This window comes from Antechinus flavipes, chromosome X (genome assembly GCF_016432865.1).
Source record: "Antechinus flavipes isolate AdamAnt ecotype Samford, QLD, Australia chromosome X, AdamAnt_v2, whole genome shotgun sequence".
Lineage (NCBI taxonomy): Eukaryota > Metazoa > Chordata > Mammalia > Dasyuromorphia > Dasyuridae > Antechinus > Antechinus flavipes.
Window position 1 is genome coordinate 45,526,015 of NC_067404.1, and position 123,580 is coordinate 45,649,594.

The 123,580-nt window shown below is 41.1% G+C and overlaps 4 protein-coding genes across 6 annotated transcripts; 2 read left to right on the forward strand and 2 right to left on the reverse strand.

Annotated features, from left to right (window-relative positions):
- Positions 1 to 26,373: 26,373 nt before the first annotated feature.
- Positions 26,374 to 28,295, forward strand: GPR119 (G protein-coupled receptor 119). Its single transcript, XM_051968415.1, has 2 exons — positions 26,374 to 27,487; positions 27,911 to 28,295. Exon 1 carries the CDS (start codon positions 26,476 to 26,478, stop codon positions 27,481 to 27,483), a length of 1,008 nt encoding a protein of 335 aa, XP_051824375.1. The 5' UTR covers positions 26,374 to 26,475; the 3' UTR covers positions 27,484 to 27,487; positions 27,911 to 28,295.
- A 13,876-nt stretch (positions 28,296 to 42,171) lies between these two features.
- On the forward strand, positions 42,172 to 43,030 carry LOC127543216 (60S ribosomal protein L6-like). The gene is given in 2 exon segments (XM_051969236.1): positions 42,172 to 42,929; positions 42,932 to 43,030. Coding segments are annotated over 2 exon segments (531 nt in total). The 5' UTR covers positions 42,172 to 42,451; the 3' UTR covers positions 42,985 to 43,030.
- A 119-nt stretch (positions 43,031 to 43,149) lies between these two features.
- Positions 43,150 to 69,046, reverse strand: SLC25A14 (solute carrier family 25 member 14). 3 transcript variants are annotated; one of them, XM_051967992.1, is made up of 10 exons: positions 68,740 to 69,046; positions 59,459 to 59,549; positions 57,036 to 57,183; positions 53,634 to 53,728; positions 52,470 to 52,555; positions 50,261 to 50,356; positions 48,951 to 49,075; positions 48,032 to 48,167; positions 44,846 to 44,926; positions 43,150 to 43,634 (listed from the first exon to the last, which is right to left on the reverse strand). In XM_051967992.1, the coding sequence occupies exons 2-10, from the start codon at positions 59,520 to 59,522 to the stop codon at positions 43,593 to 43,595; spliced, it is 873 nt and encodes a 290-aa protein (XP_051823952.1). In that variant the 5' UTR covers positions 59,523 to 59,549; positions 68,740 to 69,046; the 3' UTR covers positions 43,150 to 43,592. The 3 variants fall into 3 exon arrangements, with proteins under 3 accessions (XP_051823952.1, XP_051823954.1, XP_051823951.1); XM_051967994.1 differs by lacking the exon at positions 68,740 to 69,046 and adding an exon at positions 61,521 to 61,624; XM_051967991.1 differs by lacking the exon at positions 68,740 to 69,046 and adding an exon at positions 59,769 to 60,007.
- A 24,672-nt stretch (positions 69,047 to 93,718) lies between these two features.
- Positions 93,719 to 106,605, reverse strand: RAB33A (RAB33A, member RAS oncogene family). Its single transcript, XM_051967995.1, has 2 exons — positions 106,146 to 106,605; positions 93,719 to 94,295 (listed from the first exon to the last, which is right to left on the reverse strand). Exons 1-2 carry the CDS (start codon positions 106,410 to 106,412, stop codon positions 93,840 to 93,842), a joined length of 723 nt encoding a protein of 240 aa, XP_051823955.1. The 5' UTR covers positions 106,413 to 106,605; the 3' UTR covers positions 93,719 to 93,839.
- Positions 106,606 to 123,580: the final 16,975 nt, after the last annotated feature.

Here is a 123,580-nt window from a genome sequence, read left to right on the forward strand (position 1 = left end):
GTGGTATAAAAGGCTGATCTGCAGCCCTTAGGTCCCCTGAGACCCAAGGTCTTCCAGTTGACACTCACTGTGTGAATCTGTGATAAAAAGCTTCCACAACCTCAGTTTCCCCATCAGTCAAATAAGGAGGATGAGGGTGCTGCTTCATAGGGCTACTGCAGTGCTCGAATTAGATAATGGATACAAAGCACTTTGCCAAGGCAATTATTATTTAGAAATCTGCCCATGTGTCGAATGTCCCTCAATCCCCTTTCTGTCTTTTCCTCCCTTGCTAGTTGGATCATCACTCAGTCATCTACATGAAGACTCTCCCCATCCCCCTTGCCTCCCTCATCCCTATTACCTTGGATATATGTGTTATCTACCCTGTTAGACTGCAAGCTCCAGGTTAACATAAATGACATAACATAAATAAACATAAATTCTCTAGGAAGAACTCCCCATTTGACAAAAACTTAAAAGCCGGAAAGCAGTTTGGCAGAAATTAGGCTTAGACCTCATTAATAAATTGATAAATGTCTAATTTCTAGCTCTAAAACCTTAGCTCAGAGGACTTCTGGCTTCCAACTTTGACAAAGTAGATAAACAATTCCAACATTTTTTTCAGGGAAAGAGAAAGGAAAACTGGAACTGGCACGCAGATAAGCTGCTCATCCCTATTATGTCTCATCCCCAGCTTGCTACTCTAGAGAATTGGGGGATTTCCCCCTTGACTGAGATCTGGGACTCCCTCTCTTGGTTGAACTGAATTATCTCACTCCTAAGAGAGCCTATTTAATCTATATTGCCTGGCATATTTCTCCTCTGTATACTTTCTCGGATCTCTGTCTTGCTATCTACTGAGATAAACAGGTTTATTTGCTATTTGCTACGTGTGTTCGTTTTAGAACGAGCATCTGGTGGATAGGGAGTCGAGCCTTCAAATACAAAACTTGGGACCCTCCTTCCACATTAAGGAGCAGCATTCAAGGAAGGGTTTAGCCTAAACTTTCAAATGGCTTCCCCTACATTAGTAATATTTAAGGAGCAGATAGATGTAATTCTAGCCCAGGACTCCTCCCAGAAGAGAGCAAGGTGGCTAGGCTATGGCCTCAAACCCCCCACCCCCACCACCTTCCTTTCCTGGTAGGAATTCAAGGCTCCCAGGCAGGGTAAAAGGGAAAATAACTACAAATGTCTGTTCTTCTTCCCTATGAGCCACCCATCTAAACAGACCCATAGGAACATACATAATCTACATGGGCAAAAAAAAAAAAATAGCAACCCCCTCCCCTATAGGCCATATTCTAAAATAAATTCAAAATGGATATATGACTTAAAATATTTTTTTAAAAACTGATAGCAATGATTAGAAAAGCAGCAGATTATAAACCTTTCATGGGGATGGAATGAATTCTTAACCAAACAAAAGATAGAGGCAGTTACAAAAGATAAAATCAAACCCTCGATTGAGCCCTTTTCACTAGCTAACCCCACCCCGTGCCTGGAATTCTCTCTCTCCCCAGCTCCACCTCCTGGCTTCTCTGGCTTCCTTCAAGTCCCGGCTCAAATCTCCCCCTCCACAGGAAGCCTTTCCCTATCCCTCTTAATTCAAGTGCTTTTCCTCTGTTGATTATTTTCACTTCATCCTGTATGAAGCTCATTTGTACTTAATTGTTTGTGTGTTGCCTCCACCACGATTGTGAGTTCCTTGAAAAGAAGGACTTTTTTTTTAAATCTCTAAGGCTTAGCATAGTGCCTGGTATATAGCAGTTATTTAATGTTAATGTTTATGTTTTGACTTGACTAGTGAGTTGGTATTGTGTGAATAATAGCGTTTGGGGAGCCTCATCTGAACTCCCCAGTCCTCCTGTTCCCAGTCACAATAATGGAGGTGTTAGCTGTCACTGAAGGGTGCCTGCCCTTGTGCTGACTTTCCTGGAGGACCTCTTTCTAGCTTCTGGCTTCTTGTCCTGCGCTGGATGAAGGGGATTATTGAAGAAATAATATATTTCTTAAGTATTATTTCATTTAATATGCAGTCATTTTTCTAGAGGAATCCTATTCATTCTTTTTGGGAGACCCTAAAAATAAATCATCCCAAAACTTTACTTAGATTTTCCCCGGAGATCGGGGGCAGCACGGCATAACTAGTCAGAGGGAGCAAGGAAGGTCAAAATGGGTTGAAAGTCCCCGTGGAAAAAGCAGACCCAGGGACCCTTTGTGAATAGGGTTCTCTAAGACCATCGGTAACAATAGCAAAATCGTGAGTCTTCCAAAATTTTCCTCTATATCAAATTTTTTCACAATAAAAGAACATTTAAGTAACAAAACATAATATCACTATTTCCATGATGAGGTAATCTGGTATACTGGGTTTGGGATCTGAAAAGTGGAGTTTAATTTCTACATTTAACATTTACCACCCATATGAAGTGAGGAAATCACTTAAACTCACTGGGCCGTGCCGTCTTCATCTTTAAAATGAAGAAACTGGACTAAATGACCTGTAAGTTATCTTCTTTTTTGGTACACTCTTCTCATGTAAAACTCACATGATCTTATGACTTCATAATCATAAGATATGAGTTCAAATCCTACTGGCACTCCAACACATGCAAGTCTCAGTTTCTCCATGTGTGCTAAGAAGTTTTTAACAGTTGTTTTTGAAAAAAGCCTTTTATAAACCACAACCTATCAATGTAAGCTATTATTTTATCATCAGTGTCATTTTTGTTATGATGATTCATTGCTGTGTAATCATTTTTCATTTGTATCTGATTCTCTGTGATCCCCTTTTGGGGTTTTCTTGGCAGAGATACTAGAATGGTTTTTGCCATTTCTTTTTCCATCTTATTTTTCAGATGAGGAAACTGAGGCAAACAGGATTAAAGGACTTGCTCAAGATCACATAGCCAGCAACCCTAAAATAATAATAATCCGCATCTAATTTCAGGGAGATGAATAAATTAAGTTTGTTAGTCAAATTTTCAGCAGTGAAGTATAATATAACTGATTTTTATTCATACTATCAACACCATAACCAAAAAGGTAGAAAATTCCTAACATTGCCACTTTGATATTTGATAAAAGGTTACTATTTTCTGTCCTTCATTTTCAAAGAGCACCGTGGCATCAGGGAGGTGATGCCGTGACGTGGAAGTGAGTTGGATCGAAGTGAGGGAGGCTGTACAAGGTCTCCTGCCTCCCTTTCCCCTCCAGAGACATCTGGGTCCAGTGGCTAGATAGAGACCGGGACAACCGGAGATGGTCTCCAGGGGAGACCTTGGCCTTTTAAAGTAAGGTATACTAAAAGATATGCTGAGACACAAGTGAGCCGAGGTCAAATCCTGCTCCCTTGCTTGTTACTGCCTATTGGCAAGGTATGTGTAGACTTAAATCTCCTTTTTCTCTTTATCATATCACATTTCACAAGAAACATAGTTTGTTTGGGATTGTTTTGTGAAGACAAAGTAGACCATCTTTTACCTCAACTCTTACCTAGCCTTTCAATGGGTTTTGTCTCAGAAAGGCCAAGGTCTCCCAATGCATGATGGGTTATGACCACTTGTCTTGACCGTCTTGCTATTGGACTCTGATGGCTCTGGAGGAGCGAGCGAAGCTGAAGACTGCACAGCTCTACCTCGCTTAAATCCAATCCACTTGCAAGTCAAGACGTCATTCCCCCTGATGTCATCGGTCCTCTTCAAGAAGGGAGAATAGCACAGAATAACTCAATATTCATTCGTGCCAGCCTGGATAATAATCCCACCTCACTTAAACTAAATAATAAAGCGCTATGGCCTGCTATATTTATCAAGGGAGAACACATCTCAGTTGTTCATTTAGTGTAAACAAGGCCTGGACATTTCCCTGGGTACAACAGGAAGTTGTTCTCATTGGATGACATCCTTGGTCACACCATAGCAGGCTTATAAAAAAAAGTGTCTCACTGCTTTTTAACTTCTTTCAGCAAACTGCAAACAAGATAGCTCCAGAAAGGGGAATCTCCCACTCTCCCCCCTCTCCCTTTCCCATCCCAAGTAATTCTTGCCAGATTTTAAATCAGTAACTGCTCTTCTAAAAGCCCCTTGGCCTGGAGAGACCTAAATGAACCAATGCTAAGTGAAATGAGCAGAACCAGGAGATCACTGTACATGGCAACAGCAAGATTGTCCGATGATTAATTCTTGATGAACGTGGCTCTCTTCGACGGTGAGATGATTCAAACCAGTTCTACTTGTTCAGTGATAGAGAGCCATCTGCACCCAGAGAGAGGCCTGTAGGAACTGAGTGTGGTTCACAACATTGCATTCTCACTCTCTGTTGTTGTTGGCTTGCATTTTGTTTTCTTTCCCAGTTTTTTTCCTTCTTGATCGGATTTTTCTTGTGCAGCAAGATCACTGTATAAATATGTATACATATATTGGATTTAACATATACTTTAACACACTTAACATGCATTGGACTACCTGCCATCTAGGGGTGGGGGAGCAAGGAGGGGAACAGAAGGCTTTGCAAGGGTCGATGTTGAAAAATTACCCATGCGTATGTTTTGCAAATAAAAAGCTTTAATAAAATAAAAAATTAAAAAGTAATACAAAAAAATGTTTTTAAGCCCCTTGGACTACCCAAACCCCTCAACCATTAGGATGAGACTTAGGGAGCCACCCAGGTCTTGTGCAATACAATGAAGAATACAATGAAGTGTATTCTCACCTGATAAATGTATCCCTCTTTAAGGAGGAGAGAAATAATTCTCTAGGCTGACCCCTTACCCTTACGCATAAAATGAAACAGCTTTTGCACAAACAAAATTAGGACATAATAGGGAATTCTGGAACTAGGCAGAGAAATCTGTGCATCAAGTATGTCTGATGAATGTTTGATATAGAATATATCCTGACAACTACGAGGATGTCTAACCCGAAAACCCATCCCTAATAGAGAAATGGTCAAAGAATATGAACAATCCTCACAGGCAGAAATGCAAACTATTAACAAGCATATGAAAGAATACTAATCACAAATAATAATAGAAAGGCAAATCAGCAAATTACTTTACACTCAGCAAATTAGCAAAGATGACAAAAGAGGGCAATGGTCAATGTGGAGAGATTTTGGAAAGTCGGGCACATTTATATCTTGTTAGTAGAGGTATAAACCAGTATGACTATTCTGGAAAGACAGCTGGGATTTCAAAATCAAGTGACTAAAATGTCTGCACCCTTTTTGATTCAAAGATTCCATTCCACAGAAAGTGAGAGAGATAGACAGACAGACAGACAGAGAGACACAGACAGAGACAGGGATAGAGAGAGACAGAAACAGAGACAGGGATAGAGAGAGACAGAAACAGAGACAGGGATAGAGAGAGACAGAAACAGAGACAGGGATAGAAAGAGACCCAAACAGAGACAGGGAGAGAAAGAGACAGACAGAGAGAGAAAGTGAGAGAGAGAAAGGCAGAGAGGAGGCAAGATTATATATACCACAATATTTATACGGGAGATTTTTTGGTGGTAGCAAACACCTAGAAACAAAATAGATGCCCATAGGTTCTGAAATGGCTAAAGTGTATTATGTAAATGGAATGGAACACTGAGCTACAAGAACTCACAAACATAATGAATCAAAAGAAATAAGACACAAACTGGTGACAAGTTAAATAAGCAAAGTCAAAAAAGCAATGTCCACAATGACAACAACAATGTAAAAACAGAGAAAACACCCAATACAAAACAATAGAAACTGAAGGTTTCAAAATGACAAAGGCCACGCTGGGTCCCAAAGAAGAGATATGAAAAACCACATCTACCACTACTATGTAGAAAGTGAGGTCTCTGAGGGTGGAACACTGAGTTTAACATCTTTGGGGGGATGTGTTGATCAGTTTTGTTGAGTTTTTTTTCTCTTCCTCACTTTGTTTTTTTTTTTTAAATCTGTGTTTATATGGGATGGCTTTATGGGAGAGGCTGAGGGAAGAATGCAGGAAGAGACCTAGGTAATATAAAAATAAAAGATAGTAATAAAATCTATTTTTAAAAAATATATAAGCTCTTTCAGTTCAAGAAGACACTTTGTGTCCCTAGCACCTAGCCCAGTACTTGGCACACAGTGGGCACGTAATAAATGCTCGTTTGTTAAGTGAACTGAAGATAAAAATATCCCTTCACATTTCCAAATCCCTCACATTAGAAATTCTATTTCTAATCACTCAATTTATACCCTTATTCTCAACCATTCTTTTTTTCTCTCTGTCTGTCTGTCTGTCTCCCCTCTCTCTCTGTCTCTCTTCTATTTCTCCCCTTTTCTCGCTTGGCTTTCTTCCTCTCACTTTTCTGTCTTCTCTTTCTCCTTCTTTCCTCTCTTCTTTTTTTACTCCCTCTCCCCTCTAGTCTCTCTCTCTTCCTTCCTTCCTCCCTCCCCCTCCAACTCTTACCAACTGACTCCATCCCTTCTGCCTACAAACATACTCAGTTGTTCCCTTCCTAGAATAAATTGGCCAAAGAATGTCAGGAGTCCCAGCCCCTCGGTGAAGGGAGGTGGTAACTGAGGCCCAGAGAGAAGAAGGGAGTCGCAGCAAGCCAAATCAGGAGTAGAAACCAGGCCCTCTAAGGCCCACTCAGTCTGGTGCTTCTTCTACTGCACCACACTGCCTTCATTTTTCCTTGCCATCCACTGCAAAAATGCCAAAACTCTTCGAATCTACAATTCTGTAGAATCTCTAGCTTTCTTTAAGGTTCAACTCTGGTGCAACCTCCTATGAGAAACTTTTCTTGGTTCCCCCTGGGGATGAGGTCCCTTCTTTCTTTCTTTCAAATTCTCACATTAATTATATCACCAAGGAGGACGTTCATTCCATTTCTGACTTTATATTCCAAGCCCCCAGTTCAGTGCCTTGCACACAGGTCCTTAACAGCTGCTCCCCGAATTGAACAGAAAAGGTTATCTATCGCCTTCATTTCTTTCCTTATCATTCCTTCCGCTGCTTCCAATCTAACCTCTGTACTCCAGTTACTTGCCCAGATTGCCAATGACTTCCCAATTGAAGAAAAAAGTGCCTTTTCTCAGTTCTCATCCTCCTTGATCTTGAATTACATGATAACTGGCCACTTAATTCTGTTCTAATCACTCATTCTATCTCCCTGCCGGGTTCCATCTTCTTCTTCACTCTTTTGTGAGTGTTTTCCCAAAGTTTATCCTGAGCCTTCATCTCTTATCTCTCTATACTCAATATGGGAGATTATAGCTCTTCCAAAGCTATCAGGGTTTTGACCACCTCGATGGAAATGACTCCCAAACCTAAGTCTCCAGGCTTGATCTCTCTTGTGAGTTCCAGATCAACACCACCAATTGCCTACTAGACATCTCCATCTATCTATCCCCCCCCAATATCAGCAAATCTACATATCCAAATGTGAGCTTGTTATTTTCCCCCAATTGCTCCGATCCCCTATCACCGACACACTGCCCAGTAATCTACACGAGTCAAAAACTCATAACGATTCATTTCCAAATATTAGTTGAACATCTCTCCCTGAATATGCGGCCGTCATATCAAACAACGTGTCCAATTAATCGACAAACATTTATCAAGCACCTGCTAGGTGCTGGGTACTGTGATAGGCACTGGAGATTCAAATACAGAAACAAGATAATCGATGCTGTCTGGGAGCTTGAGGGGGGAACACAACAGGCTCGTGAGTAAGTAAATATGTGCTATAAACAAACTAAATTCAAAGTGATTGGGCCAGGAGCTAGGGAAATCAGAAAAGATATCTGGAAGGGGTGGCATTTTGAGATGAGCCTTGAAAAGAACTACAGGTTCCAAAAGGCCGAGGTAAGGAACATTCAAAGTACAAGGGACAGCCTGTGAAAAAGCACTGAGGCAGGAGATGGAGTGTCATTTACAAAGAAATGAAATAAGCCAGTTTTGCTGGAACATAAAGTATATTACTTGGAGTAATGTGGAATGGGTCAGAAAAGACAGGTTAGAGCCAGAATGTGAAGGGCTCTAAGGATCAAACAGAAGAATTAAGATTTTAGCTAAGAAGCAATAATAGGGAGCCACTCGAGGCTTCTTAAGCAGGGGGGTGACATGGTCAAGCCTGAGCTTACGGATTCTCAATTTTGCAGCTGTACAAAGACAAAATCCAGAAAGCCCAGTTAGGAGACTATTGCATTAGTCCAGGTGAAAGAAGTCTTGATGGCCTCAACTATGGAGGATGTGCTGAGTGGAAAGAAGAGGATGGATGTGGGAAATGTTATGGAGATAGAATCAACAAGAGGGCAACTGATGGAATTGCTGTTATTGTTCACCCTTTGTTTTTGAAGAGAACCACTGACATCACTGGGTGTTATCTTCACTTGCTTATGAATTGGATTTAAGTGAGGGGGAGTTACACAAAATCATTAACCTCACTCTTTCTTCCAAAGCCAAAGAAGTCCGGTGGCGAGACGAAAGTCAAGACGACTGACGACGGTCCAGGACAGAGTGGTTGATCTTGGTATCACTGATGTTTGACCAAGCTCTAAGCGCCCCATGGCACCCACTTCAGCCGCCTTCATAGCCGATGGAACAAATTTGTTCTCATCCATCCATTCTAATGGAGAGAAGTCCTCACATTCTCAAGACAGACATCCACCTCCCTTACTCGCCTGTAGGTTTGAAGCCTCTCGGTTACTCTCAACCTGATTTATCAAGGGATGGCTGCTGCCAAATGCTAGAGCCTCTTAGAGCCATAAGTGAGATGTGTGTGGCAGGTGGACACTAAAAATGGATAAGCGGCTCTGAAAAGGGCTCAGAAAGCCCTTGCACCACAGGTCCTAGTCCTCTTGAACACCTCCAAACAGCACAATGGATATTAAGGGAGAGGAATGCAGAACAGTTACAGAGAGGAAGATGAGACTACCCAGGCAAGCTAAAACAACAGCTTTGGAAAAAAACAAAACTAAATCTTATACCTCTTCTTGGTGAAAAAGACAACTAAGAATTTCCATTTTTTTTCCTATTTCAATAACTTTTGCATTTTAGGACAGAAAAATTTGTAATTGCCTTTGTACTTATAGTAATAAAAGTTATTTGCATTTTATGACTAACCTATAAACACCTTTTCATTATTTTAATTCTTTAGTCTTCTGTTTTATACCAATTTCCCTCAGTCTTATTCATTGTTTGGCTTAATTCCTTTCTTTTTTTCTAGACATTATTTTATCAATTATATCTGTCAAAAATTTTAAATGAAAAATTCTCTATTTAATGCTGTTATCCATGTTAATTACTGACAATTTTCTCATTTACAAAATTCAAAGAATTTCAAAAAAAGGGGGGGGAGAGGGATGACTCTGAGCTTGCCAACATGGGTGACTAGAAAAATGGTGGAATATTCAACAGAAACAGGGAAATTGGGAGAAAGGGGGTATTGAAGGAGAAATAGACATATTTTTAGATGCATTGAGTTTGAGGTGCCCACGGGACCTCTAGGTGGAAATGTCAAGCAAGTAACTGAAGAAACTCAGGAGAGAGATGAGGTCCATGTATAGACTTGGAAGTCATCTACATAGAAATAAGAGTTGAACCCATGGGAACAGGGGAGATTGTCAAAAGAAGAAATAGAGAAAGAAGAGAAAGCTAAGAGAGAACTGTGATCTAGGACATGAATGACAATTCTACCGAAAAGTTTAGGAAGAATTCATCTGACAAGTTAGAAGAGAACTACAACAAAGCAGAATCAAGAAAATTCAGGGAGAGAATATCTAGCAAGAGGAGGTGGTTGATAGTATAACAGTCTTTGAAGAAGGGATGTTCCATGTATATACATATACATATATATATACATATATACATATATATATATATATGAGATCCAGCATGGCAGAGTCACATGCAGTTTGATTCATTTGAAAGCTCTTTTTTATGATGAAGAAATACTGCCCCAGCTGAGTATTCACCTACCTGCCCTGGAGAAGATCAAGATTGATCATCAAAAGGAACTTTGTGTGCTCTTCCAGTCATTCTCTGTCCATCCATCCCAATACTTCCCCTTCCCTCCCTCCCCCCAGCTACTTATTAACTTCCTAGATTTATCTCTGCAGGGAAAGCTAAACAGGGACAGATTGCAGGTGGTTTATCTGTCTCTAGAGATCTCAGGTTGCTTAGTTGTCAGGGCAGAAGTAGCCAAGCAGAGTGGTAAAAAATATCCCAGAGCTTTATTCAGTGGGCTTCTCCAAATGGCTATGAAATTGGAGGTGGTGACTTCCCAAGAGATATAGGGTTTTGAGGTTCAGGGCTGCACATAACTTTACCAAAGGTTTAATCATCAGATTTTTGGAGGAGGAAGGATTGATACAAAAAGAGTGAGACAGCTTTTACCGACACTGAAGACTCGATAGGGTATAAAAGAAAAAAAGGCTAGCTTTCAAGGCAATTTTATATCCCAGTTCCAACATGTAATAGTGATATGACCATGAGGAGGTCATTGAGCCAGCTGTCAAGTGAGGTTCATGTTTAGAATACCCATCTTGCAAGGTTATTGTGGGGAAAAGTGCTAATAGCTTATGATTAGAAGTTATTAATTTAGGGAGGGGCCAGAGAGAAACATTTTGGAATAAAGATAATGTAAGAAACCTGTTGGTGTCCATCCAGTGGGTTAGGAAGCATTTTTCTTAGAGACTAGATGATTTAAGTGTTCCTAAAGGAGAAAAAAAGCCAGGAAGATTCTCCATGAGGAGCTTTTGAAGAAAATTTGTGACTGAGATTTCTGTTTGATGACCTATGGGAAGAATCATCTCTTTAGGGTTGGGAACCAAGGAACACACTGAACATAAGTGTGTTCCTGATCTCAGTTAACTTTCACTGTATGCCCTGTACTAGTGGCAATTATAGGGAAACACAAAAAATTCAGATATAGGCCAAAAATGTGCAATCCTTTTAAACATATCTTCATATTTGTCATGCTGTGTAAGAAAAATCAGACCAAAAGGGAAAAATCCACGAGAAAAAAAAAAGCAAACAAACAAAGCAAAAAAAAGGTGAAAATCCTAGGCTTCGACACATATTCAGTTTCCATAGTTGCTACTATTGTTTTTTTTAATTACATTTTATCCATGTCTTTTATTTTCACATAGTTTTCAAATAATTGCCACAATCCTAACATAGCATTGAACTTTTCCTTGCAACAAAAAAAACCCAGTTCAGCAAAAACAATCCATTCTGGATAGGGATATCATGTAAGTCTCTTCAGGTCTTTCTGAAATCAATCTGTTAATTGTTTCTTATAGAGTAATATTATTCCGTCACATTCATATACCATAACTTACTCAGCCATTCTCCAATTGATGGGCATCCGCTCAGTTTCCAGTTTCTCGCCACTACAAAAAAGGGCTGCCACAAACATTTTTGCCCGTGTGGGTCCCTTTCCCTCCTTTAAGATCTCTTTAGGATACAAGCCCAGTAAAAACATTGCTGTATCAAAGGGTATACACAGTTTTATGACCCTTTGGGCATAATTCCAAATGGTTGGATTAGTTCATAACTCCACCAACAATTCATCGATTTTCCCACATCTTCTCCAACATCTATCATTTTCCTTTTCTGTCATATGAGCCAATAGGATAGGTGCAAGATAGAACATACTTTGGGCCACAGTATGGGATGGAGTATTTTGTATTAGAAAGGGACGACACTAGACCCAAGAGACCAATTAGGAGAGACTGTCACCGTGGGAATACGCTGATGAGGACCCGAACTAGGGAGACACCATAATGAGTGGAAGGAAGAGTATCTGGACAATAATTAATATTAAAAAAAAGAGTTGAGGGAGTATCTTTGACCCTGCAATTCCAATACAAGGCATATGTCCTTTAGGAAGTCAAAAACAGAAAGACAAGCCCTAGACAAAAATATTCATAGCAAGTAACTAAAAAAAAATAGGTTGCTATTATTTTGGAAATGGCTGAAGAAATTGTGGTACCTGAATGTAGGGAGAGGGCCTGGGACTGGATCTGTGATTCAAGTGATACATAGAACTCACAGGATCCCCCATCCCACCCCCACATACACACATACACAAATGCAGATCAGCAATTCCACTAGAACTTTTTGCCTAGGACACTGAGAAGTAAAGTGAGTTGTCTAAAATCACACAACCCATATATGTTGAGGCAGGACTTGAACCCAGCTCTTCCTAGGGGGTCTCACTATCTATTGTGATGCACTGCCTCTCATGTAAGAATGGAATGGAATAACATGGGGCAGTGAAAATGAATATGAGGATTTCAGAAAAACATGGGAAGACTTTAATGAACTAACTTGTACAAAATAAGCAACATCAGATAAATGGTATACATAACGCCTACAATAATGTAAACGAAAAGAACACTAAAAACCTATAACGATGGCATTCCCAGAGGAAAAATAATAATGAAAAAGAAAAGACCTTCTTCCTCTTGGCATAGAAACTGGGGCTCTGAGGTTACCATCTCAATTGTTTTTGCTGAACTGGGTTTTTTTTTTTGTTGCAAGGAAAAGTTCAATGCTATGTTAGGATTGTGGCAATTATTTGAAAACTATGTGAAAATAAAAGACATGGATAAAATGTAATTTAAAAAAAACCAATAGTAGCAAGGATGCCCATTATCACCACTGTTATTCAATATTGTACTAGAGATGCGAGCTCTATAGCAATAAAAGAAAACTTTGTAGATATTATGGTATGTTTGCAGAATTCTAGAGAAATAACCAAAAAACTAGTTGAGCTAATTTACAACTTTAGCAAAGTTGCAATATGTAAAATAAATCCCTATAAATCATCAGCATTTTTATATATTACCAATAAAGTCTAGCAGCAAGAGACAGAAAGAGAATTTTCATTTAAAATAACGGTAGAAATCAGGGTAGCTAGGTGGTACAGTGGAGAGAGCACCAGCTCTGAAGTCAGGAGAACCTGAGTTCAAATGTGACTTCAGACACTTAGCTGTATGACCCCGGGCAAGCCACTTAACCCCAGTTGCCTCAGCAAAAAAACAAACAAATAAATTAAAATAAAATAAAATAGCTGTAGAAATCATCCATGACTACTCCAAAGGACCTAGGATGAAAAATCCTACCCATACCCAAATAAGGAACTGATTGTGTCTAAATACAGATTGAAGCATTCTCTCTTTGTCTAGCTCTCTTTTTTAAACTTATTTTTCTTCAGAGGTTTTATTTTCATTAGAGTAGGAGATCTATGTTTTATTTCACAACTTGACTTTTATGGAAATGTTTTGCCTAACTCCACATGTGGTTTCTTAATTGTGGGTGGGGAATAAAGGGGAGAACCTAGAACTCAAAAAATTTAAAAGCAAATGTAAAAAAATTATTTTGACTATATCTGGGGAAAATATTAAATAAATAAATAAATCAGATACAAAATAAAATGAAATAAAAAGACAACATAAAGTGCTTAGGAGTAAACCTACCAAGACAAATCAAAGAACTAGATGAACAAAATTCCAAAACACTTTTCACACATTCAGAGCTAAATAGTTGGGAAAATATGACTTAGTCATGGGTAGGCTGAGCCAACACAAGAAAAGGATCATTCTACCCAAACTCATTTACTTATTCAGTGCCATGTCAATCAAGCTACCAAAAATTATTTTATAGGGCTAGAAAAAAATAATAAAACAAAAGGGCAATAATATGAAGGATATCTATGGAAAAAAAGATGTGAAGGAAGATGGCTTAGTCATATCAGATCTCAAACTGTATTACAAAGTAGTCATCCTCAAAACAATATGGTAGTGGCTAAAAAATAAAATAATGGCTCAGTAGAATAGATTAAGTACATTTAAGCAGTAAATGACCAGACTAATCTAGTATTTGATAAACCCAAATTTTTTAAAAAGGAAAAGGACCTATATGTACAAAAATATTTATAGCAGCTCTTTTTGTTTTAGCAAAGAACTGGAAATTGAAAAGATGCCCATCAACTGAGGAATGGCTGAACAAATTGTGGTATATAACTGTGGTACGATAATATTGTGCTATAAAAAATAACAAGCAGGATGCTTTCAGGAAAAGCTGAGAAGACTTACACGAACCGATGCTGAGCGAAGTGAACAGAACCCGAACACAGTATACAGAAATAGCAATATTGTACGGTGATTGACCGTGAATGACTTGGCTATTCTCAGCAATACAATGATCCAAGGTCATTCCAAAGGCTTCATGATGAAAAATGCTATCTGCCTCCAAAGAAAGAACTGATGGAATCTGAATATAGATCGGAGGATACTTTTTAAACTTTATTTTTCTTGTTTCTTTTTTGAGGAGGAGAGTCTGTGTTTTCCTTTGCAACATGGCTAATATGGAAATATATTTTGTACGACTGCACATGCATAACCTACGTCAAATTGCTTGCCTTATCCATGAATAGGGAAGGGAGGGAAGGAGATCATTTGAAACTCAAAATTTAAAAAAAAATGTTAAAAAATGTCATGTGTAATTGGAAAAATATTTATGAAGGGAGAGAGAAAGGAAAGAAAAGGAGAAAAATAGGAAAGGAGCGAAGAAAGGTAGATAAGTATCTTGGTGCTGTAAAGAAGAATGAATATTTCAGAGAAACATGGGAAGACTTATATGAACTGACTGTTAAATGAGGAGAACCTAGAGAATAATATACAAAATGATTACAATAATGTACACAAAAACAGCACTAGAAAATAGCTGGATTAATAATATTAATTGCAACTACCAAACTTGGTCTTAGAGATCACAATAAACTATCAGTGTGGAATGCTGCATATGAAATTAGATGAAGTCTCTTACTGTTTTTCTTCAAAACAAAGGAACGCTGAAGGGGAGCTGTGGGGGAGAAGGGGGATATAGAGAAATGAATGGTATAAAAAATAAAATGTATTTTTTTAAAACTTTGTAAATGGGGAAAAATTTTTGTTTTCCTGGTTTTTTGTATTTTTTATTGAAGTTGTTTATTTTCCTAACATATGCGAGGATAATTTTTCAACACTGACCCTTGAAAAACCTTGTGCTCCAATTTCCACCCCCCTTTCCCTCAGAGTTTTTGTTTTTCAAAAAGATCTGGAGTTCTCAGCTGACTGTACACCCAACAGGAATCAAGACTGTAAAATGGTAACCCGAACAACTGAACATTACCCTGGGCCGCATGTGAGGGCATAGTAGCCAGGAAGGCCTTAGTCCTGCTTCCCCAGTCTGGTATGGCCACCTCTGGATTATGGAGGCCATAAGGGAGCTGAAGTAGACACCAGAAGAGACCAACTAGAACGGGGAGGGGAAGTAGAGATGAGTGTGGAATAGCAGAAGAGGAAGGGTATCTGGAGAGCTATTCAGTGTGAACTAGGAGGAACACTAAAGGTCTTTTCAAGGATCTGGGGTGGGGCTGGAGGGCAAAGACAGAAGTTAATGGGTAAGAATTGCAAAAGCAATATGGGCTTGCTAACAATTAGTGCTCCCCACGAGTGGGTCAAGATGCAAAAAGGGGTTGAATGACCACTTGTCAATAGTGTTATAGAAGTGCCTGCTCAGATATAGAGTGAACCAGAGGGATCCTCAAGTTGGACCTCAGAGGCCCTCTAGACCATTCCCCTCATTTTCCAGAAGAGGAAAGTGAGGTCCAAGGAGGGCAAGGGATTTGTCCGATGTTATCCAGGTAATAAGTAGGCTTAAACCCAGATCTTTCCTCCTCACTTCAAATCAGGTATTGTTTCCCCTGTCCTGCTGTAAGACAAACTGGTCTCTGCCACCTTATTCCAATACCTCATCAAGACATAAAGGGGACTCTGAGTTCTCAAATCTAGGCCGGTGAAGCCTAAGCTCTGCAAGTTGTGTCAACAGTTAGTCTGTTGTTTGATCACTAATGTAAGTAGGAGAGATTCACTGCCTGGTTGACCTCAGGGTGACAGTATTTGCAGCCACAGCATGTCTCAGAACTCCAGAGTAACAAATGAGATTTTTAAAGCCCTTTATATACATGTATCATGTGACTGAGTTTGTAAATTCTCATTGGAACTTCACAATGATCTGATGAGACAGGTAGCACGAGGATGATTGTCCCTATATTGCAAAAAATGAAAATAAGGTACCTAAAGAAGTAACATAATAGAAAGCACACATGATCAACTGGGTGGACTTGGCTCTTTTCAACAATACAGTGATCTGAGACAATTCCGATAGACTTGGGATGGAAAGAACCATCCACATTCAAAGAGAGAACTAGGGAGACTGAGTGTGGATCAAAGCAGAGGAGTTTCACTTTTTGTTGTTGTTATTGTTTATTTGCTTGTTTCTTTTTCCTCGTGTGGTTCCTTTCTTTCATCTCTTGATTTGATTTTTTGCAGCATAATGAATTTGGAAATATGTCTAGAAGAACTGCACATGTTTAACCTATGCTGGATTACTTGCTGTCGAGGGGAGTGGAGGCGGGGGAGAAAAATTTGGAACACAAGGTTTTGTAAGGGTGAATGTTGAAAATTATCTTTGCATGTATTGGGAAAAATAAAAAGCTATTATTGTTTGTTAAAAAAAATAGCATACCGTATGAATCCAGGCTCTCCTAACCTATTAGCTGTGTATATGACTACTGACAAATTAATTTTCCTCTCTGATTCTCAGTTGCCTTCCCTGCAAAATGGGGATGATACCGGATCTAACTCTACCTGAACTCATTGACTCAAAGATAGTTTTCAATTTTCACAACAAGTTTCAGTTTGGTAGCCCTATGGGCCTAGTTCCAAATTGCTCTCCAGAATGGTTGGATCCGTTCACAACTCCATCAACAATGTGTTCATGTCCCAGTTTTCCGGCATCCCCTCCAACATTCATCCTTATCTTTTCCTGTCGTCTTAGCCAATCTGACAGGTGTGAGGTGGTACCTCAGAGTGGTCTTAATTTGCATTTCTCTGATCGATATTTAGAGCCTTTAAGGCTAAGTAATCTTTGCAGGGTACCCTGGTGTTTATTTCCAGAGACCAGGCTGCTTGACAGATACAATATACATGCCCAGTCTGGGAGCTACTCAGTAGTATTACGGTTCCTGGCACATTGATAGGAATAGGAACAGGATTGTGATTTTCCAAGGGAGAAATTCTCATTACCAATGAAGGTGGACACTTTATAACTTAGACTTCTAAGGCCTTGCCTGGAGCAGTGAGAGGTTAGATGACTTACCCACAGTCACACAGCCAGGATGTGTCAGAGACAGGGCTCTTCCTGGCTCTCTTTATGCTCCCTAACAAACTCCCTAACTCTCTCTGACACATAGTGGGTTTTAATAAATGCTTATTCTTTAAGTGAGTGAGTGAATGAATGGGATTAGAAAAGTATTGGTCATCTGGGAGAAGGGGTGGGGGGAAGGAGGGGAAAAATTGGAACAAAAGGTTTTGCAACTGTCATTGCTGAAAAATTACCCATGCCTATATCTTGTAAATAAAAAGCTCTAATAAAAAAAATAATCAAGAGAAATAGAAGGGGAAAAAAAAGAAAAGTGTTGAACTCCCAGAAGTCTATGCATATAAAAATAAACAAGATGTAAGTATTGAGTTCATTTGGTATTTGATCACCTACTCTACTTAATTATGCAAAAAGCCTGGGAATAGTGCACTCCCAGAAAATTCAAAGTGCACTCTGTTTGCCAATCTCCTCTTAGGCCTTAGTTGCAGAATCAGGGTGAGTAATGTGGATTTGATGCTAATAAGGGGTCAGAGGCCACGATGTGGTTAGATTCAAGCTTGGCCAAACCATTTGCTGAACATCAAAGACATTATCTGTATAGGAAATTTCACTGTGTTCTTTAGAAGAGAGAGTAGGAGTGGGATTACAAGGTAGGTTCAGCTCTTCCGAAACGGGGAGGAAGGAAGCAGAAAGAACATCAAACAGAACAAACCAATGATGTCAAAGATAAGGCATTCCTCCGGAATGGGGGGACTAGTTCATGTGACTGATCTTAATACCAGAAATTCATAAGGAAACATATTTTTCTCTACTCAGTAGAGAGGGTAAATGTACAAGAATAGAACTACAGACACCACCTGCTACCTTAGAGTTTGACTTCAGGTTTTTTTTCCTTCCTTAGGGGAAAGAGGCCACTAAGTGGTAGGGGAAGATGAAGGAAAGTGACTATTGTGTCATAAAAAGTACATAATGAAACTTTTTGAAAAAAGAAAAAGACACAGTGGCTTTGCTGTAAAGATTAACAATCTTCTGTACTGATTATGTATTCATTCATGCTCTCACCAAAGTCAAACCCAAGGCCAAAAAAGCATTGTGATTTATACAGGACCATATGGATTTTAGGAGATGACCAAATGCCCCAGAATGAACGTAGAGAGTGAAAAGGATTGTTGGAAGGGAAATAGCCTCCGTCTAACCAGAGCACAAACAGCTAAAAGGTTCACTTCATAGATTTGGAGCTAGAAGGGACTTTAAAAGTCATCTCATCACCCCTCTCGTTTTGTAGCTAAGGAAAGTGAGACCCAGATAGAGGATGTAGCTACCCAAGGTCCCACAGGGAAAAAGGAGTACAGCTAATATTTGAATCCAGATGTCCTCGACCAAAGCCATCCTCCTTCTGTTCATTTTGTACTTTCTCTTCTGCTCCCACCCCAGCATGGAGAACACTTGATTATAGACCATCCTATTATCTGATTGTTTCAAAAGAGCTTAGAAGGTCATAAAAGAGCCCCTCGGTCTGCTCCCTTCCTTCCACAGTCCACGCTAATGATAGGAAGCTCTGCAAAATGAAGACACTGTCAAATAACCCCCATTGCTGTTTCAGAGAAGGAAGAGAAAAGCCTGAGGAAAAAGGGAAGCAGGTTCAACTGCAGAGGAAGGTTTGAAAAGAGAAATGGAGGCAGAGGAGCAGGGTTACAAGTGTAGGCTGTGTACTACCTCAGTGGCCTTATACATACAGTTCCCTTCCACTCTTGAGGTCTGTTTTCTCCATTCTAAAATAGAGGAATTGGGACTTCTGGTCAAGATGGCTGCCTGAAAGGAAAAAAAATGTGAAAAGCTCTCTCATTTTTATTACAGCAAAGCTGTGAAATTCACATTAGATCAAATAATGGTCAATAAATCCAATGAGAAATTATATAGTAAGTCACTTCTCCCACTCCGTAACTTCTAAAAGTCAGCCATGGCTTTTAAAAGTCCATGGGAAACAGAAACGGGGGACCCTCTAGCAAAACTAGCCAATAAGACCAGAGATGGATCACATGATGTCAGGGTTGAGGGTCCCCCTCAGAAAGCCCCAGGATGGGGACTTTGGAAGCCCTAGTGAGTGGAATCAGGTCAGGGAGAAATGACTTAAAAATCACTAAACTGCCTAAACTGCCTATGATTTTTTAAAAGGGCTGGATGCTATATTTCAAGAAATCATACATAAAAACTTACCCAGAGGGCAAAGTGAAGATAGAATCCACCAGTCCCATCCTGAAGGAAACTTCAAAAGGAACAGTCCCAGGAACGTCATAAACAAAATCCAAAGATCCCACATCAAAGCCAGCATCCAAACAAAAGTAGCCCAAGTATGAAGGAACTACAGTCAGGACTAAGCAAGACCTGGAAGCTTCTAATACAAATGAGAAAAGATCTTGAAACACATTGTTCCAAAATGCAAAAGAGAGAAGCTTATAATCAAAAATTTTTATAATCAAAAAATGGTGATTTCACCATTAGGGAGGTGGGGGAAGTGGATCTTTAAATTTAAAGCTTTTTGTAGTTTTCAATATTCACCCTTACAAAACCTTGTGTTCCAAATTTTTTTCTCCCTCCCTTCCCTCCACCCCTTCCCAGGTGGTAAATAATCCAATATATATTAAACATGGGCAATTCTTCTATATGTATTTCCACAATTATCCTGCTGCACAAGAAAAATCAGATCAAAAAGGAAAAATATGAGAAAGAAAACAAAATCAAGCAAACAACAACAAAAAATGAAAATACTATGTTGTGATCCACATTCGATCCCCACAGTTCTTTTTCTGGATGCAGATGGCTCTCTCCATCACAAGTCTGTTGGAAATGGCCTGAATCACCTCATTGTTGAAAAGAGCCAAGTCCATCAGAATTGATCATTTTATAGTCTCGCTGTTGCCGTGTACACTGATCTCTGGGTTTTGCTCATTTCACTCAGCATCAGTTCATGTGAGTCTCTCCAGGCCTCCCTGAAATCCTCCTGCTGGTCATTCCTTACAGAACAATAATAATACCACAATTTATTCAGTCATTCTCTAACTGATGGGCAGCCACTCAGTTTCCAGTTCCTTGCCATTACAGAAAAGAGCTGCTACAAACATTTTTGCCCATGTGGGTCCCTTTCCCTCCTTTCAGATCTCTTTGGGATACAGGCCCAGTAGGGACACTGCTGGATCAAAGGAGATGCACAGTTTGATAGCCCTTTGGGCATAGTTCCAAACTGCTCTTCAGAATGGCTGGATCAGTTCACAAGTCCTCCAACAATGTATTGGTGTCCCAGTTTCCCCCGCCTTCCCCTCCAACATTCATCATTATCTTTTTCTGTCATCTTAGTCAATTTGATATCTCAGAGTTGTCTTAATGTGCATTTCTCTGACCAATAGTGATTTAGAACATTTTTTTCATGACTAGAAATGGTTTTAATTTCTTCATCTGAAAATTGTCTGCTCATGTCCTTTGACCATTTATCCCCTGGAAAATGGCTTGTATTCTTATACATTTGAGTCAATTCTCTATATATTTTGGAAATGAGGCCTTTATCAGAACCCTTGGATGTGAAATTTTTTTCCCAGCTTACTGCTTCCCTTCTAATCCTGTCTGCATTGGCTTTGTACAAAAACTTTTTAACTTAATATAATCAAAATTATCCGTTTTGTATTCCATCATGTACTCTCTAATTCTTCTTTGGTCTTCCCCACAGATCTGAGAGGTAGACTCTCCTTTGTTTTTCTAATTTACTTATAGTATTATTCTTTATGTCTAAATCATGAACCCATTTTGAAATTATCTTGGTATAGAGTGTTAGGTGTGGGTCAATGCTTAGTTTGTGCCATACTCTTTTCCAATTCTCCCAGCAATTTTTGTCAAATAGTGAATTCTTATCCCAAGCTGGGGTCATTGAGTTTGTCAAACACTAGATTGCTATAGTCACTGACTATTTTGTCCTGTGAACCTGACCTATTCCACTGATCGACTCACTCTATTTCTTAGCCAGTACCAAATGGTTTCGATGACTACTGCTTTGTAATTAATTTTAGGTCTGGTACAGCTTAGCCACCTTCGTTTGCTTTTTTTTTTTTTTTCATTAATTTCCTTTTCAAGCATTTTTTTAAATGAAAACATCACTGACATTAAGAACTTTGAAATGCAAACACAAAAGTTATGAGAAATCTATAAAGGCAAATTTATTTGAGCAATTGAAGGGGTTTCATGATAATATACTGCTAACATTTTAATAGGAAGATAACAAGAGATTTAACATTTTGAAAGTGCATTGAGGAAGTTAAATAAGAAAGACTCAGGGGCAAATTGATTCTGCTCTGAGTGAAGAGAAAAAAGAGAAGAAAGGATAAAAGGCACACAGTGTTGGAAAGAATGTGATAGAACCTGTTATTTCTCATAACTGGGATTCACAGAAAGAGTATACAAACATGGAAGAAGGGGTAGGGGGAATGGGCAACAGAGGAATCTCACTTTTGTTTAAAATGAACAAAGGAGTGTTGAATACATGCACTTACAGAGAGAGAGAGAGAGAGAGAAAGAGAGAGAGAGAGAGAAGAGAGAGAGAGAGAGAGAGAGAGAGGAGAGAGAGAGAGAGAGAGAGAGAGAGAGAGAGAGAGAATGAATGAGTTTGGTGTAGAAATAGATCAAATTCAATAAGGAAATACATGGGAATAGGGAAAAGAGAATTTTAAAAGACAACAATACCAGAGAAGTGATAGTTGGAAGCAAAACAAAGTTCCTGATCCTGAAGGGGAGAGTAAAAGGGAAAGGGAAAGGAAATTGGAAAAAAAGAACAAGAATCTAAGAACTAGAATCTTTGGTTATCTCTTCAGACAACTGAGGAGTCCCTTAAAAAATTGTGATCTATGAACATAATTAAGCATTATCACGGGATAAGAAATGGCAAAAAGAGACAATTTACAATAATCCTGAGGAGTAGAAACTGATGCAGACTGAGATAAACAGAACTAAGAGACTAATTTATATACAGACGGCAACACTGTGAAGAAAAACAACTTTGAAAAACTTAAAAATGCCAATCAATGCAATGGTCAGCCATGATTCCAAAGGATCTACGATGACCCCCATTACCGACTTCTTGACAGAGAGGGGGATGGGTACAAAGAGAAACATTTTTAGCCATGGATATTTGGAGGATTCATTTTGCTTAACTATGCTTATTTGTTACAAGGAGTTTTTAGCTGTTCTTTCTTTCTCTTGGTGGGAATGAGGGAGTCGGGGATAGAAAAGTTAGCAATACAGATGCCAAAAAGACAGGACTCATTGAAACTTTTTTTCAAACGCACAAAAGAAAACAGAAGAACAGATTAGCCAGATTTTTTTTCTACTTTTTCTGCTTACTATCCTCTTTTGCTCAAGAAATTTTTACATGACCCCAAGTATAGAGGTATAGAAAACAGGTCTACAGATCAAACATTTACTGATAATAAATCATAATTTGGGGATCGCCCCCCCTCCCACATTCAGACTCCTATGGGATCAAGGTTAAGGTTAAGAAGCTGGGAAATAAAGGCCAATTTGTTGATCATGGCATTCAAAGTTCTTTGCAACCTGATTCTAATCTGTCTGCCTCTATATCTCATAGTATTTCCTTCACACGTTCTAGAAAACAGAGAAAAACAGTGGATGGCAGGTTTGTGGCAGATTTAGGCTTAAGGCAAGGAAAAATTTCCAACAACTCGAGCTGCCCCCAAATGGTATGGGATTCAGTGGACTCCTCATCCCTGGAGATCCTCAAGTAGAGGCTGAAGGTATTGTAGAAGGCATCAGACACAGGTTGAACTAGATACCTGTGAAGCTCCTTCTAAATGGGATTTGGTGATTCCTGCCCCCCTCATCCTGTCACCCCCACCCACGTTGGACAACCTGGTTGTAGTAAAAATGGCAAAAACCCAGGCCTTCTGATTTCAAATCTATATGGGTTCATATCTGGAGCCAAGCAAAACATGGTAGCCCTTCGAATACTTGGCTAGCTGGGGAGTTCCTTCTCTCTCACAAGCTGAGCCATCCGAGTTCCTACAAAGGGAACTTTTGTCTGCCAGCCTCCGAGCCACACACTTTCCTTTAGATCAGGGCTTCTTAAACTTCTTTCCACTCGCAATCCATTTTGAACCCAGAAATTTTTACCCAAGCACACTAACCAAACATTGACCGATCACAAATTATACAGAAATCTAACAATTCTCTGGTATACATATAATTTTTATCGTTTATTAAAGATGAAAGCAACTTTTCATACTAATGAAATGGATGAGCTTGTTTACTTTTACATAAAAATTAAATCTCGGGTAATATGATGAGTATTTTACAATTGCCAAATTTTTCACACACCTCCCCCCCAACATTCTGTCCCATTATGGGGTCACGACCTACTGTTTAAGAAGCTTTGCTCTAGATCCTCTCATGTTGGCCTATATCTTAATGGGTTTTATTTGCAGGTGCGAATCCAGCAAAAGTGACAGTGCTGAGGCCTCTCTGGTCCTTTGAAGGCCCTGGGGAACAAGAGAGAAGATTTCATGGAGGAGGTAGCATCAGAAGAAAGGAAAGGATTCAACAGGTTGGGGAGGAAGGAGCACATCCCAGGCCACTTGTCCCTCAAGAGCCCTCTGTGCTGGCATTCCCATTTTCCTGACAAGGAAATGGAGACCAGAAGTGACTCGTCCAAAGTCATACTGCTAGTCACTGATCGCATCGGGATCAGAATCAAAGTTTTTCTGCTCTCTTGCAGTTGCCTCCAAGTGTAAGTGTGAAATCAGACCAAGTGGAATACTCTCATTCCAGAGTCACTCACAGATCCCTGAAAGAGTAAAAGCTATTCTCAGAATTGTTACTCTGAAACCCAGAAGGATGAAAGGCCCCTTGGGCTGTTTTGCAGCGTATGGGCAGACTGTCCAAACAGAGCAGAAAAACGTCTTTGCCTGGGGCTCTCCACTTCCTCACTTAATCCCCTATCCTGTTTGTGCTTCCCCCCAGACTGTGCAAACAAGCTTCTAACAGCTCTTCCTCTCCCTCCCTTCTTGGTATCTAAGATGAAAGAGAGTAGCAGGTGAAAGGTTAATTCTAATGGATCTGTGCAAATGGGTCTGTGACTTGAAAATTGGATGTAATCTACATGCTGAGCTTGGTGACCTTGAGCATGTCTTGCCTCTTCTGAGTCTCAGTTTCCTCATCTGTAAAATGGGGTGAAGAACAAGAACCGGATCCTCCAAGAGCTATCGGGAGGCTCGAGCAAAACAATGGCTGTAAAAGTGCTTTGTAACCCCAGAGCTTTAGAGGAATGGGAATGAGGATTAGCATTTTCCTCCAAACCCTTTTCTCGGGGACCTGATTGATTAGTTTAGCTAACCCCACAGCTGGGAGATCTGGAGAGAGAACCACAGATGGTTAGACTGAGGCTTGGGGGGGATGCGAATGAACCTGAGTTCTACAACATAAGAAAAAGGGAAACAGGAAAGAAAAGCAGTCATCTTCATCATCATCATCTTCATCATCATCATGGTCATCTAGTCATGAGCATCCTCCTCACAGTCCCTTCAAGCAGACTGCCTGTGGACCGCAGCGCTCTTGAGAGCCAGAGAACCAGAAGCAGATTAAAACATAGTTCCTATCTGATCCGAATGTGTGCCTCTGTTAATAAAAAAATAAATATTTAAACATGTGGTTTTCTATAGGAATCCAGAGGAGGCCTTCGGAGATCCTTGTGTGTGGAGAAATGGTCTCCATTTCTACTTAAGCTCGACACCAGGGCCTTATGGGAACCCAAATCCAGAGCCGAGCAGGGCTTTCCAGTGTAGAGCATAGAAGGCCAAAGCTATTAGGAACTTTAGGGGTGATCCAGTCCAAACCCTTGCTTTTACAGAGGAGGAGATGGTGACCAAGAGAGCTAAAGTGACTTGAGCAAAGTCACATGGCTTAGCAGAGCCTGTTTTTCTAGAGCGGGATTTCTGAATGTCGTTCCACCGGCGACCCCTTTTTGCCCAAGAAATTTGAATGTGATCCTGGGTATGGAAAATGGCGGACGAATCAAACATTTACTGATAATAGAACTTCATTTCGCCACCTTCCCATTCAGTTACGAGGCCCGATTGGGCTTGAGGACCACAGTTTAAGAAGCTGAGTTCCGGAGCATGCGATAGGATATGGTGGCAAAGATCTCAGTGGGAACATGCACGTGTGTGACCAAGGGAGACCATGGGCTAGCCAGTGAGAGGGAAGGATAAGAGAAGGGTGGCCCAAATGCTGCCCTGCTACCCACAAAACAAAGAAAAGCTTCCGACACACTGGGAGGATCTTCCCGGAAGAATTCCCAAAAGGAACGGACAATCACGCAGGGTTAAAATCTGCGCAGGGTCTCCAATTTATACCGGAACGGGGAATGACAAGAGGAACGGCCGGCTAGATGGCCATCCTCTTGGGATACTTTGCACAGCTACGATCTCATCTGCTGCTCACAACAGTCCTGTTCGGTGTGGGGATTCAAGAATCATTTCCCCCATATTACAGATAAGGAAAATGAGGCTGGAAGATGGGGGAAATGAGGGTCTCCAATCCACCGGGAGAAAGCTAAGAGATGGTGCAAGTAGGATTTGAATCTGGTGCTTTTTACCTGGGTGACTTAAGTCACCCAAGCTCTCTGGGTGCTGAACTTCTGTACTCGTGAAAATTACCTCGGACCCTGGAGGCAGCTGGGTCTTCGTACAGCTCTTTCTGATCATCTCTCCTGATTACTAGATGAAAGGTGCTAATAATAGCAACGGAGAACAGTTCTTCTGCTAAGAGTTGAGGTTTAGAAGAAAAGAAGGGGAAGTTTGGCCGGCATTATGGGGAGGAACGATTAGAACGGATCGCACGTTGGGCCAGACACAGGACTTGACCAACGGCCCCATCCCCTGAAGCAGCAATGATGAGAGGGAGCTGGAGTGAGACAGTGTGTGCCAGGTACTCCGGAGTTGTCTAGTAACTTGTTATGGAAGGAGGAGGGACTTAGCCAGCTGGGAGGAGGAGGAGGAGGGGAGAAGGACCAGTCTCCCTCAGAGAGCGGGGGAGGCGGGAGTCTGAGGACTGGAACTGCCAGTGACCCAGCTGACTCCCACAGCCCTGTAGAAAAAGGAAAAGTCAGTGAGAAGATCCTTAATGAGGAGCAGACAGTTCTGAAGCTCTGCGCCTCCAGACAGCTCTTTCACTCCGTTGGCTCACAAGGGCATGGGGCCTTCCCTCACCGCACCCTGAGACAACAGAGCCGAGAGTGACCAGAAGCCATGGATTCCACCTTCTCTTTTGGGGTGATCCTTGCCACTCTGGCCTGCTTCATCATCGCAATCAATGCCCTGGTGGCGGTGGCCGTGTTTCTGCTGATCCACAAGACCGACAGCATCAGCCTCTGCTTCACCCTGAACCTGGCCGTGGCCGACATCCTCATCGGCGTGGCCATCTCCGGCCTCGTCACCGACCAGCTCTCCAATCCGTCCCACTCCACCCAGAGGACCCTGTGCAGCCTCCGCATGGCCTTCGTCACCTCCTCCTCCGCCGCCTCCGTCCTCACCGTGATGCTGATCGCCTTCGACAGGTACCTGGCCATCAAGAAGCCCTTCCGCTACTTCCAGATCATGAACGGGCCCCTGGCCGGGACCTGCGTGGCCGGCCTCTGGTTGGTGTCCTACATCATTGGCTTCATCCCGCTGTGGATGCCCTACTTCCAGCAGGCCACGTACCAAGGCCCCTGCAGCTTCTTCTCCGTGTTCCAGCCCCGTTACGTTCTGATTCTGTCCGTCGGGGGCTTCTTCCCTGCCCTGCTGCTCTTTGTCTTCTTCTACTGTGACATGTTCAAGATCGCCTCCCTGCACAATGAGCAGATCCGGAAGATGGAGCTTGCCGGAGCCCCGGAAGGCCACTGTCCTTCCCTCAGGGCTTCCGGGGACCTCAAGGCACTCCGGACTGTGGCTGTGCTCATCGGGAGCTTCACCCTGTCCTGGGCCCCGTTCCTCATCACCAGCATCGTGCAGTCTGCCTGCCAGCACTGCCAGCTCTACCAAGTGCTGGAGAGGTACCTGTGGCTGCTCGGAGTCGGGAACTCTCTCCTCAACCCACTCATCTATGCCTACTGGCAGAAGGACGTGAGGATGCAGCTCTACCAGATGGCTGTGGGAGTGAAAAAGAAATTGATGCTGCTCTTCTTCCTCAGACACCCCAGGGATCCCGGCCCAAGGGAGACCAGGGAAACTTCCTGCCAAGTCATCACTATCACCCGTGGCCACCTGGAGGGCTGAGCCGGTAAGGGCAGACTAGCTCGCAAATACCCCTGGAGTCCAGTCCCGACTCTGGCACTTCTTAGCTAAATGGCTTCCGGCAGGTCCCCTTCTCCCCTCCGGACCCTAGCAAAATGGAATCCCGTGGGCTCCTTCCACCTTTGCCATTCTGTGATTTCCTGTGTGTCCTAACGGCCCCTCCAGGTCTAACCTGCATGATTCTATAAAACACACTTCCCCCTCCCCTGGTCCTTAAACTGAAAAGGTCAGAAGCTATAGTCTCCCACTCTCGTCATCTTCTGTCTAGCCGAGGCAGGGACCCTGACCTCTGCTCCTCCAAATCCTGCCATTTGAAAAAGAGCCCCCCCACTATCCCCCTTATCCTCCCCCACCCCACTTCCTCCCCTAAGCCATCAACTGGGATAAACCAATTTTTCTTCTTGTCTAGGGAGACTGGCCAGCCACTCTGGGCCCCTGGAAAGTTGGGTGTAAATCAAATTCGACTTCAAAGGAGCCTTGAATACAACAAGGACCACCCTGGATTTATGTCGTCCATTGAGATTTGCAGATCGCATATTTGTATTTGTATCAAAATTTTTGTACTAGTAACTGATCCCAAGCCCAGTGGACAGAAAAGTGCATCCTTGGGGCAAATTTGATTCCCCCAAGTGCCACTCCCCTCTCCCCTTACAAAATGTGCCCAACCTCCCTCTCTCTCTTTCCTCTGTGACTAAGGAGTAAGGTCCTGAACCGGTGTTTCCTTCCTGCTGCTGGCCCACATCAGTGATATATAGCTGGTGGGTGCTCAATAAATGCTTGTTGCCTTCAATGCAGTTATGCCTCTAAGAGCCTTGCGACTTAAACCCGGGGGAAGGCGGGGGAAAAGGGGGGAAGGGGAGAAGGGGGAATTCACCTCTGGAAATCGGAATCAGAACCGGAAATCGCAGCCCTACTGCAATATATACCTTAGGACCAGCAGGTACCACCTGACTGGGCCTCTCCAGCCAGCATTTGTGTTCACCCTAACCTCTTTTCCAGCAACTGAACTACAAGTTAGACCAGGGTCCCCTGGAGTTTCCAAAGCTGCCTGAGGCACCCTCTGGAGAACAGAGTGGGGGTGGCAGGGGGGCTCCTAGGAAATATCCATGCACTTGGCACTTGAAAATTTTACCACAGACTTGAGTTTCTTCAGTATATAAGAATTCAAAAAGAGCAAAATGACACTCTCCATTCCTGCCCCACTGCCTGATCTTGCAAGCCCTTCCTCCAGCTCCCAAGCTAACCATTTTCCACAGACACCTGAGCAGCCTCCGGGGCCCACTGGCCTGGAGGATTCAAAAACTAGTCAGGGAGGAAATGTAGATCTCACGCGGTGGGTGGGTAGGGGGGACCGAGGTAGGGATGACCCATGAATTCAACTCACCCCCCAGCCCCAAATTTGTGGCTGACCTCTCACCACCACCTCCCCAGCCCATTCTCCTCCTACAGCACATTCCTAAAGGATGGGATGCTCAAAATCAGTCATCAGCAATGGGACTTGACATTTCACTATGAACTCGCCTCCAGTAGGACCCATTAAGTCCCAAGTCCTTAAACTGAGCTGTCTCCCAGGAAGGCAGCTGAGCAAACAAGCAAGGGAAAGGGCAAGGGAAAGCAGGCTTTAGAGGCATTTTACCACAGTGAGGAGTAATCCCTTTTTGTTGAATCAGGCTTCAGAGGCAAATCTCCTTTGATAAGAGGAACAACACCTGATCTGATGACTAAATCAGTGAGGTACCAGTGGGTTCTGGGTGGCAGTGACAACCACATCTCAAAAATTAAGTGCACGACCCAGACAGATGCCAGCTCTGCTATTTACTAACTGTGGGATCTTAGGTAATTCACCCGAGCAAGGTCTCAGTTTCCTCATTTTTGAAATGAAAGAGTTGCTTTAGATGTTCTTACGACTTTAAACCTCAAAAATTAGATCTACATCCATATGATTCCTATAATTCCATTCCAAGAGCACATGTATATGTACATGTGCACACACAAACACACATCCTCGGTCTCTCATTCTGATATGATTTAGGAGGGCAATTTCTAATTCCGAAGAATGAGACTCAGGCATCAGATGTCGGGGTTCGGTCTCGTGAAGAATTCATGATGGCCATTCTCTTTGGCAAAAGGTAGGTTTATTTAGAAAAGGTTACAGATGAATGTAGAGATTTAATAGACACCAGTAAATATGAAATAGGATTGGGAGAGCATATAGTTAGTGAGGAAAGAGATTTGAACAATTAATAATGGAAAAGCCAAGTTCCTGGGTGTAACTCACAATTAACCAGGAGAAAAAGAGCACCCATGAGGTTGGAATACATCTTTAGCTAGCAGACTAAATTCATAGAATTTAACACCCCTACAAGAGTAAGTTATAAGTTTTGTGTGTGTGTATGTGTGTGTGTGTGTGTGTGTGTGTGTGTGTGTGTGTGTGTGTGTAAGTTATAAGAAGGAGAAAGGCATGGTGGGAGGGATGAGAGGAGGTGTCACAGGTGGCATGGGGAAGTAGGGAAAGGGGAGGAGAACGACACCAAGAGGCAGAACGTTCTGGTGGGCTAACACAAAAGGGATTCAGCCAAGATGGAGTGAGCCCTAGACAGATTTATTGGGGAAATTTAACTTCAGGGGGTTGACATTTCTGACTGGTAGGGCTACCCACGATCATCACAGAGAGTGGGACTATAAGATTGAACTGAACCCCCTCCGTGCCCTTCCCTGCTTTCCTCAGGAAGCAATTTTATCAGGACTTTAGGCTTTCTTTGTCAACCCCATCTAGTTACTTAAAGCCAAATGAACAGACCACAGTTCCATAGTCCTTTAAATTTCAGTATTAGGTGCAACAGGGCAAACTGGAAAATTCGACTTGAAAGCTTGGATCTCCATGTTCCCCACCTCCAGGCTGTTCAAAAAAACAAGTGACCTTGAAAGACAGAGTGCCTGGAAAACTGCTTTTGGGGAGGGAAAGTTCAGGGGAGCTTGGTATGCCTACCCAGAAGACATTATCATAGGAACACTGTGTTTAAAGAATGAAGGTACAGATTATACCAAAGAGATATAATGACTTTCTATGATGAAGACTTTGTTCCAAATGAAGAAAAGTTACTGGAAGGAGAATATTTAGATTTTTATCAAGCACTCAATGTGCAATCATCAAATGAACTCAGAAAGAAACTGCATTTTTAAGGAAAAAAAAAGATCAAAAAGGCCTTAAAAATAGTCTATAATCTCATAGGAGTAGCATGAGTCAGCTACAATCATCATAACAATAACTAAACCAACAATGATATAATAATAATAGCAGACATTACAGAGCACCACAAAGTTTTCATGGCGCTTTTTATATCTACTATCTTACTTAATCCCCACAACCCTCTAACATAGGAAGAAAAGGGAAATGAGCTTCAGAGAGGATTTGCCCATGGTCACAGCTGATAAATGACTGAGGTGGATTTGAACCTGGTTTTTCCTAATACCAAGTCTAATACTCTATCCACTAGATAGATATCCACTCTGCTGCCTCTTCTGTATCTAAAAAGGCAGAAAGGTGTCATAGTGGGCAGAGTTGCTAGCCTTGAAGCCAAGAAGTTTGAATCCTGCCTAACCTTTCTCAGTTTTAATCTCTTTCTCTATAAAATGCAGATAATCCCAGTACCTCCCTCACAGAGCTGTTTTGAGGATCGAATAAAATAACATATGATCAGTACTTTGCAAACCTTAAAATGCAGTATTGATCCTAGCTGCTATTATTAAACAATGAAGATTATATAGGTTATCAATAACAAATAACAGAATGTGGTTTTTAATTACTTTAATTTAGTAATTTAATGAATTTAAAAGCTTTATGGTAACAAAATGCATTCCTGTTTACAAAGTGATCCTGGCATCCTATCTAGGAAGCAGGTCAAGTCAGGATTGTTATACCCATTTTCCAGATAAGGAAGCTGAGTCCCAAAAGTTTCCATGCTCATGTCACAAAATTGGTTAGGTAGAATTACCAGGATTAGAATGGTACTCCCATTTCATGGAGTCCGATACCAGGATTTCCTAATTAGAACTCTTCCCACCACACACATCTCTTAAAAACAAGAAGGAAGCAACTTAAAAGATTAGAAACCCTCACTCTTCTGGTCACACTCATCAAATCTGCAGATAGGAGAGCTGAATGGAGTAGACAGCTAATACTTGGGATGATAGTTCAAGTCCAACCAGATCTCAACAGATTAGATCACTGGATCAAATGTAGTCAGATGAAATTGAATAGGGATAAATGCATGGGCTTCCAAAAAGCCACTTCCCAAGTACAAGATGGAGGCGAAATGGTTAGCCAAAACACTGGGGACTTTAGGGCATTATAAACTAATATAAACCAAATATATCATATGGAAGCCCAAAAGACTAATACCATTCCAAGCTGGATGGAAAGAAGTAAGTGTCTAAAATGAGGGAGATGATGTCCCAGGCTCCTTTGCTTTGGTCAGATAATAAAAGTAAAGGACAGAGTTCAAGTCTTATCACCATATTTTAGCAAGGATATTGAGAAGCTGAAGAAAATTCAGGTGAAGGCACCCACGACAATGAGAGGCTGCCAGGTCACATCAGGAAGATCAGTTAAAGAAATTGGTAATGTTGACCTGGAACTCAAGAACTGTCTTCAAAGTGTTCAAAGAGCTGTTATATAAAAGATTTGGTCCACTTAGTAAGAGAAGAATGAGGAACAACATGTGAAAGTCAGAGGATTGGAGAAGAGGCACAGATAGGGCTGATAACAAAGGAAAAACTCCTTAATGATGACAAAAGGAGAATGGGCTGCTTCAATGAGCAGCGGGTTCCTTCCCTCCTTATTAGTTACTCAAACAAGGCAGGGGGTACATTTCAATGTTTTAGAAGGGATTCTTGTCTGGCTCTGTTGTAGTTTGTCCTTCACTCTGGAAGAGGACTCATGACATCAGGAAGGTGATTCCATGACTTGCAAGTAAATCGGATTTCAATGAGGAGGGCTGGGCAAGGTCACCGGCCTCCCTTTCCCCTCTGGAACCAGCTGGATCCAGTGGCCAGACAGAGAGCAGGACGACTGGAGATGGTCCTGGATGCGGGAGGAGACCTTGGCCTTTTAAATCTAAGGTCTTCAACAGGTCTCAGTTTGACTGAGGCAAAAATCTATCCAGTGATTAAGGCTAGGTAAGAAATGAGGCAAAGAATGGCCTCTTTTACCTAGTTGAAAAATATACCAATTCAGGAGGGAAAGACCCCCAGCGTTTCTGGCCAAAATGGAAACAACTGCTATTTGCATTCATTCTGAGCCAATCGGGGCCCAAATAATGACGGAGTAGGGCTTGGCCTGGTACCTATGGCTGATCAATCAATGAGAGCCAGATTGATTTGGGTTTAAGGCATGGTCCCAGCCCATAAACCCCAAGATATCTTGAAAGGTTTCTGCAATCAAAATTAACATTCCTTTGGGCAGAGCACCCTCAGGTAAGGGTATGATACCCTATATCTGTTCGGGTGTAATTTAATGAGATTCTATCCAAATCAGAGATTCTGTGGGCTATTCAAATAATAGCAAAGTATTAGCCTTCTGGGGGAAGCTAAGTGGCACTTTGGTGGAGAGAGTTTGGGGCCTGAAGTCAGGAAGACTTCATCTTCCTGAGTTCAAATCTAGTTGTGGGACCCTGGGCAAGTCTTTACTTAATCCTGTTTGCCTCAGCTTCCTCATCTGTAAAATGAGCTGGAGAAGGAAATGGGCAAACTGCTCCAGCATCTTTGCCATGAAAACTCCAAATGGGATCACAAGAGTCAGACATGACTGAAAAAAAACTGAACAACAAAAACAACAAGCCTTTTTACAATAAGTCAGGCAGTCAGTTAATAAACACTCATTAGGTTATTATATACAAAGCACTGTGCTAAGTGCTGAGGACACAAAAAGGCAAAAGACAGTTCCCAACCTTAAGGCACTCAAAATCTAATAGAGAAGACAAGTAATTATGTTCCAAAAAAGCCATATACAAGATAAATAGGAAATAATTAAAATAAAGAAGGTACCAGATTTAAGAGGAGTTAGAAAAAACTTCCTGTAAAAGATGCCATTTTAGTTGTGACTTGGAGGAAGCCAGGGATGCCAGCAAATAAAGATGAGGGAGAGAGTGAAGAATCAAGAATGACACTTGGGTTACAAGCCTAGGGGACTGGGAAGATGGTGGTGCCCTTCACAGTACTAGAGAAGTCTAGAAGGGGGGAGTGTTTGGGGGAAAGATATGGATCAGTTTGGTTAGGGTTCAGTTATGGATATGTTGACTTTAAGATATATACAAGACACCCAGTTTGAGATGCCTGAAAGATAGTTTGGAGATAGCCAACTGGACGTCAGCAGAGAGACTAAGGCTGGATAAATATATTTGAAAATCATCAGTATAGAGTGAAGTGAGCAGAACCAAGAGAACACTGTACACGGTAACAAGAAGATTATGTGCTGGTCAACTGAGATGGATGTGGTTTTTCTCAACCATGAGGAGATTCAAGGCAATTCCAATAGACTTGGGATGGAAAATGCCATCAGCATTCAGAGAGAGAACGATGGTGACTAAATGTGAGGCAAAGCATAGGATTTTCACCTTTTTGTTTCTTTGTTTTTCTTTCTCATGGATTTTTTCCCTTTTGGTCTGATTATTCTTGCACAACCTAAAAAATACAGGAATATTTTAAAAAGAATTGCACGTATTTAACCTATATCAGATTACTTGTTGTCTTGAGGAGGAGAGAAAGAAAAAAAGTCAGAACACTAAGTCTTACAAAAATGAATGCTGGGAGGCAGCTAGTTGGTGCAGTGGATAGAGCACCAGCCCTGAAGTCAGGAGGAGCTGAGTTCAAATTTGGCCTCAGACACTTAACAGGTCCTAGCTGTGTGACCCTGGAGGGTAAATGACCCCAATTGCCCCAGAAAAATAATGAATGCTGAAAACTATATTTACATGTCTTTGGAAAAATAAAATACTGTTGAGGGAAAAAAAGAAAATCAGCAGCATAGAGATGATAGTTAAATTCATGGGAAATTATGACATTACCAATTGAAGTAGTATTGAGGGAGAAGAAAAGAGGGTCCAGAACAATCAGCAAGATGATTTCAGAGAGGTCTGGAGAGACTTGCATGATGCTAAGTGAAGTGAGTAGAACCCAGAGAACATTGTACACAGCAATAACAAGATTATGTGACAGTCAACTATGATGGACGTGGCTCTTTTCAACAATGAGGGGATTCAGGCCAGTTCTGATAGACTTGTGATGGAGAGAGCCATCTGCATCCAGAGAGAGGACTGTGGGGAATGAGTGTGAATTGCAATATATTATTTTCAGCTTTTTTGTTGTTGTTTCCTTGGGTTTTTTTTTCTTTTCGGCTGATTTTTCTTGTGCAGCACGATAAATGTGGAAATGTTTAGAAGAATTGCACATGTTTAACATACCTTAACTTACTTGCTGTCTAAGGGAGGGGATGGGGAGAAGGGAGGGGAAAAAATTAGAACACAAGGTTTTATAAGGATGAATGTTGAAAACTACCTTTGCATATATTTTGAAAATAAAAAAGACCTCTGTGGAGGTCATCTCACCCGGGGGCTCTGTTGCTTTGATACGGCATCCGACCATAAAACTTACTGATGATGGCATGGGGAAGGTTCAGAAGAGAGTTCTTAAACCGATGGCAGAACTGAAAACTGTTCCCATTGTTTCCTGGAAACTTGTTTCTTGTTATCAGCAACAATGAAGACGACAATGGTACCGACAAGTATTCAAGGACCTAACTCAACTAGGATTTTCCTGAAGCATCCGTCCTCCTGCAACTTTTTTCTTTATTGTCTTATTTTTTCTGGTTATACATGTATATTGACTTTTTAAACACACATTTCTTTATGAATTATAATAGGAGAGAGAAATCAGAACAAAAGGGAAAAACGACAAGAGAGAAAAAAACAGAAAAATGAAGTGAACAGAGCACATGTTGATTTACATTCACTCTCCATAGTTCTTTTTCTGGATGCAGATGGTGTTTTCTATCCAAAGTTTATGGGGATTGCATTGGACTCTTCAACTTTTACGAGTCTAAAATGTATGGACTAGACTGAGCCAAATTTTGTGGTTTAGTCATTTCAGTCATGTCAAACTCTTTTTATGAGCCCATTTTGGGTTTTCTTGGCAAAGATACTAGAGGGATTTGCCATTTCCTTCTCCAGCTCTCCAGAAACTGAAGCAGACAGGGTTGAGTGACTTGCCCAGAGTCACACAACAAGAAGTGTCTGAGGCCAAATTTGAACTCAAAAAGATGAGTCTTTCTGACTTCAGGCCCAGCTCTCTATCCATGCAGCACCACCTAGCTGTCCAAATACAAATACTTGAATCTGTTCCACCCTCAGTAAAATGAACGGATTGAGCCAGATAATCTCTAAAATCCCTTGTAGTTGCAGGCCCTAGGATTTTACAATAGTTCAGTGAAATAAGATGCTCCTGGTGTCCAAGTAAGGAAGTTATCAACCCTGACGGCACCAAGAAGGGATGGTTCTCTGTGTAGGAAAAAGTGGAGGTAAACTTCCAGCTTAGTCTAGAATCCGGTAAAATTGGAACGAAACTTTAGGATCATGTCTATCACATTCTCATCCTAAATACAAGGCAGATGTGAGACAGGAACATAAGGACCAGTGCCTAGAGGTATATATTTTTTTTACTATCCTAAATGTTGTTCATTAAACAGCAAGTTTGCAAATTAATATGCATTAGTGGTAGTGACTGGAGAAAAAAATGGCAAACCACTCCAGTATCTTTGCCAAGAAAACTCCAAAAAGGGTCATGAAGAGCTGCACTTCAACTGAAACAACTCAACAACAGTGGTACTGTGCCTTCTCTGAGCAATATGATGGAAACTGTGACCCTTTCCAAGACCCTGAATTCTCCTGAGAACAGAGATAAAGCTGTACATTTCTCTGTGTTTGTACACTGGTTTGATGAGCCACTGAATGTCAGGGTTTCTACTAATGGCTTTACAGAATAGGTCAATGAAAAGAACCTCAAAGAATTTGTAGGTTGTATCTTCACCTACTCAATAGGAGTTTGAGTCTTAAACAGCGGTGGCCAGCATGCTCTTTGGCTATAGCTAGCAAACTTCAGCTGACACTATTACCACCGGTCACACCCTTGGGTACTGGATGCTCTCACCCATCATGGCAACTGTGAATATGGTGGATGACATAATCTCATTTAGCCTTGTAGTTCAGGCTTTGAGATTTAGCAGATCTGGTAAACAAGAGAGCTCCACAGAAGGCAGATAACTGGTGATGCAGCTGGAGACGCGCAAGAGAACTACATTAAATCTGACTGTTCTTCCATGATTCTTGCAAATATTTATAAGCCCCTATCCTGGCTGATGCCAGCTGGAAAGTTTTGGGGGTTGTTTTTCCCCCAAAGAAAAAGATTTTTTTAATTATAGAATAGTCAGAACATAAAAGTAGCCAAAGAGAACAAGAGGATGAAGGTTATCAAGTCAAGCCAAAAATACCATCCCCTGGCCTGTCCTCCTGAAAAATGACGGAAAAGATCCAACTGCTCAGTTATCCACAGTTCTTTTCTCTCCAAGGATAGGTCATAGCAATGCTCACCCCAAGATCACCGTACATGGGTATACACACGTGTATGTGTGTATATACGTGCATACATATATGTGTGCTGGTGAAGGGAGTACAAAGCCCCATAGAAGAAGCCACGGTTTTATCTGCAAAGGAGGACAAGAAACCTTGCCTTTCTGTCCCGGGTTCCAAAAGTCAAGGGCTGGGACGAAGCACCTTCATCTCCTGTGGAGTGCCCCAGCAATGTCAATCATCACTGCAGCTCCTCACTCTCTAACAGCTCCCGGTCACAGGTGTCTGCTGCCTTTTAAAAAAAATATTGTTTGAATGACTAATATGGAAATACGTTTAAAATGATTGTACACGTATAACCTAGATCAGATAGCTTGTTGTCTTGGGGTGAGGGTGGTGAGGGAGGGAATGAGAAAAACATTTTGAACCCCAAATCTTACAAAAATGAATGGTGAGAACTATCTTTACATGTAATTGGAAAAATAAAATACTATTGAATTAAAATAAAATAAAATAAAAATAGTTTGAAAGTAAAGCAGTATTTGGCCTAGCCTTCAAATACACCCTCAGATAATCACTAGCTATGGGAATTTGGGTAAGTCATCTTACCCCATCTGCCTCAGTTTCCTTAAATATAAAATGGGGAGAGAATAGCAGCACCTAGCTCCCAGCATTATTGTGAGGATCGAATGAGATCCTATTTGTAAAGAACTTAACACAAGGTCTGGCATGTGCTAAGTAGGTGCTTAAAAAATACTTGTTCCTTTTATTTCAGTCTGCTTGATTACATTCTGGTTCAACTCCCCTCATTTTATGTTATACAATTCCCCTACATTTTATACTTTTATGATTTTACGATTCCCCTACATTTTACATTTTACAAAACCGAACCCCAACTGGGAAACCAGAACCCAGAGAGAAAAACTTTCACCTAAGGTCATGATATCATGTTGTGATTGAATGAATATTGAATTTGGAGCCAGAAGACTTGGGTTCCAGTTTTTCCTCTCTATTTACTAGCTAACTTTGAGCAAATTCCCTTCCTTTTCTGGGCCTTATCTATAAAAGGGGATAGATTAGAGGGTTCTTACTCTGGGGGTTCCATGCATAGATTTCAGGTCATCTGTGAACACGTATGAAGAAAAAAAAAATCCTTATTTCCACTCCCCTTTAATTTTCTCTGTAATCAAGGTTTCTTAATGATTTCAAAGCATGATTCTGAGAAGTGGGCCATAAGACTTCCCTTTAGGCCTAAGGTTTCTCCTCTAGTTCCCTGCAGGAACAGGTCTTAACTCTAGACCCCCTCGCTACCAGTCTAGTGCTTATTCAGCCAGAGAAGCAGAAATGGCAGAGACCTTGGAGATCATCTAGATGATTTTGCAGTGGGGAAGTTCAGACCCAGAGGAGGGAAACCACTTGTCCGGAGTCAGGATTTGAGCCCTGCTTTTCTGAATTTAGACCCAGTGTTTGTTTCCACATCCTCCCCGCTAGGCTGCTTCAGCAATCTTGCTCATTTGTAAGGCAGCCCCGGCTGTCTGAAAGTGCCTTTGCAGAGAGCCCGACAGCAGGTCTAGCTGTCAGCTAGTCAGGAAAGCACAGCTTCACATCCTTGCTGAAGGGGAAAAACTTACTTCGCCTAATGGATCGAATGCCACAGTGTAAACTGCACACGAGTTTAACACGCTGCTATCCGGCCATATGTTGCAGGGATTTACAAGCTGTTGGGACCAAGATCAGCCATCAGGCTAGAAGAGCCCTCTCATTAGGAGTCCTGGAAACGTCCCAAGCAGCTGCTAGGTATCTTCAATTTCTGCCTTTCGTGCACGTAATCATCCCCGTTTCTTTTTTTTAAAAAAATTTACAGTCAGGCTTATAGAACATACTAGTTGAGGTCCAGAGGGGATACATGTCTAAGACATCACACAAGTTTGAATTCGGGCTCTCCTATTTATTACACATAGAACCTCAGGGAAGCTCCTTCTTCAAGTTTTCTTTTTTCAATACCTACTGTGTGCTTCCACGGTGTACTGGAAGAAATATAAAGATGAGACAATTGAACAGCCTTCATCAATAGCAGTATCAGAGGCTCAAAGATGTATGAATGAAAAAGCCATCTAGTCCAACCCTCTCATTTTACAAATGAGGAAACTGAGGCCCAAAGAGAAGGGCTTGCCCAAGACCAGTTCAAATTCACATAGAGGCCAAGATACAAACACCTATATGAATTGGAGCTAACAGGGATTTTAGAAAGCACAAACCACAGTCCCTCATGTTAAAAATAAAATGATGGAGTCCCAGCAATATAGAAAACTCTAATATATGATATTATGTGTTAAATGCATTATAGAGATACAAAGTGCTCTGTGAGGTCTCAAGTAGGAAAGTTACCCATCAGGAGAACTAGCCAGCAGCTTTAAAAAAAAAAGTGACATTCTAATTGGACTTTAAATGATGAGTGGAGACATGTAATTAGGGGGAAATAAAATAATATTTTTTAAAATGATGAGTGGGAATAACAACAGAAGATATGAGCTCAAAAGCAAAAGAATGCCTGAAAATAAGGCCGGGAAGTCAGAATTTCAGAGGGCCTTCCCGCAAATGAGTTGTCATTACGTGTAGTAGACAGGAGTATGGCCTAGTGGATAAAAAGCTAGGCCTGGAGTCAGCAAGACCCCAGGTTGCCTCCTCCTGACAGGTACTGTATGATCCTCGATAAGCCAGCTAATCTTGGAATACCCTTGGTTAACACTTTAAGACTGCTGCAGAGGTGATCTCGCTGGGAATTGGTAGAGGGAAATCTCTTCTTCCAGGAGCGCTCCACATCAATGATGTCACAGATCACGTCTCTAGTAAGAGATAATATGGCACCGGGGATGATTTATGAGCAGGAGTGATATGAGCAGATCTACATATTAATAGAGATTTTTCTGGCGGGGAAAGGATCAATTGGAAGACACAGACAACAGTCTACCTGGATGCTAATGAGAGGCCCTAAAAGGTGCTGGTAGTGGAAACAGAAGAAAGACTACATGTGAAATATCAAAGATAAAGGAGAGGAAGAAATCAGAGGGAATCCCAAAGTTATAAAAGTAAAAAAACTGAGAAATGGTGGTGCTACACAGAGATGGGGAAGTCAGAAGGATGAACAAGCTCTGGGGGAAAAAGGCAAATTTGATTTTCTAGCATGTTCAGTTTGAAATGCCAATGGGATGAGCAGGCAGAGATCCTGGAAGCTGTTTCCAATACTAGTTGTCCCAACGTGGTGACTGATTCCAGTATTGAGATTTCCCATTCCAATATTGGGCCATATTCCCATTTCTTTTTTTTTTTTTTTTTGGCTGAGGTAATTGGCAGTGACCTGCCCAGGGTTACACAGCTAGGAAGTGTCTGAGGCCGGATTTGAACTCAGGTCCTCCTGACTTCAGTGGATAGAACACTGCACCAACTAGCTGCCTTCATGTTTCCATTTCTTAAAATAAAACCAGTTCTGTCCCTGTCTCTCACATTTTTATCTCAGCTCATGAGGAAGTGAGGCCCACTGCATTACAGGAGATTATGGATCCTTTGATAACTGCCATAGGCTCAGAGCTCTATCTAGGTGGTTTTTCTTGCAGAATGGACAGTTCTGAAAATCCCCACATCACTGACCCAGTGCCATGTACTTATACAGGGAGAAGTGTGATACAGTGGAAGTGGTGCTGTCTTAGTGGGGTGAGGGAGGTCTACAAGACTTGAATTTGAGGCTTGTTAAGTTACTAGTTGTGAGTCTGGACAAATCACTTTACCTCTTTTAAGGCTTTTATATCCTCTTCTGTAAAGGAGGTATAAATGATGGCTCCCTTGTAGGCTGTTGTGAGTCTCAAATGAAATAGCATAGGGGAAACTGTTTTCTAATTATAAAACGTGCACGATGTATATGTTTAGGAATGGGCCTTATACACTGTACATATGGCACAGGCATAAAAATAAATTACTAGTCTTCACAGACTACTTCAAAATGTGCTTTTACTTCCTAAGTCTTCTGCATTTGCATTTGTTCAATAAGTAGCTTGTGACTGACTATTGCGATGGAAGAGAAAGGGCGCAACTATTCATTCACCTGGGGGAGTGAGAAAAATAGGATCAGAGGGCAGAGGGCGGAGGAATAGGACCGAAAGGGCTCTTAGACAACACCAAGTCCAAGGAAAATGGGAGGGGGGGGCAAAAGTGATAGTGGGTAGCCATTAGCAGACCGGAAACTCCCATGAGCCAATTCCTAAGGTCCCATGTGAGGGAATCATAAATCAGAGAGGGACAGATAGCTCGAGTGAGATTTGACTTTCACGAGTGAAAACCAACTTGTAAATGAGGCCATCTGCTGGCCAAAATTCCAATCACCAAAAATGATCTATTATGGTGCGAATCATAGTTCTTAAATAAACAGGAAGAAAGAAAAGGATGGAATCTGGAGGGAGACAAGCCAAAATACATGAAGACCCTGACATCTGAAGAAATGCCAATACTAATAGCTTTCTACATTAGAGGAAGTATCGTTCACCATGGCGGTATAGCTTGTAAGCAGCAAGCCTGGATGGGAAGTCTGGTCTCCAGACTCTGACTTCAGTCTTGTTCCTTTCCCACACCCCTTTTGCTCCCTGCCCCTTCATTAAGGTGGGAAAGGAGTCAGGATCTGAAGGGAGAACTATAACAACCACCACAAAGATACATCTGTATGGCATTTTACTTTCCTGTCTATTCTCTTGCGGGGAGACTCAGGGTCCTTTGGCCTACGGGGCAGGGATAAATCCCATCTTCCAGAAGAGGAAATCCAAGCTAACAGAGGTCAAGTGCCTGGAAGGTCATTGATGGATCACATGGTGTGGTCCCTGCACGCAAATCCTTCCACCTAGTAGGAGGAAATACAAGTTTCATGCAAACTGAGAATTTTGTCATTAACGTAAAGCATCTGGAAAGCACATTATCCAGGGTCTAACCTCAAACAAGACTACTTTAAGAAAATTCCAGCTCTTGCCCTTCTCTCAAGATGGCGGATAAAAAACCCCAAAAAGTACCAAAGGAAAAAAAAGGAAAAGAAAAGCAAAAAGGAAGATACAACTGAAAAGGTTGTGAAAAAGCCTCGAAAGCATTGCAGTAGGAACCCAGTTCTGGCCCGAGGAATCGGTAAATACTCCAGGTCTGCCATGTATTCCCAGTGAGCTATGTACAAGTGAAAATATGCTGCGCCAAAAACCTGAATTGAAAGGAAAAAGAGAGAGAGGGTGCCTGCTACTATCTCAAAACCAGTTGGCGGTGATAAGAATGGAGGAACCCGTGTGGTAAAGATTCGCAAAATGCCTAGGTATTACCCTACTGAGGATGTGCCTAGAAAGCTGCTAAGTCATGGCAAAAAGCCCTTCAGCCAGCATGTGAGGAGACTTCGATCTAGTATCACCCCAGGCACCGTTTTGATCATGCTCACTGGCCGCCACAGAGGCAAGCGAGTGGTTTTCCTGAAGCAGCTGGCTAGTGGCTTGCTACTCATGACTGGACCTCTGACCATCCACTGTGTTCCTCTGCGAAGGACCCATCAGAAATCTGTCATTGCTACCTCCACCAGGGTTAATCTTTCTGGTGTAAAAATTCCAAATCATCTTACTGATGCCTACTTCAAGAAGAAGAGGCTCCGCAACCCTCGACATCAAGAAGGAGAGATTTTTGACACAGAAAAAGAGAAATATGAGATTACAGAGCAGCGCAAGGCTGATCAGAAAGCAGTAGACTCTCAGATCCTGCCCAAAATCAAGAAAATTCCTCAGCTCTGTGGCTACTGTGGTCTCTATTTTCTCTCTCCAATGGAGTTTATCCTCACAAACTGGTGTTTTAAATGCCTTGCAGAGAACTCTTATTAAAATGTTTGGAATAAAAAAAAAGAGAGAATTCCAGAGATATCCCTCTCCTCCTCTCCTCCCTTCCCCACCTTGAACTCCCTCTTTTATGGAGTATATGCCGGTCAAGGAGCAAAGAGGAAATAATGACAAGACCAAAGCAATCCTGTCAATAAATACTTTAATGGGAAACAAGGTCTGCAAGACTACAACAGCAGGAACTGCCCTGGCCTCTGCCTTCTGCTCTACCCCAAGGCAGGGGCTATCTTACTACATTTGGACCCAACTTGGGAGGAAAGTCAATTTTGAAATCCCCTGTTAGTATCCATCTTCACAGAAGATACCAGTCTGGGGCCAGAGAGTCTCACTTTTGACACTTTACTTCATGAAAAAGCCAACCACATAAAAACACAAACACAAAACACAACTCCAAATCTTTTGCACCATCCGGTCTTCTTCGTCCAGGATGCCTTCGGGAACTACGTGCTCAGAAGATATATGGGTTCTTGTCAAAAGTGCGCCAAAACACAGGGAGCAGGAGAAAAGATGGTGGGGTTGGCAGCGCTGGGCTCACACACACGTGAGCTATGAGCAGCATCACTTGCCTCTAAAAGGCAAACCTCTTAAGCTGCTCATAGGTAATAAAAAACTGAAGACCGAGTCATGGAAGAGACACAAATTGGGTCATTCAATCACAGCCAAACAAGTTCCCTTAGTCCCTCACTTACTCAGGGCCCACTACTCTTTAGCCGCACTCATTTGTTGACAATATACCCATTACCCAACTATATATCTGGCTGGCACTGTGCTAGGCACAGCAGGAGGGCAGGTCTGGTGACTATGTAGGCTGTGTGTGTGTACACATATATATGTATGTATGTATGTATGTACACGCACACACGCACACATACACACACATATATTTCTAAAGGCAAGATACTTAACAAGCCTTCACAGAAAGAATATTCATGGTTGGACCAGTGTCCTGGTTTTTGGTTCAAAACCTATGGGTACGGTGAATATAAGCCAAGGCCCTTGTCTTAGGAAGTTTAAAATTTTGCTGGGAAATTAACATTTAGCTACATGCAATGGCAGAGAACAACATAAAGGCTGGGAGAAATGATTTGTACTACCAATGGCAATCACTACCACAGGTTTGGCTGACCTGTTTTGGGGAAATGTACATGGATCAGGAGGTACGGAGTATCCAGTGGGAAATATCTGCTGCATCAGAACAAAATATATCCAAGGTTATGTGTGTGATAGACTGTAGAGTATAAAAGCTCCCCCCCCACCCCCCGCACACTTCCTAGCACCATCCCTTCACTTATAGCTAGATTCCAAACAAGCAGGGAATATGCTTTCTGTTAACCTTCCAATGAACACACCGATGTTCAATAAATGATTATCACGGTATCCTCCATGTTGAATGCTACTGTGTTCTGGATCCTACTCCACTGGGCATCTTCCTGATGTCACCTTGCAAAACTACCCAAATGTGCTGTGTCCTCTGGGGACTTCCACAAAGCTTTTTTGGAAACCCCGTGACTCGGGAGCCATAGCATTGCCACTTACAAGTCAAGAACAGTTTTTTAAATAGAAACAAGCCCAGCCAAAACACATTTTGCCCATCTATTCCAAACCCTCTCCTTTGCATCTGCCTCTAGAGATCTAGGGCTCCCCAATTCAGCCTCATCCAACAAGCTGTTTCAATCCCACTTGGGACATGGGGAGTTTTGTTTAAACCTTAGTTCATTTCTGCTACCACTTGTGCCCTTGAGTTTCTCACCACCCAAATCTCCAACAGGGTTACCTGGCAGTTTACAGCACCTGCTTCCCTTCTCAAATTTCAAAGGATACAATAATGTTCCAGGGGCCCAGGCGGAGCCAGTTTGGCCAAAATCCCTTATACAGGGCAAAGAAGCCCTCACTCTTCCAAGTCTGGGGAGACAGAAAACAAAAAGCAGAGTGTATTTATTTTGCCTTAGTCTTCACTTCAAACAATCCTCCCCTCCTCCCCACAGGGATTATGATTACCTTCCCAAAGCAGCCAGAGTTCTCGATACTGCTAGAATGATCTGGTTTGTAAACACGCATGTGCCTCCTAACCAGCCTCTCCCAATAGCCCACACTGAGCAATAATCGTTTCTGATTTTACCTGAAACTTTTAATAGTTTGAATTTTTTTAGGATGGGCCATACGTGTTCATGTGTGTATTAAATATGCCCCACTCTATTCTGCAAAAGACACTGGAAGCGGTGGAGAAAAATACCCTTTTCCAACCAGTTCTCTGGATCTGTGAGGATAAAGCTCAATTTGGGAAGTAACTCTATTTCTGGGACACAGCTGGAATGAGATCCACCCAGTGACTGTTCAGGAACTGCCTAGAGAAGGAATACTCCATGGGTGGTCTGTGTATACTCCCATTACCCAAGGCCTTGAAAACTTGTTCACTAGGTGACAATTATAGCACCTAAGTCATTCTTTTGTGCCTAGATGCAGAAAAGGATGAAAGGAAGCCCAAATGAAACCCAGTTGAACTTAGCAGCCAGAAGTAAAAGGCACAGAGGACAATGGGATAGACCGATTGGTTGGCTTCCAAATGGTCAACTTCCTGGAAGCCCACTGCCACCATCACCCCCAAAATAATCTTGATACTCTTGTTTTGAGAAAGAATCAGGCAAGAATAGCCACAGCAGAGAACAAGGAAGCCTTCTCCATTTCCTTGCATTCTACAAGTCAGTCTATGGTACTCAAAGATAATGAACACCAACATAAGTGGAGTTTGACCTTCCTTCTCAGAAAGATAAAAAACATCAAATTCACAGATACCTGCTGGGTATTTTTAGGCTTAACAGTTGTTTGAACATAAATTCTGGGTGTACAGCAAAGAAAAAAACCCAGGGTTACTTTTTTTTTTTTTTTTTTTTTTTTTTTTTTTTTTTTTTTTTTTTTTTTTGCTGAGACAATTGGGGTTAAGTAACTTGCCCAGGGTCACCCAGCTAGGAAGTGTTAAGTGTCTGAGCTCACATTTGAACTCAAATCCTCCTGACTTCAGGGCCGGCATTCCATCTACTGCACCATCTAGCTGCCCCACCCCAACACATTTTAAAACCTTTTGTGATATCAAAAACAATGCTGGTGATTGAAAATTGACCTTACTAAAGATATAATGAATCAAGGGGAACTGCAATAATTCAAAGCAGACTTCCTCTGCACATTTTCCTTTGTTTTTTTTATTATGAGGGGAAGAGAAAATAATGATTTTAAAAACAATTCATGGTTTCTGTCAGGTCCTTAGAAATGACATAGTGTGTCTCAGCACCTAGAGCAATGATAGTGAGTACCTAAAAAACATCTTGGAAGTAGTGAGAGCTGCTGAGCAAGTACTGTGGCGTTCCTTTCTACCAAGGGATCAGGCTGTGTCAGTCACTAAATAGGAGGCCCAGGCAGCTAGGAAGCAGGTCCAAGATCTCTTGTAGCGAGAGAAGTACAACTATGATGTGACAGCTGTTAAATGTCAGATCGTTTCATTTGGCTAATATTTCTTTGCTGGTAGGCAACTGTTGCCCTGGCTGGCAGCACATATTGATGGAAAGGTGAATAATTTGGTGTTTAAAGAAAAAAAATGAAACTATTATGTTCATGGGTAATGTGTTAGGAAAACAATTTTCAACCTTGTATATACAAAAGTATCCCTGAATTTATTACATGTGTTCCTTAAAATACGTAATGGCATTTTTGCACATCAGATCTTTTTTATTTTAAGAAAATTGGGGGAGATTGTTATTTAAAGATATTTAGGCCTAAGAATTTGTTCCAGGGTTGACTTTGGTGTCCCTGTGTATTTTTAGACTAAGAGAAAATTAGACCGAAAACAAAGTTAATAAAAAAGGAGGATGGAGAAAAGAGAGTAAAATGATATGAGAAAATGTGCCAAATTTTTAAGAACTTTCTCCCCCCTCCCTCTCTGTCTCTTTCTGTATCTCTCTCTCCCGTCCACTCTCTTCCCACCCTGCTCCCCCAGCTCCTCCCAATAAACTGGTCAAAACAAGATGTCCCAAAATAACAAATAACCAAATCAAGCTTTGGAGCTCCAACAATCCAAACAGCTAAGGGAGGTGGAACTTTCTCAAACCCAGGGCCAGATTCTTACTTTGTTTTCATGGATCACGCTAACAATCATAGCTGCTTTCAGATGTGGCCAAAGATTTCTGCAAGAACATTTGGGCCTACAAAATGTTTGTGGCAGCCCTGTTTGTAGTGGCTAGAAACTGGAAATTGAATGGATGTCCATCCATTGGAGAATGGCTGGGTAAATTGGGGTATATGAATGTTATGGAATATTATTGTTCTGTAAGGAATGACCAGCAGGATGAATACAGAGAGGACTGGCGAGACTGACATGAACTGATGCTGAGTGAAATGAGCAGAACCAGGAGATCATTATACACTTCGACAACGATACTGTATGAGGATGTATTCTGATGGAAGTGGATTTCTTTGACAAAGAGACCTAACTGAGTTTCAATGGATAAATGATGGACAGAAGCAGCTACACCCAAAGAAAGAACACCGGGAAACGAATGTGAACTATCTGCATTTTTGTTTTTCTTCCCGGGTTATTTTTACCTTCTGAATCCAATTCTCCCTGTGCAACAAGAGAACTGTTCGGTTCTGCAAACATATATTGTATCTAGGATATACTGCAACATATCTAACATATATAGGACTGCTTGCCATCTAGGGGAGGGGGTGGAGGGAGGGAGGGGAAAAATCGGAACAGAAGCGAGTGCAAGGGATAATGTTGTAAAAAAATTACCCTGGCATGGATTCTGTCAATATAAAGTTATTATAAAATAAAAGAAAATGTATTTAAAAAAGAACATTTGGGCCTGAAGGTAAGACCACCCAATCCTATGCCACCCCACCCCAGGCAAAACTATAAAGGTGGGAAGCAATTTCAGCAAGTTAAACAAGGGGCTCTGAAGCCATCTTTTAAGATGGCATTTAGAAGCTCCCTCATCCCATCTAAACACTCCGTACCTTGAGCAGGCCGTCCAAAGTTCCCTTGTATAGTTCCACATTGCCCACGATGGCCCGCTGGTTCATCATACGGGTTCGCACCACATCAACCGGGTTAGAAGCAAGAGCTCCAGCCAAGCCACAGGAAAAGCTAGAACTGAAGATATAAACTGTTCAGAGAAGAGCTCGCTAGGCCCAAACATACCCCATGGCTCCCCAGTCCTAAAAAAGCCAACCCTTTGGGAAGAACTGGGTGCTTTCTCCTTTGTATCTATCAAAGGAGACAGAAAGGGCTCTATTCAGAAAGGAAAAAAAAACCTCTAACCAACTCACAACTTATTAACATGGACTGAGCCCGCTGCTTAGGAAGGCAGATAACAAGCTGAAATAGGCTGTCTGAGCAGGAAGCGTCATCCACCATCCATTAGTTAGTTACCAATGCTTTTCAAACCATAGCTTCATAAGCATAATGCACTTGGATAGCAGACTATCGGATTGACTACAGGAATAAGCAAGAAAATCCAAGAGAAAAGGAAAAACTCCCCAGTGTTCAGCCAGGACCCTTGGGTTCTGATTCATGCACCCTACTGAATTTCAGCTTTTTCCTGACTCCCGCTGAGCAGTCTCCTTTGTAAATATATGTCAGGCCAAAGCAGTTTCCAGATGTGCGGCTCCACTAGGGGCTCCGTACCAACAGGTACCAAGCCTCTAGCATGTGGTTTGCTGCTGTTTGGGGTCCTGCCCAGGCTTGGGAATCTCTGAGGGGAACACTTCTCAGAAGGCCTTGAGTATGGGTAACAGGTGAGACTTTTGCCCGTGTCGGCCACATGTTGGCCACAAAGTGCCGCTGACTGATTTCATGGGAAGAATGCAGTGAATGAGGCCTCAGGAGCGCTCAAAATCCAGAGTACAAAGAGCGGGAGCCACACGGCATACTTACACAAAGTGGGTAAAGATTGTGTCTCCCAGCAGCCCTGACAATATTAAGTGCTTTTTGGTAATATCATAGACCGGCAGCTCCACTCCCACAACGATGGCAGCACGCTGAGCGGTCGGGACCACACCCTGCCAAACACAAGTGTCAGTGAACGCAGGGGAAGAGCATAGCTACCGGGATGGGGCAGAGAGTGGCAAACAGTCTGGGAGCTGGGAAGGGCCAAAAAAGTCCAGGCTAAAAAGCCACAAATGGCTCTTTTGGAGTGGGGGCACTGATGCTAGGATATCAGAATTCCTATTTCAGTCCTCTGATAAAACAAAATAAAACATATGCAGCAAGATCAGCCAACAAGGAAGAAAGCTCATCCCAAGGCTCTTCCATCCACATCTAGTATGATCAGGAAGGATGCATGCTGGAAAAGCAGCAAAGGCAGAAGGCAGATGGGCAATGAGTCCATGCAATCAGGCCCCACCTTGGAGCTTCATTCCCAGCCAGGACTGCCGCAGAGTCTCGCTGGGCCATAACTGATGGTAGAGCAGGGTCTTAAGCACCTCCAAAACCCTATTCTTCTGCTCTTTGGTCCTCCCTTGCTTTGAGCAACCAGGCACAGGGGTTTCTTTCACTGCTCTAACTAGGCCAATCAGGATGGCTATAGACTGTCATTAACAAATGATAAGGCCATCTTTTTATTTCAAATTATGTGGAAGGATTTTCTCTCATTTCCTCTCTCTTCTTCCCTCTCTCTTTCTTTGTGTCTCTGTCTCTCTCTCTATCTTTCTTTCTGTCTATCTCTCTCCTCTCTACCCAGGACACAGCAGGCTTGTGAAGCTGAGTCTCATTTGTCTTTATTCACAAGGGTCCCAAAGCTCTTGGACATAAATCACCATTCAGTATCATGGAAAAGAGCAACCAAGGAAATAAACCCAGTCATATCCTAGTATAATGTATCAAAATTAAACGAGAGGCAATTCACTGTACCACAAATTAGGAAACGTGCCCTACGACCTACTGGAGCTCAGTTTCCTCCTCTGTTAGGTTAAATTATCTCCACAAACTTTCTTTCTTGGTCTAGAATTCTTTAATTCTGAACAAAATGAGATGTAGTAAACTCCCAATAAATATTCACCTTAAGACTACTTGCAAAGTTTTGCCCTTTCATAAACAATTTGATACCATAAATGTAAAGGGCTTGTTACTGAATGTTCTTGAATCACCCAAAAAATGATTACTGCTTAGCAACAGCAAGATCTATTTTTAAAAAACAATGCCCACCACCATTCACACAGAATAATGCCCAGAAAAGCAATGCTCACCCTCCACAGACCCCTTGTGCCTTCTTGCTGGTATATATCGATGAAACTGCCAATCATGCCCCCTTGGAACAAACTTCCTTGAGCTTGCATTCGAATCTAAGACAAGAAAAAGCCAACATCTCACTCTGACAAGGGAGAACTCAGAAGGAACTTTATGGTTAAGAAAATGAAAACCACTGGCCATTGTGATAAAATAGACATGTCACATTTCATGAAGGGATAGAAGGAAAGAAAGACTTTTCTTGCCTCATTCCTCACAAGCAAATTCTGCCATTACTGAAAGAGGAAACTAACTCTGAGGGACCGGGGCTGGCACCTTCAATGAGGAAATGAAAAGGACACATTTTGACCCTCAAAAGGAGGTGGGCTGCTCATGAAGTGACAGAGAGAGATCAAAATGCATGGATGACACCCCAGAAGGCTGTGTCCTGGATCCCACTGGCAGTCAGAGGAAGCCCTTCTCGAAGATACTCCTCCAGGAGCTCTCCTCAGTGGAAGCCATACTGAAAGCTACAGTTGAGATGTAACAAAATGGGGGTGACTCTGGATCGCCGACAGACCCAGAGAGGGTGTTCAGAAACAAGATATGCTCTTGAGTCTGAGAACCCCAGGAACTCAAAAAAAATACTACATGTGGAAAGGAAATCTAACATTTTGGACCACAAAGTACAAAGAAACAAAGACCATTTTCAATTTGGGGATGAGAAGCAGGAGAGAGGCCAGAAAAGGCTTCATGAAGGAAATTCCATTTCATCTTTCTGTTAAGTTCAAGTTATTTCTCTATTTCAATTTCCCATCAATGTGAGTCTATTTAAATATTAATTGGGGAGCACAGGGAGGGGTTAGACAATGATGTCACTGATGTTGGGAATTTCAGGGGGAGGGAACTCTATTCTACAACTTCTAGTTTGTGAGAGATGTCTGGGGCACTGAAGAGAGGAGAGAGTCACACAGTCAATCCGTATCAGAGGGGAGACTTTAACGTCGGGCTCCCTGAAGTCAAGGGCAGCTTCCAATGCACTACGTCACAATGCTTCAATAAATAGTCTTTCACATTGCTGCCAAATATAGATATTGGACTGGATGATCTCAAATGTAAAAGCACATGTTAGCCTAAGGAAACCTGGCCTTGGAGTCAAAAGACCTGGCCTCAGCTCTGCTACTTGATGAGTTGCGTAACCTTCGGCGAGCCACAATGTCTCTGGGTCTCGGTTTTCTTCTCTGTACGCTAAAATCCCTTTACACTCTAACATCCCAATATTCTGTGACTCCCAGTCCTCCTAGTATTGGCAGTAGGGCAAATCCCTTTTAGAAATTAGTGACAAAAATTACTCCCATTTATAAAGAAAATTAAATGCTTTTCTCCCAACATTCCTGTGAGGAATCTTTGGGAAAGCAAGTTATTTTTCTCATTTTGCAGAGGAGGAAATTGAGGCTCAGGAAAGAGAAATGACTCAGCCTGGACCACATAGCTAGTAAAGGTCAAACCCAATATCGAATCTCTTGTCTTCTGATTCCTCTATCAGGAATTAACTTGGGGGTTCCTGGATAGATTTCCGAGAATCTGTGACCTTAGAAAGAAAAAAAGATCATCTTTATTTTCCCTGCTCTTTAGTTGAAATTTAACCTTTCCTTCAATGATTTAAAACCAGGATTTTCCAAATTTTTGGTACAGCAAAATAACTGTTAGGACATGTATACTTATACTGTATTTAATTTATACTTTAACATTTAACATGTATTGGTCAACCTGCCATCTGGGGGAGGGGAAGGAGAGGAAAAATTGGAACAAAAGGTTTGGCAATTGTCAATGCTGTAAAATTACCCATGCATATAACTTCTAAATAAAAAGCTATAATTAAAAAAAAAAAGAAAAGAAAAACAATTAAAATAAATAAATAAATAAAAATAAAAACTAAAACCAGGACTTTGAGAAGGGGTCCATTCCTAGATTTCCTGAGACTTCTGCTTCAGGGGTCCTGAACGCATAAAGGAAGTTAAGAAGCCCTGAGCTATGCTCTCAGCCTTTCACAAACCAGAATTCTCAAGTGAACTTGAGCACTCTTTCTCTACTACTTCTGTTGCTTCTCAGACTTCCTGAACTTGAAGGGAGACTTGTTCCTTCCCTAAGAGGCCAGTTACCTTGGGTTTTCACCAAGCCCCAAATCAAACCACATACTCCTATCAGCCTGAGACACCACGTACTTACTTTTAACACATCGGTGGGGTTGGCTATAGTGGACGATATCACTCCAGACACCACCCCACAAATCATATTAATTAGAAGCGTTTCATCTGGAAAGAAAAAGAGGAAAGAGGATAGAAGTTCACTCACTGGAATTCATGCCAGAATCCCAGAACACAGTGCTGAGACAGTGGAGGAAGAGAGCCCATGGCTCCAGCCACGGGACCAGCAGAGATTGCCTTAAAGTAGAACTGCTGATCTTTTGCCAAAGAAATCCAAAGCTTTCAGATGTCACCTTAGGTCCCTCAAACTTTTAAGGTCTTAGAAGTCTCGATCTTAAACTTAGGCCCAAAGAAGAAATGAGAAAATGTGTCTCACTCCCCTTCTTTGCAGAAGTGGGGAATCAATCATTTGACCAATAAACATTTATTAAGGGCCTATAACATGTGCCTGACACTGTGCCGAGCACTGGGCAGACAAAAAGAGGCCTTGAGGAACTCACATGCTAGTGGGGGAGATGATAAACCAACTTTACCCAGGATAAATAGGAAATAATGAAAAAAGGAAAGACAGTAGAATTAAGAGGGGCTGGGGAAGGCTTCTGGTAAAAGGTGGGATTTTAGTTGGTTCTTAAAGGAAGCCAGGGAGGTCGGTGGTTGGAGCAGGCATGGCAGAGGGCCAGAGACAACAGCCGGAGCCGAGACATGGAGTCTCTTGTTCATGGAACAGCCAAGAGGCCAGTGTCACTGCATCAGAGAATACGTGTGATGAAGAATAAAGTGTAAGAAGACTGGAAAGGTAGAAAGGGGCCAGGTTATAGAGGACTGTGAACACCAAACAGAGCAAAATAATCTTCTGAAAGCATTCTCCACCAGAGGAGAGAACAAAAGGGGCTGCTGGACTCCTCTAAGAGGATCACCTTAGCTGTTTGCTGAGCAATAGGGATTCTACCACGGGCCCTCCAGGAAGGCCAGGAAAAGAAGGGGCAAGCCTGAAGGACAACTCCACAGTATGCAGAAGTCAGCTCCCCAGGGACAGTAGGCTAAGTGAGAACACTTCCCCGCCAAGCACACAAGGTGAGCGAGCTATCATCTGCCATGCTGCGGCCTGGCATCAGCTCTCAGGAACGGAGGGTTCCAATAACACGTTCAAATACCACCTCCCCCGGAGAAAACTACCCACACTGACCTTCTAAACGATCTACAAACAAACGCTTCAAGCTTTGATAGATGCCAATCTTGATGGTGCCATAGGATGCCTGTCTTAGTAAAGCGGGAGCAATTCTGCAAAAGAGGCAAGGACACTAGTGACCATCTGCAAAGGAGCTGGCCAGCATCACATAGGCTTTCTTTAGATCTTAGGGACTTCATCCAATATACACTCATCAAGCACATATGACCAGCCCTGTTCTAGCTGCTGGAGGACATACGGATGTGGTCCATGCCCTAGAGAAGCTTACAAGCTAGTGAGGCAGAAGACCTGTATTCAAATAAATAGAGCACAAATTAGAAAATAACGACACAATTGGAATATAAAGCACCATGAAATCAGAGGATGGAACAATCACTGCCAGCTGGGAGGAAAAATCAAGGAAGACTTGGCTAGAAAGGTGGCATTTTAGCTGGGGATAGCTAAGATGTCAACAGAAGAAGTGGGGAAGGAGGGTATTTCAGGCACAGGGAACAGGATTCAAGGCAAAGAGCTGGGGAGCATGGGACATACTCAGAGGAAGTAAGTAGTTTTGTTTGGCATTGAGTGTGTGATGGAGTAGAGCAGAAGGTTAGAAAGCTGGCTTAAGCTGTGAATGCCAGGCTAACGAGCTTGTTTTTCATTTAGTATATAACAGGGAACCCAAAAGGGCTTTTGTGAAACAGTTGTGTCTGTAAAGGAATTAGATTTTTTTTTGAATTCTCCTCTACTTCATAAACAATAGAGAATTTACCTTCAAGAGATAGGAGAGCAGGGGCTCTTAACACAGGGTCTGGGAACTTGTTTTTTATTACTGTGATAACTGATTTTCCCAGTGTAGCTGGTTTCCTCTGTTAACCTGTGTACTTTACTGTATGCATTCTGAGAAGACCTTAACCAGGCAGACTCCCAAAAGGGGTCCTTGATATAAAAGAAGGTTAAGAACTTGTGTTCTAGACCTAAGCTCCTGAAAAATCCTCCCCCTTTAAAAGGCTGCTCAGTAACCCAAGGAATTTCATCTCATCTATCTCAGAAAATTTCTCCAGTAGGTGGAGCTGTAGCTCCGTTCTCCACTGGCCACAAACATACATGTCTTTTCTATCCTTAAAGCTCCTCTTGACTCCCTCACCCCTTCCAACTCTCACCCTGCGTCTCACCTCCTTTTCACTGCCAAACTCTTAGAATGATCTGTATTGGCTGTCACTATTTGTTACCAAGCCCAGTTCTGAACCCCTTGAAATCTAGCTTCTGCCCCCACTGCTCAAAGCGGCCCTCTCAAGAATAATTAACCATTTCACAGCTACTGAATCTAATGGCTTTTTCCTCAGATCTCATCCTCCCTGACTTCTCTACAATTTCTAACACTACTGACTGGCTCCCAAATACTTCCATGACACTATCTGCCTACCTGACTACTCATTTTTACTCTTCCTTTTTAGCTCTTCATCCATCTCCTGTCCCCTAAGTGTACATGTCCCCCAAAGCTCTGTCCTTGTCTTCCTTCTCTGGCTACATTCTCTCCCTTGGGACTCTGAGTGCCTCCCATGAGATTGATTATCTCTAAGGAGATAATTCCTAAATCTCTCACCTAAATTCCAAGGGCTGTTAGACAGGTCTAGGCTGATACTCCAGCAGCATATCTAACACACAAAACATGCCCCCCTCTAAACCTCTTTCAAACTTCCCCATTTCTACTGAACACACTAAGATCTAGGTGGCTACCAAGTCACCTAGATATTCATAACCTCAGAGCTATCATCACCTCTTCCCTCTCCCACACTGTCAGTTATCAACTCGCATATTGTACCACCAGGATATCTCTCGCATTTGGTCCCTTTTCCCCCTCACATAGCCAACATGCTAATTCAGCCTCTTGAGTTGGACCACTGCTTCTAGCTTCTCCATTTCTCCAATCCATCCTTCATGAAATTGCTAAAATAATCTTCCAAAGGCACTGGTTTGACCAAGCTATTCCTCTGCTCAAAAGCTATCAGTGACTCCCCATTGTTTCATACTCCTCAGCCTGGAATTTAAACCTACCTTTCTAACTATTGCATGTTATTTCCCCTCATGTACTTCATTTCCTAAACAAACTGGCTTATTAGCTATTCTTCACACTTGACAATCCCCTTCCTCAGTGAATTCATGTAAGCCACCTCCCATGCCTTGAATGTATTCCTTCCTCAGCAGCTCCTTTCAGAATCTGTATCTCCTTCCAGGTTCAACACAGCTTCTAGGCCTCCATGTGAAACGTTCCCTGATACCCCATGGCCTAGCCCACAAGAAAAAGTCAACATGGCTACTCCCTCCTCCATCAAGGTTCTAGCTATTCATTTACCTAGGTACCCGCTGTGCCCTCTCAGCAGAACAGAAGCTCTTTAGGGTCAGTGGATCTTTGCTTTGGGTCTTTGTCTCCCTGGTACCAAGAACAGGCTATCTAGCAGGCAATGAAATAGTGTCTGTGGAATTAAATCACAGAAGCTGACAAAAGTAAAAAATGTTTTGATTATTCACGTTGGTCATAAAGAACATCATAACGCAGGTTATTGGTGAGTCATTGCCAGTTCATTTCAGAATGCATTACAATTTTATTTTTCCAGAGTTTCCCTGTCCAAATAAATTTTGGCTAATATTAATTTCCATTCCATTCAATTCGGCAAACAGTAATTAGGCACCTCGTGTATGGAAAGCACTGTACTATCATTGAGAAAGATACAAAGTTTAGGGGTAAAGCTTAATCCCTACCATCATGGAACTCATTTTAAAAAGAGAATAGAATAGAAATACAGACAACTCTAATATACAATATCATAGTATAAATGTTTTAGGAGAGGCCCCAGATAATCAGACTTTCTGGAGGCCTACCTTCAAATTACCCAATTGATCACAGAGTGTGAGAGCTAGACGGGACTACAGAGGTCACTGAGCACATCCTCCTTTTTATAGATGAGGGTCCCAAGTCTGAAAGTGATTTGCTTAAGATGAAAGTAGCAGGAAGTGACAGAGCCAAGCTTCTACCTAGTACCCTGAGACTTTTCTCTGTGTGTGCTTTCTATTTCATATGCCAACAGCTCTTTTTTTTAAGGGAGAATTTCAAATCTTTCAAGCCAGCAAGGAAGTAAATATTACCAAGCCACAGAGCCCGAGAGATAGTTAATTATGGCTACTTATGATGGCTATAACTAACCTTTATGAAAATGAGAAAAAATCCAGTGCTAGGATATCCCATCTATTTGGGAATCCATCAGTTATAGACAACATAAACTCAAGGCTTGGCAAGTAGAGATAAGATTATGAACTGGATTGCATGTTAGTTAACATGAAGAGTACACAACCATATATTTGGAATTCTGTGGCTTCTTTGAAAATTCTATCTATCATAAAAAGGAAAAACAGTCTTACCCAGAATACAGGGCTAGAATGCCTTCTTCTTTATAGATCCGGAATAAAGCATGGAACATTCCTTTATATTTGATCTCTTTAAAGCGAGCATCGATGGTTTGTCCTTGAACCTGAAGCCGTGTTTTGGTAAGATCCACTGGAAATGTTCCTGGGTAGGGAAACATCCATTTAGAGATATTTACAAAGAGTAGCAGGAGAAAATCTGAGCACAAGAACTGAGTCTCAATATATTACAATTTTAAAAAAGATGACTCTCATAACCAATAGTACAAAACTGGACTAGGAATGAGGAGATCATAGTTGTAACTTGAATGTTGACAAGCTATGTGATCTTGAACAAAATGACTGCTCTTCTCAAGGTCTTAGCTTCTTCATTTATAAAATGCAAGAGTTAGATAATAACATGGGCTTTCCCTTCCACCTCTATAGTACTATGACTCTATACTGCCACAAAGAGCTATCAGAAGACCAGGCTTTTTTGTGTTAAAGTGAAAACAACCTTTCCAAGATTATATATGCAAAATTATATATATATATAAATATGTACATATATATATATACACATATATATATGTAAAGTACTATATATAAAAACTATTACATTATTATAATCACATATTACCATATTGCTAGATGACTTCCAGTATTAATACTATTGAACTCATGGTATAGCAAGATATTTTATGGCAGTTTTTAAATACATTGCTACTTCTATGGAATTTAATAAATGACCAAAATGTGTGCTGGACAAGGTATGTGTAGTATACTATTAGGATTGAGGTTCTGTCTCACAAAATACTCCAAAAATCCCACAAATAAGTGCAGAACTGATACTGAGAAGTCTGAGAATTATCTGTTTCGTTAAATTCTAACTCTTCCATCATTATTGCAAACTTATAGATTTCCAGGCAATTGTTTTCTGAGATGAACAGTCCAACCAGTTTTTAAGTTCAATCAATTACTAGCTCCTGCTCCTCTTCAGAGATGGAGGTCCCCAGGTGTACATCAATGCATATGAACTCTGGGGCTTTTTAATATGTTGATTGGGTTTGCTAAAATTTTTTCTCTTGTTCCTCTTAAAATTTTTATTATAAGGCTGGCTCTCCAGGAGGAGGGAAAGAGACAGGGGAAATTGTGATGCAAAAAAAAAAAACCACAACAAAAAAGATACCAATAAAATCTATTTAGAAAAAAAGGATTCTCTCTACCAATTTGAATCTGTAACTGGGAGTTAGAGAGAGCTGCCTGGGGTACCGAAAGATTCAATGACCAGTCCAGGGTGTCAAATACACACAACTGGGATGTGTCTGAGGCAGGACTTGAACCCTGCTTTGAAGGTCTCTCTGGCTCTGAGGCCAAGTCATGGTTCTCTATTGGTATGAAGACCAACTGAGGCATGCTTATAAGCTATAAAGCACCAACAAGTGAAGGACTGATTGAGATGATGGTGTTGACAATGTGCTACTATATCCTTATTTAGTTTCCCATTCCCATGGGTGCTTAAGAAGAACACCTACTGTCATGATCTCACTTTTCTCCCTCAAAGCTTACTTATACAAAGCCCACGAATGACTTCTAATCATATTCTTAATAATAGGCAAGAATCCCTTACAAGAAATGGAGTAGCTCTCATAGTCAATAAAAAGGGGGGGGGAGGAGATAATATGGAGATATTATCTCAATAATATCTTTATTGAGATATACTGGGGTATAATCTCAAAAATGACCAAATGATAAACCATTCAACATTACAGTAATAAAAATCTATGCTCCAACCACTGATGCCAAAGAAGCCAAAGCTAATCAGTTCTATAATGGCCTACATCTAGAAATAACACCAAAAATGATACCATATTCATCAAGGAGATTGGAAGTAGCATTTCAAGGATCCGAGCTTACATTAAATAATAGGCAAGTTTGGCCTTGAAGTATTAAATGAAGCAAGACAGAGACTAACAGAGTTTTGTCAAGATAACTTGCTGGCCATAGCAAACATTTTTTCCAACAACTCAAAAATGTATCTTTACACATGGACATCACGAGATGATCAATACTGAAATCAGAATGATTATATACTTAGCAGCCAAAAACAGAGAAGCTCTATACAGGCAATTAAACATCTGAGTACCGATCCAACAAAGTTCATTAAGGCTCATCAACAAGTTGGCTGAAGTGGGGTATATATTTTTGACCTCAGCTACTTTTGAAAAACATGTTTGAAGTCAGAAAGATGTTAGGATCTGCTTGGATAGAAGGAGTGTTCACACCAAAACAATACTTGAAATATTAAAGAAAATTATTTTAAGAGAACCATTTCTGATACAAATGAGCTACCATATGTTTCATTTGGCTAAGTTTATAACCAAATCCTAGAACCAACTGCTATAAGGAAAACAGACTCCAAACTTTCACAAGATCCTTACCAAATTCTGCAACAATAGAAGCAAGGCCTCCATAGACAAAGGGTTTCCAATTCAGTCCAGACATCTCATGACCTACAGTGGTCTCCGGTTGCTGTAAAGAAACAAACATTAAGAGGGGGGACAGGAGAGAGAGCAGGCAGTTACACTGAGAAAAAACAGTGATATAATAAGTTAAACATTTGCTCATCAAAATCTATCAGATTTAGTCAATGAAAGAGGTCCAGGTAAAACCAGCCTCATGAAAAATCAGTAACATATAAGAAATGACAAGCAGGATAATTTCTAAAAAAAAAATCTTGGAGAGACTTACCTGAACTGATACATATTGAAATGAGTAAACCCAGAAGATCATACAAAGCAACAGGAATATTGTAAGATGATCAACTGTGAATGGCCTAGCTATTCTCAGCAATACCATAATCCAAGACAATCCCAAAGAATTCATGATGAAAAATGCTGGCCACTTCCAGAGAAATAACTGGAGTCTGAATGCAGATCAAAGCTTACTACCTTTCACTCTTGGTAAGCTTTTTCTTTTGGTCTGTGTCTTCTTTCAAAACGAGACTAATATGGAAATATGTTTTGCATGATTGCACATGTATGACCAGTATCAAATTGCTTACCGTCTCAGGGAGGGGTCAAGGGAGGGGTCAGGGGAGGAAGAAAAGGAGAGAATTTGGAACTCAAAATTTTTTAAATGCATTTTACATGTAACTGAGGAAAATAACAGCAATGACATGAAATAGGTCAAGTAGCATCTCAGCCACTGAGATATCTTGAGTTCCTTCATCTGCAAGCATCCAAGAAGAAAAAGGAAGATCTCTGTCATTATAAAGCAAGCCCCAACCCATATCTTCCAATATATACTGCAGTGAATTCCAGCTGGAGAGACAAACATAAAAAAGGATATTATAAAAAATTAAATTATGTATTTGTCCCAACTGTGCCAGGGAAGTGAACTTTTTTGCTATTCAACAAACCGAAGAAAATAAGAACAAGGTAAACGTGTTTGACTATGAAAATGTTTTAAAGTTCTTCATAAAAAAGAGAGAGAGAAGAGAGAAAGAAATTATTAAAAATTACAGTAAACATGTCAAAGAAAGTAACATTTAAAAACATAAGGAACTGTGAAAAATCCACAAAGGTAACTCCCAGTCCATGATCAAAATCTATGAATAGACATTTTTGAAGAGGAATCATAAATTGTTAATAACCACTTGAAAAAATGCTCAATTTCACTAATAATCAATAAAATGTAAATTAAACCAACTCTCAGGCACCATCCCACACCTATCAAATTGGAAAAATAATTAACAGCAACAAACAATGCTGGTAGGGGGTGAGAGCAGGGGAAGATTAGAGAGAAACAGGTACATGCACAAAGTGCTGGTGGTATTAAAACATCTGTAGAATTTCCAGGAGAAAACAAACTGGTAAGTATAAGTATACAGCAACATTAATAAGACATTCTGAAGATATTTGGGGGGGGAAACTGTTTTTTATTAAAAAACTTTCTTATGTAAATTTTAAAAAACAGGAATAATCTAAACATCAAAGAATTGGGTGGTAGTTAAATAAATTATAGCACATTAGTGCTACAGAATGCTACAATACATTTTTTGAGAAATAGAAAGAAATCTGGAAATAACTTCATGAAATACAATGCAAATTTTAAAAGGAAAAACCAGAAGAGCATCTACATTATATCCATATTAGAAAAAGTGAATAATTGTAGACTTATGCCATTTATATATTCAAATTAATCTAATTATACATAAATACATTTAGTTGTTTAATATATTATATTTATATATTTATTTCTATTTATATAAGAGTTGATATGAAATCTTCAATTAATAATTTTATTTTTAAAAAAAACAAATTTCCCTCATTGACCTCATCAGCAGTATCCTCCTCCTTTCTCCTGTTGCAGACCCACACACAAATGTCCAAGTTAAACTTGATTGTGGTACAAAAGACTTAAAAGCTAGATCCTAAAACTGAAGTAACTCATAAACACCATTCCTGGTATTCTGTCAGCTGCATTCAGATTGAAACCTACATCACTGTGGTGAAAGGCTTTCCAGTAACAATAACAGGTCGTTCCTTCTTGCTGTCTATCCTCTCCAGCAGGCTCCAGGACTGCAGTCTTTCTGCCTGGTCCTTCATATTTCTACCTTCTAGTTGTGGAAAGAAGCTATTTAATCTTTTCAAATTCTTCCTCCCACCATCCTGCTCCAGGAGGAATGTGAGTAACAATGGGGTTATCTTCTCTTTGGTCTATAACATAACAAATGTCCTTTTTCTTTTATCTGGACTAACATCCCCAGGAACATTCAATTCTCCTTTTTGGACTAGTTCCTCTTTATTTCTTGGCTTTATCCCTAATTCCTCCCTTCTGCTTTCTACTTTTGATTCTCTGTTCCCTCCCTTTGTTCTTGGTTCATTCTTTGTTTCAACTCTTTTATTTGGGAAGGGGGATCCTTCATTTTTAAAAACTCTTTCAGAGAGATGGTTTGATGCTTTCTTAAGACACTGATGCTTCCCAACGACTTCAAATCTAGAGCTGATCCCTACATTTCCCAGTCTATGAAGAGAGAGACTAGGTTTTTACACAGAGAATTGTCTGCAAGGAAGCAAGACAGGAGTCTCTCCCACAGGCAGGTGACAACTGGCTAGAGGCCAAGAAAGGGGCCTACATTATAGTAGTATGCAGGTTTTCTTTTAAAAATATGGGCCTATTTGACACAATACATCAGCCTTTCGGAGACAGGGATGTTATAAAAGAGAAGTCCAAAAGACACAGTAGCAACAAGAGACTTGCAGAAGAGGCTGTTGGTCTCGCAGATAATCTCCAGCTACATTCCCACGCGCTGATGAAATCACCATTAGTAATGTTTTTGGGATCAAATAGTAACAGCAGAAAAAACAGACTGATATGGTGGAACAAAGACTGCAATGATTCTGCTACATATTAACTGGGGAACCTTGCAAAAGTCAACATGGTCTTCCTAGGTCTTCCTTTCTTTATCAGTAAAGTCTTATTCAGTCCTAATGTCCCACGGTCTACACAGTTGTGGGAGCAGGAAAACACCCCACACACTCCCTACAATGACTCAGCTGAGGAGGTATTGACTCCTCAAGATACAAGTACAACATATCCTCTCCATTCATATCACAGATACAGAGGAAACGATCCCCCCCAAACAGACTCATGGCCTTCACAAAATGCTTGACACAGCTATTTTGTCTCTCTCTGAGATCCTCCAGTTTTCAGGACCTGAATTTACTTGTTGTATACCTCTTGTAGAATGTAATTCCCCCAAGGGATCATTTCATCTTTGCCTTTATAGCCCAAAACATCTGGCACGCCACCCCCATACACAGTGGGTACTTAAAGTCATTGAACTGAACACACCTTTTTAAAAAATCAAAATGGATAGGACTTAAAGAGTTTCTGGGCCAAGGTTAAGAGCATGGAAATGCCTAAAACAAGGAGATGAATCTGACTGGAGCAATCTGACAGGGTATTATATCCTGTAAATTGGGTAATTTGGTAATTCGGTAAACTGGGCTGAAAAGGTAGGGTGGGAGCCTTGTCCCCCTGGAATACCAAGCAAAGTATCTTGGCCAGGCCGTGGTAGACATTAAAAAGATATTGCAGGGTCTTTAACAGAAGAACGACATGGTCAAAGTGGGCTTTTGGGAGAGTTTAACTGTCGCATGTATGATAGATTGGCATTGAAGAGAGAATGGAGAATGGCTTAACCATAGAAAGATGGTATAGTTATATAGATAGCATACAGTAATAAAAGAGGGGGCAGCATGGCATAGTGGATAGGGAACCATCCTAAGAGTCAGAGAGAACTAAGTTCAGGCCTTGCCTCTTAAATATACTAACTGTGTGATATTGAGCAAGTCACAGCATTTCTATGTCTCGGGAAACTAAGAACAGTTGCAGATCTACCCTGGTAGAGCAATTTCCAGACCAGGAATTCCCTATGCTAATGAAACCCCAAGTCTAGGAAAAAAAAACCCCAGCAATAATAAAACATTTCCTCCTGTTGTTATGGTAATCAAGGCTTGAAGTGATGAGAATCTAGCCTTAGTTAATGGAAACGACAACAGAAATGAAGGGCCAAACCCAACAGCCATTTTAAAGGAAACTAACAAGACTTGGCAGACAATGTATATAAGTATAAATGCAATACATAAAAGGGAAAAGTCAAAAATGACTCCAGGGCTCCTAGACTAGAAGAACCATTACATTCAATTCGAACATTTTTAATCACCTACTATGTGCAAGGCTCTGGGATAGATACTAGGGATAAAGACAAAAAGAAAACTGTCCATCAAAGAGCTTACAATTCTATTTGGAAGATGCAAAATGCAAAATCTAAGTAAATAAAAGATAACTTAATGAGGGAAAGAGTCACTACAACTGGAAAAGAGATCATGAATGGTTAGGAGGTAACATTTAAGCTGAGCCTTGAAGGAACATGGAGAGTCTAAAACATGGAAGGAAGGAGGTAGTGTATTTCAAGCACTGGTTATAGCCAAAGCTATGAGGTTGTTTGGGGGATAGCTAGGCCAGTTTGACTGGAAAGGGAAACATAGAGGACCAGGAGAATCACTAATGTAAAGACTACAATAATGCATGATGAAATAAAGAAAAACAACAACCAAAGATTTCAGAATGGTGATCAATGCGATGACCAATCAGGACTTCAGAAAACAGTCAGTGAAGCAAGTCTCCCATTTCTCAGTTGAGAGGTGAGGAACAATGAATCTAGAATGAAATATACATCTTTAGATGAGACTAGTTAATAGATCTGTTTTGCTCGACTGTCATCCAAGCAGCAATTTTTAAAAAGCCATCAGCAAGACATGTAAAAAGAACAAAATAAGGTACAATAAATAGGTTTGGAACGGTAGGTGAGAGAGCCAGATTGTAAAAGCTGAGGAAGTTGTGTTTTATTCCAGAGGTAAGAGGAAGACAGTGAAAATTTCTGAGCAGGGGAATAACAGTTAGATTCATGTTTTGGGAATGGTAATTTGACAGTTTTGAGGAGGGTGGATTACAGAAGAGTAAGGCTGGAAGCAGAGATACCAATTAAAAGGCTATTATAGAAATAGAAGCAAGATGCAATGAGGATCTGAAGTTGAGGAGTACTCATGGGAATAGAGAGAAGGAAACCAATGGAGGAGATGCTGGGGAGGTAAAATTGACTTGATCTGACCATCTGGATATGGGAATGGAAAAATATGAGAGGGAAGGAACAGTCAAGGATGATTCTAAGGTTCTGAGCCTGAGTGACAAGGATATTGTTACCTTCTAGAATGTAGGGTGAATGAAATGATTCAGGCCAGTTCCAATGGTCTTGTGATGAAGAGAGCCATCTGCACTCAGAGAGAGGACTGTGGAAACTGAATGTGGCTCACAACATAGCATTTTCACTCTTTTTTATTGTTGTTTGCTTGCATTTTATTTTTTCTCATTTTTTCCTTTTTGATCTGATTTTTTCTTGTGCAGCAAGATAACTGTGGAAATATGTATAGAAGAACTGCACATGTTTAACCTGTATTGGATTACTTGCCATCTAGGGAAGGGGGACAGGGAGGGAAAAAACTTGGAACGCTAGGTTTTGTAAGGGTGAATGTTGAAAATTATCCATGCATATGTTTTGAAAACAAAAAGCTTTAATTAAAAAAAAGAAAAGAAAAGAAAATAGTGTGGAAGGAAGGCAAGTGTGAGGCAGGGAGATGAATTGTGTTCCAGATATGCTGAGTTTGAGGTAGAGATGTCTGATGGACAATTATTGATATAAGACTGGAGTTCAGGAGAGAAATAAAAGCTAGATATATGAATTTGGGATTCACCTGGATAGAAATGTACATTGATCTCATGGGAACTGATGAAATCAAGAAAGAAAATGTAAAGAGGAAAGAGAAATGGGCCTAGGAGAGAACACTGAGCTTGACATACACTTAGAGGGCAGAAGATAAATGATGATCAAGCAAAGAAGATAGTGAAGGAACAAGAAGACAGGAAGAGAACCTAGAGAAAGGGGTGCCACCCAAGCCAAGAGAGGAGAGTACTGTTGGGGAAAGTTGAGGGAGGGAACAGTATTAAAAGCTGCAGAAAAGTGAAGAAACATGAAGACTGGGAAGACCTTTAAATTCAGCAGATTAGAGAGACTTGTTGACCTTGAAGAGAATAATCAAGTGGTGGGACTGGAAGACCTTGTGAAGGATTTCAAAGGAAGCAGAATGTGAAAAAACAAAGTCAAGTGGAAGTTATCTAAGAATGGGGAAGTCCTGAGAATGCTTCTAGCCTGCAGGGAAGGAAGCAAGATAGTCATGGGAAAATGCTGGATTGAGGGTCAGAAGACCTGTGTCCATAGATCAGGAGTGGAAAAGAACTTTAGGGATAATGTGTTCCAACCCCTTCATTTTATAGCTGAACAAAATGATACTCAAAGATTAAGTGTTAAGGTTATACAGGTGACAGTAATAAGATTCCACTGGAGATCCTCCAACTCATCCAGTCCTTGTCCCACAGACAGGACCCCTCAGAATGTGCTCATCCTGAGCTGCAGTATTCCTGAACACACTCTTTCAACACAATTCCATTCTTTTTATTCATCCATTCACCAAATGAGTCAAAATATTCTCCTTACATCTACACTGGTCTCTTTAGACAACTCTGTACTTTTCTTGCTCACTGAAGTGTCTTTTTAACTATTATTATTTCATCCTTGAGACTTCCCCTTGGGCTAACTAACCTTGTAGAATGGAAAACCCTAGCTCCTACATAGTCTAATCTCTGAACTCTGAGAGATGCACAACTGTGAAAGCTGAATCCAGAAGGCTTTAGGCTACTGAGGCTCATCAGGCTCAAAGCAAAACACAAAGCTTCCCAGATTGGGGGAAGATGATAAGTTTGGACTGAACAATAGGCAAAATTTAGCTAACCAAATTAAATTGCCCTTTTCTTTCACACAAATAAAAATCTAAACTCAAGTCAAATTACTATCATCTGTCTCTATTCTTTTGAAAGAGCTCATCAAAGGACAGTGATGGAGGAATACCCTTGAAAGATATTTTGCTATAGATAAATATAGGGCTTCTTAAAAGTTATTCAAGCTTAAAACTGCACTAGGATTTTTAGGCTACCTATAATTAATAATGGCCTCAAGTACCTGCTCAGGAAAATTTCCCAGAAAACCATTCTTATCAATATCCTTCCTCAACTTTAGGACCTGACCCCGAACCATGGAGGTTCTGTTTCCACCTCTTACTACCTTCTTAAACTTGGGCAAGTCACAACATCCCTGACCTGAGTTTCTCAAGTGAAGTTCTAAAGTGAAGTGATTGGATTAGAAGATCTCTTAAGGTCCACCTCACAATCTATAATCCTAAAATGAGGAAAAAGGAAGAACACCAAGGGTACCACTAACAGAAAAGGGTATTTGTAGTCACGCTTCAATTATTAGCTAACCTGATAAAAGTATAATCAACAAGAATAAGCTTATTACTGCTAGAAATATGCTCCAAGGGAAACCATCAGAAGAGTGAAAGGTTCTCATTGACTGATCAATGGCTAAACAATGTGTGACTGTCAAGGACTTTAATATTGTAAAACAAATGACAAGTATGAAGAATTCAGGGAAATCTGATGCAACTTTTACGAAGATGATACAGAGTAATAAGCAGTGACCACAATGTGAAGAACAATAACACTGAAAGACATGAGAAGCCTGATCAATGCAATGACCTTATGACTTAAAAAGTGAAGCACGTCTTCCTCTCAGAGATCAGAAAAATAAGTCATTGGAATGGTTTGAAGCAGATGTTGGCAACTGTGGATGCAGTGACTAAAACACTTAGTCAGGAAAAACCTGAGATCAAATTTGACCTCAGTAAGTTGTATGATCTTGAGTGACTCACTTAACCTGTCTGCCTCAATTTTCTTCACCTCCTAGGGTTGTTATGAAGATCAAATGAGATGTTTCTAAAGTGCTTAGCACAGTGTCTGGCATACAGTGACCCACAGAAATGCTAGCTATTATTAAAAACAGTCAACATTAATTAAATTGTGTTTAACTGAGTTTTTTATTAAATGAACAGGAATCTGCCTTCCTTCTCTCTCACCCTCTCTCAATTGAGAAAGCAAGAAAAAAATAAAATCCTTGTCACAAACATGTTTGGTTGAACAAACAACTACATTGACCATGTCCAAAAAAATACATCTCAATCTGCAGTCTGAATCCATCATCTAATCTCTCCATCAGGAAGCGAGCAGCATCTTAATTGCATTAAGTGGCATAGTAGATACAGTACTGGGTCTGGAATTAGAAAGCCCGAGTTCAAAGCCAGCCTTCCTTACTTAGACTCTCTGAGACCCTGAGTAAGTCACTTACCTTGAGCCAAGCTGTTTCACCAACTGTAAAAATGAGGATCCTAATAGCACCTATTTCACAGGGTAGTTGTGAGGATCAAATGAGCTATTTGTAAATGGCTTGGCACCCAATATGAGCTTTAAAAATGCTTGTTTCCTTTCTCTTTTTTAATTTTTTTTCCCACAGAGGGGGGTCTGCTGGAGGAGAGAAGAATCATCTTAAAGGAGTGTTGTTTTTTTTTTTTAATTAGAATATATCATCCCTTCCAGGAAACATGTTTATAATAATGGGACCTCTGAATGCATTAATGCAAAGGAAAAGCTAACGTGGGAATTTCAATATTAATAACAGTAATGGATTCGAGATTTAGGGACTGAGGAAGTTTTGAGGCAACACCCTCCAATCGTGCCAGTGAAAAGCACTGAAAGGAAGGCAAAAGACCCAAGTTCTAGTCCCAGTTATGCCCTGGCCTCGCTTTTGTGACCTTGGGCTCTCTAGGAGCCTCAGTTTCCTCCATCAAACCAGAAGCTTAATCCGTGCACTGCCTTCCTCGAAGGGTCCCCCCCAGGCAGGCGCCGGCTCCCTCGCTCGCTTCGTCCTCGGCCGCAGCCTCAGGCCCCAGGCCGGCACGTGGGCTGGGAAAAAAGGGCGCTACCCCGAGGCCGGGCAGCAGGAGCAAGTGCTGGCCAGCTCCTCGGACACGTGTCTAGGGCCCCACCGGCAGTAGGGGAGGGAGAGGGACCGAGCGGGGAAGGGAGCGGGGGCGCCCAGCCGCCCGCCAGGCCCAGCGAATGAACAACTGATGGGAGCCGAAACGGTCCCGAGCTCAGGGCGGACGGATGCGCTGATGGCCCGGGCCCGCGGGGAGCGGCCACTCACCGGCTCGGGTTCATCAGTCCACGACGGGACCGGAGACTAGGCGGGAGACGGGGCGGGAGACCGGACGGGAGATTCTAGCGGGCGAAGACACCGCAACGCCGACCCGGAAGCGGAGCGGAGCACCCGACGGAAGTGGCCAAGCCGTTGCCGAGGCAACAGTGGCTGATGGAGGGGGAGGAAAGGGGGTCCCCCATCCGTGACTGGTTCACCCGAAATCCCGTGAGCCGAAGCCGAGCAAGGAAAGGCGGGACGGAGGCGGGGCAGCTTGGCTTCTGCAGAGAGAGGGGCTCTGCGGAGAGAGGGGCTAACTCTCCAGCGGGGAAAAGAGCAACGTCACGTCAATTCGTGTTACGTCACTTAACGTCACGTCCCTGTGCGTCTGCCGCCCCCGGGGGCTACTGAGCTCGAGACTGCGGGGGAGGGGGCCATTAAAAGGAGTTGGGGGGGCTGAGGGAGGGGTGCGGGAAAGAGGCCAGGTGGAGCTTGTGCACCTGCTGGGCAGGCTCCAGTGGACTCGTTCGAAGCCCAGTGAAATCATAAAACCCGTTCCTATTTCTGTCTCCCTAGGAAATTGACCGTTTCATCACAACCACCTGGGAGTGACAAGGGACAAACATGGGCATCCCTCTTTTGCAAAGGAATAAACGGGGGTTCACAAAGGGGAGGACATTTAGCCCAGGTGATACAGCTGCTGGGAATTGTGGGAGCCGAGAGGGAGCATCCGAAGTCTTGGGTTCAAATCCTAACCCACCATTACTACCCTTGGAGAGAGAGAGAGAGAGAGAGAGAGAGAGAGAGAGAGAGAGAGAGAGAGAGAGAGAGAGAGAGAGAGAGAGAGAGAGAGAGAGAAATAGTTTTGTTCTCAAGGAATTTCCATTCCAGATAGGCACAAGGGATTAGGGGATTGAAAATAAAAAGACATTGGAAGAGATGCAGATTCATCCTCGAGATCCATTTTTCAAAAATGATATATGAAGAAATGATGGCTCTGCAGTCACTGGACACAGTAAATAATTATTGATCTCTCCTTCATGGCTTGCAAAAGAAAAAAAGATATAAACAACAAATTAGGGTTATCTGTAGTGGGTCTTCCACCTTGTAGATTTTGAGTTTCTTGAGGAAAAGGAACCATCTTTGTATCTACTTCAGCATTGAAAACATTGACTTAGTAAATATTAGTTCGGTGAATGAATATATGAGGAGCCCACAAGTGTTCCAACAGTCCCTTCTTTCCAGCTTTCTTCCAAATGACCAATAAGATGAATAAACCATTAAGGAGAGAGAAAAAAAATTACCAAAACCAAAAATAGGAAAGGGAAAATCACAACGAATAATAAAGGCACAAAGGAAATTATTGGAAATTAGTGCATACAATTATATGCCTCCAAAACCAATAATGTAACAAAAATATAGGAAGTGAAGAGATGCATTCTGAATCTAAGTTGCATCATCTATCTAAAAAAAATGGAGAAACTGAACTAGACAATCTCTGTGGTCACTTTTCTAATGTGGGATGGGGAGGGAGACTGTCCCAAACTTAAAATATAACAAAAAATCGTAATAAATTAAAGCGGGACAACTGCTTTCTTCAGATCAGAAAAAAAACCCAACATATTGTACTGAATTACAATAATATTAATATGAAAGTACAAAAGGTCGTGACTGTCAGGAGAAATTATGAAAAAGAAAGATTGCTTCCCCTCTTCCTCTTCCTCCTTTCCCCCTCTTTTCCCTCTCCTTCTGTTCCTCACCCTCCTTAGCTCCTTCTAGCTTTTTTCCTCTTCTATTTCCTCACCCTTCACTTTCCTTCTTTTTTTTCTTTTTTCTTCCTTTTTCTTCTCCTCTTTTCACCTTTATCCTGCCCTTCTCTCTCTTTTTTCTTGGCCCTTTCTCTTTCTCTCCTCCTTTACCCTTTCTTTACTTTTTCTCTCTTCCCTCTTCCTCCTTCACTCTACCTTTCCCTTTTCCCTTTTCACAATAAAATGACCTGTACCCAGAATTGGCCTACCAAGGATAAGGCTTTTGTCAAGGAGCTAGGCCAGGCCAAACCAGAGCTTCCCACAATGTGAGAACTTTCAACAAATCTAGGCTGTTCTACCTTTCCTCCTGCTTTGAGTCTCCTTCTGGGCCCACTCTGGCTTCATCAACTCCTCCATGGCAGGGCCCAAGTGTGACCAGCTCCAAGCTTTGGATTCTGGAGTTCTCTGCTTTCTTGGAACATCAGCAAAACCCAGACCAAAACAAGCACTGCTTTGTTCACATTGAGCAATCCAGCCCCACCTTTGTTGACCTCCTACCTCAAAGTTGTAGCTATCCACCAGATCTACAAAAGAATCCTGAGACGACTAAAGGAATTCTTAGAATAAAAATCTCCCAAAGTTTTCTTCCTCATCAGGTTCGGGGATTTCTTCAAAACCAACATCAAGGCAGTTCTTTTTATGGGGTCTCTAATTAGTGCAAGAATCCTGAGTACATAATCATCAACCACCAAAGGCTGCTTCTTAGGCAAACAGGTGGAAGAGAAAATGATATAGAGGTATAAGAGCAAAAGTCCTTGTCTACTACATCAGAAAGCAGATTATAAACTGTATGGATATGTATACATATATTGTATTTAACATATTTAATATGTATTGGTCTACCTGCCATGTAGGGGAGAGGATGGGGGGAAGGAGGGGAAAAGTTGCAACAGAAGGTTTTGTAAGGGTCAATGCTGAAAAATTACCCATGCATATATCTTGTAAATAAAAAGCTATAATAAAAAAAGAAAGCAGATTATATAAACAGACACTTCTAAGAAGAAAAAAATTATCACCAACCCCATAATAATTTCAAAATATCTAACTACACCATATCTGATTTGACCACTTTACTCCCCTAGTTAGTAACCTCAAGTAGCTCCCTGTTGCCTCTCATATAAAATCTAAACCCTTTCACTTTTAAAGTCTTTCAAAACCTGGCCCCACACTATGTTTACAGCCCCATCATACATTACTTCTGCTTGTGAATTCTGCACCCAAGCCAAAATGGAATTTTCTCAGTGCTATGCACACAGAATTCTATCTCCCATTCCCAGTTTTTACATTGGCTATTGTTCTTGCCTGGAATTCACTTCCTCCTCACCTAGACTTCATAGATTCTCTCTCTTCCTTCAACATGAAGCTCAAGTTCCCATGTTCTAAATGATCCCCTCATCAATTACGGCTCTCCTTTCTCATTTCCAAACTATCTTGTATTTATTTGCATTTATTCTCGGAATATTTATTCTGTCTACAGTCATATATGTATTTGTTGTCTCCCCTGCTAGAATATAAGTTGCCTGAATTACAGATCGTTTCATTCCTTGTACTTGTATCTCAGTACTCAAAACAATGGCTGGCACATAGTAGGAGCTTGTTGTTTGATAGAAGATCAGAAAAATGCAAATTGAAACAATTCTGAGATCTTATCTAATACTTGTCACAATGATAATGGTAAAATAAACGATGAAAAAAAATAGTTCCTGCCATGGCTATGGTAAACAAAGACACATTATTATGTTGCTGATGGAATTCTGAACTGGTCCAACATTTTTGGAAAATAATATGGAATAATCACTCAATAACAGTTATAAAGATGTACATACCCATTTAAACCCACTGGTCCTGAAAATGTATCACCAAAGAAGTAATTGAGAGAGGAAAAAGGATCTACTTGTATAATAATATTCTTAGCAGCATAATTTATAAAAGCAAAAACTTGGTAAATAACTAGATATCCACTAGTTGTTTTTCATTGTCAAAAAGGATCCAAATGGCATCACTACATTACAGTAGAGTCACAGTGTGTCCGACTGTGACTGATCAGACCAATATGAGTTCAGAATGCTCTGCCACGGGTTGGGTACAAATAGTCCATATGAACATTTTGGGTGGATGCTCTAGCTTTGTGCATCTCCCATTTCTTCTGGCTACTTCAATTTTGCTTTGCTCATTTTTTGCACCTTCTTTGTTGAGGGCACGCCACATGCTGGGTGGTCCTGTGCCAGTATCTCCCCTGTCATTCAATCAATTCTAAAGTTCTTAAGAGAGACCTTGTATCACTTTTTCTGACCACCATGTGCTTGCCTTGGGTGAGTTCTCCATAAAATAGTCTTTTTGGCAAAAACACATTTGGCATTCAAACAACATGGGCAGCCCAACAGAGTTGTGCTCTCTGCAGTAGAGTTGGAATGCTGGGCAGTTTAGCTCGAGAAAGGACCTCAGTGGTATCTTATTCTGTCAGGTGATCTTCAGAGTCTTCCTAAGATAATTCAAATGGAAACAACTCAAGTTTCCTGGCATGGCACTGGTGACTGTCTAGGTTTCATAGGTATACAACAATGAGGCCAGCACTATGGCACTGTAGATCTACAGTATGGTAGTCAGTCTAATACCTCTCCCCCACACTTTCCTTTAGAGCCCCCCAAACAGTCAGCTAGCTCTGGCAATATGTGTGTCAACCTTATTCTCAATGTGGACATCCCTGGAAAGTATACTGCCAAGGTAAGTGAACTTATCCATGACATTCAAAACTTCTCCATTTACTGTAACTCATGGTTCCACATATGGATAGTATGGTGCTGGCTGATGGAGGACCTGTGTTTTCTTGGTACTAATTCTTAGGCCAAAATTAACACAAGCAACACAGAATCGATCCATATTTTGTTGCATCTCAAACTTGGAGGCTCTACTGAGTGCACAATCATCTGCAAACAAAAAAAAAATCATGCACCATCACTCCCTCCACTTAAGTTTTGGCTTGTAGCCTTTTTAAGTTAAAGAATTTACCATTACTGTGGTTGCTGACCTCGATGCCACGTTCATTCTCTTTGAAGGCATCTGACAACATGGTCGAAGAGATCATGCTGAAAAGCAATGGGAGCAAGCCCACGGCCTTGTTTTACTCCACTGGGAAAGCTCAAGAGTACTGTCCATTGTCCAGAACCTGGGCAAGCAAGCTAGTGTAAAAATGAGATATGATACTGATGAACTCTTTGGGGCAACCAAATTTTGACATAATTTTTCACAAACTCTTGTGGCTGACAGTATCAAAGGCTTTGGTCAGACCTACAAATGTTGTATACAGACCTCTGTTATGCTCCTGGCATTTCTCTGGAGAACTTAAGATATGTGAATATAATGGAATGGTATTTTATCCAGGGCACCACCATCCTTCCCAGTCCACCAAAGCTCATACCCTGAATCGCTGATTAATTTATGAGATAAGACAGGCACATCTGGTTCTCTGAGTATTTGCCAGGTAAGATCAAAATGGCACAAACAGCACAGAAAGTTCAGGGACAGTGAAAGGGGGTTCAAAGGCATGACTATGGGGGAGGAAGGGATGGGATGGTAAAGGAGGTCGATGTGGCAAGAGGATGAGATCAGGGAGAGGCATGAATGATCACTCAAGTAACCATGAATTGGAGTTGGGGGTACTTGGCAGAATGGACCCGATGGAGAAAGAACAAGACTCAAGGGTCAGGAGTCTGAAGTCTCATTTTTATAGGATTTGGGGGGAACAAACTAACTTTTACATGTACCTCCTTGGGGTTTAGTTCATTATCAAATCCAAATCATCTCAAAATTGTTGGTAAAACTTCAAAGTGAACAACATGTCCATATCATCTTACAGTTATAGCACCATTCGATGTTCCGCTTGTCTCACTGTGAATGTCTGAAATGTGTCTACGAGATAGAAAGATGGATATAGACAAACAGGATAGAAAAACAGATTAGACAGTAGACACCAATAGACAGGTTAGGTGGAGAGATAAGTACAAATATACATAGACAAAATAGACAGATTAGATAGATGGGGTAGATACATACATAGACAGGACAGGGAAATAGATTAGATAGATAGGATGGATAAATAGACAGACAGAAAGACAGGATAGAGCAATATATACATACATATAGACAAAGCAGGCTAGATAGATCTCATAAGACCAAAAATCCTGAGAGATGGCTTCCCCTGATTCAGTACAGATTACCAGGATGTAGTTTTTTAAATTTTATTTCATTAAATTTTCTTTTTTTATTTTTCCAAATACAAGTGAAAACAGTTTTCAACATTCACTTTTGTAAAACTTTGTGTTCCAAATTTTTCTCCCTCCCTTCCTTACCTTCCCAAAGACAGCAAGCAATCTGATATAGATTCTGTGTAATTCTTTTAAACATATTTCCATATTTGTCATGTTGTACAAGAAAATCATATCAAAAGGGAAAAAAACGCAAACAAACAACAATATTAAAAGGTGAAAAAGCTATGCTTTGATCCACATTCAGTCTCCATAATTCTTTCTCAAGGTACAGATGGTTCCTTCCATCTCAAGTCTATTGAAATTGGCCTAAACCACCTCCCTGTTGAGAAGAGCCAAGTCCATCACAGTTGATCAGCACATAATCTTGTTGTCAATGTGTAAATGTTCTCTTGGTTCTGCCAAAGTTCATAAGTGACTTCAAGGTTTCCTTATATAATTTCACTTGCTAGTATTGTTACTTATAAACTTCCTATACTCATTAGAAAGAGGTGGTCAGGAGACCAGAACAAGATATAATTTTAGCATACAATTTAAGTACCATCCTGAACTTGTCACTCTGAACCCTCATTTTCAATCTGTTGCTAAATCCATTTAATACGGCCTTCCAAACCTCTCTCTTATTTATCCCCTTCTCTTCTCTAACACCGCCCCTTCCCTAATACAAGCCCTCCTCACCTCCTACCTGTACGATTACAATGGCTTTCTCTTTCCACGCCAATCTATCTTCCACTAAACTACCAAAGTGATCTTCCTAAATCACAGATCTGATCATATCAACGCCCTATTCAATAAATGTCAGTTTCTCCCTATTATCTTTCAGATCAAATATGAGATCCTCTGTTTGGCATCCAAAACCCTTCATAACCTAACTCCTTTCTACCTTTCTAGTCTTTTTTTTTTTTTACTTTATTCTTCTCCATACACTCTAGCTAGGTGGTATTTCAGTGGATAGAGCATTGGGCTGGGTAATCAGGAAGACTTTTCTTCCTGAGTTCAAATCTGACCTGTGTGATTATGGGCAAGTCACTTTACCCTGCTTGCCTCAGTTTCCTCATCTGTAAGATGGACAGCAGAAGGAAATGGCAAACCACTCCAGCGTCTTTACCAAGAAAATCTCAAATGTGTTCATGGAGTCAGAAATGATGGAAATAAGTGAACAACAAATACTCTCCTAGTCAGCTACATTGGCAGTTGAAGTTCTTTGAACAAACTCCATCCCCCATGTTCACACCTTTGCATTGACTGTCCTCCATGTCTGCTCCTCTCCTTCCCCTGGCTTCTGTGACTTGCTTGATGTCTCAACTGAAACTCCATAATCTGCAAGTGACCTTTCCCCATCTCCCTTAATGCCAGAGCCTGTGTTTCTTACCTCCTACTTATCCTTATCTCGTTTGGACATAATTGTTTGTATATTGTCTTGCCATCCAACTGTGAGCTCCCCAAGATCGGGGACTGTTTTTGTCTCTGTTAGCACAGTGCCTGACACAGAGTACATGCTTAACACTCATTGACTGACTACAAAAAAATATAAATTGGGCCAATTCAAAGAAATATTGAAGACATGAAATAATACAACAAAACAATAAGGCCTTCCAAACCTCTCTCTTATTTCTCCCCTTTTCTTCTCTAACACTGCTCCTTCTCTAATACAAGCCCTCCTCAACTCCTACCTGTACTATTACAATGGCTTTCTCTTTCCACACCAATCTATCTCACTTTACCACACATTATAGACACGGGAAAGAAGGTGATAAAGGAGAATGAATATCTGCATATGTTCTGGGAGGAGATTCACAGAATCAAACTTCCTGGTGGAAGGGACCTTAAAGGTCATCTCTAAAAGGAACTGGGTCTCCAAGAGGTTTGGTAACTTGGCCAAGCTCTCACAAGTTAGAAGAGGCAGCAACAGGACTTGAAGCTGGGTCCTCTGCCTCCATGGTACCACACCAATGTGTCAACAACAAGTGTACAGACAGACGTACAGCCATTTGCAATCTCTTGATCTTTGCTTCATCTTGTATTTCCTTTTTCTTATTCTCTTATCCATGAAAATGCTAGAAAGAGCTACCATTCTGTCAAGGGAGGGAACTCTTCCTATGGAAAATCCTTCTAGCAATGCAGATCCCAACTGGCTTGGCTTAGCAAATGACTTAGCAAATAAATCCAAAGGAGTTTCCTGAGGCTCAGAGGGATGAGGTATCTTAGGGAGAATCAGAGATTTCCATTCTAGGTTCACACAGCTATTAAGTGTCAGGTCATAAATTCATAAGAAGGAACTATATAGTCCAACCTATTCATTTTACACATAAGGAAACTGAGGCCCAGAGACAAAGTGACTTGACTAAGATTACATAAGTAGTAAGGATCAGAAGATCTTACTGACTTTATCTACTATACCACACTGCCTTTTCTTTTCTCAAGCTTTTTTCTATTTTGAATCTCTCTACTTGTTGATGGTAATTAAAATTTTTATATATATACATGTATACACACACACACACACACACACTCACTGATACACACACATACATACACATATGTGAGACGAACATTCTGTGGATCTCAGCATAGCCCACTTTAATTTCTTCTTCTCCCAACATGAATAATACAAGTCTTTTGCTGATCGTACATATCCTGGATTGTTATGGCAACCAAGGAGTTAAACTAACTGAGGACTGGAGCAATATGGACCAGAACTGGCTTGGGTCCAAGGACACAACGTGTGACAATGCACCTGGTAGCTTAAGGGAAGCCAAAAGAGCTGTGCTGTTTCTTGTTTGTCAGGAGATGTGGCTACATTCTGAGGACAGATAACCGGTTAGCTGGCTTAGATTAGCAAAAGAAAAAGGAGAAAAAAGAGATAATGAGGAAGAAAGATGGCTACTGCCAAAAAACACAATCAGACTGGGCTCCAAATCTGACGAAGAATAGTATGTATAAGAAGCTTGAGCCTTTGTCCAGAGACAGGGACAGGGGCTAATCCTGATGCTCAGTAATGATAGCAGAATGAGGGTCAACAGAAACTAAAGGAAGAGATTCCAGAGGGGTGATTGAGTGATATTTGAAGAGGGCCCGGTGAGGAGAGATACCTCTGAGCATCATGGAAATCAATGGGAGAAGAGGGCAATAGGATACTTCGTCCTCTCCTATTCCCAGGGATACAGAACTAAGCAAAAACCAAACCAAATTAGTTTTTAGTTCTAATATGGCTGATATCTATAAACATAACCCACATAAACAAAAATGCTTTAGACAGATCCTCAATAATTTTGAATAGTATTAAGGTACTGAGAACAAAAGTTTGAGAGCCAATGGCCTAGATCAGGCAGAGACATAGATGCACCCCCTACCAGCACTGCTCCCAGATCTTTCCTCTGCTACTATCATAGCTATTCCCAGCTCAGAGACACAGAGTTAAAGAAGCCTCCCCCAATACCCTTAGTCCATGTGTGTGGCTGAGATGGAGGAATGATAAGTGTTCTACTTTCATGCTCAAGAACTTTGAAATCTTCCACTTGACCATAATCATCTATCCTTACATTTCTCCCTACAACTCATTCCCCCCAACCCTAAGCTCTACCTTCACCATCACTTCCAGTCCCTCTGTCCCTCAGCATTCTCCCAGAGCACAAGCTCTGCTCCGGCTTTACTTTTTCCCTTCCCAATTTTGGCCCTAGAGTTAACTAATTCAACTCTACTTCAAATACCTTGTCCTCTTGCTCGATCATCACTCATACCCTGCCAAACTCTAACCCTGGATCATTCTCACCATTTACTTTCTTACTTTCACTTTATTCTTTCACCATCTTCTTCTCTTACCTATGTGCTGCTGAACACAGCTGAAGGAAATCACATGCTCATGCTGCAGGGTCTACTACAAATTTACTTTATCTAATCAACTGGGACCTCCCTGCAGCAAGGCAATCTTTTTAATCCTAATTGTCTCTTTATTGCACTTCCCACTATGGCTGGAAAGTACTCCCTCTCAAACTTCTTATATCTTCCCTTTCCCTTCCTTTTCAACAGAGGATTCGTCCTCATATTTTACTGAGAAAATAGAGGTCATTTGCTATGAACTCCCTATTCTAGATCTCCTTGAAGTTATTCCTCACCCTCTCCTCCTTTGCTCCAGTGTCTGATGAAAGTGACCTTTCCAATTCCATATTGGAAATTCTCCAATTGATAAATGGTCAAAGGATATGAACAGACAATTCTCAGACGAACAAATTAAAACTATTTATAGACATATGAAAAGATGCTCCAAATTATTATTAATCAGAGAAATGCAAATTAAGACAACTCTGAGATACCACTACACACCTGTCAGATTGGCTAGAATGACAGGGAAAGATAATGGGGAATGTTGGAGGGGATGTGGGAAAACAGGGACACTGATACATTGTTGGTGGAATTGTGAACACATCCAGCCATTCTGGAGAGCAATCTGGAACTATGCTCAAAAAGTTATCAAGCTGTGCATACCCTTTGATCCAGCAGTGTTTCTACTGGGCTTATACCCCAAAGAGATACTAAAGAAAGGAAAGGGACCTGTATGTGCCAAAATGTTTGTGGCAGCCCTGTTTGTAGTGGCTAGAAGCTGGAAAATGAAAGGATGTCCATCAATTGGAGAATGGTTGAGTAAATTGTGGTATATGAACGTTATGGAATATTATTGTTCTGTAAGAAATGACCAGCAGGATGAATACAGAGAGGCTTGGAGAGACTGACATGAATTGATGCTGAGTGAAATGAGCAGAACCAGGAGATCATTATATACCTCAACAACGATACTGTATGAGGATGTATTCTGATGGAAGTGGATCTCTTCGATAAAGAGAGCTAATTCAGTTTCAATTGATCAAGGATGGACAGAAGCAGCTACACCCAAAGAAAGAACACTGGGAAATGAATGTAAACTGTTTACATTTTTGTTTTTCTTCCCGGGTTATTTCTACCTTCTGAATCCAATTCTTCCTGTGCAACAAGAGAACTGTTCGGTTCTGCACACATATATTGTATCTAGGATATACTGTAACCTATTCAACATATAAAGGACTGCTTGCCATTGGGGGAGGGGGTAGAGGGAGGGAGGGGAAAAATCGGAACAGAAGTGAGTGCAAGGGATAATGCTGTAAAAAATTACCCTGGCATGGGTTCTGTCAATAAAAAGTTTAAAAAATAAAATAAAATAATTTATCTATTAAAAAAAAAAAAGAAAGCAAGAAAGTGACCTTTATTGCCAAGGCCAGTTTATCTACTTGGGTCCCTAATCCCATTTTCTCCTGCTTCCTTTAGCAAATTGCTGCCTTCAATTATCCCCCTTCTCTAATTTTCAGTCTCTCCCTATATACTCGATTTTTTCCTTGCTGCCTATAAACATGTCCAAAACTCCCTCATCCTTAAAAAATCTTTACTTGGCCCTACCCTACCATCTGCCTCTCTAATTCTCCTTTCTCTAATGACCACACAGTCATTGATTTCTCCCAAAGTACAGATATTACCCTATCACTCCCCTGCTCAATAAACTCCAGTGGCTCCCTATTATCTCTAGGATCAAATACACATTTCTCTGTTTGGCATTTAAAGTCCTTAAAATGGAGCTCCAATCAACCTTCCCAGGCTTACCATGCATCATTCCTCTTCCGGCACTCTATGATACAGACTTTGTTGCTGTTCCACACCCATGGCACTCCATCTCTCATCTCCAGGCTTTTGCCCTGGCTGTCCCCCATGTCTGGAATGTACTCACTCCTTATTTCCGCCTGTTAGAATCCTTTATTTCCTTCAAAACTCAGCTCAGATGATATCTACCATATACAGCTCTTCCTGATCCCTAACTGCTACTCCCATCTTCACAGCTGCTATTGCTTCCTTTTCCCTTCCAAAATTACCTTATACGCATATATGTGTTGTCTTCCCCAATAGAATGTAATCCCCATGAGGGAAGGAGCTATCTTACCATTTGTCTCCCCAGCATTTAGCAATGTGTCCAGTACACCAGGTACGTCTAAGTAGAAGTAATTATTATTGGGTGATTGCTACCTGAAGGTGCCTGAGTTTGAACCCTGCCTCTTGAGGTTACTAGCTGTGTGACTGTTTTTAAGGTGGGTTTTACAGTTACCAATTGAGAAAAATAGAGACCCCAGTAGCCCAAAGTAAAGAAACCAAACGGGCTTTTGTGTGAGGGGCGTACTCAAGAAGGTCTCAGGAAGTTTTTCTAAAACTTTGGCCGCTACTGCACTAGAGCATCATTTTACATTTTACATCAGTAAAAAAAAAAAAAAAAAATAGAGCCACCCAGGGAAGTTCGGTACTCATTTTTATAGTAGGGTCATTTCTCCAAGTCACCTTCAGGCCTAACTAAAGCAGGGACATCAATGCTTAACTCCTGGCTGCTACAACTAGTCATTAGCACCTGGCACTATGAGGTATCCAGTCACAAGGAATCCCTTAGCACGGAGCCTGGCACAGTAACCCCTCCAGGGTTTCCATAATTACCTCATACTACTGACTTGCTCTCTATGAATTTCAATTTCTTCACCTAAAAATTATGGAGGATAACATTTGTACTACCTGATCTCATAGGACCATTGTGAGGAGAATGATGGGAAATAGTTTTACAGTAGTGTAAAAAGGGGAGTCAAGCATTCATTAAGCATCTACTGTGTACCAGGCATTTTCTAAGTACTTTATAAACATGACAACCTCGTGATATAGGTGCCATTATTATTTTCATTTTACAATTGAGGAAACTGTGGCAGGCAGAGATTAAGTGACTGGCCCAAGTTCATACAGTTAATAAATGTCTGATGCCAAATTTGAATTCAGTTCTTGCTGACTTCAGGCCCCATCTAGTTGTCTAGAAATTATTATTTTGTTAAAGTAACCTAAGAGTCTAATTTAAATTGTTTTAGCAGTCATGTAACACATAGAGGCCCATCTTGACCTTTTGTTCAAATAACCACCCAGATGCTTTCACAGGAACTGCTGTTAAGCCAGGTCGCTACTACCCCCATATTTCTGTCATTGCTTCTTTAGACATGTGCAGAACTTTATAGTAAGCTCTCTTCAAATTCATCAAATTAGGCTGTCAATATAATGATAACAGCTTCCATTTCTATAGCACTTTAAGGATTACAAAGCACCTTGCTCCCAACAATTCTGGGACGCAGATAGAACAGGTACTAAAATCTCCAACGTTACAGATAAGGAAATGGAGGCACAGAGAAAGAAATTAACCCAACATAGGTCATAGGAACATTGATTTAGGGCTGAAAGGGACATAAGAGGCCATTTGGTTCACCCACTTCATTTTGATTAGTTGATCTGCCCATGACCACAGAGGCAGTAAATATCAGAGTGGGATTTCAACCCAGGTTTCTTGATGCCACAATCCCACCACTCTGCCCCTCATTGAGAATGGGCTCAAACTCCTAACGTGCTGTTATGTTATCTCCTCATTCATAATCATGGCTTCTGTGTCTTCCTTTATATTCTTGATTAGTCTAAGTCCTGGGATTTGCTGTGTGTCTCTGCTCCTACTAACGCTCCTCCTCAGCCTGGGACTGTGCCCCAGAACCACAAATGGGCAATACAACTGAGTTCTGCTCCAAGTGCCAGCAAAGGTTTCCCTATAATCTCCTTCTGACGAGTTGTCCAACTCCCTCACCATCTGTGGGCTGAGAATTCCGGAAGCCACTGATTCAGTCACCGCCATTCCTGCTGCCGGCTTGCCAGGGCATGACCTGTGCTGGACTGCACTCCACTCCCATCCCAGTGAGACTGACTTTTCCTGCCAACTTTTTAAGTTGTCTTTTGGGCTGGGAAATTGTTTACCTTGAACTTTTTTGGTTCTGCCACTGCAGAACTCATGTTGGGGCATTATTTAATATTTTTTGGAGGGGAATTTGGGAGAGCTCAGGCAAGTCCCTGACTTTGCTTCCCCATCTTGACGCCACTCTTCCTCTACCTATTTTTCACCTAGTCTGGCCTGAGCAATTAGGAAACAGACAACGAAGCCATGGGAAACTGCAGAAGGAGAAAACAAAATATTGCTTCCCCTACCCTTGCTATAAATGGCTGTCAGCAGTAGATTAAGGTAAGACTTCTAAGCAGGGTCTCTGCCAGACAAACACTTGTCCTCCATAAGTGACTATAAGTAACTATTGAATTTACATACATCTTTGGAATTAATGGCTACTTATTCTAGAATTTATGTTAATAAAAGTTTCCTCTGTATCATTATAAATTTCAGTCTTATAAGTGGGGAGTTGGTCTCAGTATACCAAAGAGTATACTGCATGTGTTTTATAACATATATACTTTTGCTAATTTTCCTGGTGGGAGAGGGATTGAGACAAGAAAATAAGAATATGCTCCAAAATAGACCTGAGAGAGCATCTTTGAAACTTTTAAAAAAAGTTTCCAGAGAATACTTGAACATATTTAACATGTATTGGTCTACCTGCCATCTGGGGGAGGGGATGGGGGGAAGGAGAAGAAAAATTGGAACAAAAGGTTTTGCAATTGTCAATGCTGAAAAATTACCCACGCATATATTTTGTAAATAAAAAGCTATATAATAAAAAAAATTAAGTTTCCAGAGATTAGAACCTGGAAAATCACATCCATATATATTAAGAAATACCTGATAAAGAACCTATAATGGCTGCTTTGCCATTGTTTTACAGATCAAGTTAAAACTCCTCAACCTGCAGGATACAAAATAAAACTACATAAGTCATCAGCATTCTTATATATCACTAACAAAACCCAACAGTTAGAGTTACAAAGAGAAATTCCATTTAAAGTAACTACTGATTGTATAAAATATTTAGGAATCTATCTGCCAAGGGAAAATCAGAAACTTTATGAGCAAAACTATAAAACACTTTCCACACAAATTAAGTCTGATCTAACCAACTGGAAAAATATTAAATGCTCTTGGATTGGGCGAGCAAATATAATAAAGATGACAATACTACCTAAACTCATCTATTTATTTAGCACTATACCAATCAGATTCCCAAAAAACTATTTTGATGACCTAGAAAAAATAACAACAAAGTTCATATGGAAAAATAAAAGGTCAAGAATTTCAAGGGAATTAATAAAAAAAAATCAAATGAAGGTGGCCTAGCTGTACCAGATCTAAAATTATAAAGCAGCAGTTACTAAAACCATCTGGTATTGGCTAAGAAATAGACTAGTTGATCAATGGAATAGGTTAGGTTCAAAGGACAAAACAGCCAATAACTTTAATAATCTAGTGTTTGACAAACCCAAAGATCCCAGTTTTGGTGATAAGAATGCATTATTTGACAAAAATTGCTGGGAAAATTGGAAATTAGTATGGCAGAAACTAGGCATTGACCCACACTTAACACCGTACACCAAGATAAGGTCAAAATGGGTTCATGACCTAGGCATAAAGAATAAGATTATAAATAAATTGGAAGAGCATAGGATAGTTTACCTCTCAGACCTGTGGAAGAGGGGGGAATTTATGACCAAAGAAGAACTAGAGATCACTATTGACCACAAAATAGAAAATTTTTATTATATCAAATTGAAAAGTTTTTGTACAAACAAAACTAATGCAGACAAGATTAGAAGGGAAACAATAAACTGGGAAAACATTTTTACAGTCAAAGGTTCTGATAAAGGCCTCATTTCCAAAACATATAGAGAATTGACTCTAATTTATAAGAAATCAAGCCATTCTCCAATTGATAAATGGTCAAAGGATATGAACAGACAATTCTCAGACGAACAAATTAAAACTATTTATAGCCATATGAAAATATGCTCCAAATTATTATTAATCAGAGAAATGCAAATTAAGACAACTCTGAGATACCACTACACACCTGTCAGATTGGCTAGAATGACAGGGAAAGATAATGCGGAATGTTGGAGGGGATGCGGGAAAACAGGGACACTGATGCATTGTTGGTGGAATTGTGAACACATCCAGCCATTCTGGAGAGCAATTTGGAACTATGCCCAAAAAGTTATCAAACTGTGCATACCCTTTGATCCAGCAGTGTTTCTACTGGGCTTATACCCCAAAGAGATACTAAAGAAGGGAAAGGGACCTGTATGTGCCAAAATGTTTGTGGCAGCCCTGTTTGTAGTGGCTAGAAGCTGGAAAATGAAAGGATGCCCATCAGTTGGAGAATGGTTGAGTAAATTGTGGTATATGAACGTTATGGAATATTATTGTTCTGTAAGAAATGACCAGCAGGATGAATACAGCGAGGACTGGCAACACTTACATGAACTGATGCTAAGTGAAATGAGCAGGACCAGGAGATCATTATATACCTCAACAAAGATACTGTTTGAGGATGTATTCTGATAGAAGTGGATCTCTTCGATAAAGAGAGCTAATTCAGTTTCAATTGATCAAGGATGGACAGAAGCAACTATACCCAAAGAAAGAACACTGGGAAATCAATATAAACTGCTTGCATTTTTGTTTTTCTTCCCGGGTTACTTATACCTTCTGAATCCAATTCTCCCTGTGCAACAAGAGAACTGTTCAGTTCTGCACACATATATTGTATCTAGGATATACTGTAACCTATTTAACATGTAAAGGACTCTTGCCATCTGGGGGAGGGGGTGGAGGAAGGGAGGGGAAAAATCGGAACAGAAGTGAGTGCAAGGGATAATGTTATAAAAAATTACTCTGGCATGGGTTCTGTCAATAAAAAGTTATTTAAAAAAAAAAGAAAAAGAAAGGCTATGGAATAATATAGTTTGATAAGAATAATAATAGCTAGCATTCATATATGTTTTTAAAGTTTACAATGATATGTGAGTGCGTGTGGATGTGGGTATAGGGAGATGTGTATGACAGTGCCTGACCCATAATAAAGACTTAATAAATGTTGCCCAAAAAAAAAAAAAAAAACTTCTCAGCCTGGCTTTCATGGAGCTCCATTATTTTGTTCCAGTGTACTGTTTCAACTTTATCTCTCGTTGTACCTTAGCATGTTCTAACATTTTGGCCTTTCCACACATCCAGCTTATTCTGACCCTCGTGTCTTTTGTTACATTGTTCTCTGCTCCTAAAATTCCCTGCTTCTTTTTTTACCTCCCTTTCTTCCTCACTTCCTAGTGTAAATTTGATGTTTCCTTATGAGTCCATCTTTTAAAAAATAAAATTTTATTGATACTTTCTGTTAATCACATCACCATAATTATCTCAAATATCCCCCCCTCTCTCTCTCAGAGAGCCATCTCACATGACAAGTAATATTTTAAGGAAGAAAAAGAAGTCAACACAACTGATATGTCAAAAGAAAGTCCAAAAGCATGTACAATGTTTATGGACCTCTCACCTCCATGAAGACTTGTGCTGGGGTTGTCTTCTGAAATCTCTTCCTTCGAGTCTTGCTTGATCGTTATAATTTTATTATATTACAACAATATTGTAACAATCATCTGTAAAAGACATAGTAACTCTGATCAACACAATGATCCATAACAATTGCAAAGGTCTCATGATAAAAAATACTATTCACCTCTAGAGAGAGAACTAAGAAACTCTGAGTGCAGATTAAAGCATATTGTCTTCACTTTCTGTTTTTCTTACTATTTTCCTGCAACAAAATGTTTGTGGCAGCCCTTTTTGTAGTGGCAAGGAATTGGAAACCGAGTGAATGTCCATCAGTTGGGGAATGGCTAAACAAATGATGGCATATGAATGTTTGGAATATTATTGTTCTATAAGAAATAATCAGCAGGATGATTTCAGAAAGGCCTAGGGAGACTTACATGAACTAATGCTAAGTGAAATGAGCAGAATCAGGAGATCATCATACATGGCAACATCAATATGATACGACGATCAATTCTAATGGACGTGGCTTTTCTCAACAGTGAGGTGATTGACCAAGTAGGATTTATACCAGGAATGCAGCTGGTTCAATATCAGGGGAAATACAGTATATTTGACTATATTAATAACCAAACTAATAGAAATCATATGATTATATCAACAGGTGCTGAAAAAAACATTTAACAAAATACAATGCCTATTCCTATTAAAAACACTAGAGAGCACAGGAATAAATGGAGTTTTCCTTAAAACAATAAGTAGCATCCATCTGAAACCCTTAGCAAGCATCATATGTAATGGGCATAAACCAGAAGCACTCCCAATAAGATCAAGGGTGAAACAAGGTTGTCCACTATCACCATTATTATTCAATATTGTATTAGAAATGTTAGCCTTAGCAATAAGAAAAGAAAGAGAAATTGAAAGAATCAGAGTAGGTAATAAGGAAACAAAATTATCACTCTGCAGTGATAGGATGGTATTCTTAGAGAACCCTAGAGAATCAATTAAAAACTACAAAAAGAATTAACAACTTTAGTAAAGTTGCAGTATATAAAATAAATTCACATAAATCATCGGCATTTCCATATGTCTCTACTGGGTCTGTATTCCAAGGAAATCATAAAGAAGGGACAAGAACCCACATGTGCAAAAATGTTTGTAGCAACTCTGTTTGTAGAAGCAAGAAACTGGAAACTGAGTGGATGCCTATCAGTTGGGGGATGGCTGAACAAGTTATAGTATATGAATGTAATAGAATATTATTGTTCTATAAGAAACGATCAACAGACTGGTTTCAGAAAGGCCTTGAGAGACTTACATAAACTGATACTAAGTGAAATTAGTAGAATCAAGAGAATGTTGTACAGAGCAACAACAAGATTATGTGATGATCAACTGTGATGGACTTGGCTCTTTTCAACAATGAGGTGATTCAGGCCAATTCCAATAGACTTGGGATGGAAAGAGACATTCACATCCATAAAGAGAACTATGGAGACTGAATGTGGATCACAGAATAGTATTTTCACTTTTCTGTTTTTGTTTTTTATTTGCTTGGTTTTTTTTTCTTTCTCATGTTTCTTCTCTTTTGATCTGATTCTTCTTATATGGCATGAATATGGAAATATGTTTAGAAGAATTATACATGTTTAACCTATAAGGATTACTCGCTGTCTTGGGAAGAAGGGGGTGGTAACAGAAGGTTTTGTGAAGATGAATATTGAAAACTATCTTTGCATGTATTTGGAAAAATAAAATACTATTTATTTTTTAAAAATTTTTTTACAGTTTTGCTGTTAGTACATAAATCATTCTCCTGGTTCTTCTCACTTTATTCTGCATCAGTTCACATAACCCTCCTCAAGTCTCACTGAAACCAGTAATAACTTTTGATCGTATTATATAGAAAAAGTATTCTATTACATTAATATAGCATAATTTTTTCAGCCATTCACCACTTGATAGCTGCCCCCTTAGTTTTCAATTCTTTGACACTTACAAAGAAAGCTGTTATACAATATCTTTGTACAGATGAGTCCTTTTTCTTTTTTGTTTGATTGCTTTGGGATAAAGGCTTAGAGATGGTATTGTTGGGTTCAGTGATACCAGAGCCAAGCACTGTGCTATACTCTGGGATACAAAGAAGAGCAAAAGACAGTGTCTGTCCTCAAGGTAGTGTTTTTGATATGGAGTATCTTGTGAGAGGAAAGCAAGGCTAGTATCACTGCATCACATTGTACAAGGGGGTGGCAAGGCACAGGAAGAATAAAAATGTAGTGAGGGACCAGGTTGTAAAGAGGATTTCATGTGTCATCCTGGAAGTGATAGAGAGTCATTGGAGTTTATTCAACAGGAGGATTTTGTGGTCAGACTTGGACTTTGATCAATGGAGGAAAGACTGGAATAGGGCAAGACTTGTAGCAGGCAGACCAAGCAATGGCCTATTGCAATAGTCCAAGTATTAGGAGATAAAGGCCTTAACCCAGGTGGCAGTAGGACCAGAGGAGAGCTACTAGAGATAATTGGATGTTACAAAGGTAGATTTAACAGGATTTGGCAAAAGATTGGATATGGGGATTGGGGAGAAAGGGCATGGTGAAAGAGTAAGAAACTAAAGATGAAACCTAAATTTCCAGTCTGGATAATGAGAAAGATGGTGCTGCCTTTCATAGTAAATTAGGAAGATGGGAGAGTTTGGGGAAGGAAAGACAATGAGTTCAGTTTTTAACACGTGTTTAAGATGTCTATGGGATAATCAATTCAAGATGTCCAAAGGGCAGTTGGAGATATGAATCTGGAGATTAGGGTTGGATAAGTAGATCTGAGAATGATTAGTATAGAGATAAGAGAATCCATGGTAGCTTATAATATCATCAAGCACTTAAAGAGAGAGTATAAAGGAGGAAAGGGTGTTCAACAGTGTCAAAGGCAGCAGAGAAGCCAGTAAGGATGAGGATCGAGAAAGGCAACTAAGAGATCATTAGTAACTTTGGAGACAGCATGATGAGGTCAGAAACCTGGCTATATAGAGTTAAGTAGAGTAAGAGGAAATGAAGTGGAGGCACCTATTGTATCCTTCTCAGTGTTTTAGCCACACAGGGAACTGGAATGTCCTTCGATTGGGAAATGGCTAGCTAGTTCTGGTATATGAATGTGATGGAATATTATTGTTCTATAAGAAACAATCAGCAGGATGATTTCAGAGAGACCTGGAGAGACTTACAGGAACCAATGCTGAGTGAAATGAGCAGAACCAGGAGATCATTGCACATGGCAACAGCAAAATTATGTGATGATTAAGTCTGATGGACTTGGCTCTTTTCAACAATTAGGGGATTCAAGACAATTTCAAAAGACTTGTGAAGGAAAGAGCCATCTGCATCCAGAGAGAGAGCAATGGAGACTCAACATGGATCACAACATAGTATTTTCACCTTTGTTATTGTTGTTGTTTGCTTGGTTTTTTTTCTTTCTCATGTTTTGTTTTACTTTTGATGTCATTTTTCTTACATGGCATGATAAATATAGAAATATGTTTAGAAGAACTGCATTATTATTTGGATTGCTTGCTGTCTTGGACAGAGAGAGAGAGAAAGAGAGAGGGGGGAGGGGAAAAATTGGAACACAAGGTTTTATACAAAGGTGAATGTTGCATATATACATATATATGCATATATTTTGAAAAATAAAAAGCTATAATTATTAAATAAGTAAATAAAGATTTGTAGCATAAAAGAAAAGGATTTTAGCCACAAAAGACAGAAAAGATATGGGACAATAGCTACTAAGGATGGGTGAATTAAGCAATAGCTTTTAGAGCATGGGATATACATGGATATTTTTGCAATCATTGGGGAAGCAGTGAGTAGACAGGAAGAGACTGAAGATAAATGAAAGAATAGGAATGATAGAAGGAACAATCATTGGAGGAGATGGGATGAAATGGGATCCCTTTTACATGTAGAGAGGAGTTTGTCTTGGCAAGAAGGTCCAATTCTTCATGGGAGACAAGGGTAAAAGAGACACTGAAGGAAGTCATTTGAGTAATGTGAGATAAGAGGGAAGATGAGCAAGTTTTTGGTGAATGGTCTCAATTTTTTCAGAGAAATGTGAGGCAGTTTTCAGTTGAGAACTCTGTTAGTAAGAAGAGGAAGCAATGGGAAATTTAAAATGGGAAAAAAAAGATTTAGAAAAATCACTGTGATGAATAGGGCAGTGTGTCCATTAGGAATGTGTAGAAAGATTGCCTTCCCATAGTGAGAGCTCAAGAACTTAATTTGTAGTAGACTTAGCATGATTTCGCAATTTTCTCCAGCTTCATTTAGTAGCAGCTGAGTAAGAATAAAGGTAGTGGATGGTAAAAATAATCTAAAACTGAGGTTTGACAGGGCAAAATCTTGATGCGATAAGGGAGCAAGGGACTCAATAGAAAAAGATTGCATAAAGTTAACTCAATCACCAAAGGATCAACATGGGGAAAGAAGGAAAGTGTAGCCAGTGTAGAAGTGATAATCTGGGAAAGAACTATGGAATCTAGGTATTAGAAGTCATAGCAGAGATGAAGCATTGAGAGTTGCAAGGTAAAGATAGAGAAAGAATGACAAGAGACTGATTAGATGAGGGAATTTCAGAATTCTTGAGGGTGGAAGTGAAACACTTATTGATGGCAACACCATAATTATGACCATCTCTGTGATAGGGTGAAAATGAGTAAGTTGAAGAACTGGGAGGTTAGGGTATTTGAGGGAGTATCAGTGTATATACTGAAGTTCCTTAGAAGGAGGGCAGAAATTGGGGAGGGAAAAAAGACTCTGAGTCAGATAGAGAACACATTCAAAAAAAGAAAGGAAATGAACTTGAATAGAAAGATAACAGCTGACAGAATATTTATTGGGTTGTAAATATGAGTGAGTGAACTTCAGAGGAGGAGAGCTACTATGTGATGGCGGTAGAGGGAAAGCCTGGACATAATAATGAGTAACAAGGCATAAACCAACCCCCTCATTTCAACTAATGAATTGGGGAAATGAATGAAAGTGCAACTAGTGTTGAAAAAGGTGCCCAAGGAGGCTGCCTCATCAGAAAGGAGCAAGCTTTTATTGAGGGTAGAAGACTGAAGAAATAGGAGAGGAACAAATTTGAATGAAAGAACTTTGGAATTAATCAGGAGACATGGGAGATGGTGGCGTGAGACAGTTCAGCATGGCATGTCCACTTCAAAGAAGGCAAAACAAAGAAGCAATTGTGGTAGTTCAAGGAAAAGTAAGAGCGCACAAAGTTAGAGACATTTCCATTTCAAATGTTCAAGAGGACTATTTGTGCCCAGTTTATGGTAGCATCACAAGCTTCTGATCTTGTACTGGTCAGATAAACCACAGACACACTGTTCCTTAACCTCAACACAGTGATGTCATTTTGATCCTCTTGGAGAAAGGGCAATAGCCAACCAACTGTGAAAATCCCTATTTCTCCTACACCACCAAAGTTACTGGTTTTTCCTCCTTGGTGGATTAGGGTGCTTTTGTCCCATTTGTCTCCTCCCTCCCCAAATGTGTCAACAGTGTTCATCCTACTGAGTCATCATCTCCCATTGAGTCTGGGGTGGGGACCAGTTAAGGGCATGAAGTGAAAAAGCCTTTCCATTTGCCTTTTCCTTTCTTCTACACCTCTGGCTTTTACAGAGATCTTCAAAAGGGAAGGGGAAGAGTCTGCAAATGCTTCCAGTACCTGTATGTATAACTAAGAGAAGAGGGACCTCACTTGGGCAGTACAGCAAAGATTCATTGTCCTAAGACATCAACTAGAAGAATGGGGAACAGGATCCAAGTATCCTGTAAAATAATCCACATTTGAATTTTAGAAGGAGCAGTAGCAACATGGTGGATATAAAGAATTCAGTTCTCCTGTTCAGTTCTGCAAACATATATTGTATGTAAGATATACTGCAACATATTTAACATATACAGGACTGCTTGCCATCTAGGGGAGAGGGTGGAGGGAGGGAGGGGAAAAATTGGAACAGAAACAAGTGCAAGGGATAATGTAAAAAAATTACCCTGGCATGGGTTCTGTCAATAAAAAGTTATTATTAAATAAATGAATGAATAAATAAATAAATAAGAAAGAAAGAAAGAAAGAAAGAAAGAAAGAAAGAAAGAAAGAAAGAAAGAATTCAGTTCTCCCAGGTGCTGCTTTGGGAAGTATAGGGGAAGATGCAAGTCCCTTAGGCCATTTTCTACTTAGATGATACCCAATGGGAACTTCTAGAGGTAGGAAATATTAATAGGTGAACAACACAATTCCCTTTTTCTCCCTCACCTAATAACAAGGAAGTTGCACAGGATGGTCTTTAGACTTCTTTCCAGAGCTAATATTTTGTGATTAATGTAATGAAGGTCTTTTTCAAACTTCTTGGGACTTTGCCGAGTGTGCTTTACCTGAAGTTGAGTAAGCCTTTGGAAATTTTGCTTAGCAGAATCATGGAAATCTCTTTGGTCTGCTTTGTAGAGATCATAGCACCTCCTTCCCCCCATGACGAGAAAGCAAAATTCTATTTCAACTTCTATCCATAAATACATCCTCTAATGAACAAAATACCTGCCAGATTTTCTTACAAAAACATGCTTGGATAATTGAGGCATGAGCCAATCTAAAAATCAATCTAATGAAAGGAGGCTGTATTTAAAATTGTTAGATAAGACACAGTTTGTCTAAAGGAATGAGTTTATAATTTGAAGAACTGGATTCAAACCCCAAATCACTAACTTTCTAGCTAGGTTACTTTGGACAGGTAATTTTCCTCCTTAAAGTTTCAGTCTCCTCGTCTGAAAAATGAGAATAATAATACAATCTACCTCATTCATTTGACAAATATTGATTAAGCATCTATTATGTTTAGGTTTCTGGGGAATTGAGATAAAGAATGGCAATTTGTGATGTCCAAGAGCTTACTATATAAAGGGAGATTGGTTATGAGGAAAAATGAAAGCATGTCTATAAAGTGTTATAAAAATTTAACCTCTTATCAGAATCATAACTAAGGCAGGATAGTGAGTGCTTTACTCCTTGGCTCTGAAATTTAGAATGTACGGACAGGAAAACCTCATCCCAAGGCTTCCTCCCTCCCTTCCCTTTCCCCAGCAGCTCCACCTCACCTACCCCTATTCTCAGTGATATAGCCTTAGGGAAAGGCAGGGGGCACTTGGACTCCCTTCTGGACCCTAATCCCTATATCATCCCCCATTTTCCCAGCATAGAGAAATACAATTCAGTGGCACAGAAATATCAGGCCATTCTGGGACCTACTTTTTCACCCTGCTGGGACCACCCCAAATGAGTTCCCTCCCATCCCATTACTGCCAAAGCTCAATCCTAGTGCAAATAATTCTAAGTTTCACACACACACACACACACACACACACACACACACACTCCTTATCGTTCTCTACCTCAAATAATCACTGTGAAGAAAATACTTTGTCAAAATCATTGTGTAAAGTTATCCCTGAATCTAGAAACCCCAAATGCCCACGAAAAAGAAAACAAAAGAGGAGTCCAAGTGATAATCTATATAAATCATATTTTAATGTCAACTTGTACAGAAACAAGTTGTGTTCATCAGTTTGGTGGAGTCACGGGAAAGGGGAAGAAATTGTAACAATAGCTCATCTGAAATCATTTGCTTCAACAGGGACAGGAAGTTTTACTATTTGGGTCTTGTGGGAACTCCAGTTTCTGCACCTTCCCTGGCTGCTTCTCCAGATCTCGGTACAGCAGTGATTTCTGAGCCTTCAAACGGCAGGCCAAGGACATAAAAATCGACTCCACATTTTGGCTCTCTTTGGGGTCCTTGGCTGATGTTTCAAATAAGAGCATGTTGTGAGCATCGGCAAATTTCAAAGCCAGGCTGGAGGGTACCTGGATCTGTCCCCTCAAGTCACACTTGTTGCCCACAAGCACCCTAGGGACAAGGGGAGAGACAGCATGCCCATTGCATTCCTGGATCCACATCTTAAGGTTGATAAAGGAAGTCATTTTGGTGACATCATAGACAAAGACCACAGCATGCACATTTCGGTAGTAGTGTTCCACCATGCTCTTGCGGAACCGTTCTTGGCCTGCAGTATCCCAAACTTGCACCTGCAAGATAGGAGAATCGGGATCTCGACTCAGAAAGGAGAGGACACAAAGACAGAAAAAGAATCATGGCCTGTGGACATTGCAAACAGAGAAGAAACTGGACAGTTACTGGCACCTCACAGAAAGTGGCCCATTTTCAAATAAGTGACGTGGCTTGCCAAAGTACAGAAGAAAGTTTAATTTGGGGCTTGACAAAACTCACTTAAAGACAGTTTTACTGAGTTAAATGAAATCAATAAAATAATTCCCCACTTTTAAAAGATCCATGAAAGGTTCATTCAATGACTAAGTAAAGCTTATGTTTCTCCCTTCCTCTCCCCCAGTTTAACAAATCTAATTGTATTTGCTTGTGTGATAAGGATTTTCCCCTTCTACATCTTGTCATTTCTTTCAGAATGATCCATCTCTACCTCTCCACTCCTCTGCCCAGAGGCTGCTTAGATGACTTAGCCAGTGTCACATAGCTAATAAGTGGCAGGAGCTATGTTTTAAACCCCAATCTAGGATTTCTTTTGCTTCCCTATGTTGCTTGTACTTACTAAGATGGGGAAATAGATTCCAACATTAGCAACAATCATCTCAATGGCTGAGACCTTTTTCCGAATCTTTTTCTTTAAGATTCATCTCAAATCTCATCTACTTCAGGAAGTCTTTGTTGTTCCCCTTTCCTGCCCTTGTCCCCAGTCGCATTTGGCTTCCTCTCTCCAAGGGCCATCCATCTACCTTTTTTCTTGTTTCGATCTATTTTTATGTTGTCTCTCCCATTAAAAAGTAAGCATCTTGGGATAGGGATTATTTTTGCTTTTCTCTGTATCCCTAGTTACTTTGCAAAGTATCTAAAACATAGTAATTGCTTAATAAATACTTGTTGAAGAAACAAGCTGGATCCCAAAGAAGAGATATAAAAAGATATCTCCTTCCTTTGTAGCATGGATGGTCCATGAGTGTGAGAATTTTTCACAGAAGGACAGATTTTTTAAAAGGTACTGATTGGTTTTTCTGGATTCTTTTTGTCTTTTTCTTAAAAAAAAACAAAAACTTTTATTGTATGGTTCTGTGAAAGGGAGCAAATTTAGGTGATGTAACATATCAATAAAATTTATTTTTAAAAAATGATTGTTAACTTATTGTTAGTTAACTAAAAATGAGATTACCCTAAATTACCCTACCCTCCCACCTACTCTCCATTTCCTGGGGATATCAGTTCATCAAAGATTCCCTCTATTTTACTTCAAAATCACCTTAAGGTGGATAAGGGAATAACATGATGCAGGAAATGACTGAAGGTACATAGATGCTTACTCTAGAAGGTGAGCTCCAGGAGGGCAGAAACCAAGTCTCTTCCCCTGTCTGGGCCTCAGTTTATTCTTTTGTAAAATGAGAGGGCTGGACTCAATAATCTCTGAGGGTCCTTTCTTCTCTGACATTTTTGCTTCCTAGAAGCTTATGATTGGGGTAAATACATACAGAAAAATACCAATTATTTGGATGAATGGACAGTCCCTGTCAGAAATAATTTTTTCTCTTTTTTCTTGGCTCTCTGATTTAAGCTTTTTTTCCTTTTGCCTTTTTCTCCTAAACACTGAGAACTATAGGACAGGTTCTTTGAGAGCAGTAGTTAATCTAGATTGTATTCTATGAAGAAATTGTGCTTCGGTGGATATGACTTCAGAAAGATTTTGTTCCTCAGCAATGGTCTTGGAAATGAGGTCTCTCCCTCCTGGGGCCCAAAGAAAGAATCCCCAGCTGTCCAGAAATCTGTATGGAAAAGGGTGAAGAAGTAAAAGAACACATTTGTCTGAAAGTGCCATCGGGGGTGGAGGAAACGTGGATCAACCAGATTCTTTGGAATGTCAGCTGGACAAACACAAGCCAGAAAATGGTTATGAGCTCAAAAGACAGGAAATCAAGAGCAACCATTCCAAGAAACTGACAAACCAGTGGCCCTACTTAGAATCTAGAAACCATTCCACTGAATGGGCTTCCCAAGTGTACCCAGACATATTGTGTTTAATAAATGCTTTTTGACATTTACAGAGATGATGTGTTGCCGGGAATATACAGTGTGATTCACTTAAAGCAAATCTGTTATGTGAAAAATTAGTATTTATTAAACACCTAAATTAGGAGGTGATCATTTACTTTCCAAAAGGATTATTTTAAAATTCCCAATTTCTCTGCTGAATATGAAGTGGAGTGAAGAGAGTTCAAGATTCAGAATCAGAAGACCTGCTTTTGAACCCCAGTTTTGCTATTTACTTCCTGTAGGATCTAAGAGAAATTACCTTTCTTCTCTGGACCAGAGCCTCCCCATCTGTAAAATAAGGGGTTTGAATTAGGGGCCCCTCTACTTCTGAGTCAGCTCTGTGATCCAAGTATGAGCTCATACCTAGTTCAGAAACACCCTCCCTCTCTAGTATCCCTGAAGGCTTCTGCTTCAATATTCCATGACCCTTAGAGATCACCCAATGGTGTTTAGTAAACATGTGCTTAATAACACTGAGTCCAATGCAGATATCCCTGGAGGAGGTCATCCAGCCTCTGTAGAGAATTTGCTTGTGACAGCAAAGACTGTGGCCTCCTCTCAGTGGAAGAGACCACTACCCCCTTAACAGTTTAACAGTAGGAAAGGCCAAGGGAAGCCCAAATCAGGCTGGGGAGCAGGAGGAGGTTAGCAGGTACAATTCTCAAGTAGAAATCTGTGACCCTGTTACTTTTTATACTCCAAGAAGCTGAATCCCAAAAAGCCCGAAGGTATAAAGAGATGCATTAACACTAATGCTCTAAAAATATCTGGTAAGGGGTGGGGAGTGGTGGCGTGGAAAGGGAGTGGAAGAAGTATTTGGTTTCCTCATTGTGATACTCTAATTGTATCAGGACAAGAGGGTGCCCCGCTTCTGAAAGCTTGCTTTGCTACTTCCAAAATGGTTGGACCCCTCTTGGGGTAGTAGATAGAAAGAAGTAGTTTGGGATTCACCAGTTCTAGTCTCAGTTCTTACACTGACTAGCTATGACTAAAGACCAAGCAATATCACTTCTGGGCCTCAGTCTCTTGCTTTGTAAACTAGATAATATCCATTGGATTAGATGTCAAGTTATTTCACCTCTCTGTGCCTCAGTTTCCTCATCTGCAAAATGAGGCTAACAATATTTGCACTACCTACTTCACAGGGCTGTGACACAGAAACTGCTTTTTAGATCAAAGTATTAGATACACAAGTCAGCGTTCTTGTTGTTCCAATTTAAACTCTGCCCTGATCCCCCCCCCCAGCCAGTTACTTGTAATAGCCTCCTCAATACAGACAGGCAAGCAGCTGAGAGCACACACAAATATTACATTTCTCTCCACATCTGAAAGGGGGAAGAGAAACAAGCATGTATTGAGTGCCTAGTGTATGCTAGGCACTGTTCTCATGTAATTGAAGGCCATGTGAAAACAGTATCATCTTGTTTCTCCTCTCCCCAGTAAACCCTTTATACAGTTGCAGCCAAAATCTCTCTCTCTCTCTCTCTCTCTCTCTCTCTCTCTCTCTCTCTCTCTCTCTCTCTCTCTCTCTCTCTCTCTCTCTCTCTCACACACACACACACACACACACCACACACACACACACACACACACACACACCTCTCCCTCCTATCAATTCCCAGCTCCAGGCTATGTACTTTCACATCTGTGCCCTTATTTACACCTTGAAAGTGAGATCACATGGGGGGACTGGGGCTCAAAGGTCCTGGCCAACTGTTGAGGGAGCCAGGATTGGAGCTTCGAGGTTTCAGTAGAGTAGCTCTAGGGCCCCAGCCCAGGAGGGGAAAGTTCTCCCTGAGCCAACTGGATTCAGCCTGAAAGGCTGGGCCTTCCCTTCTCCCTTGCCTGGGAGTAGTCCTGGCATTCTTGGGGGGGTGGCTTGGTTCAGTATCTGGAAATTATCTTCCAAGCCAGGCTAAGATTTCTCTTTGTTACCATAGCTTTTCAACAAACACTTATTAAGCACTAGCCATGCATAAAACACTATTTTGGGGCACTGAGGACTATACAATTTTAGGTTAAGATCCAGTCCCTGTTCTCATAGTCTAGTAAGGAACTAAGACACATATTCACTAACTAAAGAACCTAATATTACATAAGAGAGACAATGTAAAGAGTGCTAGATTTGAAGACAAAGGTCCTAGATTTGAATTCTAGCTCTGTTTCTACCTATACGCTATGGGGCATGACACAAAACTTCTCTGGTCCTCAGTTTCCCTATATGTAAAATGAGACAGTTGGACTAGATCCCAGCTCTTCAACTATGGTTGGCGACCCCATATGAGATCTCGTAACTGAATGTGGAGGTCATGAAATTATGATTTATCCTCAAGAAATGTTTGATTTATATTCTTATTTCATATACCTATACACCCAGGGTCACATAAAAATTTCTCGGGCCAAAAGATGTTGCCAGTGGAAAAAGTTGAAGAAGCCCTGGCCTGGATGACCTACAACACCCCTATAGTCTGGTTTTTTCATATCTTCACATCTGCAGTGTCTAGCATAGGGCCTGGCACATGATCAGACATTTAATAGATGTTTGTTGATCAAAGTGACCATCACCAGCCCCCAAATCTCTGTCTCTTCCTCCTGCCGCTGCTGGCAATTGTTTCTCTTCATTCTTCACTTTGTCCAGGCTGTAGGAAATGTGAAATGTATTAGATTCACTGGGATTAACAAGCCTTTTCTTTCAAAAATACAGATAATTTTTGGAGGACTACAGGACCATCAGTCATACTTACCTAAATATAAATCAAGCCTTTTTCCTCCTAATGCTCTGATGAGATCTGCTTTCCCTCTGGAAATAGCAGTTCTAATGGGGAAGAGGGGAGGACGAAAAGGGAGACAACTGCTCAAAGAGCCCTTAGACACTAGACCAGGAGGATAGGCAGTACTGGCTTCTCCTTCCAAGGAAACGAAAGACTTGGCGAGAAGAGATTTATCCAGGGGTATCCAATTGGTAACATGAAACCTGAACCTTCTAAATCCAAGTTCAATTCACATATCCACTCACTGAGGAGCATGAGGGCTAAGGCAGGCCTGGGAGGGAGGGTGCTACAGTGGGCAGCATGAGGTCACTGGGACACTCAATGGGGCCATAGAAACGGGAGGGAGAAAATGAGAACTGCTAAGTCCGAATGCCACCTAGTTCCAAATTTTGCCCAAGCCTGGCCTTTAATCTAAGCACAGGAATGGAAACTTTGTCTTCTTCCTCTTCCTCCTCCTTTGTTATCTCTCCATACCCTGAATAAGTACAATGAGTACTCCATCTCAGCTACACTGTGGACTAAGTAGGCTGCTGTGGGCTGGACTGGTAATCACATCAGTCCATATTACAATGTTTCCACAAAAACAAAAGTCCAAACTTCAAACAAGTTACTCACAATAAAATTTTCTGGAACATGGATGAGCCGGGGACCATTTGTACTGTGCAAAGATTGAAGTATTTCTATTATTTACTGTCAAGGGCAAGTGGAGGTGGAGAGAGGAAGGGGAATTTGGAACCTATAAAGCAAGACAGAATAACTACCAAGCTCTTCAAACCCCCTCAAAACTTTCAAAAGAGTAGGATGACAGCTCTAGAATTCCATTTGTCCGCCTGGTCAGCATACCTCCCAGGATCTGGCTGGGGAAATGGGCTTTCCAACATTAGGGCTGGGCCCCTCTTCTTAAAACACTAATGATGTTGTTTTGAATAATTTCAAAAGTAGTCTTACTTCTTAATGGAAAAACTGATGGAACTGGTTGGTAGCCTTACAGGCTGAATGCTACAAAACCCCTGGATGGCTGACTCACAATGGATTATTATTGGAAATAAAAGTATTTGGAGCACTTCAAATTTGTTAGGTGGTGATGTGAGCAAATCATTTGAATACTCTGGGCCTTAGCTTCTTCATCTGTAAAGAAGGGAACTCTCCCCAGCTCTCAATCCCATGATCCAACTCAAAAAAGGACATTCCGGGCCTCCAGGAATCTTTGTCTGGATATCCACATCACAGGGAAAATTCTGGACTGGAAAGGTCATCTCTTCATTTTACATGAGAAAGCCTTGACTCAGTGAAAGAAAGTATTCTACCTCCCAAATAGATGCTGATCTGGCAAAGCCAGGCCCACTGCCTATTCCCACTGCACTAGCCTCCCTTCACATACCCTTTTCAACTCTGACCACCCAAAGAGTTGGAATTCCCTGACACCCCTCTCTTGGATCATTCTAAGGGATTCAGGGAGTCGTGGAGAAACAGATGTTCTCTTAGCTCCCAACTTCCAGAGGCATGTTCTCCTAGGAGTGAGCTACAGGATGGCTCCTTTCTCAAGTCTTCAAGATCTGGGAGACCAGGTCCCAATTAGCTGAGGGTGGCTGGGAAGGGGAGGTGCTAAAAAATAGTCATCCATTCCATTAAGTGAGGGGAGACAAAAGGGCTCCTGGTTGCCTAGTAACCAAAGTGCATTCCCGTCTTTTAGGATTCCTTCCTCCTCCTTAATTCCCCCCTTCCAGATTGCCCCAGAAATTCATAGGTTAGGTTTCCGAGAGCTCAGAGACTTCTCCACCTTTCGGAAGCTCCTTGAAGGCCTCGGGCAGTGGCTGCTGAAACCCATAGTTCCCTTTTCACAATCATGCTTTTAAATGCACAAAATAAAATACAGAGGATTACAAAGGAAACTAATTCTATTGAAATACAGCAATCAATAGATTTTTTTTTTTTAAGTTAAGGGCTCTCAGGTTCAGGACCCTTCTAGTATAAGGCTCCCTCGAATTTCATTGAAGGGGAAACTGAGGTCCACAGAGAGGATGGGATTGGCCCAAGAGTACTCACTGAGTAAAGGCCAAGATGGGAATCATTTTACCCAGGTTGCACCTGGCTGAAAATACTGGGATGGGGAGGGAGCAGAGGCAGAAGAGGCAGACATGTCCAGTATTCTACTGTGGAGAGGGGGGTTAAAAACAAAGGATACTTCTTCTTATGCTTTGCTGGAAATGCACTTATCTGTAAGCCTGGAAAATCCTGCTCTCTGTGGTCCACTGGGATTTATTTTTTAATAAATCACGTGTGTTTCTCAAAGCCTCCAGGGAACAGTAACACTCAAGGAGCATCATTTTCAAATGTGGAAGGGATAGCCTATGCATAATTTTTAAACCTTGCCAAAGGCACACAGATGCCGAGTCCAATTTCTGGAAGGGGGGAGGGGTCTTCTTGGTTCTGCAGCTCCCCCCTCATGACCTGGCTGTCAATCAGGGCTAGGGCTCCACCCTCTCCAAGAAAGAGACCAGCAGAACACAGAGAATGGTGTGGGGAGAACTAAGAGAACAATTTATATAATAATCAAGTTGCTGGAAAGGAGAATAGCACATCAAAGGGAAAGACATCAGAACTCTGATGCTGTGACCAATCCTGATTTCAGCAGACTGAAGAGGAAGCACACTTCTGTCAGAGAGGTGGTGGACTACAGGTGCAGAATGAGACATAGATCATCAAACATGGCCAACTCGTCCTGGTCTGTTACATGGGAGAGGTGATGTCAATTTATGGGTTGGTGTTTTTTAAAGAGCATCAATTAAACAAAACAAGAAAGTAGTTTGTGTAGTCCTAGGCACCTTCCTCACTTCAGTGCTTCAAGTTTCTCATCAGTGAAAGGAGAACAATGGATAGGGATTTCCACCCCATATCTCCCAGGAGGGTTGTTGATAAAAGTGCTTTGCAAACCTTAAAGCTATAAAAGAGCCTCTATCATCAAATCACTGTTCACCCCTCCACCCCAGATCCCCTAAAGGGATGATCTACATGTTATTCTGGGAGACCAAACAGGACAGGCTTTGGGCCAGAATGGGAACTAGGTCTGCAGTTTTCTCATGACATCCTAGATTTCTTTCTTTCCCATAATATCCTTCACTTCAGTCCAGCTCTATCATGACTCTCTTGAGGTCCCGGATGTCCTTATCCAGCTCTTCTGTGCTCCCCCCCAATCTCTATCCTCTCTTCTGTGACTCCCCAGGATCCACATCTGCTGGGATCCTCAGCCTCTGGTCATTTCTTCCACCATGATTTCCAATATTCCTATGAATCCTTAATATTGAGCCTCCAGCTATAGTAAACAGGGCCGTCTACTCTGAACTTTCTTCTAGGGCTAGATCATTACATTCTGAGAATTAGCCAGCAGAATCTCTCTCACAAAGGGGGAACCTTTGGCAGGTACCCCCTAGCTGGGTGGTTTTGGCACTCCCTCCTTGAGAAGCTCCAAAGTAGAAGGAGAGGAAGGAGGTGGGGGAAAAGATAACCAAGGAAATATCTTCTCCAAACAAACCTCAAAGTACTCTAGCTGATCTGTTTTCTGCCACCTTCATTCATGAAAGCTGGCCTTTCAGAGGCCCCCAAGAGGCAAGGTCACAGCTCCCATTCTCCAGTTCCTTTGGGGACAATGGCAGACAGAGGTCTGCTGCAGGCATGGGACTCTTTCTCCATCAAAATACTGCTTTATGGTGCTGGGACTGGCCCCCTCTCCCTCTCTAATGGGAACTTCTCTCTCCTCCTATACCAATGTCTCCAACCTACCAGGGCCACCCCTTCACTGTCCAGCTGCTGATGCTCAAAGCTAATAAACCCCAAAAGGAGATCAGGATCAGGGTCTTGCAATCAATGATCAATAGCCCTGATATGAAAGTCTCCCCAGTTCTTTTGCGGTAGTTTGTGGTAGAACAGGACATAGGCTAAACCTGTAGTCCACTGAAATTCCTACTTACTAGCTCTAGCTTCAGTGATGGGAGCATGGGCAAGTTTTAGCCTATCCTTGAGCCTCAGTTTCCTCTTTTGTAAAATGAGAAAATAATTCCTCTACTCCTTCCTAGGGCTATGTATGTATATGTACACACAAACACACACACACACACACACACGTGTTTGTTGATGCGGTTTTTTAAAATATCACTGTCATTTTCCAATGACTCACTCGCCCCCACCAACACACACACACACACACACACACACACACACAGCCGCACCAGCACCATCATCCTAGAACCCTCCCTTGTAAGAAGGAAGTAACCATTAAACAAAGCAGATTAACACACTGGCCTTGTCTGGCAATAAATGCCTCACTGAGTACCTTTGCCATAGAGGGCACACTTCACTGTCAAGCCTCTGAGGTCACAGTTGGTCACTGCATTGATCAGAGTTCCCCACAGGGCTATTGTCCAGGAACGGGCTTTGTAAATGTCAGAACCCTGGAGGAACAGAAGCTGCTTGTGCTTTGAGCCACTATGGGAGGTCTGAAAGCCTTCTCGTGTGCCTGTGCCAGATTCTCCCGAATCACCAGCCTGGCTTTGGGAAGGAAGAACAATGCCCTGTACTAAGTGATGGACTTGAAGAGTTTCAGCTCCAGTGATTGGAATCCTAAGAAAAACTCCCATTTCTCCACCATTTTCAGGCTGACAGAGCATTTCCTCACAAGCCAGCAAAGGAGTCAGTGCAAAGACAACAGTCACCACCGGTGTGGTCCCAGAGAAGGAAGTGACTTGCTCAGGATCACACTAGTAAGCAGCAAAGTGCAATTAAATGATCCCAGCCATCCCAAGGAAGTCAAGTGTTTGCAGGTAAAGTGTGCAGCAAACAATTGGAAGGAAAATAAGTGTCCTTTGGTTAGGGAATGGCCCGACAAAAAGAAATGTACTCAGATTATTGCTCTATGGGAAAATCATGAATGTGAGGGATCCAGAGTAACATGGACTGGTGCCGGTCAAAAGAAGTAGAACTAGGAGGATAATAAACATAATTAATAACAAGGTAAACAAACAATACCCCCCCACACTAAAATGAAAGCTTTGTTATTGTAATGATCAGAGAAGTGGGGGCCTACAGGAGCTGAGTGTCATATATGCTTCAGAAGAGGCAGCTGCTGTCAAGAGCTTTGTACTTAATTGCTTCTCTTTGTTACAAGTGAAATCTCAGCTGGGTGGTGGGTAGGGTGGTATGTCTAGAGATGATTATACTTTAAAAATGAAAGCCATCAAGAAAACATTGATGTTTTAAAAGGGGGAATGGGCTGTTTTGGGAGGATGAACTCTTCATTAGTGAAGATCTCCAAAAAAGGGTAAGATCTTTAAAAAACAAAATGAAACAGAATAAATGTTGCCCAGGTCCCTGTTCATGGATAGAACTAGGTGACCTCTGAGGTCCCTTTGAACTCTTCAGTTTTCTAATCCCATTCCCTTGGGTTTGTTCCTGCTTTCCCCTGCTCACCATTCTAGTCTGGTTTTTACTTCATCCACAAGCAGACACACTGAGGGATCCCCTATATCCTCGCTAAACATAGCCACTCTCAGGGCCCTCTCTCTACCAACCCACAAACACTGGAACATCCCTAACCTGGATCTTATCTCAGAGGCTAAGCTATCAGCTGGCTAATGGAAATCCTCTTTTTTTTTTTTTTTTTTGAGGGAGCCTGGAGGACATCTTTCTGCTTCCAGATATTCTATAGAGCCAATGAGACAATACCAATGACTAATAATGCAACATCAGGAAGCAAGTTGGGTGTCGAGAAAAGTTTGGGGCACTCAAGGTTGAGGAGCCTCTCAAATCACAGCACATAAGGCTCCCTAATATGCTTTGTCTAAGTACAGCAAGGGTCCTGGCCCAAGAGTCTCCAAGAGCCCTTGTGGCTCTTTAAGAATTCCCCAGCCCAGCCAACCTTCATTCAATTCCAATATAAAATCGAGCAGCCTTCTTCCCTGCTGCCTGCCATTCTTCCCTCCCCCTCCATCCCCCCCCCCATTCCAAGCACTGCTTGGCCAAACTGGCTTGTAGCTTAATGGCAGCCAGGGTATGGAAGGAAATCTGCCCGTCTACAAAGTGCTTTGGGATCCATTCCACAGACCGAAAAATACCCTGCGATAAATCTGTAGGCAGTTATGTACCTTAAAAGGGCTATACTGTTTGGGTTGGGGGCCCTCCCCCCTCCTTTTCAAGAACAATGTATTTTATATCGTTCTCCAATAATGGGGTCTTCGTTTCAGCAAAGCTCAGGGAATCGGTTGTCTGCATCTGCCAGGGGCCCCGGCTCCGGGAGGGGGTGTGTGTGGGAAAAACTGGCATCGCTACCCGTGGGGACGGAGAATAGACAGCAGAGCCTCTTGTTCTCGAGGCTGGAGACTCTTGGGAGTCCGGAGTCATTTAGGGAATACAAAGAGTTTTTCTCCTAGGGAAACACCCTTTCTCTGGTGCTGGACAGCGGCCGTACTATCAGACCGGGGAGTCACTTAGCTGCGAGTGGGGCCAGGGGGAGGACCCGGCTTGAAATCAGGGCTGTGAAATCTCTAGCTGTGCGGTTTGGGACAGACTCCTTCCCCTCTCTGGGCCTCAGTTTCCCGTCTCTAAAAACGAGGAGGTTTGACTGAGATGTCTCTAAGGTTTCTGCAGTTCCCGATCTCGGGAAGCGGCCTCATAAACCACTCCCCCCTCCTCTAGAGCACCTGCAGCAACCTCGGATCTCCTCCCCGCCCCACCCCGCCCCACCCCAGGGGCAAGCCCGGTCCGCTAGGGGTCGGAGGTCAGGGGTGGGGTCAAGCATCCTTCCAGGCGTCCCCTTGGGACCGGGTTATCGGGGCAAGAAAGAATTGGATCCCGAAAACCAACCATTCCCCCAGGGGCCCTGAAATGTTTTTTTTGGGGGGAGGACCAGGAAAGGGAGATGGCAAGGGTGGGTGCGGGAACGGTGTGGCTCGACAAGCTGCCGAGCCGGCGCCGGCCGGGACCCCGAGCCCGAGCCGCAGAGCCGGGGTCCGGAGATCGAGCCCGTCGGCCGGGGCCCAGCGCCCTCCCTGCCCCCATCACCTTGATCTTCTCGCCCTCGATATCGACCGTCTTCTCCTTGAAGTCCACGCCGATGGTGGCTTCGGTCTTGTCGGGAAAGGTGCCGCCGCAGAAGCGGAATGTCAGGCACGTCTTGCCCACGTTCGAGTCGCCGATCACGATGATCTTGAAGATGCGGACCTGCACATAGTGCTCCATGGCCGCCGAGTCGAGCTCCAGGGAGGCCAGGCTGGCGCCGGCCGGGTCCGGGGAGGAGGCGGCGGTGCTGGCGGCGGCGCGATGCGGCATGGCTCCGCGTGCCGGGTCCGAGGGCGGCCTGCGCCGGCCGGCCGGCCGCGGCCACACAAAGGAGAAGGGTCCGCCGCGGCTGCTCGCCGGCGCCTCGGGGCACAGGGTGTAGGGAGTCAGCCGGGGTGTGTGTCGCGCGGGGCTGGCTAAGCGTGTGCGGGTACGCGCGAGTGTGCGTGTGTGTGTGTGTGTGTGTGTGTGTGTGTGTGTGTGTGTGTGTGTGCGGGGGAGCGCGCGCGGCACAAAAGGCGGACGGCGGGAGGCGGCGGCGGCGGCGGCGCGTGGGCAGTGCCGAGTGGGCAGGTCTAACGATCAGGTGGCGCTCACGGCGGCGGCCGGCGGGGCTGCCGCTGCTGTCCGAGCCCTCGCCTCTCCGGGGGCTCGCTGACGGGGGAGGGGCCGGCGACGGCTCACCAGATGTCAGGCTCCCCGTGCCAGGCTCCGGCCTCCCCCCTTCCCTTAATCACCCCGAGAGCGCCCCTCGCCCAGGGCTCCCATTGGATACTCCAGTGGGTTGCCTCCGGCTAGCCAATGGGGACAAAGCCCCGCACGCGGAGGCAGGGGCAGGGGCGGGCTGGAAGGGGCAGAGCTTCGGACCCCAGAATCGAGCCGGGTCCACCCCGGCTTGGTTTTTTTCCCCCACCCCGGCTTATTAACACTAGGTTGCTGTAGGACACCGGCTAAGTCCCTTCCCCAGTCTAAGCAAGCCTCAGTTTCCTCCCGGAGCCAGAAGTCAGAGTCACAACTGGAAGAAGCCTTACGGCTTATCCTAGTGGCTTGCCCAAGACCACGAGGTGGGGTAGAGCAGGGATTTCAAAGCCGGCGATTTGCCCACTGCATGAAAGCCACACATCAAGGGGAGCTCGGTCCGCTGCTCCCCCTACCCCCCCATGGTGACGGCTACAGCGCCAGATAGAACAGGTGAAAAGGTTGCACCTGGACACTTCTCTGAAGACGTGCTACATCTCCAGGGTCTTGGACCCCGGGGAAGTGCCCTCCACTGTACCAGGCTCCCTTCCTTTCTAGCACCCATTTAACAAGCGGTCCCTTAAAGGTAGTTAGAGAGGCATGTTCACGGGTGGGATCCGCACCCGTCAGAAGCACTCACTTCTTTCAAAGAAGGACCCGAAATCGGTGCAAAGGACAGCCAGTCAAGCCCTTTCTCCTCCCCTTCAGCCTCCCTCAAAGTGAAACCCTCGCAAAGTCCTGCGTGTCCCACGGTCCCCAATCTCTCTGCCTCTCCCCTCCCCTTCTCCCCTCACACAGCCACCGCTTCGGCGCCTCGATTTCCAGTTAACCCCCCAAAGCAGCATGTGGACGTGGGATTCGATTCGTTCCTTTTGGCCACAAAGCTGCAGAGAGGATCATTTATGCTAAATATACCTCAATTCCAAATTCGCTGAACACCTGAGCAAGGCACAGAGCAGGAAAAACCAATCAAACTCTCCAAATGGAACCCCAAAATAGGTTATCTCAGAAAGCGGGAAGCTCCCCATACCGGAGGAGGGAATTCTCAGTGCTTATTTAATGGAAATAGCAAGTGAAGTCCTGTTGGAGGATATGTTGGATTTGATGATTTCTGAGGTCCCTTCAAACTCTGAAATTCTATGAGAAGGTGGAAAGTCTCGGCCAGTTTGGAGAGTTGGTGTGATTCTCTCCAAGAGGGAAGCTGGCAGTTGCTGCTTCCCCAAAGGAAGACTTTGTTCTGCAGGAATCATTCCAAGGGTTCTACTTGCATTTTCCAACAAGGGACCCTGTATACCACAGTAGCAAAGCCTCTCAAGATAGTAGGAGGGAATTGGGGGGGGGGGGAGGGCAGGAAGTTTCATCCACTGAAGCTGAGTATTGGATATGAGCACTGAATTTTATTATTTTTTTTAATTTTCATAAAGAAAACCTTATTTAGTACATAAATTTTCCCACTAATATCACTACTTTGGGGAATATTCCAAATAAGACAATGTGATTATTTACCAAGTATTCCCCATACACTCTTGACAAGCTTCTCATATAATTCTGGAGGTGCATGCACCAACTTTGGCTACCTGTGCCCTAGAGACACACAAGGAGGGCGCTTTTGATCTTTGTCACCTTATCTGAACATAGAGCTAAAAGCCAATCGATTCTTCCAGCAAAGAGACAGAACTAAATTTTAAAAGCCTGTCTCTGCCACCAAATCAATGTGTGGCCTTATTTGAGTCATTCCCCTTTGCCACTCCTGGAAAATGAAGATGACTGGCAGATCTTTAAGTCACTCTACAACCATAGAACCCTTAGTGTCAGAGCCTCAATATCCAAGAACTCATATTATCCTTGGAAGATGTTGAATGGAAACAACTCTCACTAAGGCAAGTGGCCAAAGCTTTTGGCTACACTCTGGCTCCTGGCCAAGTGCAGCTGCTTTCCCACGAGTAGCCCTGGCCCAGCTGCAGCCATTACTTGGTTGAGAGTTTTCTCAAGGTCCATCACCTGCTCACAACTCCCTTTTTGCAGACATACTTGCACAAGGTTGTGGTTTCGATCTCCCCACGAGCCAGCTAAGTTTACTCTATTCCTGAGTGACAGGTGATCCCCAGGGGGTCCAGACCAAAGTCATATCAATGGAGCAGTGCAAAGCACCCCCAGGACCAACAGCAGATTGTAGACGATACTGCAAGCTCATCTTTTTAAGAGAGAGAACCACACTATTGTAAACACAAAAAGTCTCATTTAAGCAAAACAGCTAGGTTATGGGGTGCTCTGGTTAATAAGTTATTTAACTGAGTTAGCCATTAAATGCTGATGAAGAATTTACCACAGATACCATACACAGAATATTTAATGAGCAATCAATTAGAACACGATAAAATCGTTAATAAAACAATGTAGGAATCAATCTTGCTTTGAACAAAACTCTTAGTACCTGGATTCTGAATAGTGGGGGTTTGCACTTTGAAGACAGTGTTACTGATGGTGATCACACTTTGTAAGCACAAGTTGGTTGCCATGATTATGCCAGTCTCACTTGGAAATCTCAAAGGCAAACCTTAAAACTATAACAATCAAGGGTACATTCTTCCTACTCTTTTTGAGTGACCCTAACATGGGCCTATATTTACCTGATGGAAAAGAGGCCGATTCCTGGGCTTCCCTCCTTTCTGGCTCTGGCAAAATATTCTCATTTTGTCTCTGTCTCTGACTCTTTCTCTGTCTCTCTCTGTCTCTGTCTCTCTCTGTCTCTGTCTCTGTCTGACTCTGACTCTCTGACTCTCTCTCTCTCTCTCTCTCTCTCTCTCTCTCTCTCTTCTCTCTCTCTCTCTCTCTCTCTCTCTCTCTCTCCCCCCCCCCCCCCCGCCACTGTGCCTGGCAGAATGGCAAATGAATAAGCAGTGTATACTGTTTGTTGCCTAGACTAATAAGATGTTTGAACAAGGATAAGCACAGCTGCCAAGCTGGGAGGCAGGGAAGTATGGGTAATGTTCTATCTGGCCAATGTGGCCTGAGAGAAGACCCAGGGCAAATCTGAGGTAATAGGGAGAACTCTGGCTCAGGGTCTCAAAAGCCCTCTATTCCAGGACCAGTTCTACCACATGCCGGCCATATTATCTTGGGCAAGAATTCCCTAATATATTTTTCATATTTAAATGTCTCCTTGACTTCTGGGATACCCAGGGATAATGGATACAGCAGAGTGAAACAGAAAGAATAATGAACCAGGAAACAGGACCCAGCTTAACAGCCCAGCTAAGGGTCATCGCAACTTTTCTGGGTCTCAGTTGCCATCTCTGTAAAAAAAGATTACCAGGGCTTCTTAACCTTTTTGTTTTCTGGACCCTTTTAGTTGCCAGTGAAGCCTGTGTGCCCTCAGAATACCATTTTAAATGCATAAAATGAAGTATATAGGATTATAAAGGCAATCAACTATTGAAATACAATCATCAAAAATTTTTACAAATAAGTTCATGGGCCTCAGATTAAGAATCCCAGGTTAAGAATGATCTATAGTATTTCAGAAAGGCCTGGAGAGACTTACATGAACAGATGCTGAGTGAAATGAGAAATACCAGAAGATCATTATATACTTCAACAACAATACTATATGATGATTAATTCTGATGGACGTGGCCCTCTTCAGTAATGAGATGAACCAAATCAGTTCCAATAGAGCAGTAATGAACTGAACCAGTTACACCCAGCAAGAGAACTCTGGGAGATGACTATGAACCACTACATAGAATTCCCAATCCCTCTATTTTTGTCCACCTGCATTTTTGATTTCTTTCACAGGTTAATCGTACACTATTTCAGAGTCCGATTCTTTTTATACAGCAAATAACTGTTTGGATACGTATACATATATTGTATTTAACTTATACTTTAACATATTTAACATGTATTGGTCAACCTGCCATATGGGGGAGGGGGTGGGGGGAAGGAGGGAAAAAAGTGGAACAAAAGGTTTTGCAACTGTCAATGATGAAAAATTACTCATGCATCTATCTTGTAAATAAAAAGCTATAATATTTTTTTTAATTCTTGAAAAAAAAAGAATGATCTATAATATAGCTTCTAGCTCTAAATTCTTGAATCTTAAAGGAGGTCATCTGGGAAAAATAACTATCTGATCCCTATTTTCTGTTCACTGTATTTGTTGAGAAGAAGTGAAGAAAGAAAAGCCCCAGCAGATGCTATTCCTCCACTTTCCACTTGCTAAAACTGTAGCTGTCAGAAGGGGGCAGCAGTTAATGGCACATAGAACCCTAAAATGCCAGGAAAAACCCATTCTCACAAGAGTCTGGCTTCCTCCCCACACCTAGGACACAGGTTAGAAAATGTAAGGTGTGTAAGTTTCAGAACATTCTCAAAACAAAGGCAGACATAGATGGATCGGCATTGTTGAAAGCCTTGCACTCACATTAGTGAGATCACTGGCCCATCACAATACACGATAAAGAACCAAAAAGAACCATGTTTGTCTTGTTCTTGCTACAGATCATGTCACTTGGCATAGCATCTAGGCCTAGTGGTTGCCAGCCATGCCCTGGAATTGTTTAGGCCTAGAAAAATGAGCTTGGAATCAGATAAAAGGAGCATGACAAGAAATGAGTTCCCAGGCCACCCTTACTGGGAGATACCTAAACTAGAAGTTGCCATTGTTGGTCTTTCATTGTCAAAGACAATTAGATACCAGTGGGATTAATGGTTGCAGCAGTGACCCAAAAGCCTGCTGCCATTCTCACACCACACCAAACTCTGGAAAATTGACATGGACCAGTCAGGCTTTCCCAGCTGGGTTTCTAAGGAATGGTTCTCTGAATAAAAGGACTGATGGTCTGCCAGACACCTGAATCTTGTATACCTGGAAGCTCTTATGTGAGGCTTCAAAATGTATGAACTTCTGTCACTGTCCCCATCAGAGTATAATCCACTGGCTGGACCTGGAGAGGGACCGCTGCCACCTCTTGTCCCATTAAGGAAATGGACTAGAGAAAGGATGGGGTCCAACTGGACCTGTAATTTCACTGACATACAGAAGTCCTGGGTAATGCAAGTCAACACCTTCTCTGCAACTCTTCCGTCTTACAAAATTGCCTGGGGCAGAGAAGTCTAGTGGAAAGCTTCTTTTTTTCTAGGTATAGGATTTTGGGGAGGTTTTTAGTTTTCAACATTCATTTTTGTAAGATTTTGAGTTCCAAATTTTTTCTCCCCCTCTCCCTTACCTCTCCCCTTCCCAAGACAGCAAGCAATCTGATATAGATTACATGTACAATCATTTTAAACATATTTCCATATTAGTCATGTTGTGAAAGAAAAATCATGAGAAAGAAAAAGCAAACCAAAAAAGGTGAAAATAGTATGCTTTCATTCACATTCAGTCTCCATAATTCTTTCTCTGGATGTGGATGGCAGTTTCCATCCCAAATCCATTGGAATTGTCTTGGATCAGCAGGATGAATACAGAGAGGACTGGCGAGACTTACATGAACTGATGCTGAGTGAAATGAGCAGAACCAGGAGATCATTATATACCTCAACAATGATACTGTTTGAGGATGTATTCTGATGGAAGTGGACCTCTTTGATAAAGAGAGCCTTAATTGATCAAAGATGGACAGAAGCAGCTACACCCAGAGAAAGAACACTGGAAATGAATATAAACTGCTTGCATTTATGTTTTTCCTCCCGGGTTATTTCTACCTTCTGAATTCAATTCTCCCTGTGCAACAAGAAAACTGTTTGGTTCGGCACACATATATTGTATCTAGGATATACTGCAACCCATTCAACATGTAAAGGACTCTTGCCATCTGGGGGAAGGGGTGGAGGGAGGGAGGGGAAAAATCGGAACAGAAATGAATGCAAGGGATAATGCTGTAAAAAATTACCCTGGCATGCATTCTATCAATAAAAAATTATTAAAAAAAAAAAAAAGAAAGAAAGAAAGGCTAAGCATAGAGATCTCTAGAGAAGTTTATAAGAAACTTCTACTTTGTATATGGAAATGCCAGGTTTTTTTTGGCTTTTGTTAACCTCCAAATAAAACTATATTTAAAACTTAAAAAAAAATAAAAATAAAAATAAAATAAAAAAAAATAAAAGATGAGCTCTTCAAAAAAAAAAAAAAAAGGAATTGTCTTGGATCCCAAAATTGATGAGAAGGGCTAAGTGTATCATAGTTAATCATCACATAATCACATAATATACCATGTTCTGGTTCTGCTCACTTCACTCGGCATCGGTTCATATAAGTCTTTCCAGGCTTTTCTGAAATCAGCCTGCTCATCATTGCTTATAGAACAATCATATTCCAGTACCTTCATATATCATAACTTACTCAGCCATTCCCCAATTGGTGGGCTTCTATTCAATTTCCAATTCCTTGCCACCACAAAAAGAGCCGCTACAAATATTTTTTTAGTGCCCAGTCTCTTAAACTATGGGTCGCTACCCCATATGGGCTTTCATAACTGAATATGGGAGTCATGAAAAATTTGGCAACAGTAAAAGGTTTCCGAATGCAACGACCAAAAATTAATTCAAAATCAATCTCGTAATGGAGTCAAGGTATTTATGGCAGCCCTTGCCCTTGGTTCTGAACATACAACATGTGCACTTTGCACTGTGCATGCACAACTGCTGCCAAAAACATCTCTCAGCTCAGATTTGAGATGGGGTCACATAAAAATTTATCAGGCAAAAAGGAGATTCAAGTGGAAAAAGTTTAAGAAGCCCTGCTCTAGTGACTTGCATAGAGGCAGAGAGTCAGTATGTGTCAGACCTGAGACCCCATCTCTGTGACCCTGAATCTGACTTCTCTATTCACTAAAACACTGCCTCTAGTAGCACTGAGGAAACAGAAAATACCAAAAACTGGGAAGATCTCAGGGGAAATCAGGCTAGGTAAGGAGGCACCTGTCAGTTTTACACAGAGCAGTTTGACCACGCTTATGTCATAGAAGTCAGTCCCAATTAAGATCTCCCAGCAAAAGGTAGGAATTATGGAAGTCATCCATAGCATTAAGGCCCAAGTAGGCTGTTAGGGCACTCAGGCATCAGGCATCCAGTCAGAGTACACACAGATGGACAAGTAACAAATAAATGAATGAATGAAAAGGCATTAGGCCCTTGCTGTATGCAAAGCACTGAGCTCAGCCCTGGATATACAGATAGAAAGTGAAGACAATACCTTCTCTCAAGGAAATTGGCAATCAGGATAGCTTATCAGTGTGTAAGTGTCGATCAGGGCATCCAGTCACACAGCCCTATTCTGCATGGGGTCCCAGGAGACAGGGATGCTCCATATTACTCACCAAGGAGATCGAGAAAGCTAGCCAGTCTTCTTCTGAGCACTCTAAGCAGGAGGGCAGTGAAGTCTGGGGTTGACAGGGATGGGGTCAAGACTCAGAGCAATCTCAATCTAGGAGTCAGGACCTATAATATACTTGTGTCCAACAGGCCTAAAAGAAAGATGAAAAGTAAATACTGTTGAGACCTATTACAGAGGCTTTAGTATCTAAGAGCAGGTAGAGATAGACATTTTTAGACATGGCCACCCTGTGAATTTGTTTTGCTTGACTATACCCATTTAGGATCTAGAAGGATTATTTTTAATTGGGAAAAGAGATTTCAAAGAAAGAAAAGAATAGGGATGCAAAAAAAGAGAGTGCTATTGTAGCATTTTTTAAATGCAAAAATTAGAATGGAAGGAGATTTAGGAGACACAGACATGCAGGACAGCTTTGAAATGAATATGTGGAATTATATTCTTTTTTCAATGCAAACTGCACATAATAGAAATTCATGGTTTCATATACAATCTGTTTTTGTTCTGGAGATATGGAAATGTTCGTGTTTGATATTTGGCAAGTACAGAATAAAAAAATAAAATTGAAGTTATAAAAAGAGCTTGACTGATAAAAATTCTTGTTTCCTCCCCTGATAAAGGGGGGGAGGGGAAAGGAGGAGGAAGGCTCAAAGGCCTCTGAGGACCCTTTCAGCTTGAGATCTCTCATCTAGTCTAACACGAGTTCCATGCACAGTCACCCAGCAATTATTTAGAATTGTACATAAATAAACTGCTTCATTCCAGTGTGTGTGTGTGTGTGTGTGTGTGTGTGTGTGTGTGTGTGTGTGTGTGTAAAACACTAAGATGTTTAGTAATTTTTAAATGCTGTGTTGAAGCTTTTGTTTTTTATACCACTGATATTTCATCTTCTCATCCTCTTCCCTCCCCCATCCTTGAATTCTCTCTTGAAACAAAGGGAAATAGCTCAACCAAAGTGACAGATAAAATGACCTGGTCTGACAGTGACATTCTACTCCTGTAGCACCCCCTGCTCTGACTCTCTCTTGAGAAGACAAATATTTTTTCCTTAGCTATCTTACAGCAGGGCTTCTTAAATTTTTCCCACTGGCAACCCCATTTTGCCTAAGAAATTTTTACAAAACCCCAGATATATGTGTATATGAAATAGGTAGACAAATCAAATATTTACAGATAATAAATCATAAAAATGTATTTAAGACAATTCTTTAAGATATATATATATAATAATTTACCATTTATTAAAGATGAAGCAAATTTGCACATTAATTCTATGGATGTACTGGTTATTTTGACATAAAGAATTAAATCTTGGCCAAATATTTGATACCTTTTACTGGTGCCAAATTTTTTGCCAACCCCACATTCAGTAAGTCCATCCCATAGAGGGTCTCACCCCACAGTTTAAGACCCTTTCTCCTACAGGACCCAGATTGCACTTTACCCATTTGTAATAGTTTTTATTTACCACAGAATATACACATTCACATTTTAATAGAGTATACTGAAAATAATTTAGTGTTTCTGGCAGAGTACAGCAGCAAGAAAACTTGACATGGAATTGAGACCCAAACCCTTTATCTCCTGGCGCCAGCACTTCCTAGCTGGGTGAATAGGACCAATTCACTTCCTATCTCTGCCCCTGTTTCTTCATCTATAAAATGGGAATAAACAAACATTTGCTTTACTTAACTCACAGAGTCTTTGCCTTCCTGGAGTGCTACCCCCCTACTCAGAGGGATAAACAAATCTGCAGTTAAGTAGATACAAAATATGATGGTGTAAATAGAAAGTAAGTTTGGAGGGAGGGGGAAGAGTGCTAAATGGAGGAACTGGGGAAAGACTTTATGTAGAAGGTAGGTCTTGAAGTGAGCCTTGAAGGCAGCTAGAGCTGAAAAGGAAGAGTTCCAGGCATAGGGGATGGCCTGTGCAGGAAATGAAATACCGAAGATGAGGAATAAGTAGACCAGTATAGTTAGAATATAGAATGCATATAGAATAATGATGTGAATTCAATTTGGACAGACAGACTAGAAAGGATTTTAAATGCCAAGTGAATTTGTATTTTCTTCTAGAAGCAAGAGAAAGCCCACTAGAGCTTCTTGAGTATGACAGCAAAATAATCAGATGTGGGCTTTAGGGATGATACTAGATTTGGCAGCTGAGTGGATGGTGAACTGAAAAAGGGAGAGAATGGAAGCAGGGAGACCAATTAGAAGGCAGTTACTGTAGTAATCTAGGCCAGGGTTTCTTAAACTTTTTCCACTCAATACCTTTTTGTGCCCGAGAAATTTTTATATGAACCTGGATATATAGATATATAAAATAGGTATACAAATCAAACATTTACTGATAATAAATCATAAAGAAATTTATTTTAAAATAATTATTTGAGATATATGTAATTTTACCATTTATTAAAGAGAAAGCAAATTTTCATACTACTGAGATGGATGTGCTGATTTATTTTTACATAAAGAATTAAATGTTGGCCGAATATTTGATACCTTTTGCTGTTGCCAAATTTTTCACAACTCCCATATTTTGTTATGAAACCCCATATGGGGTAGTGCCCCATAGTTTAATAAGTTCTGCCCTACCAAAAACGTTTGTAGCAGCTCTTTTTGTGATGAAGGAATTGGAAATTGAATTAGATGCCCATCAATTGGGCAATGGCTGAATAAGTTATGGTATATGAAGATAATGGAATATGATTGTTCTATAAGAAATGTGACCCCATATAGCATCCTGACCCAGGATTTAAGAAGGTTTAAGAAGCTTTGATCTAGGTGAGAGATGAAAAAGGCCTGAACTCTATGAATGGAGAGAAGAGAAAAGATTTAAGAAATGTGCAGGTGGAATCAACAAGTCTTGGCAACTAATTGGATATGGGAGAAGAGGGAGAATGAAAAAAATCAAAGATACACCCCCAGAAGATTGGCAAAGATGACAAAAGACAAAAATGGTAAATGTTAGGGAAGCTGTGGGAAGACAGGAAGCCTGGTGTACTGTCGGCAGAGCTGTGAATTGGTTCTACCACTCTGGAAAACAAATTTGGAATCATGCTAGAAAAAGTCACTAAACTGCACCTACCCACATGTCTAGCAGCTGGTGATGTAAACCTGGAGCTTAGGAGATGAGGGTGTGGAGATGTACATATGTAGACCTGGGTGTCATCTGCAAAAAGATGATCTTGGAAACTAATGAGATCACTGATGTATGTAAATCAACACATGCTATGTTCACTTCTTTTTTTCTGTTTTTTTTTCCTCTCCTATGGTTTTCCCCTTTTGTTCTGATTTTTCTCTCTCAACATGATTCATAAAGTAATATGTATTAAAAATAAATAAATTTACTAAGAGATCACTAGTGTATAAGGGCTGTGTATAAGCTGTATGTAAGTGTATAAGCATATATGTATATATGCTAGAAGAAACTTCTTTTTCAGGTTCAATGACCTCTAAAGTACTATGTATAAGTTGTGTGTGTGTGTATATATATGTATGTATATATATATATATATATATATATATATATATATATTATATATATATATATATATATACACACATATATATATATACACATACTTCTTCTAGCTTGCCATTTCTTTCTCCAGCTAATTTTTCTAGTTTCTTCTAGTGTGTGTGTGTATACACACACACACACACACACACACACACACACACACACACACACTAGAAGAAACTTCTTTTTCAGGTTCAATGACCTCTGAAGTACCTTCCAATTCAGATTTGGTGATTCTGTAAAGTGACTTTAAAGATCATATAAGTCTCACCTACCCACCTTACAGAAGGGAAAACAAAGGTCCTAGAAAGGGAAGTCATTTATCTATACCACACATGTGGATGGTAAAGATAGAGATAGTATGAAACAACTCAATTTCTTGGAAAAGTCTCTTTATGCCCAATGTGAAAATAAAAGATTCTAGTAAAAGAAAACAAAGTCTCTGTCACTTTGATAGTTAATTATTTGCTACTTTTTGATAGAGTTTGAACATGTATACTAGATGATCTCTTGAGCAATGTGACAAAGCTGTGGTCCTAGAATCTATGGGCACAGTGCTTATATATATTAAGGATTTAGGCAATACAAAAATATTTATTTTCTGTAAAATTAACAGCTCAAAGATAACATTTTTAAATATTAATTTAAAATTGTGAATTTTCTTTCTCCCCCCCCCACTCCTTGAGAAGGCAATATATTTATTATATGTGTAGTTATACAAAACATATTTCCATATTAGCCATGTTGCAAAGAAAACACACCAAAAAAACCCTAAGAAAAATAGTTTTGACCAAAAAAAATTAGCTTTTAAAGGTATGCTTCAAACTCAGTTTATCAGTTCTCTCTCTCACAGTTATAGAGGTGGATAGCATGTTTTATCAGTCCTTTGGAATTGTCTTGATCAGATTAATAAGTCTTTTATAGTTGATCTTTCTATAATGCTGTTGTTACTGGTTCTGCTCATTTCACTTTTCACTAGTTCATATAAGTCTTTCCAGATTTTTCTGAAACCATGTTGTTCATCCTTTTTTAGAGCACAATAGTATTCCATCATAATCATATACCCCAATGTGGTCAGCCATTCTCCAACTGATGGGCATTCCCTCAATTTCCAATTCTTTGCTACTACAAAAAAGCTGCTATAAATATTTTTCTACAAATAGATTATTTTCCCTTCTCTTTGATCTTTGGAATACACACCTAGTAATGGTATTTTATCGCTGAGTACACAATCTGATAGTCCCTTGGGTGCTTCCTTACTTCTAAGGAAAAGGAAGCCCTTGATTCCAAAATAATCTTTCAATGAAAAATGCAAAAAGATAGCAGACTGCAGTGGAGAAAGCATTATTTTTAGAATTTAGAATTTAGAAATTCAAATTTGGCCTCAGACAGTTGTGTGACCCTGGACAAGACACTTAATCCTGTTTGTCTCAGTTTCCTCAACTGAAAAATTAGCTGGAGAAAGAAATGGCAAATCACTCTTAACAGCTGTGCCAAGAAAATCCTAAATGGGGTCACAGAGACTGAAATGATCAAACAACATCTAAGCAACAATATGTGCCATCTTGACAAGCTTGATAATAATCACCAGCAAATATATTTCATGGGATTCTATACCATCAGCAGATGAATGAACAGTCAAATTGTCATTCTGCTTAGGACTAAGGCCAAATGGACCATACCTCATCGTGAGGACAGAAACTGCCAAATGTGACCAAAACTAACCAGTTTTATTTGTATTGAAAAATCTATTTCAGGCATAAACCATGCTTAGAAATGAGCTCTTTGAATCTGGTACTCTGTCCAAAGCTACAACCTTTGATCCAGCAGTGTCCCTACTAGGCCTGTATCCTAAAGAGATCATAAAGGAGGGAAAGGACCCCCATGTGCAAAAATGTCTGTGGCATCCCAGTGGCAAGAAACTGGAAACTGAATGGCTGCCCATCAGTTCAAGAATGGCTGAATAAGATGATATGTGAATGTTATGGAATATTATTGTTCTGTAAGAAACGATCAGCGGGATGATTTCAGAGAGACCTGGAGAGACTTACAGGAACTGATGCTGAATGAGATGAGCAGAATCAGATCATTGTACATGGCAACAGCAAGATTATACGATGATCAACAATGAGGTGATTCAGGCCAGTTCCAATGGACTTGTGATGGAGAGAGCCATCTGCATCGAGAGAGAGTACTATCGGGACTGAAAGTAGATAGCAACCGTTATTTTCATTTTATTGTTATTTGCTTGCTTTTTTCTTCTCATTTTTTCCCTCTTTGATTTGATTTTTCTTGTGCAGCATGATAAATGTGCCAATGAGTATAGAAGAATTGCATATGTTTAATATATATTGAATTATTTGCTGTCTAGGGGAGCAAGGTAGGGAAGAGGGAGAGAGAAAAATTTGGAACACAAGGTTTTGCAAGGGTGAATGTTGAAAACTATCTTTGCATGTATTTTGAAAGTAAAAATCTATTATTTAAAAATTAAATTAAATTAAGAAAAAAGAAAGGAACTCTTTGGAAAAAACATAAAAGCATTTGCTGCTTGTATTTTCTAACAGGTGGCACTGGTTTTTCAAAGTGAGACCTAGCATAAAGCTAAATATAACCAAGTGAAACACAAATGCATTTTCTCATTAAATGAAAGTAATTTTTTTTTGCTTTTTCAATTAAGCATTGGGCCAAAGATGGGGGCAACCTTTTCCCTGAAACATTTGCACAAAATACTCCATATGCCCTCATTTAGTTGAATGAATAATACAGCAGTGCTTAACAGCTTTACTTAACTTGGTCTACAAAAACCTTTTGATCCAATGTACTTTTTAAAAATTTATTTTGTTACATTTTAAGTTCCAATCTTTGTCCCTCTCTCCCTCACACTAGAAAAGGTCACCATTTGATACAGATATAGAAATAGATAATATATATGTAAAACCATATTATTCATAATTCTATTTATCATTTTTGTTCTCTGGTGGTAGATAGCATCTTCTTTCATAAATCCTTTGTTGCTGATTTGAGTATAATATTCAGAATAATTTAGTCAAAATTACTCTTCAAACAATACTGCTATTTACTGTCCACAACATTCTCTTAGTTTTGCTATTTTCACTCTTCATTACTTTATGCAACAGTTTTTCTAAAAATCAACCTGCTCATCATTTCTCACAGCATACTTGATATATTTTCTATAAATACTCCATTAACTATATTGAGCTGAATATTCCTATACTTGCCTTTTTTTTTTTTTTTGCTGAGGCAACTTTAGTTAAGTAATTTGCCTAGGGTCATGCAGCTAAGAAAGCAGTAAGTGTTTGAAGTTGGATTTGAAGTAAGGTTCTCCTTACCTCAGGGCCGGTGCTCTATCCACTGGGCCTTCTAGCTGCCCCTATGCTTGCTTTTTAAGACATGTGCTGACCACCATTTTCCTTTTAAATTCAGTAAAGCACCTGGCTGGACAAATAAATCTCAAGGATATTAGAACTAAGTCCAGAGCATGGCAGCTAAGTGACCCAGGGGGACTAAAAATACAAAAGAAAGCCTTAAGCCAATCTTTTAAGATTGATGAATAATAACCCCTTACATTTATGGAGAACTTACTTTTGAATCCATTTCAGATTCTTCAAAACAACTGCTAGAGTAGGTGGTTCAGTTTAGGACCCATCCTTTCTCCTCATTTATAATATTTGGGGAAAGTGGCAAGGAGTTAAAAGATCTAGAAAGTCCCTAAGGAGTCTATGGCTGGAGGCAGCTAGATGGGGCAGTAAATAGAGCACCTGAAGTCAGGAAAATCTGACTTCAAATCTGACTTAACAGTTCTTAGCTGTATAACCCTGGGCAAGTCGCTTAACCCCAATGGCCTCTACCCCTCTCCCTTCCACAAAAGAGTCTATGGCTCTTTATTCTGCAATTGAGTATAAACAGGTAGTTTTCAAATAATAAAATCCAAAATATGTTTAGAAGAATTGCACATGTTTAACTTATAGCGGATTGCTTGCTGTCTTAAGGAGTAAGGAGGGAGGAAAGAAGGGATAGAGGGAGAATAATTTGGAACACAAGGTTTTGCAAAGGTTAATGTTGAAAACCATCTTTGCATGTATTTGGTAAAAATAAAATACTAGTAAAAATTTTTAAATAAAGTTTTTCCACATGTAACCATATAAAAGAATAAAATCCAAACAATCAATAGCCATATTTAAAAATGCTCCAAATTCCCATGAATTAAAGAAATGCAAATTAAAGGAACTGAGGATTCACCTCATATCTATTGAACCAGCGAAGATGACAAAATGGAAAAACAAAATTTCGAGGGGCTTTGGGAAACAGGCATGTTAATGTATTGTTGTCTTCTTTTTTTTTTTCTTTTTCTGAGGCAATTGGGGTTAAGTGACTTGCCCAGGGTCACACAGCTAGAAAGTGTCTCAGATCAGATTTGAGCTCCGGTCCTCCTGACTTCAGGGCTGGTGCTCTATCCACTGCGCCACCTAGCTGCCCCATGTTAATGTATTGTTGATGGAGCTGGGGGTTGGTCCTCCCATTCTAGAAAGCAATTTGGAATCATCCCCCCAAAATCACTAAATTGTGTCCTTTGGCCCAGCAATATACTCTACCAGGCCTATATCCCAAAGTAAAAACCCCCTATGTACATAAATATTTATAGCGGTTCTTTTTGTGGTGGCAAAGAACTAGACACTAAGGGATATGCCTTAAATAGTGAATGGCTGAACAAATTATGATATCTGAATAATATGACTAATTAAATATTACTGCACTATAAGAAATTACTAAGGAGGTAGATTTAGAGGAACCCAGAAAAATGTGTATGAAATGATACAGAATGAAGTAAGCAGAATCAGAAGAACAATTTGTGTAATAAAAATATAAAGACAGTCTTTCAAAACTGTCTTTTAATCTTTAGATCTCTGATTAATGAAATGTCAACCATGATTCCAGAGAACCTACGATGAAGCAAGCTTCCCCCTCCTGAAAGGTGGTGGCCTCCTAATACAGAATGAGTCATATATTCTGGGTCATGGCCATGGAAATCTGGTTGACTTGATAATGGGAAATTGTTACAAAGGTTTTTGCTTTCTATAATGGAGGGAGGGAAGTAGAAGAAAAAAAATGCTTGCTAATTGAAAAAAATAATCATCTACAGCTCTTACATTCTACTCTTTACTTTTCAAATACATTTAGAATTGCTATAGCAGGATGGCTTTCTCAATCATGCTAGTTCTCAAATCAGTTCCAATAGAACAGTAATGAACTGAACCAGCAACACCCAGGGAAAGAACTCTGGGAGATGACTATGCACCACTACATAGAATTCTCAATCCCTCTATTTTTGTCTGCCTGCATTTTTTATTTCCTTCACAGGTTAATTGTACACTATTTCAAAGTCCTACTCTTTTTGTACAGCAAAATAACTGTTTGGACATGTATACATATATTTTATTTAACTTATACTTTAACATATTTAACATGTATTGGTCAACCTGCCATCTGAGGGAAGGGGTGGGGTGAAGGAGGGAAAAAGTTGGAACAAAAGGACTTGCAACTGTCAATGCTGAAAAATTACCTATGAATATATTTGTAAATAAAAAGCTATAATAAAAAATAGTGCTAGTTCTATTCAGTAGGTTACAGAATCATTGAACAATAAAACTGGAAGTGATTGGATACCTTATTTGACAGATGAAGATACTGGGAACTAGAAAGGGGAAAGAAAGCAAGTTCCCCAAAGTCACACATCTAGTAAATAGCTTAGCCAGCTGGCTCAATTGATAGAGAGCTCGGCTGGAATCAGGAAAACCTGAATTCAAATCTGGCCTCA

What these genes read in the sequence shown, in the direction of transcription:
- GPR119 (XM_051968415.1), top strand. Translation starts at nt 26,476, where the DNA reads ATGGATTCCACCTTCTCTTTTGGGGTGATCCTTGCCACTCTGGCCTGC.
- SLC25A14 (XM_051967991.1), bottom strand. Translation starts at nt 59,903, where the DNA reads ATGAATTCTTTGGGATTGTCTTGGATTATGGTATTGCTGAGAATAGCT. An exon ending in TTCTATTGTTGCAGAATTTG is followed by an intron (nt 57,184 to 59,458) that starts GTAAGGATCTTG and finishes TTCCCTACCCAG; the next exon opens with GAACATTTCCAGTGGATCTT. An exon ending in ATTCTAGCCCTGTATTCTGG is followed by an intron (nt 53,729 to 57,035) that starts GTAAGACTGTTT and finishes CCTCTTTTGCAG; the next exon opens with AATTGCTCCCGCTTTACTAA.
- RAB33A (XM_051967995.1), bottom strand. Translation starts at nt 106,412, where the DNA reads ATGCCGCATCGCGCCGCCGCCAGCACCGCCGCCTCCTCCCCGGACCCG. An exon ending in TCGAGGGCGAGAAGATCAAG is followed by an intron (nt 94,296 to 106,145) that starts GTGATGGGGGCA and finishes CCTATCTTGCAG; the next exon opens with GTGCAAGTTTGGGATACTGC.